Here is a 126,328-nt window from a genome sequence, read left to right as displayed (position 1 = left end):
GACGGGACTCAGGCTGGTGCTCATTTGATCTGGCTTTGCAAGTGGCAGCTTAACTCACTGCAATACTGGCCTGACAATATACATCTTAAAATTACAGTGAACACTGACCCTCCCCCCTCCTCTTATCCTGAATGGGACTGCTAAGTAATGGCTAGAAAAGTGTTAGTCCAGTCCAGCACTGGAAAAGGCACACTGAGTGCTTTAGTGAGGGTCCTATTTTGGTCCTCTTAAGCAGAGGAATAAATGTATATCCAAGATTTATTTGAAAGATTTACAGAGGGAGTTGGTTCACTCCCAAAATGATCACAACAGCTGGGGCTGGGCCAGGCCGAAGCCAGGAACCTAGAACTACCTGTGTCTCACGTGGATAGCAGAGCCCATCTTCTGCTTTCCCAAACACTATATTAGCAGGGAGCTGTGTTGGAAGTGGAGCAGCCAGGACACTGAACTGCTCATGTGGAGAACTACATTAACTATCAAGTGAAAGTGTGTATCTTGCCGTGTCTTCTTGAGGAAGGGGTATTAAGATTTGAAGAATAGCAGGGTAAGATTGTGATTCCCATCTTTGTGTAGTCTTTGTTGAAGTCAGCCTGAGTTTTCGAGAGAGCTACATCTTGCAAAAACAATGTATATATTTCATAATTCTAAGTTAAATAGGGACTGGAAGTGATGAAACTGATCAGTCTGGTTAAGACTACTCATAGTGAAGGATGGCAGCTGGGTAACTTAGAAAAGGTATCCCTCATAGCTGGGAAGCAGAGGTGAAAGAATCACTAGGCCTGGCCTGGAGTACTTTGAAGGTGGTGAGAATGAGGAACAAAAGAAATGAATATAACTGGGTTCATGGTGTGTGAGTTTAAAGCTGTTAAAGTCAGAACTCTTAAATTATGGAAAATGGCGCTCATAAGCAGTTTATGTTAAAGCCTGGGGTAAATAATTTTTTCTATGTCTGCAGCAGTCAAATCCCTATTTTTCAGGCTGAGAAAAAGATTGCTGGAGTATGGTAAGCCTTCCAGGCCACTGCTCAAACTTAGCGCTTTTCCCACTGGCCCAGCCTATTTTTCCATTTTATTTCATTTTTAGCTGGGTATGTAGTGTGGTATTTTAGCTGGTGTATGTAGTGAGAAGTCTTCCTGTTCCTGATTGAGCTGCCTGGTTCTATTCCAGGAGGTGACCATTACCAGTTAGTCTGCCTTAGGCCCCATTTTTAACCCCTGTAAGTTTTTTTTTTTTTTTTTTTTTAAGATTTATTTATTTGTTTTGAAAGTCAGAGTTACTCAGAGTTACACAGAGAGAGGAGAGGCAGAGAGAGAGAAAGGTCTTCAGTCTGATGGTTCACTTCCCAGATGGCCGCAACGGTCGGAGCTGCGCCGATTGGAAGCCAGGATCCAGGAGCTTCTTCCAGGCCTCCTACGTGGGTGCAGGGGCCCAAGGTCTTGGGCCATCTTCTGCTTTCCCAGGCCATAGCAGAGAGCTGGATTGGAAGAGGAGCAGCCAGGACTAGAACCAACGCCCAAATGGGATGCCGGCACTTCAGGCCAGGGCGTTAACTCGCTGCGCCACAGCACCAGCCCCAACCCCTGTAAGTATAAAAAAAATTTTTAAGACTAAAGCAGCATGGTAAGATTGAAAAAGTACAGAGATTTCCCATATATCCCGTTTCCACATGTGCATTGCACTTGTTAAATTCACTTAAAATTCATAGTTCACATAGTTTAGGGCTCATTTTCTTTTTTTAAGATTTATTTTTATTTATTTTAAAGAGTTAGAGAGGTCTTTAATCCGCTGGTTCACTCCCCAGATGGCCGCAATGGCCGGAGCTGCACTGATCCGAAGCCAGAAGCCAGGGGCTTCTTCTGGGTCTCCCACGCGGGTGCAGGGGCCCAAGGACTTGGGCTATCTTCTGCTTTCCCAGGCTATAGCAGAGAGCTGGATCAGAAGAGGAGCAGCCGGGACTCGAACCAGCACCCATATGGGTTGCCGGTGCTTCAGGCCAGGGCTTTAACCTGCTGTGCTACAGCGCAGGCCCTATAGGGCTTACTTTTTAAAAAGATTGATTTATTTTTGAAAGCCAGAATTAAAGGAAGAGACAGATCTTCAATACGCTCATTCACTCCCCAGATAGCCACAGTGGCCAGCATTAGGCCAGGCTGAAGTCAGGAGGCAGGAGCTTCATCCATGTCTCTCAAGTGGGTGACTGGCACCAGAACACTTGGGCCATCTTCCACTGCTTTCCCCAGGCCATTAGCTGGGAGCAGGATTGGAAGTGGAGGAGCCAGGACTCTAAACACTGAAGGGCTCAAGTTCTGAATTGTACTTTTTGAAGTTAGTTCAGACAAATGTATAGTGACATATATCCACCATTGTAGGATCATACAGAGTAGTTTTGCTGTTGAAAGAATCCTCTTGTGCTCGGCCTGTTCATCCTCCTGCCCAGCTCCTGGCAGCCACTCCTGATTACTGTCTCCACTGTTTGCATTTTCTAGGTTGTCGTATACTGTACTTGGTTCCGAGGATATTGCCTTTTTAGATTGACTTCTTTTACCTAATAATAGGCATGTAAGTCTCCCTTTTTTGTGGCTATTAAGCCCCCCTTTTTAAATTTCTTGAAAGGCAGAACAACAGAGAGGGGCAGAGAGAGATCTTCCATGTGCTGGTTCACTCTCCAAATGGCTAGAACAGCCAGGTCTGGACCAGGCAGAAATCAGGAGCAGAAACTCCATCCTGGTCTCACACAGGAGTGGCAGGGACCCAAGAACTTGGACCATCTGCTGCTGCTTTCTCAGGCACGTTAGCAGGAAGCTGGATGAGAAGTGGAGCATCTGGGACTTGCACTGGCACTCTGATAGGGGATGCCAGCATTGGAACTTGCAGTACCACAGTGCTGTCCCCAAGCCTGTTTCTTTTTAGTACCGAATAATCTTCTGTTGGCAACTACGGCGGTTTATGCATTTATATGCCTGCCGAAGGATGTGCTGCTTGCTTCCAAGTGTTTGCAGTTAGTGCATAAAGTAGTATGCAGGCTTTTGTGTGGATGTTTCCAACTCCTTTGAATTAAATACCAAGGGTCACAGTGTCCGGATTGTCTGATGAGAATATGTTTACTCCTGACTGTCTTCCAATGGGCTGTGTAATTTGCATGCTCATCAGCATTGAGTGAGAGTTGCGGTTGCTCCACATTCTCATTAGCATTCAGTGTTGTCAGTGTTCTGGATTTTGGCCATTCGAACAGGTGTATAGTTGTGTGTTTTAATTTGCACTTCCCTGTTAATGTGATGTGGAGCATCTTTTCATATGCTGATTTGCCATCTTTGGTTAGGGGGCTGTTAAGGGTCTTGTCCCATTTTTTCAGTCTGGTTATTTTTTCTCCTGAAGGGGCTTTTTTTGGTTGTGTGTTTTGTTTTGTTTTGTTTTGTTTTGTTTTTAAAGATTTGTTTGAGAGGCAGAGTTACAGAGAGAAGAAAAGATAGCTTCCGCCTGCTGGTTTACTCCCCAGATGGGCTGGGCCAGGCTGAAGCTAGGAGCCTGCAGTTCCATTCTAGTCTCCCTCATGGATGGTAGGGACCCAAGTACTAATGCCCTCTTCTTCCCCTGGCGCGTTAGCAGGGAGCTGGATCAGCAGTGGAGCGGCTGGGACTGCCGGCATTGCAGGTGGCAGCCTAGCACGCCCCTTGTTTTTTTATTTATTTATTTATCTTTTATTTTTATTTATTTTTTTGACAGGCAGAGTTAGTGAGAGAGAGAGACAAAGAGAGAGGTCTTCCTTTTCCATTGGTTCACCCCCCAAAATGGCTGCTACGGCCGGTGCACTGCGGCCGGCACACTGTGCCGATCCGTAGCAGGAGCCAGGTGCTTCCTCCTGGTCTCCCATGCGAGCCCCTTGTGTTTTAAAGTAGGTCCTGCCTCCTTTTTATTTGTGCAGACACACAGGAGGACGCCAGTCCCATGCAGATGATACACCAGTCCTGGCTTCAGTGGGGGCCCTCATGGGGACCCGGGCACCTTTGGGATCCTGAGTAGGAACTGGAACTCCAGCTCAAGTTGGAGTGGCAGCCTGGTGCTTGGGCTGAGCCTTGGCTCTGGCCTTTGGCCGGGACAGCCTGAAACCCTTAACATTGTGGGCATGAGCACACTTGGTAGTCTTAGGGTGGGTGTTGTGGACAAGTTGATTGAGCTTGTGGTGACAACCTTTAGGATCATGGGCTTAACCTTGGACTTTGCAAGGGCCTTAATAACCGTGGCACATGCTCTCAGCCTTGGCACTGTTGTCCTGCATCATTTTCATGCTCTTCTCATGCTACTTGGCAAGATGTATGTTCTTCAGGAGCCTTGTGGTCCACCCCCTTTACAAATTCATCTTCTATGATTTAGACACACGCACAGTTTCTGTGCCATTTTCAGGATTGGTTTTGTGGGATTTGGGTCTTGGACTTGGCTGTTCCTGCACCTCTGAGTTGTGAGTTGTATTGCATGCCTTGAGGCAATAAGGAGTAACAGGAATTTAACCAGTTGCCTGTTGATGGAGGCAACACTGCTCTTGTAGTGTTGCAGTGGATAACCTTTTGCAACTATCGTCACACAGGTGACGGTGCTTGTCTAGGATAGTCCCTAGAAGTTGAATTGCTAGGTCAGAGGATAGGTGCATCTGTGTTTTTGTTAGGTATTGTTAGTTTGCCCTGGTGGTAATGTAGAGGAGTCCCTGTTTCCCTCTACTGTTGTCTTCATGGCAGGCTATCAAATTTGTTGATCTTTACCAATCTTGTATTGAAAAATGAAGTCTCAGCCGAGTTTTTTGTAGCTGTGGTAAAATACATGTTTTTCCCCCAATGTGGAAAATTTTCTTGTGTTAAAAAATCTGGGTTGGGTTCCCTTGCTCTCAATATACTTGAACTCCTGTAGTGAGATTCTTATATTTATAACACGATTGGCTATTTCTCTCTGGGTATGCAGCCCCAAGACGTTGTGATGGTAAGAATCCGACATTATTCTATTTCCTCATTGCCTCTGACTTACTGCAACTTAATACTTAAATGTTAATGGACGGGTTAATTTTTTCTTAGTAAAAAATTTGCACTTTTTTTAAAAAAGATTTTTTGTTTATCTTGAAAGGGAGAGCAAGAGCTTCTTCTGGGTCTCCCATGTAGGTGGTAGGGGTCCAGACACTTGGGTCATCTTCTGCTGCTTTTCTTAGGTCATTAGCAGGAAGTTGGATCAGAAGAGGAGCAGCCAGTACACAAACCGGTGCCTGTGTGGGATGCTGGCATTATAGGTGGTGGCTTTACCCACTACAGCACAACTCCATTCTTGAAAGGCAGAGAAAGATTTTCCATCCTCTGGTTCACCCCCTAAGTACCCTGCCATAGCCAGTGCTGGGCCAGTCTGAAGCCTGGAGCCTGGAATTCAATCCAGGCCTCCCACATGGGTGGCAGGGACCCAACCACTTGAGCCACCATCTGCTGCCTCCCAGGGTGTGCACCTAGCAGGAAATGGGTCAAAAGTAAGGCAGGATTTAAACGCAGGCACACTGGTATGGGATGTGGGTCTTAGAAGCAGCATCTCAGCTCCTGCACCAAACTCCTGCTGCTAAATGCATGCGTGAATTGTTTTAATCCCTCAGGCTGCTGTTCTAATGCCCAGCTCTGCCACGGTTTCCTCTCACCTGGGTGAACTGGCAATTCTGCTACTCTTGAGAATTTTGCCCAGAAAGGGTATGGGGGGAGCAGGTGCTATGGTGCAGTAGGTTAAGCTGCTGCCTTGGAAGCCTGTATTCCACATCAGTGCTGCTTCAAGTCCCAGTTGCTCTGCTTCTGATCTAGCTTCCTGTGAATGTGCCTGGGAAGGCAGTGGATGATGGCTCAAGTACGTGGGTCCTGGCTTCGGCCTGGCACTGCCATGGCTGTGTTGTGGGCACTAGGGGAGTGAATTAGCAGATGAAATTTGTGTGCGTGTGTGTGCATGTGCCTCCCTCTGTCACTTTGCCTTTCATATAAGTAAATTTTTTTTTTTTTTTTTTTTGACAGGCATAGTGGATAGTGAGAGAGAGAGAGAGAGAAAGGTCTTCCTTTTTGCTGTTGGTTCACCTTCCAATGGCTGCTGCGGCCGGCGCATCGCGCTGATCCGAAGGCAGGAGCCAGGTGCTTCTCCTGGTCTCCCATGCGGGTGCAGGGCCCAAGGACTTGGGCCATCCTCCACTGCCTTCCTGGGCCATAGCAGAGAGCTGGCCTGGAAGAGGGGCAACTGGGATAGAATTCGGCGCCCCAACCAGGACTAGAACCTGGTGTGCGGGCGCTGCAAGGCGGAGGATTAGCCTATTAAGCCACGGCGCCGGCCTACAAGTAAATCTTAAAAAGGGAAGGATGTGAAAAATGTTCTGTGTAGAGCTTAAGTGTAGGCAGTTTTTGGTGTTTTGTAGTAAATTCTATAAAATACTTTGGTCTAGTTTGTGATTTTTTGGTAAGAAATTGTTTATAATATGTGCATTTGTATTTTTGTCATTCCATCTTGCAGTCGGGATGAATATGAAAAGTGACTATTCTCCTACCTCAGTGATGTGAGCACATCAGGAGTGAAAAGTTGCTAATATGCAGGAAGGATGGCGAATATTTCTTGCTTCTCGTGATACATGTATGTTAATAACTTGTTGGGTAGCTATTAAGATACTAGAATTGGTAAATACATGAGTGCAGGGTCCTTAGGACTTGAAAAAAATTTTTCTGTGCGGAAACCCTCTGCAGAAAAGGTTTAGTCTCGCCTTACCCACAAGAGTTGTTGAACCCGAGTGAGGCAGCCTGGCCCTAAGGTCAAGTCTTTGGACCAGCAGCTTCCACGTCATATGACTGTCAGCTGCCTAATAGAGCCATACCCCGTTTGCTCTGTGGAGTCCCTGGATTGTGCTGCCTAATGGCTTGGAAATGGCTGCATCCTGTCCTGTACAGAGAGCCCTTACTCTGCTAGTGTTTCTGTTGGTTTGTACCATCTTTTGAGAAATCTGGACTCAAGAAAATGATTCCTTTGACTGAACAAGGTTTCAAAACATAAAAACCTGTTCTTAAATACATATATGACAATTTATCTCAGTGTCAGGAGGCCCATCACCAGAGTTCCTGGGCTCCTATAGCAAGAATGCACTTGTATGGGTATGCTATGCTGTAATGTTTATGCTGTTTCACAGTCCTTGGGTCCCTGCCACCCACACGGGAGAAAAGATTTATTTCTTTGAAGGAATAACAGGGAGAGACACAGAGATCTTCCATCCACTGATTTACCCCCAAAATGGCTGAGGCCAGGAGCCAGGCACTACATTCTGGTCTTCCACGTGGATGGCAGGGTCCCAAATACTTGGATCATCATCCACTGCCTTCTCAGGTGCATCAGCAGGAAGTTGGATTGGAAGCATAGCAACCAAGACAAGAACCAGCATTCTGATACGGGATGCTGGTGTTGCTAGCGACACCTTAACCTGTTGCACTACAACGCCCTGTCTTGGCATTAGACTGTTTTTAGGGGCTGGTGTTGTGATAGTTTGTTGAGCCATCTGCTTACAACGCCGGTATCCCATGTCAGAATGCTGGTGTGAGTCCTGGCTGCTCCACTTCTGATCCAGCTTCCTGCTAACGTCCTTGGGAAGGCAGTGGAAGGTGGCCCTCAGTACTTGGGCTGGGACTCTGCCACCCACATGAGAGACCAGGCTAGAATTCCTGGATCCCGGTTTCCATCTTATCTGGCCGTTACAGCCATTTGGGGAGTCAACAAGCAGATGGAAGATCTCTTGTCTTTGCCTCTTTCTCTGTTATTCTGCCTTCCAAGAAATAAATAGGGGCCGGTGCTGTGGCATAGTGGGAAAAGCTGCCCTCTTCAGTGCAGGCAAACCATACGGGTTCCAGTTTGAGTTCCGGCTGCTTCACTTCCACTCCAGTCCTCTGCTATGGCCTGGGAAAGCATGGCCCAAGTCCTTGGGCCCGTGCACCTGTGTAGGAAACCTGGAAGAAACTCCTGGCTCCTGGTTTCAGATCAGCACAACTCTGGCTGTTGTGGCCACCTGGGGAGTGAACTAGCAGATGGAAGACCTCTCTCTCCTCCTGTCCCCAACTCTGCCTTTCAAATAAATCTTTTTTTTTTTTTTTTTTTAAGATTTGTTTATTTGAAAGAAAGAGTTACAGACGAAGTAGAGACAGAGAGAGGTCTTCCATCTGCTGGTTCACTCCCCAGATGGCTGCAATGGCCGGAGCTGCACTGCTCCAAAGCCAGGAGCCAGGAGCTTCTTCCGGGTCTCCCACACGGTGCAGGGGCCCAAGGACTTGGGCCATCTTCAACTGCTATCCCAGGCCATAGCAGAGATCTGGATCGGAAGAGGGGCAGCTGGGACTTGAACCGGCGCCCATATGGGATGCCAGCACGCCAGGCCAGGCCTTTAACTCACTGTGCCACAGCCCTGGCCCCTAAATAAATAAATCTTAAAAAAATAAATCTGGAAAAAAGAAAAATATTCTAATACGATCAAAATCACTGAGAATGAAGCATAGGCATTAACATTCTGAAAATCCCCCTGATGGTTTTTTTTTTTCCCCTGAGAGCAGGAGATCTCCCATCTGCTAGTTCACGTCCATAACACATGCAACATAACTGGCCAGGACTTGAGAATTCAATCCAGGTCTCTGGGTGACAGAAACCCAGTTCCTTGAGCCGTCACTGGTGCCTTTCAGTGATTACATTAGCAGAAAGCTGGGGTCAGGAACTGGAACCAGGTCTCAAACAGCAGGTCTTCAGATATAGGACATAGTGTTCTAACTGCTGCACCAAACGCCTGCTCTCCCTATTGATTCTACTATACAGCCAGTACTGAGAACCACTACTCTGGGCTCTTTTTTTGTGTTGTTGTTATACAGCCAGTACTGAGAACCACTGCTCTGGGCTTTGTTTGTTTGTTTTGTTTTGTTTTTTTTTTTAAGATTTATTTATTTGAAAGAGTTACACAGAGAGAGAAGGAGAGGCAGAGAGAAAGAGAGGTCTTCAATCTGATGGTTCACTCCCCAGTTGGCTGCAATGTCTGGAGGTGCGCCAATCCGAAGCCAGGAGGCAGGAGTTTCTTCTGGGTCTCCCACGCGGGTGCAGGGGCCTAAGGATTTGGGCCATCTTCTACTGCTTTCCCAGGCCATAGCGGAGAGCTGGATCAGAAGTGGAACAGCTGGGACTCGAACCAGTGCCCATATGGGATGCCGGCAGTGCAGGCAGTGGCTTTACCCACTACACCACAGCACTGGCCTCATGGGCTCTTAATTTATTGGTTATTGGACAGATTGGCCTAGTTGATTGCTAATATAATAAAATTAGCACTTGCATGTGATTCAAAGTAGAGTTCTAAGGATCCTCTATGTTTCTCTGATCTTCTCTGACCAAGGGACTGGTCTGTGAAAAAGGCTGAAACTGCATTTTAATTGAAATTACTACCAGTAGAGGTCACTGTGCTCAAAGAAATATATACATATATATATATATTTATATATATATATATATATTTTTTTTTTTGACAGGCAGAGTTAGACTGAGAGAGGGACAGAGAGAAAGGTCTTCCTTCTGTTGGCTCACCCCCGAAAAGGCCGCCACGGCCGGCGTGCTGTGCTGATCTGAAGCCAGGAGCTTCCTCCTGGTCTCCCTTGTGGGTGCAGGGCCCAAGCACTTGGGCCATCCTCCACTGCACTTTTGGGCCACAGCAGAGAGCTGGACTGGAAGAGGAGCAACCACGACAGAATCCGGTGCTCCAACCAGGACTAGAACATGGTGTGCCGGCGCTGCAGGCAGAGGATTAGCTTAGTGAGCTGCAGTGCCGGCCTGAAATACTCATTTTCAAAAATAATTAACTTCAAAGAGAACTACTGAGTTATGCCCAGAACTAAGGCCACTTCAGGCACAGCCTCTGGCCACATTATTGCTTCAAAGCACCCGAGATTCTACTACTGTCCATACACATAAATTTGTAAGTGCTAGTATGTTGATGTCTATCATTCTGCAGCAGCTCTGGCTCTAATATTAAAGTATGTTTTGTCTGGTATTTATGTAGCCATTGTAGCTCTTTTGTAGTCATTGTAACCTATTTATGAATAACAATCTAAGGTAAGTCTCTGTAGACAGCATATAGTTGTTGAATTTTGCTTTTTAATTCAGTCTAACAAATAGCCTTTTGGATATTTAAACCATCTACATTTTGAAATTTATTTATTTATTTGAAAGGCAGAGCTACAGAGAGGAAGAGGCCCATATGGGCCCAAAGACCTGGGCTATCTTCAGCTGCTTTCCCAGGCCATAGCAGAGAGCTGGATTGGAAGTGGAGCAGCTGGTACTTGAACCTGGGCCCATATGGGATGCTACCACTGCAGGTGGCAGCTTTACCCACTACACCACAGCGCCAGCCCCTCCTTATGAGTTTTTAAAAGTAATTTTTGAATTGTGTCCTTAGTGGTTGCATCCTAATTTATCAGTCTACTTCAGATTAATATTTTGATAAAAACACAGAAATTTTTCCCTAATATTATTTCTTTTTCTCTCCCTTGTCATATAAACTCAGTGATACAGTATTAAAATTGTTGCTTTATACAGTTTTACATCTTTTTAAAAACTTAGTTATTTATTTGAAAAGCAGAGAGAGACAGGTGTACAGAGAGATCTCCCATCCACCAGTTTACTTCCTAAATGCTCACAACTGCTGGCGCTGGGCCAGGCTGAAACCAGGAGCCTGGAACTCAATCCATGCATCCCTGGTGGTTGGAAGGTATCCAAGTACTTCAACCATCACCTGCTACCTGCCTAGGTGTGTGTTAGCAAGAAGCTGGAATGACAAATGGAGACAGGGCATGAACTCAGGCACTGTGATAGTGTCTTAACTGCTGTGACAAACAATCTCCCCTGAAGTTAACAGAATAAGTGGGGAAAAAAAATCTTAGGGACTTTATTACTAGCCCCAATATTTGCTATTTCTTTCATATATAATTTTAGCATGAAAGATTTCCTCTAGGATGAATTATAATAAGATCTACTAGCAGTGAACTTCCTGAGTCTTTATTTAACTGCGAAAGTTTTTATTTCAGTTTTTCTTTTTATTTTTTTTTAAACAACTAGAATTTCTTCTGGGTTTCTTTCTTTTTTTCTAAAGATTATTTATTTATTTGAAAGGCAGAGTTACACAGAGGTAGAGGCAGAGAGAGAGAGAGGTCTTACATCGCTGGCTCACCCCCCAGATGACCACATCAGCCGGAGCTGGGCTGATCTGAAACCAGGAGCCGGCCTGGAGCTAGGAGCTTTTTCCCGGTCTCCCACGTGGGTGCAGGGGCCCAAGGACTTGAGCCATCTTCTACTGCTTTCCCAGGCCATAGCAGAGAGCTGGATAGGAAGTGGAACAGCTGGGACTCAAACCAGCGCCCGTATGGGATGCTGGTGCTTCAGGCAGCGGCTTTACGCAAAATGCCACAGCGCTGGCCCGTTCAGCTTTTCATTTTTAAGGATAGGTTGAAGTGCTATAGAACCCCTCGTTTTCAAGCACTTTTTTTTGTTGCAAGATTTATTTGAAAGGCAGAGTGACAGAAAATGAGAGACCTCCATCTGCTGGTTCATTCCCCAAATGGCTGCAACAAAGGTAGTAGCCTGGAACTCCATTCATGTCATGAATGGCAGGGGCCCAAGTCCTTAGGCCATCTTCCGCTGCTTTTCCCAGGTGCATTAGCAGGGAGCTGGATTGGACCTGGAGTAGCCAGGACTCATACCAGCACTTATATGGGATGCTGGTGTAGCAGGTGGTGGCCCAACCGCCAAGCACTTTATAATTCCACTATCTTCGGACTTTGTCCCAGCTGGGAAGTCAGCTGTTGCTTGTGTTGGTAGTGATGAATCATTTTTCTTTCTTACTAGTTTTCATCAAATTTGAGGTTTTATGTCATTTTTTCCCAAATAATTTTAGTTTCTGTTTTTAAAGATTTATTTATTTACTTATTTGAAAACAGACTAGAGAGAGAGAGAGAGAAAGAGAGAGAAAGAGAGCACTTCCATCCACTGGTTCACTCCCCAAATGGCTGAAATGGCTGGAGCTGGAGCAATCCAAAGCCAGGAACTTCTTCCAGATCTGCCACGTGGTTGCAGGGGCCCAAGCACTTGGGCCATCTTCCACTGCTTTCCCAGGCTCATTAGCAGGGAGCTGGATCAGAAGTGGAGCAGCCTGGACTCAAACTGGCGCCCATATGGGATGTTGGTGCTGCAGATGATGGCTTTACCTGCTGCGTCACCATGGTGACCCTCCTCTCTGTGTTCTTAGACTTCCATTGCGTATATACTAACGTTGTCCCAAAGTTTCTGAGTTTTGTTCGTGCTTTGAAGATATTTTTTCTGGGACCATTGTTGTGGTGCAGTGGGTTAAGCCTGTGACACCGTCATCCCATATTGGAGCACCAACTCGAGCCCCAGCTGCTCCACTTCTGATTCAGCTCTCTGCTGGTGCACCTGGGAAAACAGCAGAAGGTGGCCTGAGAACTTGGGCCCCTGCCTCTTATGGGGGAGACTAGGATGGAGTTCTAGGCTCCTGGCTTCAGCCTGGACCAGCCCTGGCTGTCGTGACTATTTGGGGAGTGAACCAGTGGATGAAAGATTTTTTTTCTCCCTCTCCTTCCCTCCCCTCTCTTCTTGCTTGCTTTGCTTTTCAAAACAAAAAAGGTCTTTTTTAATATCTCTTTAATCTTTTTTTAAAGATTTATTTATTTTTTTGAGAGAGGCATAATTACAGACAGAGAGGGGGAGAGAGAGAGATCTTCCATTTGCAGGTTCACTCCCCAAATGGCCACAATGGCTGGAGCTGGGCTGATTTGAAGCCAGGAGCCAGGAGCTTCTTCCGAGTCTCCTACATGGCCCAAGCACTTGGGCCATCTGCTCCTGCTTTTCCAGGCCATCAGCAGGGAGCTGGATCAGAAGTAGAGCAGCCAAGACTCGAACAGGCCCCCGTATGGGATGCTGGCACCACAGGTGGATGCTTAACCTACTGTGCCACAGCACCAGCCCCTTTTCCTCTGTTTTTCAGATTGAATAATTTCTGTTAATCTCTTTTCAAGTTCACTTACTCTTCCCTCTGCCAGCTCAAATCTGCTGAACCTCTCTAGTTAATTTTTCATGTGTTTCTGTGTTTTTTTCTTTTTTTCTTTTTGACAGGCAGAGTGGACAGTAGAGGGAGACAGAGAGAAAGGTCCTCCTTTTTGCTGTTGGTTCACCCTCCAATGGCCGCCGTGGTAGCACGCTGCGGCCGGCGCACCGCGCTATTCCGATGGCAGGAGCCAGGTGCTTATCCTGGTCTCCCATGGGGTACAGGGTCCAAGAACTTGGGCCATCCTCCACAGCACTCCCTGGCCACAGCACAGAGCTGGCCTGGAAGAGGGGCAACCGGGACAGGATCGGTGCCCCGACCGGGACTAGAACCTGGTGTGCCGGCGCCGCAAGGCGGAGGATTAGCCTTCTGAGCCGCGGTGCCGGCTTTCTGTGTTTTTTTCAACAGACTTTCTGATTGGTCCTTCCTAACAAAATCTCTGTTCGATTTTATTTGTTTTTAAAAACAACTCTCAAAACAAAACAAAACAAAACAAAAAACAACTCTCTTGCTTATTTTTTAAAAAAGATTTTATTTATTTGAAAGACAGAGTTAGAGAGAGAGAGAGAGAGAGAGGTCTTCCATCCACTGGCTCACTCCCCAAATGACCACAATGGCTAGAGCTGTGCTGATCTGAAGCCAGGAGCCAGGAGCTTCTTCTGGGTCTCCCACGTGGGTACAGGGGCCCAAGGATTTCAGCCATCTTCTACTGCAGTAGCAGAAAGCTGGATTGGAAGTAGAGCAGCTGGGTCTCGAACTGGTACCTATATGGGATGCTGGTACTGCAGGCGGCGGCTTTAACCCACTGCGCCACAGCACCAGCCCCTTGTGCTTACTTTTAAGCTCTACTTTCTGGAGGGTTGCCCTGTATCTGCATAGCTTAGTGGTCAGCCAGTAACTGGACAGAAGCTGGCCTCCAGAAACCTTAACCTGTCAGACTGCCCTGTGTTGTTGCATATGTGTATAGCTAGGTGAGTGATTTCAGTGTTCAGACTGGCTTGAAGTCTGACTTTTTGCCTTTTACTGAACCCCCTCTCAACTCCTGCATATACATGCAGCCTCGGAGTTAGCCAGGAGCATGTGAATAGTTTGGACCCTCTGGTCTCTGCTGTGTGTTCGTGCAGCCTCCCATCAGCCAAAAATCCACTTGCTCCGTGACGCCTGCAGCCCCAGCTAGCAGACCATGCTGCCTCATCGCTTCTGTTGACAACATTGCCAGGTGTGGCCATCACCCACCACTGCAAACCAAAGGAGCCTACCTTCAACCACAGCTGCCTGCTTGTCCTCATGTTGTTTTGCCCTAGCAGAACCTCCCTAATGAGCTGAGGAAGGAGAAGGGGAACTCTCCCAGGCAGGAAAGCTGCAGGTTTCCAAACATGAGCTCATTTCATACTGAAATGTTGTGTGTCTTCAGTTGGTTTCCAGGGTGCCAAATTTGTTGTTGTCTTTTTTTGTTGTTGTTGTTCTGCAGCATTAGAGTTGCCTTTTTGAGATTTGCTGATCCTTACTTGATGATAGCCGGAAGTGTTGCCTAACACATCTGAGACTTTTATTATGATCTAGCAACCAAACTGGGGAATTTGGAATGTAGAGAGAAGATAAATGCTTTGATTGGAGAAGGATTGTACTCCTGTCATAACTGTCCAAATAGGCTCCAGTGTTGCGGCACAGTGGTCTAAGCTGTGCCTCAACACTGGTATCCCATATGAGCACTGGTTCAAGTTGTGGCTGCTCCACTTCCAATCTGGCAGTTTGCTAATGGCCTGCAAAAGCAGCGGAGGGTGTCTCAAGTGCTTGGGCCCCTGCACCTTGCACTTGGATGGTGTTCCTGGCTCCTGGCTTCAGCTTGGCCCTGCCTCTGCTTCTACGGCCACTGGGGAGTGAGGATGGAAGATCTGTCTCTGTCATTCTCCCTTCTAAATAAATAAATCTTAAGAAGAAGAAGAAAAATCATCCAAATCGCCCCTTGCAAATTAGTGACCCAGTTGTTTAAGATGGTTAAGGATGATAGAATCAGCAAGGGACCGGAGCACATGTTACGTTTTCCTCCTGCCCTCGCTGGCAGTCATGTAGATTTTCTTTCTTTCACTATTATTATTATTTTAGTTGAGAGAGACAGCTCTCTCATCCACTGGTTCACTCCTCAAATGCCTGCAATGGCCAGGGAGCTGATGCCAGGAGCCAGGACTCAAGTAGGTCTCCCACGTGGGTCACGAGAACCTGACTTACTGAGCTGAGCCGTCACTGCTGCCTCCCAGAGTGTGCATTAGTAGGAAGCTGGAGCCAGGGGCTGGAGCCAGGGAGTGGACCCAGTTGTCCTAATGTGGGACATGGGTGTCCTACCCAGCATCTTTTTTTTTTTTTTAATATTTATTTATTTCAAAGAGTTATATATAGAGAGGGAGAGATAGAGAAATTCCATCTTCTAGTTCACCAAATACACACTCTTGTAGATTTTCTATTTTGCCTAAACTACTCAGCATTATTGACATTAAACTTCCCTTAGTCGTCGTCTTTTTTTTTTTTTTTTTTTTTTTTGGACAGGCAGAGTGGATAGTGAGAGAGAGACAGAGAGAAAGCTCTTCCTTTTTGCCGTTGGTTCACCCTCCAATGGCCGCTGCGGCCGGCGCATCTCGCTGATCCGAAGGCAGGATCCAGGTGCAGGGCCCAAGCACTTGGGCCATCCTCCACTGCACTCCCGGGCCACAGCAGAGAGCTGGCCTGGAAGAGGGGCAACCGGGACAGAATCCGGCACCCCAACCGGGACTAGAACCCGGTGTGCCAGCGCCGCAAGGCAGAGGATTAGCCTGTTAAGCCACGGCGCCAGCCCAATAATTTCATCTTAACCTCATAAAATGCCTCTTACGCTCCCATGCTGTCACGTTGGCTAGAGCTGCGCCAATCCAAAGCCAGGAGCCAGGGGCTTCTTCTGGGTCTCCCACGGGGGTGCAGCGGTCCAAGGCTTCAGCCATCTACTGCTTTCCCAGGCAGCAGCAGAGAGCTGCAAAGTCCTCTTTGATGTGTTTCATGAAAAAGGAGCGGTTGGTTGCTGCCTCCAAAACATGGGTCTCTCTAAATTTGTTTTCATCAGATTTACGGTTTGACAGACAGCCTTTGTACTTGCATAAACATCGTGAATAACACAGGTAGCTTCTTTCAGCCGCCCTTCAGGTGAGTATCCTGACTGGGGCTGCTGTGGACTTGGCGTACTATGGGAACAGTTCTCGTTTGGAACAGGGCAAGGCAGCGCCTGCCTGCTACACATACCCTGGGACCTAAAGGCCATTGAATTGAGAACTCATTGGCAGGTAGGTTCCCTGGTGAGTAAGAAAATACCCGTTCTTCTTTCTTATCTGGGATTTCCTAAATGATTTTTGGTACCTGTAACATAATCAAGCAACAGACAACTTAAACTGGTAGGTGGGTTGTGGTCAGCTTCGTATTTCATTTCAGAAGCTTCTAGGCTAATGTACACACTGACGGCTTTAGGATGGAGAGGCCCACGGACAGCATCTTAACCGAGGGAAGCTCCCCAGAGGGAAGACAGCTGGGTTTGCAGACCACCTGCTGGGCTGCCATGTGCACAGCACAGGACTTCTGTGCTATTCCTGCCGAGCATTTGGGACGTGGAGCTGATCAGGAGGCCATACAGACATCCCAATGGAGGAACACTCTGCCAAGTAACTTTCCTGCAGCCCTCAAGCATATTAGGGCCAAAGAGGTCAGCAGAAGACTGAAGAATTGCACTGGATTGAAGAAACTGGGGAGGGATATTATTCAGACAGGTGGTGAAATTTAGGATCTCGGAGTGAACAGTGTATGGGCATTTTCTGTACTGTTTGTGCAACTTTTCTATATATTTTAAATGATTATTTAAAAAATTAAAGTGCTTCCTCCTCCAACACCCTCATTCTGGGGTCTTGCATTTTTTCATATTGCAAAAGGGAGATGTTTGGCAATTCAAACTCTACCAGTGAAGTGAAGTGAAGGCTCTGCCTTTTCCTCTCCAAATTCTATTTCCCAGAGATCACTGTTGTTAATAATTTGGTTTTCCCCTCCAGATTTTACAAATATCCTTGAAGTTTTTGTTTGTTTTACAAAAGCAGGATGCTCTATGTATTATCTGAACTCACCCTTTTTAATGACCACATCCCATAGTACTCTATTTCATGATTATCATTTATCCATTCCTGTACTGATGGCATTAGGTAGTTTTCAATTTTTTACTTTTACTAATTGCAGTGCATACCTTTTGTCTGAATGTCTCTACCCCTTCATGCTAGTACTTCTGAATAGATTTCTAGAGAAGGAATTGTTAGAGATCAGGATTTTTGCAAGTTTTCCAGTACTGATAGATAGTGCCAAGTTCCCTACCCTCTTCCCGAATTTAATTACTGCCAGTAGCGATGGAGGAGACAGTCTCCATTTATCAAGCCTATGTGTTAGGAATCCTTGATTTCCCCCTCTCTGAAAGGCAAGACTGGGGACTGTCAGTGGAGTACGCACCAGTAAACCACACATTGGGGTTTCCTATTGAAGGGTGAGGGCTTGGGCTCTGGATCAGTCACTTTCTCCAGCCAGTGACCTCTTGTTTTACATGAGGACTTCACCACTTACACTGCAGGGCTGTAGGGAAAGATGAAATAATCCACTCAGACACTCTGGCAAGCATTAGAATTAGGTGAGTGAGCAGCTAATGAAGGCGAATCCTGGCCAATGGCAGCAGAGTAAGAAGCCAGTTGTCCAGGGGGGTCCTAGAAACAGGATGTGGGACAAAAGTTCAGACTGCACAGAGCTCTTGCCATCTGGTTAGGCCTCCACCCTTGCTCAACCCAAAAAGGAAGCGAAAGACTCTGGACTCCATCTCCTTGCTCCCAGCATTTGTTGCTCAGTGTTCTGGCGGCTTGAGAATTTGTTGTCCACCCCGCATCAAAACCACGGGGAGGGCCTGAGGAAAAGAACTTGACTAGTGGCCCCCAGAAGGCCCTGCCTTGCAGATATGGTCTCATCTTCCAGGTAATCAAAGTCTAATCTGTTGAGGAAACTCAGGCCATGTAAAGCCGGCAGGAGTGAAGTGCCCAGGGCCGCTGGCTTTGTCAGGGTGCAAGTCTGTACAAGTCTGTAACAGTTACCCAGGTCCTAGTCTTGTGTTCCGCAGAGAGGCGGTGATATTCCTGCAAGAACAGACTACGTTGTCTATGCTGCCTCTTGAGTCCCTTGAAAGCTCCAGCAGAGGGCTGTAGTACTCAGGGGATCCATACTGAAATGGATTAAAAAGACACGGTACCTTTGCTTTATTACTTGTTTGCAAAGAAAGAGGAAGCATGGAGAAGCTCAACAGGCTGCCCCTGGGCCCCGTTCCTCTAGGTAGGAAACGCTGGGCTCCTCGGTACAGGACTCGGCAGGCCCATGTCCTTGGCCGTTTCCTGAAGGCCCATGGAAGGTGAGTGAAGGAGCTGCAGTCTTCAGAAGAGGCAGATTTGGGTTTTATTTCAACTGAGTAGAGTAGATAACAGGTACAAGATATATTTCTGCAAAAACCACCACCCCAAACACATCACGTATAAAAGTGAATCTGGGAAGAAAAGCTGGCTCCAACGGAGCAGGGCTCACACCCCTCCTTGCCCCTCAGCGACCCTGGGTGTGCTCTCGCAGACTCAGGTGCAAGGCAAAGCAGGAGACTTGAGTTTGCATGACCTGAACTCAAGTCCTGGCTACAAGTTTTAGTAGCTTGTGGTGGGGAGGTCACTCTGTCTCTCAGCTGAGCTCCCTCTCTGGTCAGTCAGGTGCTGCCTCCCAGAGGCACAGAGGCCCAATTGTTGGCATACTGAATGAGCTGGTATGACTTTGGAAAACTCTTGTGCTGCAGCAGAATAATGTGGTAGGGACTAGAGGGGGGAAGAAATAGAAAAGTTAGGAGAGGCTGGCGCCGCGGCTCACTAGGCTAATCCTCCGCCTTGCGGCGCCGGCACACCAGGTTCTAGTCCCGGTCGGGGCACCGATCCTGTCCCGGTTGCCCCTCTTCCAGGCCAGCTCTCTGCTGTGGCCTGGGAGTGCAGTGGAGGATGGCCCAAGTCCTTGGGCGCTGCACCCCATGGGAGACCAGGAGAAGCACCTGGCTCCTGCCATCGGATCAGCGCAGTGTGCCGGCCGCAGTGGCCATTGGAGGGTGAACCAACGGCAAAAAGGAAGACCTTCCTCTCTGTCTCTCTCTCTCTCACTATCCACTCTGCCTGTCAAAAATAAAAAAAAAAAAAAAAGAAAGAAAGAAAGAATAAAAAAGAAAAAAAGAAAAGTTAGGAGAGCAGCATCAAAGACAGGAAGGGCGGGGAGCAGGAAAGAACAGGGTAGGGTAGAGAGGCGGAAGCAACAACAGCACAAGAGTCTGGGCACTGCTTCTGGACAGGAGTCAGGGCTTAGATGACACGGATGGCTGAGCTGACTTGCCCACAGAACTGCACAGAGAAGAGAGCTGATCGTTAGCCATGGCCTGGAGCCAGTCTTGGAAAAGGAAATCAACACTCAGCCTGATTATCACGACAGCTACCATCTGTATGATTTTAAAACACACAGGATCACTTTGAAAGCCTCTAACTCCTCATCCCATCTTGGGACAGGAGACAGGCTGCTGTGGGGACTCCCGGCCTCCAGTCTCCAGGGTCCTATCTTCACACTTCCTTAAGCCACAGAAAACTTGAACCAGGTGGTGTGGTTGTATTCCTCGCCGGGCCTCAGCAGCACAGGAGGGAAGTGGGGCTGTGAAGGGGAAAACAACCCAGGTTACATCATTAGTCACTCGGGGTGTGCTTCTGGGGAACCCGGCCAGTGCAGCTTTGCAATGAGGTAAATAACTCGAGCCAGAATGAAAATCTACTACTTCGCTCAGCACACGCGCTGAAGGCAGCAGAGTGTTGTAAAGTGCAAGGTTCTTCTAGTGGGTTGGCACTGACAGCTGGAAATGAAGGTTACAAAGCAACAAATAGGAAGGAAAGATGTGGAAGATGTGCCTCGGAGCACGGATGCAAAAATGCACAGGCATTAATAGGGAGGAACACTAAACGGATTCGAGCCTTTGCGGGTACAACACTCGAGCTCTTTTGAAACACGAAAGTGTCATGTCAGTGACTTGGCTACGGGTTTTCTGTGTTTATCATGACTTGGGGAAGAGAACCAGCATAGACTTCTGACTCATATAGACTGACCTCTGTCATGTAGTGTGACCTTGACCAAAACACCACTCTGACAAGCCAGCCTGTGGCTTTATTTACCTGGTTGACTGCGTTAGGCCAGTTCTGGGTCTCCAGGCAGAAACCAGAGTGCTTGGGATAGACCGCTCCGCCCTTGCCCTTCAGCGTGCCATCCAGGAAGTTGGCCGTGTAAAACTGGACCCCAGGCTGAGTGGTGTACACTTCTAGTACCCGCCCACTTCCAGCGTGCTGCACCCTGGGGATAAAGACAAACCACGCATGAGTGCAGGGCACAAATGCAGGCGGGGAGGGACAGGAGCTGGGAAGCAGCTTGGAGACGTGAGTCAGACCTGGCCGCAGAGCAGGGCCAGGATGTATGCTGGACATAAAAGGAGGAGGAGCACAGTGGAAAATTCTCCAAGCTTCGTGGGCCAGGCAGTGTTTTTTTTGTTGTTGTTGTTGTTTATTTGAAAAGCAGAGTTATAAAGTGAATGAGAGAGAGGGAAAGAGAGAGAGAGAGAGAGAGAGAGAGAGAGAGAGAGAGAGAGAGAGAGAGCACGTCTATCTGTTGGGTCACTCCCCAATGGCCACAACAACCAGGGCTGGGTAAGGCTGAAGCCAGAAGCCTGGGACTCCACCTAAGTCTCCCATTTGGGTGCAGGGACCCAAGCACTTGGTCCAGCCTCCTCTGCCTTCTCAGGTGCATTAGATGGGAGCTGGATTGGAAGAGGAACAGCTGGGACTCACACCAGCTCATACGGGATGCTGGTGTCACAGGTGGCAGCTTAACCCACTGCACCACAACACCAGCCCCCAAAGACGGGTGATGCTGAGGACCTCCACTAGTGCCCCTTGACTTGGGGGGTGGGGAAGGGCAAAACAGACTCAGCCCAGGAAGCTGGGGAAAAGAGGGGTCCAGCAGCAGTCTGGAGAGAGGCAGTCTTAGGGTCCTGGAGGGGCTGAGTTTCTTTTTCATAGATGGTTGGAGCTCTCAGTGTGGCCTGATGGGACAACCACCCATGTCTTATGAGCAAGAAGAGATGTGGTTTAAAACTCCCAACTGTTCCCCTTCCTTGAGCAGCTGTTTGTCCATCGGCTCTCCCTCAGAGCAGTCCAGCTGTGGGTTCCCACTGGATCCACTGTTTCCTTTGTGTACCACCAGAGGTGGTACCCACCTCTCCAGAGGTGTTCCCACCTGGCTGTGCACCCGGTGTCAATGGGATACAGGGGACCGGCGCTGTGACCTAGTGGATAAAGCCGCCGCCTGCAGTGCTGGCATCCCATATAGGCACCCGTTCAAGTCCTGGCTGCTCTACTTCTGATACAGCTCTCTGCCATGGCCTGGGAAAGCAATAGAAGATGGCCCAAGTCCTGGGACCCCTGCACCTACATGGTAGACCTTGAGGAAGCTTCTGGCTCCTGGCTTAGGATTGGCACATCTCTGGCCGTTGTGGCCATTTGGGGCGTGAACCAGCAGATGGAAGACCTCTCTCTCTCTCACTGCCTCTCTGTAACTCTGCCTTTCAAATAAATCTTAAAAAAAAAAAAAATGAGTTATAGTTCAAGAAAGGCCTGGACATGACAGTCTTGGTGAGAGGCAAAACACCCATGAACTAGTTAACACACCCCCACCCCATGTTGTCCACCAAGAGGTTCAGGGAAAAGAGGCGAGGGAAGAGGAGGCCAGGATTTGCTCTAGAGGGAAGAAGTCAGGAGGGCCTTGTGGGGGTTGGGGCAGTGGGGGAGAGAAATGGGAAGGAGCGGCATGGAGGAGAAAGGTGACTGGGGTTATGGGACACAGCCAGGCCTTGTGCGGGGGCTCTGAGGTGGAGAAGGTTTGGAGGTTCTTTCTCCAGCGGAGTTTCAATCTTCCGCTGTATTTAAAATCCATTCATCCTACCAGCATGTGATGATTGTTAGTGTCAAGCATGGGATTAGCTGTCAGGATAGAGCCAAGGGTTCCCAAAGATGAAACGGCACAAGCACGGAGAGACAGCGTGACAGGAGCATCGCGCAGACTGAGGCCGGAGGTGGTGACAGCTGCAGGAGAACCATGGCCTTCCCGACTTGCCACGGGAGCAGGCAGGACACAAATCACCAACGGAGAAAGGAGGGAGAGTTCTGGAAGTTCTGGGAAGGAAGAGGTGACTTTAGGCAGGGAGAGTTAGGGCTTCTACCAGCAATGGGCTTTCAGGGCTCGCAGAGATTAGGAGAGAGGACGAGGAGTAGGGGGCACGGGGATAATGGAAGGGGATAAGGGGCTGATTGGCATGGGAGCTTTGAAAAGACATGGAACGTGGTATTTGGGCCCCGTAGCATAGTAAAGAAGCATAGAGAAGTTCCTTAAGTAGAAGCTGGTGTCTCCTCTTCCCTACCGCGGTAGTAAGTGAAAAGTTCCCCACCTTGCACAAAAATGTTTTTCTTTGGATCCCTTCAGACAGAAATTGTGGTCAAAACCATTGATATGGAACTGCTGCAGGTGTTTCCCGAGCTCCACTGGCTTCCTTAGGTCGAATGCAGTTCCTTGGACCGGGGCAACTTCTCCTGGTGGGAAGAAGCAGAGACCAGAGGTGGCGACTGCCCAGACCAGTGAGCACCTGCAGCATCCCAAGGACCTTACCCTGCCCCCTTGGCAAAGGAGACGGGAGCCTGGATTCTAGGAAGGAGAACGAACTACTGGATTCCTTAATTAGAAGGTGCTGTGGACTGCAAACATGCGGTGGCCATAACATTCAGAGGCCATCAAGTGTGAAAACATATAAAAGACAAGGCAGCACACGACTTCCATCAAAGGGTGACGTCGTGCCAATCATTCAGTCAGTCTCCTTCCTGACCTTCCTTGCCTCCATGCTGAATTATCTCAAAGCTCAGAACCAAGCACTAGCACCAGGCACGGCTAAGCAGTCACTAAGAAAGTCCCGAGATGAGTGATTCTCGAATCATCGGGGGCCCTTGTTAGCCAATGACAACCACCCTGCCCCAAGCAGCTCCCCATCAGCCTGGGGACACACTCCAGACCACAGTGGGAGCTGTTACAAAGAACCCAGGAACAAGTGGCTTAAGTGGCAAACAGGGCTGTATGAGCACTCTGCCTGTGCCCGTGTAGACTCAGTATTGCAGGGAAGCGGTGTGTCTCCCGGAGTGATTCCTGGGGGAACTGTAGATTGGCAAGCACTGCTCCTGTGAGCAAGTCAGATTCGTCAAGCTTACGTGTACTATATTTTTCCTTGTCAAGGTGGCCATCCAGGAACCACCCTACAGTGGTGTGCAGGGGAGGTCAGTCCTGAGGAGGACACTGCACTTTGGTGACCTTCAACTCTTAAAGGGGAACCCATAGGAGGAACCCGGACAGGAGTCCAGTCTTGGTCATTACACAACCAATGTCTAGTTGAGAACATCCCTTCGGGGCCAGCGCTGTGGTGTCATACCAGGTAAAGCTTCTGCCTGCAATGCCACCATCCCATATGGGTACCAGTTCAAGACCAGGCTGCTCCACTTCTGCTCCCTGTTAATACATCTGGGATAGCAGTGGAAGATGCTCAAGTCCTTGGGCCCCTGCACCCATGTGGGAGACCCAGATGAAGCTCCAGAATCCTGGCTTTGGCCTGTTCCAGCCCTGGCTGTTCTGGCCATTTGAGGAGTGAACCAGTCGATGGATGATATCTGTCTCTCTGTCTATACCTCTCTCTCTCTGTAACTCTGCCTTTCAAATAAACAAATAAATCTTAAAAAAAAAAAAAAATCCCTTCGTGATGTAAAGAACTCAAGGATGGGGCCTGGCGATGTGGCGCAGTGATCTAAGCTGCTGCCTGAAATGCCTGTATCCAATATTGGAGCACTGGTTCGAGTCCCAGCTGCTCCACTTCTAATCCAGCTCCCTGCTAATGCACCTGGGAAGGCAGCAGAGGATGACCCAAGTCCTTGGGCCCCTGCTGCCCATGTGGGAGATCCAGATGGAGTTCTGACTGTTGTGGCCATTTGAGGAATGAACCAGCAGATAAAAGATCTCTCTCTCTCTCTTTCTATCACTCTGCCTTTCAAATACAGAATCTTCAACAAAACAAAAAGAAATAAACAAAATTCAATGATGTCAAGAGCGGAAGGGTTCTCAGAGCTTGTCTGGTCCAGATAGCTCCTGTAATAGATAAGGGAGCTGAGGCTCACTTAACTTGCTATCATTAATCAACAACCTATGATTTTCCTTTACTGTATTTCATCCATCAAAGACACTTTTTAAAAAAAGATTTATTTATTTTGAAAGTCAGAATTACAGAGAGAGGGAGAGATTTTCCATCTTCTGGTTCACTCCCCAGATGACCATGCTGAGCCAGGCTGAAGCCAGGAGCCAGGAGCTTCATTCGTCCAGGTCTCCCATGTGGGTGGCAGGAGCCCAGACATTGGGCCATCTTCTGCTGCTCTTCCCAGCCCATTAGCAGGATGCCTGTGTCCCAGGCACTGGCTTTACCTGCTTTACCTTTACTGGCTTTACTACAACAATGGCCCAAAGACACTGTTATTTTCACATTTTAAAATCTCTGGGGGCTAGCGCTGTGGCACAGTGGGTTAACGCCCTGGCCTGAAGTGCCGGCATCCCATATGGGCACTGGTTTGAGACCCAGCTGCTCCACTTCTGATCCAGCTCTCTGCTATGGCCTGGAAAAGCAGCAGAAGATGGCCCAAGTCCTTGGGCCCTGCACCCATGTGGGAGGCCCAGAAGAAGCTCCTGGTTCCTGGCTTCGGATCGGTGCAGCTCTAGCCGTTGCGGCCAACTGGAGAGTGAACAAAGAAATGGAAGACCTCTCTCTCTCTCTCTCTCTCTGCCTCTCCTCTCTCTGTGTAATTCTGACTTTCAAGTAAATAAATAAACCTTAAAAAAAATCTCTGAAGTTATCCCATGGTTTGACTGGCATAGCTTTTTCTTTCTTCGTGGTACACACAATAATGGTGAACTTTATAATTGCTGGCACCTTAGAGTTGATAAAATGGGTAAAAATAGCTTGCCATCTTTTCTGTTTTAATAAAAACCAGTTAAAAAAAAAAGTACAGGGCTTTGAGGGCGAAAAAGAGGAATGGGGCTGACTGTGTGGATCCTCTCAACAGGAGGCCCGGGGAAGGGCTGGTCTCGGCAGAGTCCTCCTGTGTCATTTGCCAAAAGGCTGTGACGTGGGCTGACGGTCCACCGGAATGGAGCCGCTCTCCTTTCTCACCTTTCATTCTCTTCCTTTCAGTTCTGTTCTTCCCCAGACCCCGGGATGAGCTATTTCAGAGGACACAAATTTCTTAAATTGAGCTCTTAAGAAAGCCTAGACAATGTGAGAAAGGCTGCAGCGCACACCAGTGGGTTACTGGTTTTTTTTTTTTTCTTTTGGAATTTTTAAATGAAAGGCAGAGAGACACAGACAGACAGATAGAGGGCTCCCATCCTCTGGTTAACTCTGCAAATGCTAGCAACAGCCAGGCAGGGCTGGGCCGGGATGAAGCCAGGAAGAACTCAGCTTACGTCTTCCACAGGGATGGCAGGGATGCAACCACTGGAGCCATCGCCTGTTGCCTCCCAGGGCGGCACCAGCAGCAAGTTGCAACCAGGAGCAGAGCCAGGACTGGAACCCAGCACTCCCAATATGGGGCACGGCCCATCCCAAGTGGCATCCCAACTGCTGTGCCAAGTGCCTATAGCAGACCTCTCCTCAAAAGTGTGCTGGTGCCAGAGCAGTGAACATTTATTAAACACTTACTGTATGCCAGGGATTCTGATACCCAGGGAGACTACAAGGAGGCTGGAGAAGGAACCAGATGGAGGAACAGCTCACAGGCACTGAGTGTGGAGGGCACTCCAGCAGGGACAGCCACAGGGAGGAGACCAGCAGTGTGGCCGTGCTGGCTGAGGGGGGAGATGTCATGGATGACAGTGTAGTGGTCGAGTGAGGAGCTATCACTTTAGACTGAATTCGTGAGGGAAGCTGAAGGAGATTCCATGTGGAGGTCACAGTTGGAGGACACAGTGATAGGATGTATGCGTGCAAGTTGTGTGTGTGTGTGTGTGTGTGCGTAGAAAGAAACGTGGAATGCCTACATGAGTAAGGAAGGAGGTTAAAATTAGGTTATGGAGGGGCCAGCACTGTGGCATAATTAGGTTAAACATCCATCTGTAACGCCAGCATCCCATATGGGCGCTGGTTCAAGTCCTGGCTGCTCCTCTTCTGATCCAGCTCTCTGCTATGGCCTGGGAAAGCAGTGCAAGATGGCCCAAGTCCTTGGGCCCCTGCACCCATGTAGGAGACCCGGAGGAAGCTCCTGACTCCTGGCTTCGGATTGGTGCAGCTCCGGCTGTTGCAGCCATCTGGGGAGTGAACCAGCGGAAGGAAGACCTCTCTCTCTGTCTCTACCTCTCTCTATAACTCTGTCTTTCAAATAAATAAAACAAATTTTTTTTTTTAAAAGAAAGAATTACAGAGACAGAGGAGGAGGGAGAGAGAGAGGATGAGATTTTCCATCCTCTGGTTCACTCCCCACATGGCTGCAATGATCAGCATTGGGCCAGGCCAAAGCCAGGAGCCAGGAACTTCATCTGGGTCTCCCATGTGGGTGCAGGGGCCCACACACTTGTGCCATCTCCCACTGCTTTCCCAGGCCAAAGCAGAGAGCTGTAGCTGGGACACAAACCGGCTTTACCCACTATTCCACAACCGCTGCCCCTACTTCAGAGTCTTAAACAATGACACAGTTTAGTCCTTTTTCTTTGTCTTTCTTTCTTTGTCTTTCTTTCTTTGTCTCTTTTCTTTCTTTCTTTCTCTCTCTCTCTTTCTTTCTTTTTTAATCTGAGAGGTAGAGTTACAGAGAGAGAGAGGGAGAGACAGAAAGAGGGATCTTCCATCCAATAGTTCACCCCCCAAATGGCTGCAATGGCAGGAGCTGGGCCAATTCGAAGCCAGGAGCCAGGAGCTTCTTCTGGGTCTCCCATGCAGGTGCAGGGGCCCAAGCACCTGGACCATCTTCTACTGCTATCCCAGGCCATAGCAGAGAGCTGGATTGGAAGAGGAGTAGCTGGGACACTAACTGGCATTCGCATGGGATTCCGGCTCTGCAGGTGGAGGCTTAGCTAACTATAACCCACAGTTTAGTTCTTGAAAAAATTTTTCTTATTGTCCCAGAGCTGTATCCTATATTTTCAAGGTAAGTATGAGTGTTGGGTAGTTAGCATACTCTTTTGAAGTGATAATTACTTTTTCCTTTTATGTAGTCAGATGAAAAGATTTTAGGAACTTGGTTTCTACTATTTTTAGGAGAGTTGTAGCATGCAAAGGAGCTGAAATCACAGGAGGCTAAGAAAAATCAGGAAATGGTACCTTCCCACTACAATGATCAAGCAAAAGGAGAACCGACTATGGTCATCTGAAGCGCTGGTTCTGCCTTTGTGAGTTCCTAAGTGCTGAGAGGAAGAACAGATCTTTGGGCAAAATAGAATAATCCTTTGCTCAAACTCAGAGCTGCTGTTCGGAAGTGTGGTCTTCTTGCTGGGTCCTTGAGCTCACATGGAGCTTTGCAGGTATGTGAGGTACACAGCACCCAAGGCTGGGGGCTGGGTGTCCCTGATTCAACCAAGGCACTTTGGGAAGCACACAAAAGAATCCCTTCTCTTTTGCCAGAGTCGGGCTTAGGAAAAAAAAATTATTATTCTTTCTGAAAACATCTTAAAAAGCAACTATTTCCTTTGCCCTGGTTCTTCTTTCATACAAAAAATTTTTGAATGGAAAATATTTTTTTTTATTTGACAGATAGATTTAGACAGTAAGAGAGAGAGAGAGAGAGAAAGATCTTCCTTCCGTTGGGTCACCCCCCAAATGGCCGCTATGGCTGGTGCTACACCGATCCGAAGCCAGGAGCCAGGTGCTTCCTCCTGGTCTCCCATGCGGGTGCAGGGGCCCAAGCACCCGGGCCATCCTCCACTGCCTTCCCAGGCCACAGCAGAGAGCTGGACTAGAAGAGGAGCAACCGGGACTAGAACCTGGCGCCCATATGGGATGCCAGTGCCGCAGGCGGAGGATTAACCAAGTGAGCCACAGCTCTGGCCCTTAATGGAAAATATTTGTACATGTAATACATTTCAATGTTAACAAATGTAAAAAGATACAAAATACTGTAGGATAAAAGAATTGCTCTCATTTTTGTTCCCCTACATATCCAGTTTCCTTCAATGAAGGTAACCACCATCCCTGGTTTCTCATGTACCCTTCCAGAGATATTACAGATATCTAAGCATCTAACTATAATCTGTCTCTCTCTCACACACACACATAGGATATGCTGGCATCACAGGTGGAGGCTTAACCCGCTATACTACAATGCCAGTCCCTAAAAAAACATTTTAAATTTGGGCCGGTGCCGTGGCTCACTTGGCTAATCCTCTGCCTGTGGCGCTGGCACCCTCGGTTCTAGTCCCAGATGGGGTGCCGGGTACTAGCTCCGGTTGTTCATCTTTCAGTCCAGCTTTCTGCTGTGGCCCGGGAGGGCAGTGGAGGATGGCTCGGGTGCTTGGCCCCCTGCATCCGCATGGGAGACCAGGAGGAAGCACCTGGCTCCTGGCTTCAGATCGGCGCAGCATGCCGGCTGTAGCGGCCATTTGGGGAGTGAACCAATGGAAGGAAGACCTTTTTCTCTGTCTCTCTCTCACTGTCTATAACTCTACCTGTCAAATAAAAAATTTTTTAAATTTTATTTATTTGAAATGCAGAGGGAAAGGAAGAGAGACAGAGACAAATAGACATTTCCCACCCACTTGTTCACTCCTCAAACACTTGCAAAAGCTGGGGCTGGACCAGGTCAAAGCCAGGAGCCCACAGCTCAATCCAGGTCTCCCACATGGGACTTGACCTGGAATCAGGAGCAGAGCTGGGGCTTGTATCCAGGCCTTCCAATCCGGGATGCAGCCATCTTAAGTGGTGTCTTTTTTTTTTTTTTGACAGGCAGAGTTAGACAGTGAGAGAGACAGAGAGAAAGGTCTTCCTTCCGTTGGTTCACCCCCCAAATGGCCACTATGGCCGGCATGCTGCGCTGATCCGAAGCCAGGAGCCAGGTGCTTCCTCCTGGGCTCCCATGCTGGTGCAGGGCCCAAGCACTTGAGCCATCCTCCACTGCCTTCCCAGGCCACAGCAGAGAGCTGGACTGGAAGAGGAGCAACCAGGACTAGAACCCGGCGCTCATATGGGATGCCGGCGCTGCAGGCGGAGGATTAACCAAGTGAGCCACGGCGCCGGCCCCAGCCTTATTTTTTTAAGATTTATTTATTTATTTGAAAGTCAAAATTACAAAGAGAGAAGGAGAGACATCGTCCATCCACTGGCTCACCCCTCAGATGGCCACAACAGCCAGGGCCAGGAGCTTCATTCAGGTCTCCCATGTGGGTGCCAGGGGCCCAAGCACTTGGGCCGTCTTCTGCTGCTTTTCCCAGGCACATTAGCAGGGAGCTGGATTGGAAGTGGAGCAGTGGGACATGAATTGGTGCCCATAGGGGATGCCAGCGTTGCAGGTGGCGGCTTTACCCGCTATGCCACACAACATTGGTCCCCAAGCCCTCATTGTCAATTGCATTCTTCATCATTATAAGATAGCCTCTGTCATGGAATTCAGGGATTTCTGTGCTGAAATCAGCCTTACTAATACTAAGATTGAGACTGTTTTGGCTTGCATTTGCTTGGTTTGCTCATATTCTTACATTTTTCAACTTCTATGAGTCATTTGGCTTGTACATAGCATTCCACTTGCTTTTGCTTTAGGGTTCAGTCTGAGACTTTAGCAGGGCACTTACGGCATTAAATCCAGCATGTTTACACACATGCTAAGTGCTCTTGGTTCTGTCATACTTCATAGTTGCTTTCTGTGTTTATTACTTCTAACTGTTACTTTTAAAAAATCTGATACTGTATAGTCTGTTTTTGCTTGTGTGTGTGCTTGACTTGTATGTTTGTTTAAGTGGTTATGTTTCTCTGTATAAGTGGCTTCAGTGTAATTAATTTTCTTTTTCTTTTATTTATTTATTTTTTTATTTCAGGCAGAGTGGATAGTGAGAGAGAGACAGAGAGAAAGCTCTTCCTTTTTGCCGTTGGTTCACCCTCCAATGGCCGCTGCGGCCGGCGCATCTCGCTGATCCGAAGGCAGGAGCCAGGTGCTTCTCCTGGTCTCCCATGCGGGTGCAGGGCCCAAGCACTTGGGCCATCCTCCACTGCCTTCCCGGGCCATAGCAGAGAGCTGGCCTGGAAGAGGGGCACCGGGATAGAATCTGGCGCCCCGACCAGGACTAGAACCCGGTGTGCCGGCGCCGCAACGTGGAAGATTAGCCTGTTAAGCCACGGCGCCGGCCTAATTCTCTTTTTCTTAGCAGAATCTGTTCTGAACTTCTGCCCATCCTCCCTTCTCCCCTTTCCTCTTTGCTTTTAGGTTTCTGACATTTTCAACTGCAGGTAGTCTGAGGCATTTTTGTTCCCCAGTAGGTGGTGCTAGAAACACTAGAAACACGAGAGAAAGAACTTGCTCCACAAAGTCCTGGAAACCCAGATGGGTTCTGGTGATAGGCACTAACTAGGTGGACAGCTAATTTACGATCTGCTGAGCTGGAGGTACCTTCGAGCCCCAAGCCCCCAACCCAGGTCTAATTCTACCCTCTTGTCAATCAAACGTCTTCTTTCCTGGGATGCACTGGCACCCTCTGGGACCTGGATGGGGATGGGGATGGGGGAGACGCCATAGGAATAGGGAAATAAGTTCCACGTGGAATTTTATGCAGATATCATAAAGCTCCCAGGTGGCTTTATGTCTGCTGAGTCACCCACCCCCCACCTCATAAAAGCAGGTACAGGGAGGTGCTTCCCCAACTTCTCCTTCTGGGCCCGCTACCCACTTACAACAGGTATCTCTATGTGGGGCAACCCATGCTCACGTGTGTGTGTGTGTGTGTTCACTTTCTTATCTTTTAAATCAAACCATCATTTTGGGCACCTTATACATGCTTGTACTTAGAATGCTTCTCCAGGCACAAGGCAAGAGCCTGGGACAAAAATTAAACCCCATTCCCCAACAGCCCTGGAAGAATTAATGGTTGAACTTCTTGGATTTCTAAGGTCAGAGGCCAAATCCTGGCTGGTAGTGACCCACCTGGGTACGTTTGCCCTGTGACATTTGTATCACTAGTCACTTCCCAGATTGACTTGGAAAAAGGCAAAAAGCGTTCCTTTATGAAACAATTACACGGGGAAAAAGCAGCACCTATTCTCGTGGGCTCCAGGTTCTAATCTTACCCACCCACATTCTGTGGGGTAATTTATGTTACGCCTTCCTCCCTGAGCTCTCGGTATTTAACTCCTCCTTACGGCCATAGTCACTCAGTCCCAGTGAGACTTCCCAGGTCACTCGAGATTGCTGGTAATTGTTTCCCTTAAAGCATGCATGTAGGTAGAAGATTCGAAGAACAAAGAAAGCCACAGACTTTCCATGAAGGAAAGACACAGGGCACATCGCAGGTCTGTTTTGCTGATACTGTGCAATCTACAAATCAAAGTTCATTTCAACTTTTCCTCTGTCCAACCAAGTTGCTACTATTTGCTGCCTTACAAATTATATGGAAATATATTTTTAAATGTTTATTTAGGTTCATCTACTTGAAAGGTACGATGACAGAAAGGGGGAGAGAGAGAGAGAGTGAGACCTTCCTTTCACTGGTTCACTGTGCAGATGGGCACAACAGCCAGGACTGGGCCAAGTGGGAGCCAGGAGCCTGGAACTCCATCTGGGTCTCTCATGTGGGTGGCAGGGGCACAAGCACTTGAGCCATCATCTGCGGCTTCCCAGGAATCTGGATCAGAAGTGGAGTAGCTGGAGCTCGAACTGGCACTCTGATATAGGATGTGGGTGTCCCAAGTGGTGGCCTAACTCGTGCCACATGCCCATCCCTATATGGAAATACTTGATAAATGATATGCTTGAATATCTTCAGGAGGATGGCAGAAACAAACAAGAGCTCCAGACTGAAGATATAGCTGAACAGAGACTAAAGAGATTAAGATTTAAGGAATGGCAAGAGAAACCATGACTTAAAATGAGGAATGTAGGATAATTCCAAAAAGATAATTTTTGCCAAATGAGAAGGGAAAAAAGAGAGAGGGTTCCAATATATCCTTCCTAGTCACATGCCCTGCCATACCCTCTCACGGGCTTAATGACCACATATATAGAACGTGTGGAATTTATTCCCCAAATCAGCATGTCTTTGGGACCTTTCTCATAATTACATGTCCCCTGTGCCCACCCTACTCCAGCAAAGTCCAACTAACCATTTAAGAGTGCAGTACTCTTGGCCGGCGCCGTGGATTAACAGGCTAATCCTCCGCCTTGCGGCGCCGGCACACCGGGTTCTAGTCCCGGTTGGGGCGCCGGATTCTATCCTGGTTGCCCCTCTTCCAGGCCAGCTCTCTGCTATGGCCCGGGAAGGCAGTGGAGGATGGCCCAAGTGCTTGGGCCCTGCACCCGCATGGGAGACCAGGAGAAGCACCTGGCTCCTGGCTTCGGATCAGCACAATGTGCCGGCCGCAGCGGCCATTGGAGGGTGAACCAACGGCAAAAAGGAAGACCTTTCTCTCTGTCTCTCTCTCACTATCCACTCTGCCTGTAAAAAAAAAAAAAAAAAAGAATACAGTACTCTTGGGGGTGGGTGAGTCAAGCAGTGGCTATGATGGGATGTCTACATCCCCTATCAGACTGCCTGGTTCTGGTCTCAGCTCCTTTGCTTCCATCCACCTTCCAGCTTCCTGCTAATGCACACCCTCGGAGGCAGCAGGTGAGGATTCAAGTCCTTGGGTCCCTGCCACACACATGCAAGACTTAGATTGAGTTCCAGGCTCCTGACTGCAGCCTGGCCCAGGCTTGGCTGCTGCTAGCGCTTGGGGAATAAACCAGCAGATGGGAGCTTTCTAATTTTCTCTGTCTCTCAAATAAATAAAATGAATAAAAATTAAGAGCACCGCATTCTTTAATATAATTTGCTCTATGAAAGATTCTAACCTCCACAGCCAGAACTGACCCCTTTAGATACTTTGTTCCCATGGTACTTAGAGTAGACTGTCCCCAAACCATTCATCACATAATGGAATAACTATGGGATTATACCAAGCTGTTTGCCTGTAAGGAGGATGCGCCATAAAGGGCAGGAATTGTTCATCTCTGCACACTTTGGACATGAAGCAGAGCCTTTCCTGGGTTGAAAAACTGATGAGGGCTGGCGCAGTGGGTTAACACCCTGGCCTGAAGCACTGGCATCCCATATGGGCGCCGGTTCGAGTCCTGGCTGCTCCACTTCCCATGCAGCTCTCTGTTATGGCCTGGGAAAGCGTAGAAGATGGCCCAAGTGGGAAACCCGGAGGAAGCTCCTGGCTTTGGATTTGCGCAGTTGTGGCCGTCGCGGCCATTTGGGGAGTGAACCAGCAGATGGAAGACCTCTCTCTCTCTCTCTCTCTCTCTCTCTCCCCCTCTCTCCCTCCCTCCCTCCCTCTCCTCTCTCTGTGTAACTCTGACTTTCAAGTAAAATAAATAAATCATTAAAAAAAAAAAAAAGAAAAACTGATGAATGAGTGAAAAAACAAAAACAACGGGGTAAGTGTGAGTGCTGCAGCATCCATGAGAAAGTCAGAATGAAAGATCTAGAAATGCCCTTTGGGGCTATCTCACACGTCAGCTGACGGGACTTGCCAGAGGTGGCCCATGTCCACAGAGTCAGTCCCTGGGCTCTACCCAGCCACTTCCCATCTCGCTCTGCGGCGTCTGACTTGGCAGCTCAGGCACGTCCACGCCTCTCCCTGGTGCTCTCAGTTTTTCTCACTCAGAACTTGGAAGGTGAAGCCGCAGTTCTCCTAACTGTGGTCTGCGTATATAGGTTTGTGCTTTGGGGCTAAGAAGAGAAAGAGAGTCAAAATAGCAGGGCTGAGGGTTCAGAAAATGAAGCAGAAATGTAAAGGTGCTCTCACAGAGGATGCCGGATCATCCACCTTGAGATCTGCAGCCACTACAAAGAAGCTCAGGGTTGGCTGGTGCGTGTACAAGGTCTGAGCAGCAAAGCCTCGCAAATGGGGGACCCTGGCCCGAAGGCGTGGGGTTCTTGCTCAGGGGTAGAGGAGTAGCTCACACCAGCATTTCTGCTTCTCCGTTTCAGACAGCATGAGATTGACAGCATGTGCGAATGGGCGATGATAAGGATGGACTGCTTGCTAATCCAGGGGTGGGGGAGAGGAAGTGAGGTCCTGAGGGGGTGAAGAGCAGTGAAAGGGTCATGGGATTCAGGGACTGCAGGTTCTTGTGGTGGTGAATTATTAGAACTGAAAGACAGATGTCTTTTTAACATTATTTTAGGCAGTTGAAAGGCAGAGAGAGAGAGGAGAGAGAGAGAGAATGGAGGGACCTTCCATCTGTTGGTTCACTCCCCACATGCTTGCAATAGCCAAGGCTGGGCTAAGCCAAAAGCAGGTGCATGGAACTCCAGCCAGTTTCCCACATGGGTGTCAGGGACTAAAGTATTTGAGCCATTACTGCTGCCTCCTAGGGTGTACATTAGCAGGAAGCTGGATTCAGAAGCAGAGCTGGGACTCCAACCCAGGGACTCTGACATGAGATGCGGGTGTTCCAAGCAGCACCTAACTGCTGTACCAAACGCCCGCTGAGAGACCTCTTAAATAGAAATCATGGAAGGCTACCATGAGAGATCATGACAAGGTCAACGGCACAACCCTGTGACCAGCGGGTGGCTGAGAAGGGTCTAAGACGAGATCACTGGCGAGAAGACCTCACGCAGCTCAGGGTCAGGATAGTATCCACATGGATAATGAAATGAGAATCACGGCAAGAGTGGCGGAGGAGTGACAGCTAGCCAGCAGTCAGGGGAAGTCCACAGATGACCTCAACAAAGGGAGCTTCTGGGAGTGTCAGTCTGCTGGTGACAGCTGCCTGGCTGTTGCCAGAAGATGACGTAGATCTGGCGCTTGGAAACAGGGCTTCCCAACATTCCGGATCTCTGCCATGAGGGCTTGGATCTTCCTCTCTGTTTGCATTCTTGACAGAGTTATAAGTTCCCTGCACCCTGCAAGTAAAGGAAACATCTACTGCCTCACCAAATCCACCTGCCTTGATTCATATCTCTTACACACAAATGGAATTCACACACATACCTTCTATAAGGAGTTTGCTTTTTCCCCACGATCGTTTGTGGCAGACGGCATTTTTCAAAGATCCACGCCAGGGTATACCCCATCCTGCATGCTCTCCTCACAGTATGACACAAACCCCACTGGCAGATGCCCCATGCTCTCCTCACAACATAAGGGGGACACACCAGTGGGTGCCCCCATCCCCCACACTGTCCTCATTATGTGCTCTGGCTGCTCCTTCGCTGAGACCTGGGGCCCGGGTTCTCTCTCTGAGCTTGAATGGACCTTTATTCCTGCTGCAGCCAACAGAAAGTGGCACAAGACATTAAAATACACAGTCCCTTCAGCCTGGTCCTCCCTCTGAAGACATCTGCCCTTGGAGCCCAGCCACCTGTCGTGCCATGGTGAGGCACGGTGTGGGCTGTCCCAGTGGACAGCCCCAGCTAGGCCCCCAACCAGCGGCCAGTGTCACCTGCCAGACATGTGGGTGACAGAGCCAGCTGATGATTTCAACCCATGCTCCAGTCTTTAGCTGAGGCCCTAGACATCATGGACAAAGACAGGCACTGCCCTGTCTAAATCCTCACCCAACAAACAATGGGAGCTGAAAACTGAAGTGAGGAGGGATTTGTTCCGTAGCAACAGAACACCAATACATTACCATTGGATGTTCATCTTTTAGCACTGAGTTGACGGAGCATTATACCCTCCCTCTCTTACCCGTTAACACAGTGCCTTTAAAGGGATTCTACATTAAGAATGCGAATCTTTGCAGTCACTTTGCGATGGGAAAAAAGACTTCACAGACATTAACTCACCCATTTTTTGTGCATCTTCAATGTACCAGGATCAAACTGAGCTCAGGAAGCCCAGGCTCTGGTGGAAGAAGACAGCTTTAAGAAATAAGCCTGGGCCTGGCGCTGTGGCACAGCAGGTTAAAGCCCCAGCCTGCAGCGCCAGCATCCCATATGGGCGCCGGTTCGTGTCCTGGCTGCTCCTCTTCTGAACCAGCTCCCTGCTAATGCACCTGGGAAAGCAGCAGAAGATGGTCCAAGAGTTTGGGCCTCTGCACCCACGTGGGAGACTTGGAAGAAGCTCCTGGCTCCTGGCTTCTGCCTGGCCCAGGACCGGCCATTGTGGCCATCTAGGGAGTGAAGCAGTAGATGGAAGACCACCACCACCACCACCACCCCGCCTCTCTGTAGCTCTGCCTTTCAAATAAATAAATACATCTTTAAAAAAAGAAAGAAAGAAGGCTTTGTGGGAAACAACGAGCATGGCATTCACAAGGCGCTGGTGGAGCAGGGAGCAGCAGCAGCTGACTCAGCCATGGGGCCAGGAAAGGCTCCACTGAAACAGGAGCCTCGCCTTAAAGGACGGATCAGGATTGGTTACCGGCCAAGGTGCAGGCCACAGCCAGCGCAGGAATGGATTCCTGCAGCCTGTGTGTTCTCTCTGGGGCAGAACAAGACACAGGGCCAATGGGCTCCCAGCTCTGACTTCATCATGTTTGGACAAGAGACATCCGAAACAGGGCTGAAGATCAACTGGTTCTGGGGAACCCCATCAAACACTGACTCCAGTGAAGTGGGTTTTGCTCATGCCTACGCACGAGCATTCTCTCAGCATCCTCCACATTCTCGCAGCACATACAATACATGTGAAAGACACACAAGCTGTGCAGGCAGTGTGGTGCAACAGGTTAAAGCCCTGGCCTGTAGTGTCGGCATCCCACTTGGGCACCAGTTCAAGTCCCAGCTGCTCCACTTCCAATCCAGCTCCTCGCTAATGTGCTTGGGAAAGCAGTGAAAAATGGCCCATGTGCTTGGACCCCTGCACCCATGTGGGAGACCCGGAAGAAGCTCTTGACTTTGGATCAGCTCAGCTCCAGTCATTGTGGCCATCAGGGGAGTGAACCAGCAGATGGAAGATTCTTTCTCTCTCTGTCTCTACCTCTCTCTATAACTCTGTCAAATAAATAAAATAAATCTTAAAAAAAGACACAGGAGCTTGTCAGAATGTGAGCAAGTCAATAGCTTGCAGAAACTGCAGGAAAATGAAGCATCAGAGAAAGATGGCTCAGAAAATGGGGCTGCTGAGGCCAACTCCGTCCTCCTGGGTTTCACTGGGTCTCAGAAGTCATGCTCGCCCGTGACTGTGATCAGCCTGCCAGGGCATCCTGTCCACCTGCTTGTCAGATCAACAGAAAGGATTTTAGAGTCAGGAAGGCCCGGGTTTAAATCCTGGCTTTCTGTGCTGTAAATATCCCAGAGCCTTGATTTTCTCATCTGTACAATGGGGACCACCAGCGATCAGGCATGATTGTGGATGCTAAATGAGATAAGGCAGGGAGAGTGCTCAGCACTTACCCAGCGCAGAGGAAGACTCTGCAATACGCTGCCGCTGTGAGCAGGAGCAGAGGGAAACTGACAAATTAACTCCGCAGACAGGGACACCTGATGACAGATTTCACTCCACCAATTACTTTCGTTTTTTAGTTGTGTGTAGGTTCCTTAACCTTTCCAGTTTTCAGTTTCTTTAACTGAAGCGCAGGGTTAACACCTATTACGAAGGGTATGTCAGTGGACTAATACGTGCTTAGTGCAGTGTCTGGCATTTATTCAACACTCAGTAAGTGGTGGTGATGAGGATGATGATGTTAGGTCTTCTTTTGCCGCTGGTTCACCCTCCAATGGCCAATGGCCGCCGTGGCCGGCGTGCTGCGACCGGCGTGCTGCGACCGGCGTACCGCACTCATCCGATGGCAGGAGCCAGGTGCTTCTCCTGGTCTCCCGTGGGGTGCAAGGCCCAAGTACATGGGCCATCCTCCACTGCACTCCCTGGCCACAGCAGAGAGCTGGACTGGAAGAGGGGCAACCGGGACAGAATCCGGCGCCCCGACCAGAACTAGAACCCGGTGTGCCGGCGCCGCAAGGCAGAGGATTAGCCTACTGAGCCGCGGCACCGGCTTAGTGGTAACATTAATAGTCAAAACTCACAAAGCTCTTACTAAATGCCAGGGACGGTTCTAAAGTACTTTACATGTATTATCTCTTTATTTAGGCTTCACAACCAATGAAGTGGTGCAATTCTTTTGTTGTTGTTTTTAGAAGATTTATTTTGAAAGTCAGAGTTACAGAGAGGGAGAGACAGAGAGGTCGTCCATCTGCTGGTTCATTCCCCAGATGCCCACAATAGCCAGGGCTGGGCCAGGCTGAAGCCAGGAGCCAGGAGCTTCATCCTGATTTCCCATGTGGGTGCAGGGGCCCAAACATATGAGCCATCTTCTGCTGCTTTTTTCCAGGCCATTAGCAGGGAGCTGGATCAGAAGTGGAGCAGCCAGAATAGGAACTGGGGCCCATATGGAATGGTGCAGACAGAGGATGTGCCTGCTACAACACAGTGCCAGCCCTGGTGGTCCAATTCTTACCTTCATTTTACACATGAGTCCTACAGAACTTAAATAATTTGTCCAGGATCACAGAACTGGTAGATTCTTACCTGGGCAATCGATTTGAGTCTATGCCTTAAACCACTGATTTCCTGAGGATTATGTGAAAATCATCTTGGTCAACAGCCACTGAAGGTCACGCCAAGGGCCTTCACTAAGGTCTCAAGTACTTTCTGTTTCTGGCTGGAGCTCCTCTGCCTGCCCCATAAGTTTTCATGGCATGTGAGGGTGACCGTTGCCCAAGATCAGGTGCATTGCTAAGGCCAAATGCTGCTCTATGAGAACCAAGACAGCCTTCCCTGGATCCTCCACTGGGCTCAGTCTGCCGATGGTGGCTGACTGTCCTGGCATGAGAGGGACAGCTCTTCTCCTGGCCACACCGACAGGCAGCATTTGGAGTCTGCTTGCTGATTTCACAGGGGAACACTAGGGGAGGAAGGAGTTTCTTACACACTTGCTTTGCTGCTTCATAGCCCTCCAAGCAGGCTCTAGCAATGGCGGTGTGATGGGGGAAGAAAGACTGATGGCAGTCCCAGGTCCCAGGGCCTCTGCCCTCCTCCAAGATTCACAAGGCTCCCACAGTCACAGTTCACAGGAAGCCAAGAAGAGCACTGGGGGCGGGGCGGGGAGCAGTTATTGTAGCGCAGCGGGTTAAGCCGCCACTTGTGATGTTGGCATCCACTATCAGAGTGCTGGTTCAATTCCCGGTTGCTCCATTTCCAATTCCTGGTAATGCACTTGGGAAGGATACAATGGCCCAACTACTTGGGCCAGTTGGAAAACCATGATGGAGGTTCTGGCTCTCAGCTTCAGCCTGGATCAGATCTGGTGGTTGCAGCCACTTGCAGAGTGAACCAGTGGATGGAAGATTCTCTCTCTCTCTCTCTCTCTCTCTCTCTCTCTCTCTCTCTCTCTCCTCTCTGTGTCACTCTGCCTTTCAAATAAATTAAATCTTTTTGTTGTTGTTGTTAAATATTTATTTATTTGAGAGGCAGAGAGAAAGAGAGAGAGAGAGAGAGGGAGAGAGAGAGAGTGTGTCTTCCATCCACTGGTTCATTCCCTAAATGGCTGCAACAGCTGGAGCTGTGCCAATTTAAAGCCAGGAGCCTGGAGCTTCTTCCAGGTCTCCCACGCAGGTGCAGGGGCCCAAGGACTTGAGCCATCTTCTACTGCTTTCCCAGGCCATAGCAGAGAGCTGGGTTGAAAGTGGAGCAGCCGGGACTAGAACTGGCACCCATATGTGATGCCAGCACTACAGGTGGCAGCTTTACCCACTATACCACAGTCTCGGCCCAATAAATTAAATCTTTAAAAAAGAATAAGGGGCTGGGGCCAGTGCCCTGGCTCACTTGGTTAATCCTCTGCCTGCGGCACTGGCATTCCATATGGGTGCTGGTTCTAGTCCTGGTTGCTCCTCTTCCAGTCCAGCTCTCTGCTGTGGCCTGGGATAGCAGTAGAGGATGGCCCAAGTGCTTGGGCCCCTGCACCTGCATGGGAGACCAGGAGGAAGCACCTAGCTCCTGGCTTCGGATCGGTACAGCTCCGGCTGTTGCGGCCATCTGGAGAGTGAACCAACAGAAGGAGAACCTTTCTCTCTCTCTTTCTCTCACTGTTTGCAACTCTGTCAAATAAATAAAATTAAAAAAAAAAAAAAAAAGAATAAGGGGGTCAGCGTTACAGCATACCTGGTTTAAGCCACTGCCTGAAATGCGGGTATCCCATATGTGTACCAGATTAAGTCCTGGATGCTCTACTTCTGATCCAGCTCCCTGCTAATGCACCTGGGAAGGCAGTGGAAAATGGCCCAAGTCCCTGGTTTCCTGATACCCTTATAGGAGACCCAGAAGAAGCCTCTGGCTCCTAGCTTTGGCCCGGCACAGCCCTAACCCTTGTGGCCATTTGGGGAATGAACCAGCAGGATTAAAGATCTCTCCATCCCCCCCCCCCCCCTTTTTCTCCCTCTCTCTGTGTGTAACTCTGCCTTAAAAAAAAAAAAAAAAAAACACCAGGGACAGGTGGTAGATACCCTGGCCTATGAAAAGGACAATAATGAAACACAGCTCCATTATGGTAATAGCCAGGGTCAGAGACCAGATCCAGCAAATCAGGGGCAAATCAGTCCAGCCTCTCTTGTCAGTTGGCACAGCTGCCATGAAATGGCTTTCCATGGGGTACTTAGCTACTATAACCTCCAGCAGCCCTTCCCCTCCTTTCAAATTGCCCCAAATAAATAATCTAAATTGAAGGCAAACCCCATGCATAAGTCAGCTTTTTGTTACTACAATGAAACACCTGAGGCAACAACCTGCATAAGGAAAGGAGGTTTGTTTCAGCTCATGGTTTTGGAGGTTCACAGTCCAAGATCAGTTGGTTTGGCCTCTGTTGCTGGTGTTCTGAGGTGGTACAGAGTATCACAGGGCAAGAGGGAGCCAGCTTGTCTGTGCCCACGTGATCTCCTATAGAGCCACCAGCATTTAATCATGGGGGCTCCACCCTAAAGACCCAATCCAATCACCACCTCCCAGACACTATAATTGGATTAAGTTCCCATTCTCCTGGTATCATTAACATGAGACTGCGGGGACCAAACCTCTATACATAGGCCCTTGGGGGTATATTCAGCATCCAGACTAATACCCAAAACAAAGCGCCAAGCCTCCCTCCTGATGAGACTGCTGCCACAAGCCTCTTTTATAGAAATGTTCACACCACCATGGCTGCTGTAGTCTGTGGTCTAGTTGGAGTCAGAGGCAGGAAGCCCTGCCTTCTACTTTAAGTATCTGCAGGAAATAACTGTCTGTGATCCTCTCAGGGATGTGTGTTCTGCCGATCCTGCATTCCACTTGTCTCTTGCATTGGTACTGCCCAGACGACTGATTGCACAAACTGTAAGTGTGGGGAGCTATTGTCTATCCTGGGACATGGAGATCTGAAAGGTAGGCGGCAGCATGCTCATCAGGAACCAAGTACAAATACGGCCAGGTACAGAGGCTGGCGGCTGTGGGAACTCTGAAGTACCTGGGTTTGGGTGAGCAGAGTCTATAAGGGAATTACCAAGTGGACTTTGACCTTGTGGACGTCAGAAGAAGACAAGAAGAGTCTCTCAAACTAGGACAGACAGCACGAAGCTGGTAGGCAGACACACATGGACAGACACAACCAGGAATCTCAAAGACAGGGCAAAGTATGGGTGAAATGCCACTTACAATATGATCAGGAGTTTATATGGTTAGGCACTTGTCAAAAACAAAACAAAACCAACCAACCAGCCAACACTGCTGAGGTTTAGATTGTAACTATAACCCCAGGCACAAAAGGTAATATTTTGAGGTTCTATTTCCTCACTTGCAAATTAGGATAATAATAACGTCTACATCATGAAGATGTTATGAGGATTAACCCAGTTACTTTAGGTAAAATGCTTAACAGAGGGATGGTGACAGTGACTGGTGACACCTACATGGTGCTTAGCACAGTACTTCCCACCCTGGCAGTCTCATACCTGAGCCTGTCTTCTTAACCATCATGCTACACTTTCCGAGATGTTAGGTATAATTCTTGTCATCAACAACTAGGGAGAGGTATAGCTGAGCCACGGCATGTGTGAAATGATGTTAAGGATGTAGAGGCAGCTAGTTCAACAGCAGTCACATAAAGATTGTCTAGACTGAGGTAGGGTACAGATGGGGCTACTTTTTGTAGTGTGGGCATCTCAGGTGGACAAAATTCAAGACACACAGAAGCAGGATCATAGGAAAACGCTCAGAGTAGCCACATCATGGCTGACAAAGAACAGCCAAAGGATCTGGGGTGTCCTTCCTGAAGAAAAGACTCCAGAGAGACACGACAGTGCCTTTTGAGGCCATCAGCCTGCTCTGTAGGAAGCCAAGGCCCAGAACTAGGCCAAACGTGAGTCAGCTCGGACAGACAGATGCCAGCTCAGAACTGGGAAGGCCTCTCTGACATGCTAACCTAACCCAAGGTGGACGTGAGCCCCCTGTTCCAGAGGCCCCTGGGTACTGGCAGGGCTCAGACCTCTGGGATTCAAATACCAGGCCCGTGGGTAGTGGTTTCCAACCGTGACATTCTAGGGTTGTAGGGCCACTGGCGTATGCAACAAAAATAACACAGCAGTTGTTCCATTTGGGGACACAGTGTGGTATCTTGGTTATTTCTCCCATTTTAAATAACCATTTTAACTCATCTAATCTAGGAGGCCACTGGCTGAGAACAGCCCTCTGCAGAGTGACCTGTAGAGGCTGGCTTTCAATGAGAGAAGCCCAGAGTCTGGAGGGAGGTGCTGACTAAAGGCAGCTAAGGGGGCAACAGGAGGCCACAGGGTAGGGAGGAGGGGAGCAAAAGGCATCCAATAGCTGTTAGAAACAGGAAAAGCAACGAAGGTCATGGGAGACCACTTGGAGCTTTTGGAGCCTGTTACACAGCTACCTCAGGCCAGGAGGACTGTCAGCACCACATGACCTGGGCGACTGTCAGGAACAGGAACCTGCAGGCTCCCCTCCCACCACTGCATCGGCATCTGCATTCTAACAAGTTCCCAGGTGACCTCTGTGCACAGGAAAGCAGAAAAGCCCTGATGTGGAGATGATCTGAGCAAGACCCAGGCTGTGACGGGCTGCTTGCTTCCTTTCTCTGTGAAAGAGAGAGCTGGGGGATGCTGGGGTAACAGGAAGGGCCCGGTGCTGGAGCCTGGTCTCCATGGGGATGGCCCAGCTCTGCTGCCAGCCCAGCTGCTCAATTATGTCTGTTTCTTCATCTAGTCAGGTTCAGCACATCAGTCCAATTTGCATAAGCGAGCCTGCGGTAATGGGGCTCCTGGGCACAGGTACTCATCTGATGCCTAATTAAGCCATCTTGGTAAATCATCTCTAGAATGCCTGTTATTATTTTAGGAAACAACATAAAGAGAATGATAATTAAAAGTAACACCCTGGGTGGGAATTTTTACTTCATTCCAGCAGTTGGCAAGTACAGCACCTTGGGACTTTTTTTTTTAGGTACCATTTCTATCAATCTTCATAGATCACACAACCTCAAAGCCTGGGTGTATTTTTTTTCCCCTTTCCCTCTGTCGCTGCTTTGAGTTTGTGGCTTTATTCTTCTGCTGCTTTTCTCTTTGCCTTTCCACCGGAGGTTTTCTGATTTTACTCTGACTTGCAGTGGGGGAGGGTATGGCTTCAGGATATTGCATACAATGCTGAACCCAGTCTGGGTCGTTTGCTGGTGAAAAGGTAATTTTCCGCTTCACAGGTAGGCCCACAGGAGGCATTTTCATGACCTGGTATTTTTCTGTCTTAGAGCCCATCAGGATGGCCTCCGGGGATTTGCTGTCCATCACCCGCTTTCTCTCTGCAGCCCCCCCTCTGCGCATGAGCAGGCCTTCCTGCTCCCCCAAGCTGTAAGGCCACTGTGACACTCCTGTCTTCAGGGCCGTTCCTCACACCCCTCACTGCCTCCCTGGAGCCCACCGTGGTTGATGGTGGCCGCTTCCACGGTAATCCTCATCCAGCAGCCTCTGACAATACCCCAGCTGTGGACGACCCCGCAGCCTGCCTTTTCTGCTCCCAAATGCACGCTGCTGAGAACTGGACAAAACTCACAGAAGCACCGGCCGAGACCACCTCAAGTTCAGGGTCTTAATTTTCGAGTGGCTCCTCGGCACCCTGTGGCCCATGTGACTTGCCCCAAGTCAGCTCCTTTCCCCTCAAAACACCCTCTGTGTGCCGCACCTCCCGGCGGCGCCCTCTCTTCCTCTGCTCACTGCTTGTCCAGTGGTTTTCAACACCTGTCCCTCCCGTTAGCTCACTCAGGAAACTGTTGGAACAGGCAGACTCCCACCCCCATGCTAAGCAAACCTGCTCCCGCCTCTCTCCTCACTCCTCTGGCTCTGGCTTCTGACCCCGAGGGTGGGGTCACCAATCACCAGGACTGCGGGTTGTTCCCTAGGGGGCGCTCTGGGCCTCAGACCACTGCTCTGCGCCTTCTGCACGTCCTCCTTGGGACATCCACTTGGCTTAAGCTACAAAGTCCACACTAATTTCTCTGAGTAGTTCCAGCTCTCATTTCTCTCCCATCAGCATCCTCACCGGTCCCACCGATTGCTGCTCCTCTCCACCCAGATGCCCCCCAGGCACCTTAACCTCCCGTGTTTCTGAGCCCGTCCCCTGGCTCTCCGCAGCTGCTCCTCCTCCGTGCCAGCCCCTGCACCTCCCCTCTTCATGACTCAGTATCTCCATCTCTGCTCCCCCACCCCCACCCCGGGAGCCATCCGTCTTCCTGCCGCCTTATCCACTATGTTCAAGTCAGGCCTCCTAATCTTTACCTCCTAAATTTCATAAAACTATGTTCTGCCATCTGGCCCATGGATAGGTCCCCCTTCCTTCCCACTTGGTCTGTTAAAGCAGCCGCTTGACTGTCGCTGTCTCCAGCCAGCCCCTACCTCAACAGTTGCCTGGGAGGTATTTCTAAAGCACCAACCCTGCTTCAAAGCCCTCACAATCTAAAGATAAAATCCTGGCTCCTTAGCATGGCACAGAAGCCAGTTTTGACTGTACACAACCGCAGGGCTGGCCAAGCAGAGTGCCTTGGGTGCAAAAGCTAAGCACAGCACACACTGTCAGATGGAGGCCTCCTCGCACGTGCACAGCCCTGAGAGTGAATGCTGCCTTCACTGTGGTGTCCTAGGCCCCACCCTACCCAGCTGCCTTTCCGGCTTCTGACTGACAGGCCACCCCTTCTGTGCGCTGGCCCTCTCACTCTCCTTGTTGCTAGATCCTCATAGCCCAGCGTGACCATGAGAAGGCCTCCTCCCGCCCTTGCCTCTCTGCTCCCCTAACCCCACCGCCATGTTCTCCACCACTGCCCCACTCCCTGAGAGCGTCACAAATGCAAAGATAGTGTTCCGCCTCCTTTCTACGTATAGCCAGGTCTCAGGCAGCATGCTGCAATCAGTAGGTGCTCTGTACATGTATTCAGAACCAAAAGCAAGGCCTGGCATTGAAGCGCAGCACCGGCATCCTATAGGGGCATTCTGGTTCATGTCCTGGCTGTTCGCAAGTGATTCAGCTTCCTGCTAGTGCACCTGGGAAAGCAACAGAAGACTGCCCAAATACCTGGGTCCCTGCTACCCAGGTGGGAGATCTGGATGGAGTTCCAGGCTCCTGGCTTCTTCCTGACCCAGCCAAGATGGTTGTGGCCACTTGGGGGGTGAACTAGTGCATCAAAGATCAAAGATCTCTCTCTCTGTCTCTTCCTCTCACTTTCTCTCTCTCTCTCTGTGTCACAATGCCATTTCAAAAAAAAAAAAAAAAAAATCTTAAAAAAAAAAAAAAGCCAAAAGAACTGAAAGCTAGTCTGCTCTGGGAAGTCACTTAGCCTCGGGCCCAAAGTTCAAAGCCCACAGTTAACACGCACCCTTCAGATGGGTGACCTCTGAGGACTGCCGCGCACCAGGAATGAATTAGAACCTGCTTCCGTGCAGGCCCGAGATGGGGGGAGGGAATGTGTGTGTGTGAAGCATCAGCTCTCCAAGGGTGGTGGTCAGAGTGCCAGCAAATAACTCCCCTTCTGACAAACTCACTTGCTGTTAGCCTGCAGTTTTCACAGGGATTGCACACTGCTTGGCCAACTGCTAAGTTCTGAGCTTTCTTCCTGCCAAATTTCTCCCATGCTGGCTCATGCTTGCCCATCTTGTAGCAGTGATGCGTCTTCTAGCAGGGAACATGAATAGCTTTGGGTCCATTTTATAAAAGGGATTCAGTAATGCACCACCTTGCTACTGGGAGAGGAGAGGTCCCTGGAGTTCTTAAATTGAACCTCCCAGGACACTATCTAGGAAGAACCTATTATATAACATCCCATAAGGCCCCATGTCACAAGTTTAATTCAAGTGCTTTCTTCTATTTTCATTTATTATTTCTCCTTCGCCATCCTCTTACATTTGAAAGGCAGAGAGCGAGGGAGACACATGAAGATCTTCCATCTGCTGGTTAATTCCCCAAATGCCTGCGACACCCAGGCTGAGTCAGGGTGAAGCCGGAAGCCTATGTCTGAATCCTGAATGAACCAAAGGTTGGTGGACATTTAAAGGCCATTTCATTCGCTGGACCAAGCAGACACAGAAAAGCTGGCCAAGCAACCCCCAGTCCTGCACGGCTATGGTTCCCCCGGGTAGCGCTGAGGGATGTTGCTTTTCTGGGTTGCCATCTTTCTCCACTAGCTAGCCTTCTGCAGCTCCTTTCCGTAAACCCAATGGGAACGAACTAGCAAGAGGCCCAAACCAAACCTGATCCATCCCGGGGACCACTGAAAGGAAAACACAGCATTGCTATTCCCAACAGCCAAATCACACAGGGTTCTACATGGAATCCAGCTCACGAACCCCTCAAAGTTGTCCTCATCTGCCCAGATGCCTGAGTGTGCTGGTTAAGAACACTGGAGTTGGAATTCTCTGTGGTGTGTGAGTAGGAGCATCAGAAATGGACAGGACCTCAGGGTTCAAATTAAAGAACCCTCATCGGATCAGATTTTACAGAATTAGGTTGATGAGGCTCAGAGGGTTAGCGCTGAGACCCGTATCCTGGATTTCTGAATCCTAGTTTCCACACCGTATGACATTACCACATACTGCATTTCAAACGAATGTGTTAAAGCGGGGAGAGTGGATACTGGCTGTGGGGGAAAGGAAGCGGTAGCTAGTTTTAGAATATACACATTAGGTACTTAGCGCTTGGTTTCATTTCTGTGTTTAGCATGGTTTTCTAGCTTCAACCCAAAGAGACCAAGCCTGAAGCGCACTCCCTCCCGCTAGGGACTCTGTATGTTGAGTCTACAAGTCTAGAGAGATCATGTGGCCAACATGTGGAGGAGCACGGGATGAGCCTTAAATGGCTTATGTCATTACAAAACCACTTGTCACAGAAACCCAATTGTTTCCAGGAAGTGGGGGAAAGATTTCCAAGCAGAAAATATGAGTCTTGAAGGAAGAGTAGGGGTTTGTGCCATGAAGAAGGGGGTGGGCTGAATGAGGGAAGGTGAGTGAGGCTTGGTAAGAGATGGGCAGCTGGTGTCTGGTCTGGGAGCCATGCAGGAGGCTTTTAAAGCTGGAATAAAGGAAGATTTGCATTTTGGATGGATACCTTTAGTGACCAGATGGAAGCCAGATCTTGAGAGATGTTCTTTTTTGTTTGTTTGTTTTCCAGGCTCCAGAATTCATTCAATCCTTGATCCCAACTTAGGAAACTCATAACTCAAGTCAGGCACTGATCGAGACAAGAAATGTGGCCTTACCAAGGACAGTGGCCACGGAGACGGAGTCCCATGATCAAGACGCCCAGTGCAGAGACAGATGTGAGCAGTTCCTAGGAGGTCAGAATCAGCAGGACCTGATGGACTAATGATGTGGGCAAGGTAGAAAGGAAGGCGGAGGCATATCAATGGGTGGTTGGAACAAATACGTGTCTAGGATCTCAGGAATCTTCTGTCTGGAGCTCCAGAAAGACTAAAATCCAAATACTCAAACATGACGGTCAAAATGGCCTTTATTTACAGTATCCTGGAACCTGGAGACAACTTCGGAATTTGTCATTTCTCCAGGGCAGATACTGACCTGCCCCCAGAGAAGTAATTATATCATCTGCCAAATTGCAGGTTGAACTGGGAGAAGCTGAAATGAAATACGAAAGTCTTGCTGGGCCTCTCTCTGCAACCTCGTGGTCAGCCTTTCCTCCCAGCGTTCTAATTTTATCGAAATGGGGTTGCTTTCATGTAATTTGAGTGTGAGCTTTCAGAAATGGAGTATGGCAAGAACAGCAGGTGAACACAGATGGCCTGAGGGACTGAGTGGATTGGTTCAATTTTGATAAAAACGAAAGGTATCTTTTCTCAAGGAAAAGGGCAAGAGGGGATTCTACGAATGCTTCGGTAAAGAGGCAAAGCATTCGTTTTTTGCTTTGTTAATTCCTTGTCTACTATTACTACTACAAAAAGAGAAACAAACTTAAAAGAAAACAAAGTGATGTGCCGTAACATCTTAAAGCCACGACCTCAGTGCCACAAGGCGTGCTGTGCACAGCAGTGTTGTGCCAGGCAGGCGCCCAGCCCTGCCCTCCTACTCTCACGGCTATGCGAGGTCAAAGAGTGAAATGCCGAGTTTGCAACCCCGGCAAAGAATTCACCCCTGGAGAAACAGAAGGGTTAGGTTTTCTCGTGTGCTCACAGTCAGCTGGCTTGGTAGCTGCGCAAGGCACCAGGGTCCAGTTTTCTTGTTCTCCTGTGGCCACAGAGAACTTAAATCAGGTCTGACGTGGTGGCACAGGGATCTGTCTCTGGACATCTCTTATCTACCTGCCCGTCCTGTTAAAAGGGTTGTAGGAGTTCCACCTCTGGGAGAGCCCTGACAACAAGAAAATCACTCCAGGCGAGCCTTAAGGTGTCTCTGTGAGAGGGTGCTCATATCCTACAAAGGAGCAATTGCTTTATGGGTGACAGATGTTATTTTATAAAAAATAGCTAAAAACAGCTGATCTGAGGAAGCAGAGCTAAGTGAATCAGAGTCATAGGAACGCATCCCGACCGCTCAGCCGCTTTGAAACCTTTGCTGTGGCTCCCGGGGGGTAAAAAGAGCCTGCAGAAGCTCTGCCTCCCACTTCTGCGGGCGCCGCCTGCCCCAGCACAGCCAACAGGCACCTGGGAGCAACGAGTGTGTGCTCAAAACACCCATAGGACTCCCAGAATTTCACCCTGGGAAGTTTTAGAAGCTGGATGATGGATTCTATTCTTTTATTTAAAAGATCCTTCTTTTTTGTTTTTCCCCAGGCAGAAGAGCCAAGATGCAGGAGTCTGCCAGCTTAACACACAAGGGATCTTATTTGCCCACGTTTGGAGCCTTCCAGGGCCGACAAGGTGGTGGGGGACTTCCAAGGGTAGATGCGGATGGCTTTAAATGACTTGAATGGGCTCCCTGGAAGGCTGCGGCCCCCTACACTCGCTGAGGCTTTTCCGCTGGGCGTGGGGAAAAGGCCAGCCTTTGAATATTTAGGAAAGCTGAAGAAGCTGGAGGAGGAAGCAGCCACATAGGACAGGCTGTTGTTTTCCACGCTTTATTGGCGGGAAGGGCTGAGGCCATCTTATATGTCCCCAGAAACTGTCAACAGGAAGACGAACAGGAGCAAAACAGGCGTGCAAGGCGCCCGGAGGCTTGTGGGTCCTGCTAGAGCAAAGAGCTACGTGGAGGCTCTACGGGCTCTACGGGCAGGGGGAGGTTCATCACATTGACCTTGATTTGGCTCCAGGGAATGGCAGGCCATGGAATCCCTGTCCCTTCCATGTGATAATGCCAGGTCAGTGAGCAGGGGACAAACAAAGAGAGGCCAGGACTCTGTCCCTCCCAAAACACACAAGGGGAGAACGGTCCTCTCTTACGGAGCACCCGGCCACAGTTACTGTAAAATAAAAGGTGTCACTTTCTCATGATGATGGGTTTTCCCATGGCCTGAAAAATTATTTACTTGCGTCTGTAACCAGGGTGAAAAACACCCCCAAAGTTTAGATCTGTGTCAGCATTCCCTTCAAGAATAGCTCAGCTTAGAGCTTTTATGAAGGGCAAACAACAGAGTTGAAAAACAAATACAAATCCATAGCTACAGAAGGAGGAGGGGAGGGAGAGGCCTTTCAAACCTGTTTCACACACAGACAGAATCTTAGCAGCACCCCTACAGGACTTGGCTGAAGTCAAGAGCAGGCTGATCAAAGGAAGCTGCAGAAATTATAATTCATCAAATTAGACACCTGTGACAAACCCGCAGAGAATGCAAGGAATGTTTGGGGCGGGCATTTGGCCCGGTGGTTATGAGGTTGCTTGGAACGCGCGCAGCCCCTATGAGAGCGGTGGGTTCGAGCCCTGACTACTCCTGATCCAGCTTCCTGCCAATGTGTGCCCTGAGAAGCAGCAGTTGGTGGCTCAGGACGCTGCTACCCGGGTTGAGTTCTCAGTTCTTGGCTTTGGCCTGACTCAGCCCTGGCCGTTGCAGACATTTGGAGAGTGAACCAACAGATGGAAGATCTCTCTGTCTCTTTCTCTGCCTCTCAGATAATAAAAATTAAAAAAATATTTTTAAAGATTTCAAGGGATGTCAGCAATATGATAAAAGGCCTCATGGTTAAAGTGTTACCCTTAACTTTTCCCAAATCCATCACAAATTCTCCCACTTGAGCCACTTTTTCAGACCTGGTGGCCCTGGGCACAGTTAAAGACTTCTTGGTGCTAGGTTCCTTTTCTGCTATAATGATGTTAAGAGATACTTTTTTCTCCAAGCACAATTAATGATAATTTTTATGACCCTAGGAAAAAGAATTTAAAAAACAAACACTCAAACAAGGACTTGGGGTAGAAGACAGAGATCTGTGATGGTTAACAAAATAACTGATCTGTGGAGTAAAAGCCATTCATATAAAGGGATCAGAGTTGTTAATACAGTAGGTTGTTTTGTTTTCTGAGGACTTTTCCACAGCCAAAGGCAACCCCAGGAAAAGCCAGGGAGAGCAGGAGGGTCTCGAACAAACCCACTAGCTGGCTTCTCCGTCGGCTACTTTGAAGCATCTCACTCCAGATGACTGAAAGCTGCCCTGGATGTGGCAACGCTCTCCTTTTACAATGCTCGTGGATTTTCTACCCAGCATCTTTAACAGAGGCAACCAGCACACATCCTTCAAGAACGTGAACTTTGCACATCACTTGGTCATAACAAGGTTTTGCAGACTAGAAAACCAAGAACCAGAGAGATAAGGGACGTGTCACTGAACCCCACGTGTTGCAACAGAGCCGTGACTTCTGCGATTACTGAGCGCACAGTGAACAATTTTGTGCTTCTGCCTGACTGGAGTTATTCCTTCCCTCATTCCCTTCCTTGTCAAGTTGACAGACACTTAAAATGCACGCTTTTTAATCTCAGGAAAAATCCCCTACTCACAGCCCACCCCCCCCAATATAATTTAAACAAATATGGTTTTGTTTGCTTTGCAGCCTGAAATGTTCTTTACTCCAGAAGCAAATGTAGTTTTTCCCCGAGGGCCAGTCTTGCTGCTTCCCACACTGTTCAGGCTTCTTTTTTTCTTTCTTTCTTTTTTCTTTTTTTTTTTTTTTTTTAATCCAGAACACCTTTCTCCTCTGCTGCCTGGCAGACTTCCATTTGCCCTCCTAGGTTTTATTTAACTCTCAATTTCCTCTATCCGGGAGCCTCCAGCAGTGCTGCCCCTGTGTGCCAGCTTGCTAGTTCTATCAATCCTGGCATTTTCCTAATTAATGGTTAAGATCCCGGCTGATTCAACCACAGCACAGTCAGCTCCCGGGGAGTCCCAGCAGCACAGGGGAGCCATTTCTGAATCTGGGGTCTCCAAAGGAAGCCACCTGCTCATGGGCCTCTGGTCAACATTAAGATCAGATGAAATCTGGGCTCCTAGAGATTTGTACTTGGCTGCAGTGGTACCGCCATGTGAATTCTTATATCACTGAACTGCAAAGTAGCGGTTACCACCATTTTTTTTTTTTTTGAGGAAGTTTCAAAGAGTTATACAATCAGCTTGTTTCTTAAGCACTTCTGAGAAAAGAGGAAGAAAAAAAAAAACCACTATGATATCTGTCTGTCATTGGGCAAACAGAGATAACATGCAACACTGGCCAATATATGGGCAGGTAGAAAAAGTATGCATTTTTCATGAGTTCTGAAGTTACTGCAACTTATTTACTTGCATGATAGGATTCTAACAGATTTGCAGCCACGACGCCACAGCAACTAGCCCTGATATTTCTTTTTTTAAAAAAGTTTTAGGGTGCTAGCGCTGTGGCTTACTGGGTAAAGCCGCTGCCTGCAGTGCCGGCATCCCATTTGGGTGCCAGTTCTAGTCCTGGCTGCTCCACTTCCGATCCAGCTCTCTGCTATGGCCTGGGAAGGCGGTAGAAGATGGCCCAAGTCCTTGGGCCCCTGCACCCACATGGGAGACTCAGAAGAAGCTCCTAGCTTCTGGCTCCTGGCTCCAGATCAGCTCAGCTCTGGCTGTTGTAGCCACCTAGGGAGTGAACCAGCAGATAGAAGATTCTCTCTCTCTCTCTCTCTCTCTCTCTCTGTGCCTCTGCCTCTCTGTAACTCTGCCTTTCAAATAAATAAATAAATCTTAAAAAAAAAAAAAAAAAGAATGTCCTCAACTGGGTTCATGTGATGTTGTCTCCTGATTAGAGTGAGGTTGTGCGTCTTTGACCAGAACGTCACGCTTTCTAAGTCTTCTACTCAGACAGGGAGGCTGTGGTGTCAATACATCTTATTACTGGTGACATAAACTTTGATGACTTGGTTAACATAGCGCCCTTGGCTTTCAATTGCTCATATTCTACCACATTAAGCTATTTTAAAATTCATTTATTTATTTGAAAGGCATAGAGAGAACTTGCTTCCATCTGCTGGTTTACTTCCCCAGATGCTTGCAACAGTTGGGGCTGGGCCAGGCCAAAACCAGGAGCCCAGAACTCAATCTGGGTCTTCCATGTGGGTGGCAGGACCCAACTACTTGAGCATCATCACTGCCTCCCACGGTGTGCATTAGCATGAAGCCAGAATCAGGAGCCTCCTGTGTGGATGGAGTATCCCAAGAGGCATCTTAATCACTCTGCCAAAAGCCCACTCCCATTCTTTCATTTACTTGAGATACTGACATACCACAACATTCCTCCTTAACTTTCAAGTTTGTAATTTAGTGCATTTACAAGGTTTTGTGGCCCTCACCACCATTTAATCCTAGAATCTTTTCATCACCCAAAAAAGAAATCTTGTATTTACTATCACTCGTTAACTTCCGTCCCCAGCTCCTGGAAACCAACTAATCTCCTTTTTTTCCATATGCCTTTGCCTCTGTGAACCAAGGTTCTTCTCATTACAAATAATAATAAACAAGATGAGCTCAATCCAGTTCAACAAGGACATACACACACAGCCTATAAATAGGGAAACAGTTTTAGACAAATGAAGTTCTCAATGTTCCTCAAACCATCAGCTCTGTATACTCATAAAAAATTTTAAATTCACCAACCTGTAGGAATAAGGGCTTCATTCACTGGCAAAAAAGCATCAGCGTCTATAGTAACTTCATGATCATATATATTTGGGGAACCCTGGGAGGGAAAGGTAGGAGAAAGAAAAGAAGGGTTAGTGCTTTGCCTTATTTCATACATTTGCTTCTTGTGAAAATATTTTCAGGCATTGACAAAAACTTTAGAACTTTCCTTTGACCAATGTCAATGGTGACAACTAAATATGATCCTTTAAGTGTAGGTAGATAGGGCCTCCAAATAGCAACTGGAAGAAGCTGTTCAGTATGACCCTAGCATGCTTTATTTCATTTTTTCCTACATGGAAAATGATGGTCAAAAGTCAAAGAAACTGGGGCAGGTGTTATGGTGTTATAGGTTAGGCAGCCACTTGGGAGGCCCACATGCCATGTCAGAGTGCCAGTTTGAGTCTAGACTGTTCTGCTTCTGATATAGCTTCCTGATGATGCATAATGAGAGCCAGCGGATGATGGTCCAAGTGTTTTCATTCCTGCTACCCACGTGGGAGACCTGGATGGAGTTCTGGGCTCCTGGCTTCATCCTAGCCCAGATCCAGCTGTCGTGGGCATTTGGGGAGTGAACCAGTGGATGGAAGATCTCTCTATGCATACCTCTCCCTTTTCTCTGCCTTTCAAGTGGATGAAAATAAACACTGAAAAAACGTCATGGAAATCACAATGGTTTGAAACTCTTTAGATCTTGGCTTGTGGGAGTTTCTTCCACTCTCCTCAGATGAAGGCATTTTAAAAAGTTTGAAGAAAATGGAATTAAAAGTATGACTTTTGGGGCCAGCACTGTGGCACAGCGGGTTAAAGCCTCAGCCTTAAGCGCCAGCATCCCATATGGGCACCGGTTCTAGTCCCAGCTGCTCCTCTTCCGATCCAGCTCTCTGCTATGGCCCGGAATAGCAGTAGAAGATGGCTCAAGTCCTTGGGCCCCTGCACCCACGTGGGAGACCCAGAAGAAGCTCCTGGCTCCTGGCTTCGGATCGGCGCAGCTCTGGCTGTTGCGGCCATCTGGGGAGTGAACCAGTGGATAGAAGACCTCTCTCTCTGTCTCTGCCTCTCTCTGTAACTCTGTCTTTCAAATAAATAAAATAAATCTTAAAAAAAAAAGTATGACTTTGTTTTGGTGTGAAAATTTTTTTGAAATGCATGAGGTTTTTTCATAATACACATTTTCCATGTATTATGAAAACAATTTTTTGCACCAAAATAAACTCATATTTTTAAAAATATTTATTTATTTGAAAGAGTGACAGAGGGGCTTGTGCTGTGGTGTAGTAGGTAAAACTGCCGCTTGCAGTGCCGTCATCCCTTATGGGCACTGGTTCAAGACCTGGCTGCTCCACTTCCGATCCAGCTCTCTGCTATGGCCTGGGAAAGCAGTGGAAGATAGCCCAGGCCCCCTGCATCCACCTGGGAGACCCAGAGGAAGCTCTTGGCTCCTGGCTTCAGATTGGCGCAGCTCTGGCCATTGTGGCCAATTGAACCAGTGGATGGAAGACCTCTCTGCCTCTCCTTCTCTCTCTGTGTATCTCTGACTTTCAAATAAATAAAAAAAAGTAGTAGTATACTTTAAAGCTTCATAGAAGGATATGGGGAAGGGGTAGCAAGGTGAGGACTGTACTTAGTAAATGCTCATGAATCAGCTAAGTGAGGGGTTCTCAGCTTACCCACAGGGGACATCTGACAATGTCTGGTGGTGGTGGTGACACCCCGGCACCCAGTGGAAAGAGACCAGCAAGCTACTAAAAACCTCCTCTGATGCACAGCACGGCGGTCCACCCTGCCACAGTGAGGGGTCTTCTGGCTCAAAATGTCTACAGTGCCAAGGGTGGGAAGCCCTGAGCGCAGCTGAGCTGAAGCCTCTGCTGGGCCCCCTGGAGGAAGCAGACAGAGGCACAGAGAGCTGCAGGTCAGCTGGGAACAGAGGCTGGGTTCAGACACCCCACGATTCCGTGTCTAAACACGGTAGAAACTGCACTACTCGGAGGCTCTTCTACCTAAGAACGGATTCACTCATATTCTTCCGGGGAGGCGGCCAGGCCAGAGGTCTCCCTTCCGCCAACACTCCCTATCTTAGCTGCTTGCCTGGTCCTAGTTCTGAGCTGGGTGCCTGCCTCCTTCCTCCCTACTTTACGTTTTGAAATCAATACCTATTTATAACCAGAACACTGCTCTGATCTCTGTTGCTACAGATTAGTTCTGCTCGTTCCAGAGCTTCCCACAGACAGAACCGTTGAGTTTATATTCTTTGGTCCCTAAGTGCTTCAACACTATGCACCACTGCATCAGTAATCTGTCCCTTTTTCTTGTTAAGTACTGTTCCATTGCTTATCAAGATTTGCTTATTCACCTGGCTCCTGCCATCGGATCAGCGCGGTGTGCCGGCCACAGCGTGCCGGCCGCGGCAGCCATTGGAGGGTGAACCAACGGCAAAGGAAGACCTTTCTCTCTGTCTTTCTCTCTCACTGTTCACTCTGCCTGTCAAAAAAAAAAAAAAAAAAAAAAAAGGCCGGCGCCGTAGCTTAACAAGCTAATCCTCCACCTTGTGGCGCCGGCACACCGGGTTCTAGTCCCAGTCGGGGCACCAGATTCTATCCCAGTTGCCCCTCTTCCAGGCCAGCTCTCTGCTATGGCCCGGGAAGGCAGTGGAGGATGGCCCAAGTGCTTGGGTCCTGCACCCGCATGGGAGACCAGGAGAAGCACCTGGCTCCTGGCTTCGGATCAGCACGATGTGCCGGCCGCAGCGGTCATTGGAGGGTGAACCAACGGCAAAAAGGAAGACCTTTCTCTCTGTCTCTCTCTCACTATCCACTCTGCCTGTCAAAAAAAAAAAAAAAAAGATTTGCTTATTGATCCTCCTGATGATGGACTTTTGGGTTGTTTTTACTGCTTTGCTATTACAAATAAAGCTGCTTAGGAATTTCCTTTTTTTTTGTTTTTTGTTTTTGTTTTTTTGCCAAGGACAGGAAGAAAATGAACCTACATGAAAATCACACACCAAATAAACTGATGAACGTGAGATGTTAGGAAGAAGCCTGGCAGGGGAAGGAAAAGAATATTTATCAGGTACCTGCTCCCCTAGTGGTCACGGGCTCCCAAAACAGCACTCACATTCCTAACATGCTGGGCCTGGTGGTTACGATGCCTGCATCCTGTATCCCAGGACTTGGGTTTAAGAACCCACTCCAGCTCTCAACCCCAGCTTCCTGCTAACCCACGCCCAGGGAGGCAGCAGGTGATGGCTCAGCTTACTGAGTCCTTGTCCCTCATGTGGGAGCTCCCGGCTCCCGGCTTTGGCTCCAGCCCACCTCCTGCACTTGTGGACATTTGGGCAGATGGGAATCTCTCTCTCTTTCTCTGCCACTCAAATTAATTAATTAATTTAAAAAGAAGCATGCCTTGTCTTACGAATGCTCTGGTCTGGAAAAAGCTACTGATCTGTGGTGGAATTTTCCTGTTGGGTTCATTTCCTTTCAGTGCTGATGAATCACAGCAAACCTTGAGGCTCCCTCTGAATCCGGGCTTTGGTTAACTTGGCTTGACTGCTACTAGTTTGCGACACAAACCTTACAGCGTCCATTATGACTTGCACGAGGCTTTAAGCACATGTGTGTGCACTGCTGCTACCGCTGGCTTCGTTCGGCTCTCACCACCTCTAGCAGGAAGCAACAGACACTCTTGGCTGCAAAGCCACAGCAGCTCCTTAACCTGCACCTTCCCACTGTCCTGGTGGAAGCTGACTTGCTGAGTTCTACCCCAGACCATGTATTTCCCCCCCAATTTTGACTGGTCTAATTCCCATGCTGGCGACCAGGATTGGCAAACTCCAGATTGGCAGACTCCAGACAAAGGAATGTGACAGAAAGTCTGATGGGGGCCCTCTGAGATGAGAGCCCTCTAGAAAAAGTTTTGCTTGTTTTTTTTTTTTTAAAAAAAGGGAACTTTAGAGATATGAAAAAAGGAATAGGTTCTTTTTGTCCTTGGATACGACCGTATGAGGAAGTGGCAACCATCTTGTGACCTAGAGGGGATGAGCTTGAAGACAAGCCAAAACACTGTGGAAGGAGAATGAGAAGATGGAAGAACCTGGGTTCTTGATGACTTGTCTACCCAGTCATACCAGAACCACAGCGGCTGCTTCTCATCTCAAATTGCCCCAGACCTTGCTTTCATAGCTCTTGAGGTGAAATTTCAATAAGAGACATGTGCTCCCAGAGCTCTGTTACTCATAGGAAGGCACAGAAAAACAAAACAAAACAAAAGCTCTGCAACTTACACATCTTTTCCATTCTTTGAAAAACACAATTCTCCCCTCCCCGCAGGCCTCCAACCCTCAGATATGATAAGCCAGTGCTTGGGCCCCATGTAGAACAAAAATATTGCATGTTAAATTTAAAAAAACAAACAAACAACAAATGAGAACATAAGATGCGCTGACTCCTTTAAAAATCAGGGTTTGAGACAGATGATAATGCTCCCCAGGTTAGGGCAAGAGATGTTCTCAAGATGCACCCTTGAGTCCAGGCCCGGCCAGCTTCACCCCTGACGCAGGTGCTGTGGATTTGAGCACCAACAGCATCTGGAAGGGAGCACACACAGACCACCCTCTGGGTGGGGTCTGTGATCCCGGAAACTATCCAGCCTCTGGGAAGAGACTCAGAAATCCCTGTCCCTCCTGGAAGGTCCGAAGGGTGGTCAATGGGAATGGCCTTAGCAAACCTTTCTTTCCCAGATATCTTCTTCAATGGAACACACCTGCAGTTAGGGTAGTTCATACACTCTTTCACTTTCTCTTCTAAAAAAAAAATTGAATGTATTTATTTGAGAGGGAGAAAGAAATATAGACAGAAAGAGAGAGAGAGAACTTCCATCTGCTGGTTCAGTCCTCAAATGCCTGCCACAGCTAAGGCCAGGCCATAGCTGAAGCCAGGAACCAGAAACTCAATCCAGGTCTCCCACATGAATCACAGAAACTCAATGACTTGAGCCATCACCACTGCCTCCCAAGGTCTGCATCAGCAGGAGGCTGGAATCAGCAGCTGGGGCCAGGAAGCAAACCTAGGTACTCCAACAAGGGGCACAGGCATCCTAGCCACAAGGGTTAACGCCCACCTCCACTTTTTATTTCCCAACTTATTCCTCTGGATCTCCCTCCCATTGAAAAGTAGGATGCCCTATGTGTACAAAAATGTGGGAAACAGAGGAAAATCACAACCATCCACTACCTACTAAAAGCAATTACATTTTGTTCTATTTCTGTTTGAACTTTTTTTTTTTTTTTTTTTTTTTTTTGACAGGCAAAGTGGACAGTGAGAGAGAGAGACAGAGAGAAAGGTCTTCCTTTTGCCGTTGGTTCACCCTCTAATGGCCGCCGTGGCCAGCGCACCTCGCTGATCTGAAGCCAGGAGCCAGGTGCTTCTCCTGGTCTCCCATGTGGGTGCAGGGCCCAAGCACTTGGGCCATCCTCCACTGCCTTCCCGGGCCATAGCAGAGAGCTGGCCTAGAAGAGGGGCAACCGGGACAGAATCCGGCACCCCGACCGGGACTAGAACCCGGTGTGCTGGCACCACAGGCGAAGGATTAGCCTATTGAGCCGCGGCGCCGGCCTCTGTCTGAACTTTTAAAAAATTAGTTATTTACTTTAATTTTTCTTTAAAAGGCAGAGACAGACAAACAGAAGACCCTCAATTGGCTGGTTCCCTCTCCAAATGCCTACAACAGCCAGGGCTGGGCCAGGCTGAAGCCAGGAGCCTGGAACTCCATTTGGGTCTCCCATGTGGGTGGCAGGGGCCTAAGCACCTTCCACTGTTTTTCCCAGAAACATAGCAGGGAACTGGATCATAAGCAGTGCAACCAGGACTTGAATCAGTGCTTCGATATGGGATGCCAGCGCCATGGGCAGTGGCTTAACTTCCTGTGCCACAACACCAGCCCCACCTTTCTTCTTTTTTAAGAGGGAAATTTGGAAATTACATAAGAATCAATAAACTCCACTATTTGAGAAAATTCTAGAGAAAAAAAAAAGTCAGCAGATCACCAACAGACTCCTAAGTGCACAAGACTGCAAGATATTACTGGTTGAGTATAAACACCACCCTGTGGTGGGAAATCAGGCCAAGGTGATTAGAGTGACAATGCTGAGTCCTCAGATTAAGAGGAAATAATAGATACAATCTACAGAATTTGGCCAAGTTTTTTCTTTTATCTCATGTGATGGTCTCGGTCAACACGCTAAACTGTTACTACTCAGAGGGAATGAGGAAGTTTAAAGGGGAGTTGCCAATGGGTCTATAGCACTTGTAGGTGGACATTTTAATGTCTTCCCCCTGGAGTTTATACCATGTTGAGTTAATTGTCATATCTTTACCAATGACTTCATAAAGTGCTTCCCACACTGGCTAACAAATAGTAGGAAGCCGTTATTATGAAATGGACAGTATGCCTATCAGTCTAGAAAACCCAGGTCTTCCAAGCTGCGGTTCCATGTTCCTTCCACTGCACTGTGCAGGGCATGACTGGGTGCCAGGAGCCGCGGGAGGAGCTGGGGGCTGCACCGTTGGAGCACACGTGCAAGTGTCGCAACCTCAAGGGGGCAGCCACATGCATTTCCAAAGGTCCAAGAGCAGAAGGTCCCTTCATTGGAAGTCATTTGGGTGGGAGGAGGAACAGAATAAGGGAAGCAAACCTAAGCACGTGTGACAAGCAGGGAGTCCTTGCAAGTGCTAGTTACTTGTCTAAAGCCCATGGGAAACAGATACTTGCCTTGGCTGTATGATGTACTCATCCTGTCTTTTTCTATAGTTTCCATTTATTGAGCACCTACTTTATCCCAGATGCTCTGCTGGGCCCTTTACATCATCATGCTGGTGACCTTATGCTGGGATAATTCCATACTGGGTTGCGCCCACCTGCCACACCACCCCGAGTCATTCCACCAAGCACACAGGTGACAGCTGGACAGCAGAAGCAAGTTCACTTACCTGGCCTGCCAGGTTGAAGTAAGAATGGTTGGTGAGATTGACCGGAGTGGTCTGACTGGTCTGTGCTCTGTAGTTGACCACGAGCTCCCCGCCATCCAAGGTGTACGTCACCCAGACTTTTAACTCTCCGGGGTAGCCTTCTTCACCATCTGCACTGACGCGGGAGAACTGGACACCATTTGGCAGCACTTGGGGGGTCCAGAGGACCTACAGAAAAACGTTTTCAAAGCTGCTTAGAAACTGCAATCCCAAGCTAAATGCTACATTTCAACATTGAAAGACAACTCATTTGGGGCCAGTGCTGTGGCAAAGCAGGTTAAAGCCCCAGCCTGCGGTGCTAGCATCCCATATGGGCGCCGGTTCAAATCCTGGCTGCTCCTCTTCTGATCCAGCTCCCTGCTAATGCGCCTGGGAAAGCAGAAGGTGGCCCAGATTCCCAAATGGCTGTTGTGGCCATTTGGGGAGTGAACCAGCAGATGAAAGACCTTTCTCTCTCTCTGCCTCTCTCTGTAATTCTTGCAAATGAATAAAATAAATCTTAAAAAAAAAAAAAAGACAACTGATTCTAGAAAGGGAAATGGTTATATATTCATTGAGGCTTTTGTATAATATTCTGGATATTAGTTTATCCTAAAATTTTGTTTTATACAGAAAAGAGACTTTTTTTTTTTTTTTAAAAAAGATTTATTTATTTATTTGGAAGTCAGAGTTACACAGAGAGAGAAGGAGAGGCAGAGAAAGAGGTCCTCCATCCGCTGGTTCATTCCCCAGTTGGCCTCAATGGCCAGAGCTGCGCTGATCTGAAGCCAGGAGCCAGGAGCTTCTTCCGGGTCTCCCATGTGCTTGTAGGGGCCCAAGGACTTGGGCCATCTTCTACTGCTTTCCCAGGCCATAGCAGAGAGCTGGATCGGAAGTGGAGCAGCTAGGTCTCGAACTGGCCCCCATTTGGGATTCGGGCACTACAGGCAGCGACTTTACCTGCTATGCCAGAGCGCCAGCCCCAAAAAGAGACTTTTGAAAGAAACTTTTTCTCTTTTTCTATTTACATTCCCTAATTACTTCCCTCTAGCTTTATGGGTATGTGTATACAATATTTTCCTCTTTCCCTTCTTTATTTTCCTTTGATTTTTAAAATCTTGCATAAATGTCTACAGTAATATTTGCTAATATTATTTTTTAAAAACTTCAATAAATCATTCCCTCTCTCCTGGGGGTATAACATACACAATTTTTAAAAAAGATTTATCTATTCATTTGAAAGTCAAGAGTTACACAGAGAGAGAAGGAGAAGCAGTGGGGGAGAGAGAGAGAGAGAGAGAGCGAGCTCCTCCATCTGCCGGTTCACTCCCCAATTGGCTGCAATGATCAGAGCTGTGCCAATCCAAAGCCAGGAGCCAGGAGCCTCCTCTGGGTCTCCCACGAGCATGCAGGGGCCCAAGGACTTGGGCCATCTTCTACTGCTTTCCAAGGCCACAGCAGAGCTGGATTGTAAGGGGAGCAGCCGGGACTCAAACCAGCGCCCATATGGGTTGCCAGCACCACAGGTAGCAGCCCTATCCACTATGCCATAGCGCCGGCCTCCACACATTTATTAAAAATAAATAAATAAAACCCAAAACAGTGTGTGTGTTTGGCACAGTGGTTAAGGGGCTGCTTGAGATGCCTGCATCCCACATAGGAGTTCCTGGTGTGAGTCCTGATTATACCACTTGCAGTCCAGCTTCTTACTAATGCGCACCGTGGGAGGCAGGAGTTGATGGCTTGAGTACTTGGGTCCCGCCTTTTATGTGGGAGACTCGGATTGAATTCCAGGCTCTTAGCTTTGGCCTGGCCCAGCCCTGGCTATCGAAAGCATTTGGGGAATGAATCAATGGATGTAAGATCTCTCACTGTGTGTTTTTGTCTCTGTGCCTTTCAAATAAAATGGAAATAAAGAAATTTAAACAACAACAACACCCACCAAACACACCACAGTCTCTATTTTCCCTGGACAAAGTTCAAAATAAATAAGGTGCTTGTTCTGATTGAGAAAGTTCTAGCCCGCCAGTCAGGAGACCTGATTTGGAGGCCAGGTTTGTCCTTATCTCATTGTGTGACTTTGGGCATCTATCTCTTCCCTAAGATGAAGAAGGTAGAGAAAAATCATCTTAAGGAGCTGGTGCTGTAGCGTAGTGGGTAAAGCTGTCACCTGCAGAGCTGGCATCCCATGTGGGCACTGGTTCGAGTCCTGGCTGCTTTACTTCCAATTCACTTCCAATCTTCTATGGCCTGGGAAAGCAGTGGAGGATGGCCCAAGCCCTTGGGCCCCTGCACCCGTGTGGGAGACCTGGAGGAAGCTCCTGGCTCCTGGCTTCAGATCAGTGCAGCTCCAGCCATTGTGGCCATCTGGAGAGTGAACCATTGGATGGAAGAGCTCTCTCTCTCTCTCTCTGCCTCTCCTCTCTCTGTGTAACTCTGACTTTCAAATAAATAAATAAATGTTAAAAAAAAAATAAAATCATACATGTACCTAGTGGCAAAGCTGGGATTCAAACTCAGGGGTTGTTGTCTACACTATTCCATCTCTTAGTTTTATTGTAAGTTTTGGTCAGATCTCCATTTTTCTTTTTCTTTTCTTTTTTTTTTTTCTACAGGCAGAGTTAGACAGTGAGAGAGAGAGAGACATAGAGAAAGGTCTTCCTTCCGTTGGGTCACCCCCTAAATGGCCGCTATGCTGATCCGAAGCCAGGAGCCAGGTGCTTCCTCCTGGTCTCCCATGCGGGTGCAGGGCCCAAGCACTTGGGCCATCCTCCACTGCACTCCTGGGCCACAGCAGAGAGCTGGACTGGAAGAGGAGCAACTGGGACTGGAACCCGGTACCCCAACTGGGACTAGAACCTGGGGTACCGGCGCCGCAGGCAGGCAGAGGATTAGCTTAGTGAGCCGCGGCACTGGTCCAGATCTCCATTTTTTAATAGAACAGTTGAGGTCATACTTCATCATTCCTAACAGACTTGAAGATAATACCTTGAAAGATAGTAACCTTCAGGATGGACATCTGACCGAGTGGTTAAGATGCCAGTTGTGGTGCTCTTGTCCCATGTGGGCGTGCCTGGCTTGAGTCCCAGCAGGGACTCCTGACTCTAGCTTCCTGTGGACTGAGGGAGGCAGACGTAGTGACTCACGTGGTTGGATTCCTGCCGCCCATGTAGGAGACCTGGATTAAATTCCTAGCTCCCAGCTTTGGCCTGGTCCAGTTCTATCCATTGCAGATATCTGAAGAATGAACCAGCAGAGGAGAGCTCTCTCTCTCAATTTATAAATAATAAACAAATAAAGATAATAACTTCCAGGAGCCACAGCAATGGCCTATTAACCCAGGAAAATGGAAGTCTCTGTCTTTACCTACAGTGAAAGGAGTTGGTATCTGAAACAAATTCAAAGAGCTTACTGAAAAATTAATTATACACCCTAATTATCTCCCAGAATGTTGAACTTGCAAGGCACTTAAAATAGGAGCACTTCTCATTTTTTTGACAGGCAGAGTGGACAGTGAGAGAGAGAGACAGAGAGAAAGGTCTTCCTTTTGCCGTTGGTTCACCCCCCAATGGCCGCTGTGGCCAGCACACCGTGCTGATCCAAAGCCAGGAGCCAGGTGCTTCCTCCTGGTCTCCCATGCGGGTGCAGGGCCCAAGGTCTTGGGTCATCCTCCACTGCACTCCCGGGCCACAGCAGAGAGCTGCACTGGAAGAGGAGCAACCGGGACAGAATTCAGCGCCCCGACCGGGACTAGAACCCGGGGTGCCAGCGCCGCAGGCAGAGGATTAGTCTATTGAGCTGTGGCGCCGGTCAAGGCACTTAAAATATGAACCCTATTACATGTGTAATTCAACAAAATGTCCCTAAATGGAAAATTTTCTGAACTAAACATCTGAAATAAAATGTTCTTCACTTGCTACCACTTTTTCTCCTTTAGAAGGGATGCAATGGGAAGATTTTTGTGTGAACCAACATAACTGGTTAAGTATAATTCTTATTCACCAAAGGATTTACCCTGATCCCATAGTTTCCACAGTTCCAGAATTTTTGCATCTCTAGGCCTTCCTGTATCATTTCTAACCCTATCAAGTTATTCTACTTTCATCATTTAAAAAAGGTGTCAATATGAATACACAATTATTCAATAATCATTAAGATCCAAAACATTGGGGCTGGCACTGTGGCATAGTAGGTTAAGCCTCTGCCTGCAGTGCCAGCATACCATGTGGGCACCAGTTCATGTCTTGGCTGCTTTTCTTCTGATCCAGCTCTCTGCTATGGCCTGGGAAAGCAGTAGAGGATGGCCCAAGTCCTTGGGCTCCTGCACCTATGTGGGAGACCTGGAAGAAGCTCCTGGCTCCTGGCTTTGGATCGGCTCAGCTCTGGCTGTTGCAGCCATCTGGGAAGTAAACCAGCAGATGGAAGACTTCTCTCTCTGTCTCTCCTCTGTCTGTAACTCTACCTCTCAAATAAATAAATAAAATCTTAAAATAATAAAAAAAAAAAGACGCAACACAACATAAAACAAAGGTGATCTGATGCTGCTAATACTACTGTTTCAAAACCTGCTGCTCAAAAAATTTCAATGGTTCCATAAAGATGTTCAGAGTCTTTCCCTATGCTTCCCTGGGCCATTGCACAGTCTCTCTTCCCCCCCTCCCCCCCAATATCCATGGATTGAATGAAATAGCACCAATTCTTCAAGGACGGTTTGACTCTCACCTACTCGGTTGCTATTCATTTGTCCGCTCCAAGTTCCTGAAGCATGCGGTTACCCTCTAAGTCATGGCGCCTGTTGTGGCCCTTCTATGACAGTTAATTATTTATAAAATCTACCTCCCTCACTGTACTGTGGCCTCAGAAATCCTGGGTCTATTATGCTCTCTGGTTCTCAGAAGGAGGCCAGCAGGATCAAAGGCTATCGCTACAGTTTGATTGTGTCTGCCCAAAATTGCCTATGTGGAAACTCAATTCCCGAATTCATGTGTTAATGGATTTGGAGATGGGCCCCTGGGAGGGTAACTAGGATTAGATGACATCATGAGGGTTAGGGCCCCCTGAAGGCATGGGTGACTGCCTACAAAGAGGACTGTCTCATCTCGTGATGCAGCAAGAAGGCCCTCACCCAATGCCAGCATCATGCTCTTGGTTTGATCAGCCCACAGAACCATGTACCAAATGAGTCTCTATTTCTTACAGGTTACCTAGTCCATGCATTCAGGTGGAGCATCAGAAAGTGGACTCAGACATTTCTGCACTGTGTGACAGTTTTGCTCTGCTCATAAAGGGACCACACACTGAGCAGCTCCACAGAACACAGGACAGCGAGACCAATGGAGCAGGGACCAGAGACAAAAAGGTTCTGTTCCGGGGATCTTCGGAGGATCCCTTCCCAATGGAGCCAGGCCCAACATGCTCTGGTTGAGGTTTGCCTAAGGTCCTAGCACGTCCTAAAGACTCTACCTTCACCTTTATGCTCTTACAGGCATGAGGAGTTTCATCGCTGAGAAAAGAGATTCCCACAGGGCATCTGGTTCTAAGCCACAGACAGGAAGCTGGCAGGAGAGGGGAAACACAGCAACCAACTTTCTCCAACAGGGCAGTGGCAGTGGTGGGGGAGGCAGAGGCAGAAAACAAGAAATTGTGGCCTTAACTGCCAAACACATTCCGGTCTGCTCTGACTTCTCTAGCAAATAACCTGGATAGTGTATGGAAAGGAAAGTTAACTGGGACATTTTCTCCCTTACAACCTGCAATTGGACCAGTAAGAGTTGGTGGGGTTAACCTGCAGGTTCCATGAAGCCAGAGGCCAGACAGTCCTACCTAAGGGAGAACTCGCCAATAGATTCCCTTTCTTGACCTTGTTCTCTAGGAGCTCACTTGGGTGATGGAAATGTTTAAGTGGAAAGGAGGGACTAGGGAGAGCCTCAGCTAGGTTTTTTATTTTGTTTTAATAAGTTAGTTTATGTGAAAAGGAGAATGGCAGAGAGAGAAGCTTCCATCATCTGATTCACTCTGTAAATGGCTACAATAGCCAAAGCCAGGAGCCTTCCATATGGGTGACAGGGGCCCAAGTACTTGCACCAATGTCTGCTGTCTCCCAGGCACATCAGCAGGCAGCTGGATCAGAAGTGGAGCTGCTTGACTTAAATTGGTGTTCCAATTTGCCAGCAAATGGTTTAACCTCTGTACCACAAATCCTGCCTGGAACTTCAGATAATTTTGAGGCCTGGGGCACTTTAGTGGAAGGGTTGCCTGGGCACGGTGCCACACTGCATGGGGACAGGGCTTTGTGACAGGGACAGGGAGAGGTGTTGGACTGGGGGCACCACGGAAGCCTTGGAGGAGACCAGCAGTTGTGATTTGGGAATGAGAGTTTGGGACCAGGCAGAACTGGCTTTTCCAGGGTTTCAGATGTCTCATTTGGTGATAGTTAAGAGATGATACATCCAAACGCCTCGGATAGTCAGTAGTAGGTATTATTTTTAACCCAACTTTCTCCAACCCAAGTCCTGGATCCCAACCCTGTGAGAGAGAAAGTCATTCCTATCTTTTGAAACTGGGTTAAGGGCTGTTCTCTTTAACTCAGGGCTCCCCTGCCTGCGACTGTCAGACAAGCCAGGGAAGGAAGGGTCTGGGAACACGGCCATGGCAACTGTTGCTGCCCTGAACCGAGGAGCAGCCCTCTCCTGTGGCATCTTGCCATGCGTGTGCTCCAGGTCTTGGGACTGGACCTGGCAAGCAAGGTGTGCCTGAGGCTGCTCTGGGAAGCGTGCTGGAAGGAAGCGTGGCCGCACTCACCTTATCAAAGCCTCGGAGTCCTCCATGCAGACTGTTGGGTCCGTTGTTGATGGCCAGGTGATACTCCTTCCCATCCAGCGTGAAGGTGCCATTGGCAATTCGGTTGGCCACCCTCCCGACCACTGCTCCGAAGTACGGCTGCTTTTGCAGGTATCCTGCCAGGACAGGGGATGACAGCAGCTTTGAAAACGTCAAACCAAAGGTGAGGCTCACACTGCCACCCTCCCTGCCCCTCCTTTTCTTCCGAGGGAAGCTGCAAGTACTAACAACTCGGGCACAGAAAGATGGTGTCTTATAAACAGGACCCTTTCCTTTCCCAAGGTAATTCATGTTCATTACAAAAAGTTCTATGGAGGGGCCAGTGCTGTGGTTGCCAGTTCAAGTCCCGGCTGCTCCACTTCCTATCCATTTCTCTGCTATGTCCTGGGAAAGCAGTAGAAGATGGTTAAGTCCTTGGGCACCTGTGTGGGAGACCCAGAAGAAGCTCCTAGCTCCTGGCTTTGGATTGGTGCAGCTCCGGCCATGGGGGCCATCTGAGGAGTGAACCAGCAGAGAAGACCTCTCTCTCTCTCTGCCTCTGCCTCTCTGTAACTTTGCCTTTCAAATAAATAAAATAAATCTTTTTTTTTAAAAAAAAAGAAAGTTCTATGGGATACCGGCATTGCAGGTCGTAGCTATACCCGCTACTCTACTCTGGCCCCCAGAAAGTTTTAAAGAACTTTATAAAGCCCAAAAAATCTAAATCCTCCTTAATCTCATTATTAGAGAGAACAACTATTAATATTCTCATATCCATCCTCCCACATTTTAGTGTATGCATACATGAGCTTTTTTCTTTTTTAAAAATGTTGTGTCTCTTTTTTAATGTTTATCCATCTTTATTTATTTGAAAGGCAGGAGAGGGAGAGAGAGAGAGCAGGAGAGAGAGAGAGAGAGAGAGGGATTCTTCCATCCTAATGATTCACTCCCTAAATGCCCCCAAGAGCCAGAGCTGGGTTAGGCCAACAGAGGAGTCGGGAACTCCATTTGGGTCTCCCCCATGGGTGGCAGGGACTCAAGTACCGAAGATACTGTCTGCTGCCTCTCAGGCACATTAGCAGGAAGCTGTATCAGAGGGCAGAGGCAGGACCCTCTGACCCCAGGTGTTTTAACACAGGGTGTGCATATCCCAAACAGCAGCTGAACTGGCTGCACCCTAACCTGCTGTGCCTCAATGCCTGCCCCTCCCCTCTTTTTTCGTTTTTATTAAACTAGAACCTTGCCTTGTAACTATAACGCTGCCTTGTAATCTGCTTTTTCCTAGGCCAATCAATCTTCTTTACTAAAAAATTCTACTTTTGTGTAGTCTTGAGAGGCAACTTTTCTTTTTCTTTTTGAAAATTATACATGAAAATATTCTTTTTTTTTTTTTTTTTTTTGGACAGGCAGAGTGGACAGTGAGAGAGAGACAGAGAGAAAGGTCTTCCTTTTGCCATTGGTTCATCCTCCAGTGGCCGCCGCGGTAGCACGCTGCAGCCGGCGCACTGCGCTGATCCGATGGCAGGAGCCAGGTGCTTCTCCTGGTCTCCCATGGGGTGCAGGGCCCAAGCACTTGGGCCATCCTCCACTGCCTTCCCGGGCCACAGCAGAGAGCTGGCCTGGAAGAGGGGCAACCGGGACAGGATCGGTGCCCCGACCGGGACTAGAACCCAGTGTGCCGGCGCCGCAAGGCGGAGGATTAGCCTAGTAAGCTGCGGCGCCGGCATGAAAATATTCTTTAAAGACAGTTAAATAATAGGATATACTTTTTGCTTGCTAGAGGAAATATAGAATACTCACTTAAATTTGAATTTTAGATAAAGAATGAGTAATTTCTTAGGGTAATTGTATGTCATCATACATGGGACATATGTATACCTGAGGAGTCTAAGTTGTTTATCTAAATTTCAAATTTAAGTGGGCATCCAGATTTTTATCTGCCAAATCTGGCAAGCTTAATAAAAAGTGAAAATATGGGAACCCTCCTTCATCCTCAACTCTCCTTCCCAACAGTAGCCACTGTTAGTAGTGTGACATATGCTCTTTTTTTTTTTCCTTTGAATTAACTATCTATCAGCATATATACACACATGTCTGTAAACACTGTTTGGTAAGTTTTCATTTTTAAGTGTCTTAGGGTCTCTCCACATCGCTGTATTTATATCTACCGTACTCCATCTCAAGGCTACACAGTCCATGGAGGAGCATAAGGTGGTGCTGGGTGTTTTGGGGGAGAGCTGTAAAATGCAATGTAGCATCTCTGTAGTTACATGTTGGTGCATGGGCATAAACAATATTTTCCTTCTCTTTAAGTTTCTCTGTGTTCACTTTACAGAAGAGATTAAGGTTTGGAGACAGTTTCTGTGTTATCTACAAAAGCACTCCCCACTATTTTTCACTCAGTCGCATTCGGACCTGCTGGGTACCCTGTATCTGACAGGTCTACTTTAGAGCAGCAGAAAAGGTAGTTCAAGTACATGAGCCATGTTTCCACAGCTACAGGGGTGCTCAAGCTCCTGAGGCCAGTCCCAGGTCACAGGTTCCCATTACTCAACTGGCTGGGCACAAGTTAAACATTAAATCATTCTCAGCTCAGGTTCACGATACGGGTTCTTTCCTTGCTCATCTGTAGGTGCCTCAGTGCCTTGCCCAGGGACTAACATAAAAGCTAACACTCACTGAGAACTCCCATGTCCAATCACTGGAAGCGCTCCACATTGTTTATTTGTATTTAAGAGTCAGAGAGTTAGAGAGCTCCCATCCTCTAGATCATTCCCCAGGTGCCTGCGTGGCTGGGGCTGGAGCCAGGGGAGCACAGTCCAGGTCTCCCAAGTGGGTGGCACGTACCCAATGACTTGCACTACCACAGCTGTCTCTCAGGGACTACATTAGCAAGAAGCTGGAGTCAAGAGGTGGAGCAGGAATCAAACCCAGGCACTGCAATATAGGAGGCAGGCATCTTACCCACTGGGCTAAATGCCTGCTCCCTTAAGCACTCTACAAGCAACTCATTCCACCCTCAGAACTGCTTATGCTCTACTTTTTACACGAGGACATGAGATCAGAAACATTAAGTAACCTCCCCCCCAAAACACCTGCTCGTGGAAGAAACCAGATTTGAACCCAAGCAGGCACTCGGATTACTGAGTCAAATGTTCTGTGTTGTTTTTTTTTTCTTTCTTTTTTTGAAAGGCAAAAAGATTTTTTATTCGCTAGTTCAATTTCTAAATTCTTGCAACAGCTGGGACTAGGTTAGGCTGATGTCAGGAACCTGGGACTCAATCCAGGTTGCCCACATTGGTGAGCCATCATTGGCTACTCCCACATTAGCAGGAAGCTGGAATGGGGAGTGACCAGGATTTGAACCCAGGCACTCTGCTCCAACCCCCACTCCGTATTCTTTTTTTTTTTTTGATAGGCAGAGTTAGATAGTGAGAGAGAGAGAGAGAGAGAGGTCTTCCTTATGTTGGTTCACCCCCCAGATGGCTGCTATGGCCAGTGTGCTGCGCCGATCAGAAGCCAGGAGCCAGGTGCTTCCTCCTGGTCTCCCATGCGGGTGCAGAGCCCAAGCACTTGGGCCATCCTCCACTGCACTCCCGGGCCACAGCAGAGAGCTGGACTGGAAGAGGAGCAATTGGGACTGGAACCCGGCACCCCAACCGGGACTAGAACCCGGTGTACCGGCACCACAAGCGGAGGATTAGCCTAGTGAGCTGCGGCGCCGGCCACCACCCCGTATTCTTTTTTTTTTTTAATTTTATTTATTTATTTTTTTGACAGGCAGAGTGGACAGTGAGAGAGAGAGAGAGACAGAGAGAAAGGTCTTCCTTTGCCATTGGTTCACCCTCCAATGGCTGCTGTGGCCGGCGCATCTCGCTGATCTGAAGCCAGGAGCCAGGTGCTTCTCCTGGTCTCCCATGGGGTGCAGGGCCCAAGCACTTGGGCCATCCTCCACTGCACTCCCGGGCCATAGCAGAGAGCTGGCCTGGAAGAGGGGCAACCGGGATAGAATCCGGTGCCCTGACTGTGACTAGAACCCGGTGTGCTGGCACCGCAGGCAGAGGATTAGCCTAGTGAGCCGTGGCGCCCGCCACCTTGTATTCTTAAGCATCACAATACCAGCTATTCCTTGGGATCCTTGAGGGGTTGATTCCAGGGTCCCTCTCTTTGGTACCTCTTATGTAAAATGGCATAGCATCTGCGTATAAACTCCACACATCCTCTTGAGTACTTTAAATTATCTCTAGATTACTCATAATACCTAATACAATGTAAATGCTATGCAAATAGTCATTATACTGCATTGTTTAAGGAATAATGACAAGAAAAAAAGTCTGTACATGTTCAGCACAGAGGTAATTTTTTTCTGAATATTTTGGACCTGAGGCTGGTTGAGTCCACAGATGTAAAGGGCCAACTATATTTGGAAAGCGCAACGCCTCTGGTGGATTGACGTTACTATCATTCCTAGACACAGGCTGGGCGGATCTCTGCCGGCTCCCACCTCTCTCCTCATCCGCCTCTCTTTCTGAAGCTGTAGCTATACCAGCTAACCAAAAGGAGGCCCAAGAGCCAAGCAACCTATTCTTGGTCTGCTTTATCTGCTTTTCAGAAGCTGTAGGATAGAAAAGAGGGTGATAATTTTCCTGTCCATCATAAAGAGTCATGACCCAGGTAAGCATAACAAGTGTTTTTGATCACGGTTTCACACGACATGGGAACCTTCCTTTAGAAGATCCACAGACCTAGGAGAACTGTCCACTCTCACGCTCAGGTTCAGCAAAGCACGGAGAGCCATGCAGAAATGAAATTGAACAAAAAGGGTCTGATCTACCAGTAAGAGCGGGAGCTGGAATACCCCGCAAGGCTTGTCTCTCTTCATTCTTCTTGGCCTCTCTATGCAGCCTTCCTTCCTTATGGGAATGGGCCCAGAATGGTGTGTCAGAGAATTTCCTGATGGCCAACTCTTACATAAAAAAGGTCAGAGAGAGGCCGAGGCCAGTGTTGTGGTGCAGCAGGTTAACTGGCCCCTGCAATGCTGGCATCCCATATGGGTGCTGGTTCCAGTCCCAGCTGCTCCACTTCTGATCCAGCTCCCCGCTAATGTGCCTGGGGAAAGCAGCAGAGGATGGCCCAGGTGCTGGGAGAACCAGATGGAGGTGCAGGCTCCTAACTTTGGCTTGGCCCAGACCCAGCTACTTTGGCCATATTGGGGGTGAACGGGCATATGGAAGACTTTCTCTTTCTGACTCTGCCTCTCAAATAAGTAAACAAATCTTTAAAAAGATGGTAACAAATATTAGGGTAATATTTTCAGGTTCTATGGCTGGCCTTGAGGAAAAGGGGTTCCAGTTTCTATGCCCTGCCTTGGGGAAGAGGAATTCTAATCTCTGAGGCTTGCTTAGGGGAAGAGACTGAGGATGGGAGCCAGAAGGGCAGGAGAAGTCACAGAAACTGTGCTTGTGAGTTCAATACCTTTTGGGTATTATTTTCTGATTCCCAACAAAGCTCAAAAAATATAAAGCTGAATTTTTGTCTAAAAGCTTTTTGACTGCTGCTATTTTTGAGTCTTACCTTGATTCATTCAGCAAATGTGCACTGAGCCCCCACTCTCTGCCAGAGGCATAGCAGGCACTGGAGACAACTACAAACCCAACAGCATGGCTCCTGCCACGTGGGTTCTTCCCTCAGAAAACACTTCCCGGCAGCATCTAATCAGCCACGGAGACAACAAGCTCTTGCCAATTTCTTGGTTGAGATGAATGGCTTTTAAGAATTAAACTAAACCATAAAAGGACGGCCAAAACGGAAAGCGACCAAAAATTTTTTTTTATTAATTTAAAAACTTTTTAAAATGTGTTTCTGAGAGACAGAGAGAGACTGGAAGACACAGAGATCCCATCTGCTGGTTCACTTCCCAGTCCTTGCAATGGCTGAAGCTGGGCTGGGCAGAAGCTGGGAGCCAGGAAATCAACCCTGTCCTCCCAAGTGGGTGTCAGGGATCCAGTACTTGAGCCATCATTGCTGCCTCCCAAGGTGCCCATTACAGGAAGTTGGAATCAGGAACCAGAGCCAATAATCAAACCCATGTACTTCAGTATGGAACCGGGCAGCTCCTCCAATGTTTTTATTTAAAGATTTGCTTATTTGAGGGGCTGGTGCTGTGGTATAGTGGGTAGAACCATCGCCTGCAGTGCCCGCATCCCATACAAGCGGCAGTTTGAGTCCTGGCTGTTCTACTTCTGATCCGGCTCTCTGCTATGGCCTGGGAAAGCAGCACAAGATGGCCCAAGGCCTTGGGCCCCTGCACCTGTGTAGGAGACCCAGAAGAAGCTCCTGGCTCTTGGCTTCAGATCGGCACAGCTCCAGCTGTTGCAGCCATCTAGGGAGTGAACCAACTGATGGAAGACATCTCTCTCTCTTTCTCTCTATAACTCTGCCTTTCAAATAAATAAAATTTTAAAAAAGATTTGCTTATTTGAAAGATAGAGCCTCAGAGAGGAAGAAACAGAAATATATATAGAGAGAGAGTGAGAGAGAGAGCAAGAGCGAGAGCAAGAGCGAGAGAGAGAGATAGATTTTCCATCTGCTGGTTCATTCTCCAAATGGTGGTAACAGCAAGGGTTGAGCCAAGCCAAAGCCAGGAGCCAAGAACTCCACCCAGGTTTCCCACATGAGTGGCACGGGACAAGAAACTTGGGCCATCCTCTACTGCTTCCCCAGGCGCACTAGCAGGGAGCTGGATTGGAAGCAAAGCAGCTGGGACTTGAACCAACACCTAATATGAGTGAGATGCTGGCATCACAAGTGGTGGTTGAATTTGCTGTACCCCAATGCCAGCCCCCTTAACCAATGTTTTAACTGGTAGGCCTAACGCCCACCTCTAAAGTGTAGTTTTGAAATGCGGAAAATACTGTTTTCCAATGAAAAGTTCAAAGTTCCTAGGTCAAGTCATGAATGCTGATTTTATCAGGTCAGGTGCTGGGATGAGGAAAAGAGTAATGTTGCCCTTTTTTCCTGTACAAGGCCCTGGCCAGAATAAAATAATAAATGCTTAACCATGGGACGTGGCCCTTACACTCCTCCAACTCCTCCAACTAACCAAACTATGACACCCTTCTGGAACAACCCAAACCTTAGCCAGAGTGCTCTGAAATATTACAAAAAAAAAAAAAAAAAAAAAAAAAAGGAGCTATTTTCACTCAAAACTTCTACCTCCCAAATGCTTTGACTTTCGCTATATGAGGAAAACAAACTTTAGTCAACAGTCACTTTGATCATTCCAGATGTTTTATATATATTTTTTAATGGCTGCTGGCTATCCCAGATGTGTCACCATGCTATGTTTTTGCAGGGCTAACAAGGCAAAACAAAAAGTTCTAGTATGGGGCCAGCACTGTGGTACAGTGGGCTAAGCATCCGCCTGTGGTGCCGGCATCCCATATGGGCCCCAGTATGTGTCCCAGCTGCTCCTGTTCCAATTCAGCTCTCTGCTCTGGCCTGGGAAAGCAGGAGGAGGGCTGCATGCACGTGGGAGACCCTGAAGAAGCTCCTGGCTCTTGGCTTTGGATGAGTCCAGCTCTGGTCCTTGTGGCCACTTTGGGAGTGAACCAGTGGATGGAAGATCTTTCTCTCTGGCTTTTCCTCTCTCTGTCTGTAACTCTATGTCTCAAATAAATAAATAAATCTTTTTTTAAAAAAATCCTAGTAGTATGAGGGAAGATTTTGAGGGCAGAGGATGAGGAAGGGATAAAAATGATGAACTATTATGCCTCTTGGGTGAGAGGCACATCGCATACGTGGTCAGATAGTCAGACACATACACAGTCCATAGCACTTTGAATCATCACGATTCACTTGTTTCAGGTGAGGGAATATGGCTGGAGAGATCAGATCACCTGCCATGGTCACACAGCTTAGAGACCAGCAGAGAGGTAAACCAGGAATCGGCTGGCGCCGTGGCTTAACAGGCTAATCCTCCACCTTGCGGCGCCAGCACACTGGGTTCTAGTCCCGGTTGGGGCGCTGGATTCTATCCCGGTTGCCCCTCTTCCAGGCCAGCTCTCTGCTGTGGCCCGGGAGTGCAGTGGAGGATGGCCCAAGTCTTTGGGCCCTGCACCCCATGGGAGACCAGGAGAAGCACCTGGATCCTGGCTTAGATGCGCTGGCCACGGTGGCCATTGGAGGGCCATTGGAGGGTGAACCAACGGCAAAAAGGAAGACCTTTCCCTCTGTCTCTCTCTCTTTCACTATCCACTCTGCCTATCAAAAAAAAAAAAACCACACACACACACACACACAAAACAGAAATCCTCAGTGTGCCCAGCTAGCACACTCGGGCATTTGCAACACTCAGCTGCAGCCTCCTTCCCCAGCCCATCTTCCAAACCCAGGCTTTCTAAAAGTACTAAGTTTATTTTTTCTATTTTTTCCATAATGGCTCTAATGGCTGTATTTTCCATAATGGCAGTAATAGCTGGTGTTTGGTGCTAAGTGGGAGGAAAATGAAAGGGAAGGAATCTCACTCACTGTATGGGTAGACTGTTTATACCCAGGGCTTATAAGCGAATATTCTCATCATAGATTGACAGAAGTCATAATGACTGTGGGTGGGACATGCTGATGGAAAACATTTTTCTTTTTAACAGAACAACTCACAGGAGGCATTACTGATTTTTTAGGCTGTAACTAAAAGATTGTATAATTTACCTCTTTATTATTCTACAAAAGAAGGGTCTCGTTTTCCCAGGGAGAAATTGAACCGTTCTGACCTCCGGTTATGGCTATCATCCAGAAAGTTTATATAACCTATCTGGGAAACTACAGACTGTTCACATCCACTCTGGCAGCTACAAAAGGCCCACGTCTCATGGAATTATTCATGCTCAGCTCTTCTGGCTCAAGAGGTTTTTGGCACATGGTATTATCTTAACATTATTTGCCTCCATTCATTGATACGACTATACACTTACGTCCTTAGCCATTTCAGAATAACATACAATTAAAAGCAGGTCCTTTCCTATCCCTGCACCCAGCTTCTGAGAGTCCTTACTGCAGGACTACCTGTGACCAGTTTCTTAACACAGCTTTTAATACATCAGAATTGATTAGCATAGTAGTAGAGGGCCATCTCTTGTTTCTCTGTGTGGCAATACTAAAAGAATCCACACAAAAAAAACTGCAAGGCCATAAAAAGGGAACTAGGGCTCACAGCAACCTTGAAGATGGCTAAACATATCAAAAAGTGTTACTTAACATCCTGGGGTTCCCTCCCTACCCAGTTTCTTCTCTTTTGAAAAGAGTTTGCTTTCCTTTTAAAATAATCAAATGATTTAAACTGCAGCACAAGAATGAGAATGTCCAACTTGATCCAGCCTCTAGAAAGATATTTCAAAACTTTGATTTGCCCTGGCATTTTGTGAAACTTGTGATGCATCCCAATAAGGAAACACTGTTGAACATTCGCAAGAGCTCTTGGTAACAGGGAAGGCAATAAGATACTGACCGCATCACTGCACTCTCAGGCGAGTGAAGGCCTTTTCTTCCTTTTAAGAACATTTGAGGGGCCGGCATTGTGGCTAAGCTGCCCACTGTGATGCGGGTACCCCAAACGAGCTCCACTTCCAACACAACTCCCTGCTAATGAGCCTGGGAAGGCAGTGAAGATGGCCCAAGGACCTGGGCCTCTGCCTTCCATGTAGGAGACCCCGATGGTGTTCCAGGCTGCAGGCTTTGGCCCGCCTCAACCCTGGCCAATGCAGCCATTTGGAGAGTGAACTACCACACCACATGGTTCTCTCTCTCTCTCTAACTCTTTCAAATAAATAAATCTTTAAAAAGAAAAACAAAAACAAACATTTGGGGATAACTCTTTCACCAAGACTATCACAAGGGTTACAGACTCACAGGGACAACCATGGCAATGGCCTGGCCCCACTGGCCCTTCCGTGCCTATCAAGAAACCTGCTTCCCAGCCGTCATGTCACTGCAGCGTGCGCGTCCCAGGAATTCCAAAGACACCTTGTGCTTCTAGATCTGCATGACTCTTCCATCTGAACTAAAAACGGCAAGAAGTGGAGGAGGAGAGAGCGCATCACCACGGGGCTGACAGTACCTCTCTGAGCCACGGCAAACGGGGCATAAGTGCAGATGCCCACGGCTTAGCAGCTCCACTGATTCTGGAACTCTGGGCCATCTATCCAATTCTCCCTCGACTCCCTCGACTGAGCGAGTTTGCATGAGTCAAGTCATCTCTCTGTGATTGTTTCCGCCTAGAAAATGGTCCTGCTACTAGCAGGCAGAGGTGACTCAGCAAAATGCTTCCAGAGAGCCCTCTTTGATCGCCTGCCAGCCCTGTCGCCTCCTGATTCGGAAGATGTTTTCCCCAGAAGTTGGAGGGGAGTGCAACCCATTCTCCCTCTCCTCCTTGCACCATTGAGTCTCCTCTAACAGACTCCTGTGAGCTACCTAGGGAATTCTGCACAAGGAGGCCACCCCACCCCGCCTTCTCCAAGCCATGCTGTGGCGAAGTGGGTTAAAGCCCTGGCCTGTAAGCGCCGGCATCCCATATGGGTGCTGGTTCTAGTACTGGCTGCTCCTCTTCTGATCCAGCTCTCTGCTACGGCCTGGGAAAGCAATAGAAGATGGCCCAAGTCCTTGGGCCCCTGCACCTGCCTGGGAGACCCAGAAGAAGCTCCTGGCTCCTGGCTTTGGATTGGCGCAGCTCCAGCTATTGCAGCCATCTGGAGAGTGAACCAGCGGATGGAAGACCTCTCTGTCTCCACCTCTCTCTGTAACTCTTTCAAATAAATTTAAAAAATACATATATTAAAAAAAAAAAGTGAGACACGACATGGGATCCTCAGATATATCCTTAGGAAAAAGTCTATTACAGAAACAGGGAGCACATTTCAGATTCCTAAGGGGGAAAAAAACAAAACTCTCGCCGGGTTCTGTGGACCCCAAACCAGGAGCCAAGTTACAACTCTAAAAAAATCAAACAGACAGAAAGACACACCAAAAGGAAAACCTCAAACCTCCTCTGAGCAGACGCTGCCCGCACCCCCACCACGGAGCAGAGCGCACTATTTTTCCGTCGCCCTCGGCCAGGTTTATTTCAGACCTCTTGGTCTGTCTAGTACAGCACGGGGCCAAGGGAGCTCCCGCATACATTTGCTTTGCGGCAAAGTCTGTATCCCCAGCTTAAACTGAAGGCCCCTGGAAGGCGGGAACCTTGTCTCTTGTGGAATGGGCTCACTGCACGAACAGTTTTTAAATGCAGGGATCCCTCCACGACTTTGCCCAGGGATTCCCACGGGATGAAAGTCCATCCTGGTTCGAAGGAGACCTCCTTTCTAGACACCGAATGGGTGGGTGTTCGCTGTTTGGCTGGCAGTCGCGGGTGCTGGGTGCTAAACCCTGGAGACCAGAGCAGCCAGCAGCTTCTCCCCAAAACTCACACTCAGCCTGGCCTCCGAGACAAGTCTGAGAAAGGAAGTAGAAGCCGCCGCCCACGGGCAGCGCCGGGAGGCACACCCCCTCCTGCCTGCAGCGCCCCTGCCCCGAGGGGCATCCGGCAGTTCAAAGGTCGCCGGAATGAGTAACCAGAGGCCAAGTCCTACGGCCATTTCTATTCATTTTGTGCTTTCTCCCAGCACGGGCTCGCCACACCACTCTGCGCTGGCGTTGGACGGTCCCAGGCACCGGGACTTCCTCTCGCTGGCTCCCCGTGCCCGCCTCGCCCACGGTCGGTCTGGAGCGCGGGTCCCAGGTGTGCAACCCACCTTCCAACTCGGCAAAGCCGAGCACCACGTCTGAGACGCTCCCCTGCCTGTCTTTGACCTCCAGGGCGGTGATGGTGCAGCCCCAGGAGATGATGTCCACCCTCAGCAGCTCTGACTGCAGCTGGAACTTCTCCACCGTCCCTGCGCCCGAGGGCAGCTCCCCAAACACGGTTCTGGTCACCGAAACCATTGGGAAAGTTCGGGCTCTTCCAACTCGGGGCGTCCAGCCGGGAGCGCGTCCGGTTTCTTGGAGAAGGGGCGGGACCGAGCTCACACTCCTCCCCTTCCACGCCTGGATTTAGGGAGTGACGGCTCCTGCAAAAAAGACCCTCTGGGGCCTTTCTCTACCGTTCGTCTGCCTGAGGGTGACTGGAAGGCAAACTTTGCAGCCAGCCTCGCTGTCCTCTTCCTTTGCCCACCCTGGCTGCACGGCATGTTGGGAATGGTAGTCTTTGGGCGGTGACATTGCATTTCGGGGCCTGTAGTCTTTGTAAATTCAAATCCCGATTCACCCGCTTCGCCCACACGGCTTCCTCAACCTGCGCCGAGCTGGTCATTGAAGTGAAAGGCGGAGAGAGCAAAGTTAGGGACCGTGAGGGGGGATCGCAGGTGTTGGGGTGGGGGAGGGGATATTCTGGTTTTCACTATTTGTACTGCAGTAGGTTAGAGAGGGGTAGGTCAGTGCAGGTCCTCAGCACACGACTGACTAAAGAGCCCTTCTTTTTGGCCCACAGTGTGGAGACCTGGCCTGCTGAAGCCACTGCCCAGAGAGGAGGAGTAGCCTCCCCAGGGCCGGGTAGCTAGAGCAGGCTTTTGTTCTATGGAGGTGATCAGAGACAGCTGTGGACTTTTTCTTCGGAGGAAAGGAAGGGACCTTGGTCTCCTGCCCCTTCAAGTTCCTTTAAGCGGATGCGAGGGTGTGGGTGGGGTGAGGTGGGATGTCCACATCCCATGTTAGAGAGCCTGGGTTCCAGTCCCAGCTCCACTGCATTCCAGCTTCCCACTAATATGTCCCGAAAGGCTGCAGGTGACAGCTCCAGTCATTGGGTCCCTGCCACCCATGCAGAGGGCGCTGATGGAATCCCTGGCTCCTGGTTTCAGCCTGATTGGTTCAGTCCTGACTGTTGTGGGCAGTTGGGGAGTGAACCAGCAGATGGGAAATCTCTGTCTCTCTGCCTTAAAGATGATTAATTAACAATTTATAAAAAAAAAAAAAAGGAGGGTGCTGGGGCCAGCACTGTGGCATAGCTGGTAAAGCCACCACCTGCAGTGCCTGCATCCCACATGGGCGCCAGTTCGAGACCTGGCTGCTCCACTTCCGATCCAGCTCTCTGCTATGGCCTGGGACTGGGAAAGCAGTGGAAGATGGCTTAAGTGCTTGGGCCCCTGCACCTCCGTGGGATACCAGGAAGAAGCTCCTGACTCCTGGCTTTGGATCTACCCAGCTCCAGCCCTTGCGGTCATTTGGGGGAGTGAACAAGCAAATGGAAGATCTTTCTCTGTAACTCTGCCTTTCAAGTAAATAAATAAATCTTTAAAAAAAAAAAAAAAAGGAAGGGGAGAATGAAGGTAAAACAAGTGTTTGTTGAGGTCCCTTTAGATGGCAGGTACTGTGCCTTTGCTATCTCCTTTTCCAACAGTAGGAAGAAGTTTTGGAGACTGTCCAGCTGGGCGGGGAAAGACCCTGAGGTCAGTGAACAGTTGTCTTGCCTTACTGTGCTCAGAACTGTTAAATGCGTGTTCCCAGACCTCCTCCTGGCCTGCTAATGCTGGGCGTCCAGGTGAGTCAGCATTTCTCACACTCCCCAGGTTATTCTAATGCAGACGATCTGGGACCAGATTTAAAGAGATATGTGTATTGCTGTAAGGATTGATGACTAATCTCAGGGTTTTTTAGTTTGTTTGTTTTTTGTTTTCCCCCCAAAATAGATTGTGAAAGCAGAGGACTAAGATAAAGCTATTAAAGGTCTCACTAGGATTGTGAGATAAAGTTCAGGCATCTTTGGATTTCTTTACTAAATCTGGCAACTCTAGAAGGTACTGGGCCCAGGAAGGAGGAGGGTGCTGGGAGTCTAAAGACACGATTTGCTCCACTCTGCAGAATCCATTTGTCTATGCCTGATGCTGCTTTTGGCTTGGTTCCTGGGTACTTCGGAGGGCGTCCAACTAGACTGCGTTGAGCACAGAAGTGCCTCTGTGATTAGGAAATTAGGAGAATTGGGGTCATGTTCCTGGAATCAGGTGCTAATAAAATATAACTGTCGGCCGGCGCTGCAGCTCAATAGGCTAATCCTCCGCCTGTGGCGCCGGCACACCAGGTTCTAGCCCCAGTCGGGGTGCCGGATTCTGTCCCGGTTGCCCCTCTTCCAGGCCAGCTCTCTGCTGTGGCCCGGGAGTGCAGTGGAGGATGGCCCAAGTGCTTGGGCCCTGCACCCACATGGGAGACCAGGAGAAGCACCTGGCTCCTGGCTTTGGATCAGTGCAGTGCCCCGGCCGCAGCGGCCATTGGGGGGTGAACCAATGGAAAAGGAAGACCTTTCTCTCTCTCTCTCTCTCACTGTCCACTCTGCCTGTCCAAAAAAATATATATATATATTATGTGTATTATATATATATATATAAAAAACTGTCTCTCAGCCCTTTCTGCCTCTGTAATTGAAGGAATATTTAGCATTCTTGCCACAGTCTGGCCTCACTCACCGAGCAAGGGGAATTCTGATAGCAAGGAAAAAGAGCTTGCAACAGGCTTTGGGGAAAGTGCCACGAACAACAGCATCAAGACCCAAGGAAGTCAAATTACAGAGCACACCACACTCAGCTGATAACCAACAGGCACTCCCCCCTGCTGCCTCCTTCATCAGAAATTCTCATCAGCCCACTTCACGTTTGTGGCTGACTCACACACAAGCCCTTTTGGCAATGCTGTGTTAGCAAGGATATCTTAGAATCTCTTCTGTGAGCAAGAAAACCACATTTTTTTCTTAGCCTACAGTTCTCAAAGTTCTGCCAAGCTCAAGCTGTCACAGGAAGAAATGCATGCATTTGAGGGGCCTGGCACCTAGTGTCATCAGGGAAGGTCTTGCTTCTCAGCTTGGTAGAGAAAGAAGCACTCTGGTGCCGGCGCTGTGGTGTAGCAGGTAAAGTTGCTGCCTGGAGTGTCAGCATCCCATATGGGCGCCGGTTCCGGTCTCGGCTGCTCCACTTCCGATCCAGCTCTCTGCTATGGCCTGGGAAAGCAGTAGCAAAACAGTAGAAGATGGCCCAAGTCCTTGGGCCCCTGCACCCGCATGAGAGACTCGGAAGAAGCACCTGGCTCTTGGCTTTGGATCTTCGCAGCTCTGGCTGTTGTGGTCATTTGGGGAGTGAACCAGCAGATGGAAGACCTTTCTCTCTCTCTCTCTGCTTCTGCCTCTCTGTAACTCTGCCTTTCAAATAAATCTAAAAAGAGAGAGAGAATGAAGCATCCCTGATGTCATCCTAACATGTAAGGAGTATACTCCTTGATTTCCTTTTCCTTTCTCCTTGAAGGGTGTACCATATTGTCCTAAATAGGAATAACTGTGCTTAAGTCAGCTGTCAGGCCTAAACCTGTATTTTCCCTACCTAAATATCTCATTTTCTTAATCCCACAGTGATACTCTTAAAAAAAAAAGCCTAAAAATAGAGGCGAATTCTCCCCATCTTCAGGGAGATCAGAAGCGAGGGCGTAATCTAGAAAATGAAGCATTGTGAAATTCTAGGAGGTATTTATTTTTGCATTTGGAGTACAGCCTGCAGGTGAGATTGTGTAGAAAGGGTACACAGAGCAGGACATTTATGTGAAGGAAGAATTATTTCAAGTGGGTATCTTTTCCTGGCCTGGGAAGCCAGGGATGAGGCTGTCTGGGCCCTTGGACCCCGCCCCCCTCCCCCAGGGTTCTCATTCTGTACAGAAATTTCAGTCTGTTCAGTCTGGCAGTCTGTTCTGGCCCCTGTCAGATCCTGGGTTCATAAACACAGCTCTGAGGCCTTCACTATGGATCGGCTGCTCTGCTGGGGAAAGCCTCTGGGATAGCATAAATGAATCCACAGTTAGTCTAGAGAGAGACCTGAAACAGATTCTCTTCCTTTAGGTTGATTCATTGTCTCAGGCCTGTTCTCTTTCTCATGTCCATGAATGCCAATGGTGTTTACTGTCTTGTCTTCTCAGTGGGCACTCAGTATTAATTCATTCTCTTAGATCATTCCTCGTCTTTCCATTTTTTGTTGTTGTATACTCAACTCTTGGCTCTGAGAGTCAATATTTTGACCTACATATTTTTTTGTAATCCAAATTTATCATCCTTGCTTTCAGATGGAAACTACCTGTACAAAAAATAACTTATATTTGCATGAGGTAGAATTCATAGTTCAATTAAACTCAATTTGTTTTTTATTGACACAAGATGACTGTACATACTTATTAAATACCATGTGATAATTAGATACATCAATACAAGTAATGATCCAACCAGGGTAATTAGCATTTCCATCTTCTTAAATATTATTTCCTTGTTCAAGTCAATTTCATCAACACTTTTGGAGCAGCTGGGGGGGTATTATGGGGAGCATGGGAGGAGGTATTTGGGTGGATGGAATTTGAATGTGTAGCATCTTATTTATTCATCCAATATCTAATGAGGGTATCCTGGGCACTATGCTATGTGCTGGTTATGCATTGATAAGTAGAACATGATCTTTGCCTTCAAAGAACCTATGGTTTAATGCGATAAAAATCTTCATGTCCATCCCCTATAAAAATGTCAAAATTTGGTACCAGCCAGTGTTGGATTAAACAAGGGGAAGTGGCCTCCAGATAGTTGTAATTTCTGCCTTATTGAGATTCTATTAGAATTCTCTAGAACAAAGCACAGTGACTGTCACATATTAAATACTCTCTCAAACAGTAATCATTGAGGGGGCCTGCATTGAGGCATAGCAAGTAAAGCCACTGCCTGCAATGCTGACATCCCATATGAGCACCAGATGGAGTTCCAGATGCTCCACTTCCAATTCAGATCCCTGTTAATGAGCCTGGGAGAGCAGTGGAGGATGCACCCATGTGGGAGACCTGGAAGCTCCTGGCTCCTGGCATCAGTCTGGCCCATCCCTGGCCATTACAGCCATCTGGGAAGTGAACCAGCAGATGGGAGATTTCTCTATGTCTCTCCCTGTCTCTCTCTATAACTCTGCCTTTCAAATAAACAAAATAAATCTTTAAAAAAAATCATTGAATGATGATGCAACCATATGTACAAACAATGTTGTAGTGAAGAATTGACCCTGGTATCAAACTACTTGGTTTTTTAAAAATTTTATTTAAGTTATATAAGTTTCATGTATTTCACATATACAGATTTAGGAATATAGTGATACTTCCTATCCTACCCTCCCTCCCACCCACACTCTAACCCTTCTTCCTCCTCCCTTTCCCATTTCCACTCTTAGTTTTTACAAGGATCTACTTTCAGTTTACTTAATGATCATAAAGTTAACCCTACACTAAGTAAAAGAGGAAATATTTGGGCAATTTGTTCGATCACTTTGAACCTCAGTTTTCTCATCTATAAAATTGGAATAATATCATATGACTGGCCCATCCATCCACTTAATATTTTTTATTTATTTATTGTTTGAAAGGCATACACAGAGAGAGAGAGAGAGACAGACACAGAGAGAGACAGAGAGAGAGAGAGAGAGAGAGAGAGAGAGAAACAGAGAGAAATCACCCACCTGCTGGTTCAGTCCCCAAATGCCAGCAACAGCTAGAGAAGGGCCAAGCCATAGTCAGGAGCTGGGAACTCAATCCGAGTCTCCCACATTGATGGCAGGGAGCCGACTACTTGAGCCATCACCTGCTGTCTCCCCTGGTGTGCATCAGCAAGAAGCTGGAATAGGGAACAGATATGGACTCAAACTTAGGCACTCTAATATGGGATGTAGGCATCCCAAACAGTGGCTTCACCACTGCACCAGACTCCTGTCTCCAATTATTTGATTGTAAATAAACATAAGGTGCTAATGAGCAACTGGTCACCATGATAAAGGCTCCTGTGTAACAGGCAATATTATCTGATAGAGAAACAGAGACTTAGAGAGGTTAAGTCACTTATTCAAGGTCATGTGATCAGTAAATGAGAAAGCCAAGATGTGTTCCTGGGCTACTTAACTGCACAGATAGGAGCACTTACCCCTCCCTCATAGGCTGCCTGGTACTGTGGTCACTGAGAACAAAGATGCCGAAGGGCTCTGTAATTCCAAGTCACTGTGTCGCTCTAACACATGACAGCAATGTAAAATGTTTATCTTCTGATTCTAAGGTCATTACAAGGTTTAAAAATCATTTTCTTGAATAAGGTCACATTGCATTCACTTACTGTAAGTAAGAAAAAGGCCCAAGGAGAAGAGCTAGGTTTTAATACCCACAGATCCTGGAAAACAAGGCATTAATCACCTTTGAACCTGTAATTTACTCATTTGTCCTTATTCTTGTAGTTCTCCAGCCAAGAAAACAGAAGCTCTGAGAGAGTGGTAGGCCCCTGATACATATTTGTTGAATGAATGCTGTGAAACATCTCTCACACACGGCTGGTGCAAATCTTAGATGGTAAAACCACCCTGGAGGACATGTGGTCAATAGCTAGCACAGACAAATCGCATATAGCGTAACCATCACCCATGACCCAGCAGTTCCATCCCACAGAACATACTGTACGTGATCTTTTGTATACTTAAGAATATATAGGGGCTGGCATTGTGGCATAGCAGGTTAAGCCACCACCTGTGACACAGGCATCTCAGCACTGGTTCACTCCCCAAATAGCCACAATGGCTAGAGCTGGGTTGATCCAAAGTCAGGCACCAGGAGATTCTTCCAGGCCTCCCACGTGGGTGCAATAGCCCAAGCACTTGGGCCATCTTCTACTAGTTTTCCAGGTCATAAGTGGAGAGCTGGGTTGAAAGTGGAACAGCCCCACTTCCAATCCAGCTCTCTGCTGTGGCCTGGGAAAGCAGTAGCAAAGCAGTAGAAGATGGCCCAAGTCCTTGGGCCCCTGCACCCATGTGAGAGACCTGGAGGAAGCTCCTGGTTCCCGGCTTTGGATCAGTGCAGCTCTGGCCGTTGTGGCCAATTGGAGAGTGAACCAGCAGATAGAAGACCTCTCTCTCTCTGCCTCTCCTTCTCTGTGTAACTCAGACTTTCAAATAAATAAATAAATAAATCTATCTATCTTAGGGGCCGGCGCCATGGTTCACTTGGTTAATCTTCCGCCTGTGGCGCCAGCATCCCATATGGGTGCTGGTTCTAGTCCTGGTTGCTCCTTTTCCAGTCCAGCTTTCTGCTGTGGCCTGGGAAAGCAGCACAAGATGGCCAAAATTGAATATAATATATGGCTACTGTTCAAACAAAAAGAAGGTGAAAATAAATTAGACTTACTCCTCTGTAATTCACTTTTTTTTTTTTTTGACAGGCAGAGTGGACAGTGAAAGAGAGAGACAGAGAGAAAGGTCTTCCTTTGCCGTTGGTTCACCCTCCAATAGCTGCGGCGGCTGGCGCGCTGCGGCTGGCGCACCGCACTGATCCGATGGCAGGAGCCAGGTGCTTCTCCTGGTCTCCCATGGGGTGCAGGGCCCAAGCACTTGGGCCATCCTCCACTGCCTTCCCAGGCCACAGCAGAGAGCTGACCTGGAAGAGGGGCAACCGGGATAGAATCTGGCACCCCAACCGGGACTAGAACCTGGTGTGCCGGCGCTGCTAGACGGAGGATTAGCCTAGTGAGCCGAGGCGCCGGCTGTAATTCACTTTTGTCACTTACCCAGTGTGGACTCTTTTCCATATCAGAGTGCATAACTTTCCTTATGATAACTGCAGTGTTTTGCACTGTGTAAACCTACCATGATTTGTTCTTTATCAATGGGCTTTCAGGTTGCTATCAGCATTGAGGAGTATAAGAAATACAGTCCTAGATGCCTATGTGCATATTGCTTTATGCACTTAGGCAGGAATGAAGGTAGAACAGATTCCTACCAGAATTGCTGGATCAGAGGAAAATGTGGAACTTTTATGTAATAATTTGGATTTTCTTCCAAGTCTGTTGTTTTGAGGTATTTTAAACTTACAGAAAAGCAGAAAAATAGTGCAATGAAGCCTTGTACTCTTTTACATGAATTCACCCATTTTTAAGACTGATACATTCAGATTCTGTCTCTAATTGCAGTCTTTTTCTTCTTCTGTTGCTGAGCCATTAAGAGTAAGTTACAGGTATCATACCTTCCACCCTTCAGTTCCTCAGCCTGTGTGTCTAAGAACGAGGATATCCTCTTACCTAACCACCATACGAGTATCAAATTCAAGAAATCCAATATCAAAGATAGAATTATCTTATATATAATACATACTCAGGTTTAGCCAATCTCCTCAATACTTTCCTTTAGAATAACATTTTTTTGGGGGGGGGGGGATCCAGAATCCAATCCATGATTATCATTACATTTGGCTGTCTTGCTTTTTTAAATCTCTTTTTCACTTATCTGAAAGGCAGAGTGGCAGAGAAAGAGAAAGGCATAGACAGAAAAGAGAGAGATCATCATCCACTGGTTCACTCCCCTAATGTCCTCAACAGCCAGAGCTGGTCTGGGTCGAAGCCAGGAGTCTGGAACTCCATCCAGATCTCCTATGTGGCTGACAGGAACCCAAATACTTGAGCCATCATCTGCTACTTCCCAGGATGTGTATTAGCTGAGAGTTCGATTGGAAATGGAGTAGTAGGGACTCAACCCCCTGAGCCACAATGCCTGACCCTTGATCTTTTTTTTTTTTTTTAAGGTTTATTTTATTTACTTGAAAGGCAGAAATACAGAGAGAGGGAGAGAGAGAAAGAAAGAGAGAAGGAGAGAGAGAGAGAGAGATTGATCTTCCATCCACTGGTTCACTCTCCAAATGTCCCCAACAGCCAGGGCTGGGCCAGGCCAAAGCCAGGAGCCAGGAGCTACTTCCAGGTCTCCCACATGGGAACAGGTGCCCAAGTACTTGGGCCATCCTCCACTGCTTTCCCAGGCACATTAGCAAAGAGCTGGATCAGAAGTGGAGCAGTCGGACTTGAACCGGTGCCCATATGGGATGCTGGCACAGCAGGTGGAGGCTTAATCTTCTACACCACAGCACCAGCCCCCATCCCTTGATCTTTGATTTTTTTTTTAAAGATTTATTTATTTATTTGAAAGTCAGAATTACACGAGAGAGAAGGAGAGGCAGAGAGAGAGAGATAGGCCTTCCATTCCCTGGTTCACTCCCCAGTTGGTCGTAATGGTCAGAGCTGCGCCAGGAGCTTCTTCTGGGTCTCCCACATGGGTGCAGGGACCCAAGGACTTGGGCCATCTTCCACTGCCTTCCCAGGCCATAGCAGAGAGCTGGATCGGAAGTGGAGCAGCCAGCACTGTAGGTGGCGGCTTTACCTGCTACACCAGGGCACTGGCCCCTGATCTTTAATTCTAGACTAATTCTTCATTGTTAAGTGTATATCATTACAGGGGCCAGTGCTGTGGCATAGTAGGCTAAGCATCTGCCTGCTTTGCCAGCATTCCATATGATATGATATGGGTTCGTGTCCCCACTGCTCTTCTTTCAATCCAGCTCTCTGCTATGGTCTAGGAAAGCAGAAGAAGGTGAACCAAGTGCTGTGCCCCTGCACCTGCCTGGGAGACCTGGAAGAAGCTCCGGCCGTTGCAGCTATTTAGGGAGTGAACCAGTGGTTGAAGACCTTTCTCTCTGTGTCTCCCTCTCTCTGTCTGGAATTCTACTTTTCAAATAAATAAACACCTTTTTTTTAAAGTATATATCATTACTTTCTGCTGCCCCACAAAAATTTTACCCAATGATTTTAACATTTATTGATGTTTCTGGCCAGTGCCGTGGCTCAATAGACTAATCCTCCACCTGCGGCGCCGGCACACCGGGTTCTAGTCCTGGTTGGGGAGCCGGATTCTGTCCCGGTTGCCCCTCTTCCAGGCCAGCTCTCTGCTATGGCCCGGGAGTGCAGTGGAGGATGGCCCAAGTCCTTGGGCCCTGCACCTACATGGGAGACCAGGAGAAGCACCTGGCTCCTGGCTTTGGATCAGCACAGTGCGCCGGCCGCAGCGCGCCATCCGCGGCGGCTATTGGAGGGTGAACCAACGGCAAAGGAAGACCTTTCTCTCTGTCTCTCTCTCTCACTGTCCACTCTGCCTGTCAAAAAAGAAAAAATTAAAAAAAAATTTATTAATGTTTCTTGTCTCATTCAATTGCTGCTATGATTACACATGAACAGACATGTGACATGAGATTTATACATTTTATGGTTATGAGAAACACTCTCCATTAACTAACTGAAAACTTTGGGTTTCCCTGAACTTCAGCCATTTGTCCAGGGTCATTTAGATTATTAAGTTGTAAGGCTGGGATTTGAAACCAGAGCACTTTACACTGTATCATTCTGCCTCTGGTAGATGGCATTGAGAGTCAGATACACCTTGGACCCTCAGAGTGCTCTGTTGATTGATCTTTCCTTAGTTTGAGTCAATAGTGATGCTAAAGGGGTGGATTTGGGGGCTAATTTATTCCCCACATTCTTTGATATGAATAACAGATATTTACGTAAAGCAATTTCAAAACAAGCCCTTCATCCTCCCCCTCTGACCTGATTATAGTGCCTAAGCTCTTCCTATTTATAGAAAATTCCAGAGTGACAACTGCTCTGAGCACATTCTTTGATTTTATACAGACTGCATAGCCACTCGTAGGTGTCCTTTGTGACAGCAATACTTTCAAGAATCGGAATGCTTTTAGTTCCAAAAGCTACAAATCAACTCAACCTCGGCTTAGGCAAAAAGAGAAATTTATTGGCTGACATAGTGAGAAGTCCAGAGGCAGACCTACCTTCAGCAATGGGTGGATCTGAGCTAAAACCACAGTCTCTAGGACTTTTTCTCAGCCTCAGGGTTTTGTTTCCTTCCGTACTGACCTTATTTTTCATGACTGCTCATTCTACCTGAGGATCCCTGACACCGCTGAACCTTACCTGGTCCCTGGTAGGTGGAGTCAGCCTCAGCCAAGTATGGATCAGGAGTGGGAAGAGGTGTTTCCCCAAGGAAAAGAGGCTATTCCCGAAGTACTAATAGGGCTGAGCAGGTGAAAACAATATGCTCCCCCAAAAGAGTGATGAGGCTAATTTCATTAGACAATTGTGAACATATTAGAAGCTGGAAATAAGAATAGCACAGAAAACTATTGTAGAGAGATGAAACATTTAGACTATTTTGACACATTCAATTACCTGTATCTTACAAAAGTACTTTCAACACTTGGTTAGTGGTTCAGTAGCTGGTGTGGCCACATCCTCACAGCTGTTTTTGCGTTATCATTGCTTGCCTTGGTCTAATATGGTAAATATGCAATCTTGTTTGAACCTTTCTCAATATTTTCAATTACTCTGCCACTTTTCTTTTTTTTAAAAGATTCATTTATTTATTCGAAAGTCAGAGTTACACAGAGAGGAGAAGCAGAGAGAAAGAGGTCTTCGTCTGATGGTTCACTCCCCAGATCTCAAACCAACGCCCATATGGGGTGCCAGCACTTCAGGCCAGGGCGTTAACCCGCTGTGCGACAGCGCCGACCCCATACTCTGCTGTTTTTCAAAGGACATGAACTGCCAACATACTACAAAGAACTCTGAGGACAAAGCAGATCAGAGAATTTTTTTTCCAGGTTCATCTAGACTCCATTCCACGTAATATGGAAGCTTATATTTTAAAGCATGGGTGCATATACTTCTTAACAGAAAATAATGCTTAAGCAACTTTTTAAAAATTATCATGGGGCTGGCGCTGTGGTGCAGTAGGTTAGTCCTCTGCCTGTAGTGCCAGCATCCCATATGGGTGCCAGTTCGTGTCCTGGCTGCTCCTCTTCCTATCCAGCTCTCTGCTGTGACCTGGGTACAGCAGTAGAAGATGGCCCGAGCACTTGGGCCCCTGCACCTGCGTGGGAGACTGGAAGAAGCTCCTGGCTCCTGGCTTCAGATCGGCACAGCTCTAGCCATTGCAGCCACTTGGGGAGTGAACCAGTAGATGGAAGACCTCTCTCTGTCTCTCCCTCTCACTGTCTGTCAATTTATCTCTCAAATAAATAAAAATAAAATCTTAAAAAAATAAAAATTATCATAAACAAATGTGAAGAATTCACTGTCACAATTTTGACAGCTTGGCTAGTGACAGTGCCTTCAATATCTGCTAATTCTGGGTCTTTTCAATCCGCACTTGTACATACACTTCTTACTCTTTTATAATTTCTTTCTTTGCATGGATCATAGTTAGCTCAGTTTGAATGACAAATATCCAACAAGATATAGTAAAGCATTGAATGTTTGGCAAATCAGAATTTTGAAAAGTTATTATTTGATTAGTCGGGCTTAGGATTTGCTTATAACAAAATCCAAAATAACATTTGTTTAAAAGAGATACAGGTTGATTTTCTCTTAAAAACTATGCAGAGGTAGATATGTCAGGTTCTGGGATTTTACTCTGCTTACAAGCTAACAAATCATTGTTTCAAGGCTGATGGCAGAAGACATGAGACTCCCGGATCTACAAAGCAATGTGTCTGGGTCTGAGAGATCCCTAGATAGAGAGGTTTGTCATGCTCAGAGACTGGTGTGTGCAGGACAGGAACCTCTGTGGTGGGGATGAGCTTATCAACACACGAGGAGCTCAAGTCACACAGGATTCTTTCCTCCCTTCACCCATGCCTCACAGAACTGAAAGACATGGAGAATCCCAGGCCAGTCAGCTCAGGACTTGTGCTGGTGTCGTTGAGAAGGAGACTAAGACAGAGCTAGATGGAGGAGCTTCTGGGAGCTGGTATTGACCTAATAAAGTCACAGTGAGGAATTCTCTTGGACCTGGGCAGTCTCCTACTCAGTATCCAGATGGCGATCCCTAGGATGACCTTGCAGCTGGCAGGTGCTTTCCCTTGGTTCACGGGAGCTCCTCCGTGCAGCCCTCAGTCCCAGTGTCTTCGTCTGCTTTCTGTTGCTGTAACTGAATACCACAGCCTGGGTAATTTATAAAGACTAAAAGTTTCTTCATCTCGTGCATCTGGAGGCTGACAGGTCCAAGGCTGAGCTGCCACATCTAGTGAGGGCCTTCTTGCTGGTTGGTAGGGGACTCTCTGGAGTCCTGAGTTGGCACAAGGAATCACCTGACAAGAGGGGACCATCCAACAGACAGAGGCAAACTGGCTTCTGTAACAGACCCACTCACGAGGGTGCAGGGGCTCAAGATGCCATAACCTCTTGAAGGTCCCACTTGGCTCCACCTCTTGAAAGCTCACAATGGGGGCTAAAGTTCAGCCTGAGTTTTAGCAGAGAGAGTCCAACTGCAGCACCCAACAAAGCTTCCTCATGGATGACCTGAGCCTCTGTTCAAAGCAGCAGCACTTGGTTAGCTCATTCCACCTGGAATTCTACAGCACGTTGGCCCTCAGTCATGTCTCCTGATTTTGTACCATCTCTTACCAAACTGACCTTGTCTCCCTCCCTGTAGGTGGGAGAGATAATCCTCGGCCAGGTTAATTGTCAAGAAACCTCACAAATATAAAAATATAGAGAAAGGGACTCCTTTGGTTTCAGGTAGGCCAGTGAGTTTACCAGGATGGGTGATGCTATGGTTTGAGCGTGTCCCTTCCAAAACTCATGTGGAAACTTAAGCTCCACTGTGGTGGTGTTGAAAAGTAGGGCCTTTGGGGATGTCAGTAAGTCATGAGGGCTCCATCCTCACAAGTGAATCAGTGTTATAAAAGCCACCAAGGGAGGGAACTAGCTTAGATCCTTTTGCACTTCCATCTCTTCCACCATGCAACAACACAGTGTTCAAGGCACCAAATTAGAAGCAGAGACCAGGCTCTCTCACCAGTCACTAAGCTGGCACCTTGATCTTAGACTTCTGACCCTAGAATGGTGAGAAGTAAATTTCTGTTGTTTATAATTACCCAGTTTCAGGTCCTTTTGTTAGAGCAATGCTAATGGGCTAAGACAGAGGACATTGATGGATGAAATTGTGTCACTTCTTTAAATGGGAAGAGGGAAGGCAAAGTTGGAGATAGCATTTAACTATAATCACTGGGACAGCAGCACGGCCAGGGCATCAGGTACAAAGGTCCAGATAGGACTGCTTTTTCCAATCTTTGCCTGGACTCCTGGGGCACATGTGAGTGAAATGGCCGAGTGAGACTATTGCAGCACCATTGAGGTCCTAAAAAGGGCTTGGTTACTGATAAATGCCAACAGGAATGAAGGTTAAAAAAAAATCTAGCTAGATAGCAGGGTTCTGGCAGACGTCCCGTGAGCGGTCTCAAAGGTCAATAGGCAACTCAGGCAGGGTCCAACCAAGTGAGGCCAACAGTGAGTCCATATGCGGCTGTGCCCTATTCTAGGGCAGACCCTTTGCTCCCTGGGCTGCTGGAACTGTCCGCCAGGTGCAGTGTGGGTTAGATCCAGAAGGTCAGAGGCCTGCAAGTACATCCAGCCCTCCCTTGGCTATGCTCCAGTAAAGACAATGTCAGCCTCCTTCCACGCTTCTTGAAAAGACTAACACTGAATTTAAAAGGTCGGAGAATTACAACAGAATTGCCATTTCTTCAGGGTGTAACCTCATTCTGTAAAGAAGTGTGGCTGTACAAGGGTCAAATGAAATCAGGAGACAACGTGACAGGGCCTCTGTACGGCGTTTTTTTTCCTAATAGCAAACATATGTCATTTTCCCACACTTCAGCTGATTTTCCAAAACCAGTTGAGTGTCCTGTCATTTCTTGAGGCTTGGATAATGGCATCCCAAAAGTTATGACATTTTGGCCTCAGAAGGCAAGCCATGGAAACTACTTTCTCTTCTCCAAGGCGAGTCCTAGAAATCAGAACCCCAAACCAGCCAGAAAACCTAAAAAATGTTGCTCTCATCTTTCCCCACCTTTCTGTCTCAGATTCGACCATAAAGAAATTCTCCAGCTTGCCTTGCTTGGTTGTGTATCATGAAGCCCCCATTTCAGAAGAGGCCCTACCCCATAGCCTGGAGGAAGGAACACTGCACAGAAAGCCAAGAAGAATCTGGACGGTCTGGTCTTGCTGGGTTTCCCCATTCAGATCATACCCTTTTATCCAACTGTACTTCTGATGGTTGTCCCTGCTTTTTCAAATCTAAGCATACGAATATGGAGATTTCTCTTTCTCTGATATTCTGAAGGATGTCATATACATGAAACTGATTTAATACATTTGTTATGCTTTTCTTTGGACTTTTGTTACAGAGGTTTGGCCATGATGCTTACAATTGGTGAGGAAAGACTTCATCCTTTTCCTCCTCTTCAAATTCAGTTCAGTTCTGGCACTCTCTGGAGGCAAGGCCAGATCCCACAAGTCGGAGGGCTTAGTCTCTCAAGGTTACCTGCCCCCACTTCAGGCACCAGTCACCAACAGGATGCCCAGGCTACCCACACTTCTGCCCACACCCACAAGTGTGAGGGCCCCCAAGGCCTCCTCTCAGATTTGACAATTGGCTAGAATGACTTACAGAGCTCAGGAAAACACTACCTATCTTTTTCAGTTTATAATAAAGGATACAACTTGGAAGCAGGCAAATGGAGTAGAGAGAGGCTTGGGGCAAGGTGAAGGGGGCTGGGGTGGTGCAGAGCTAACATGTTGTCCCTGGAAGCACTATCTTCCCAGTGTATCTGTGTGTTCTCTAGCCTGGAGCTCACTGAATCCCGCAGATGAGGGTTGCATTACAAAGACTTGAGACTGGCCACTTGTGATGGACGTTCCAAACTCCTCATCTCTCCCCCAGGTCGTGGAGTGGGGATAAAAGTCCTGATCCTTTAGGCACCTGGTTTTTGGTGACCAGCCCTCATCCTGAAGCTACAAAGGGCTCCCTGATCAGGAATCATCTTGATAGAATATAAGACACTCTTATCACTCAGCAGGTTCCAAGAGTTTTCGGGTTCTGTGCCAGGAACAGGAAGCAAAGACCAAGTATTTTTAACTACAGGGCAGCCCCCAACTAGACCACACCAGGCTCTATGTTCAAGGGTAACCAGACCAGAGAGGAGGAGGAAGGAACTTCCTGAAAGGACAGTGGGCCTCAAACTTTGATGCTCATTAGAATGTTCCGGGAAGCTTATTAAAAATACAGACTGCTGAGTCTGGCTCAGTGACTGTTGGCAGTAGGTCTGGGGAGGCTCCTGAGCATCCTATTTTTAATATACTCCCCCCGTGATTCCCAAAGTTCCAAAAGCAAGGAGAGAACATTTCTTGGGGCTCACGGGTCTCAACACTGCTCCTTCCCAGAAACCAACCCAGTCACACACTGGAGCAGCAGCCCCGAGTCTGACCGCAGGTTTTGATCTTCCGTTTACTTGAGGATTGGGAAAGATGAAGAGAGAGTGCAGGGGACCCCTCCCCCCCAGGCGGAGCAGATCCTAAGGATCCTGCAGATTCTGCCTGGGGTTGGGATCAGACTCTCCAGGAAGGGAATCGGCATTCACACTGGTCAGGGAATCAGCTGTGTGAGAGGGGATGTGCATCCCAGGCATTGTTATGTGGTTCACCTGTGAGGGAGGTGGAATGGTTCACCTTTCAGAGCTGAGACAGACTCAGAGGAGACGGGGGTGGGGGGTGGGGTGGGTGGGGGTGGGTGGGGGGGTGGGGTGTGTGTGTCAGAGAGGCAGGGCTGGTATTCAGCTCGGGCCTTCAAACCGACCGCACCCGAGTAAGTGAAGAAAAGGAAGCCCGCTGAGCTGGTGTGACTGGGTTGTGAGCTGCGGTCGCTGCACCCACGGTGCAGGGTGGGTGGCTCTGTAGCCGCTGTGATGGGAATAGGGGTCTTGACAAAGCAGCTCCTCTCAGCCTGTAGCCGTAGCTTCCGGTCACAGGTGCTGCTTCCGGAAGCACGACTTTCTCAGGGCCTCCTGGAAATCATCAGTCCTAGTCAATGTTTTCCTGTCTTTGGGAAAGTGTGTCAATCCCAAATCCCTGTGGTAGAGGCCCACCAACAGTTCTGAAAATTGCTTGACGGATCTTGACGTCTTCTGCTGAATCTAGCCTGGTTGATCACAATTTTCATTTTCTGATATACTAAGTCCTAGATGGTTCTATAGCTCTAAGTCCTATCTTTGTTTTTTAAAAAAGATTTATTTAGGGGCTTGCACCATGGCACAGCAGGTTAAGCTGTTGTCTGCTGTGCCAGCATCCCATATGGGTACCCGTTTGTGTCCCGGTTGCTCCACTTCTGATCCAGCTCCCTGCTGATGAGCCTGGGAAAGGAGCAGGGGATGGCCCAAGTCCTTGAGCCCCTGCACCCATGTGGGAGACCTGGAGGAAACTCCTGGCCCCTGACTTCTGCCTGGCAAAGCCCTGGTCATTGCAGCCATGTGGGTAGTGAACCAGCAGATGGAAGCTCTCTCTTTATCTCTCTCTCTGTTTCTCCCTTTCTCACTGTGACTCTTTCAAATAAAAGTCAGAGTTAGAGAGAGAGAGAGAGAGAGAGAGAGAGAGCGCTTCCCTCCATTGGTTCATTCCTCAAATGGCCACAATAGCTGGGGCTGGGCCAGGCCGAGGCTTCTTCCTGGTCCCCAACATGTGTACAGTGAGCCCAAGCATTTGGGCCCCTCTCTGCTGCTTTCCCCAGCCACATTAGCAGGGAGATGGATTGGAAGTGGAGCAGCTGGGACTCGAACCAGTGCCTGTATAGGTTGCTGGCATTGCAGGCAGCACCTCAACCCTCCACGCCACAATGCCAGTCCCCAGGTCCTGTCTTTCAGGCTAGGGAAGGCCCAACAGGAGAGCAGCCCTTCTGTTCAGGGCTGGGGTGGAAGGAGATGGGCAGAAATAGGGAAGGTGTCACCCAGGCATTGAGGCAGCCGATAAAATATCAATGGGAACAGTGGAAAACAAATAGAAAGAATATAAAAACCAGCAGCCAGAACTTTAAGGATGGATCAGAGGGCACTGAATTAGGTGATGGGAATGGGTTCAAGAATGAGTCACTGAAACGGACAGCTTGGCAGATGTGCCTAGTTATGGCTATGAGTGCCCTTGGTCAAACTGGGTTCTACTTCTACGCACATTCTTTGTTCATGGCAAGTGGAGTTGGCAGTGTGATGTGACATTAATGGGAGGGACAGGACAGGAGGGTAGTGGTATAGCCAGGGAAATCTGGCAATTGATTACCAGGATGTGAATTTTTCCATGAGTCCAGGTTTTCTTCCTCAGTCTTTTAGGCAAGAAACTTGGTCTTTTATTATTATTATTAAAGATCTTATTTATTTGAGAGGTAGAGTTATAGACAGAGAGAGGGAGAGACAGGGATGCCTTCCATCCACTGGTTCACTCCCCAAATGGCTGCAATGGCAGGAGCTGTACTGATCCAAAGCCAGGAGCCAGGAGTTCTTCTGGGTCTTCCACATGGGTGCAGGGGTCCAAGCACTTGGGCCATCTTCCACTGCTTTCCCAGGCCATAGCAGAGAGCTGGATCAGAAGAGAAGCAGCTGGGACATGAACCAGCATCCATATAGGATACTGGTGCCATAGGCAGTTGCTTAGCCTTCTACACTACAGTGCCGGCCCCAAAACTCAGTCTTGTGAATGCGCCAGGATTCATTTTGCCCAGGGAGACTAAGACAAGCTACAAATTAGACAGACTGATACATAAAATAAATCCTATTCTATTCCTTTTCTTTTTCTTTTTTTTCTTTCTTTCTTTTTTTTTTGACAGGCAGAGTGGACAGTGAGAGAGAGAGACAGAGAGAAAGGTCTCCCTTTTTCTGTTGGTTCACCCCCAAAATAGCCACTGCGGCCGGAGCATCACGCTGATTCAATGGCAGGAGCCAGGTGCTTCTCCTGGTCTCCCATGGGGTGCAGGGCCCAAGCACTTGGGCAATCCTCCACTACACTCCCTGGCCACAGCAGAGAGCTGGCCTGGAAGAGGGGCAACTGGGACAGAATCCGGTGCTGCGACCAGGACTAGAACCTGGTGTGCTGGTGCCACAGGCGGAGGATTAGCCTGTTGAGCCATGGCGCTGGCCTATTCTATTCCTTTAAAAGGAATTATCCTCTCCCAAGGCCTGGAATGTTCTTGTCTCCTTTTTCTAGTATTGAAGAGCTGGAGAGAGATGTCAAATTAGATGAATTAATAATTGTCTTAGTCTGTTTCGTGTTGCTATTAGCACAATGCCACAGTCTGGATAAGTTACAAGGAGGTTTATTGTGGCTCATGATTCTGGCCCAAGGCTGAGGGACCATGTCTGGTGATGGCCCTCTTGTTGACCAAGTCCTGAGGCAGTGCAGGCTTTTATAGCAGATCTACTTAGAGAAAAGCTATATCCATTAATTAATGAATGGATTCATCCATTCATGAGGGCAGAGTCCTCATGGTCTTAAAGGTCTCATCTTACTCTTTTTAAAATAAGATTCTTTAACAATGTATTTGTTTTTATTCTATTCGAAAGGCTGAGAGACAAGATCTTCCATCCACCGGTTCACCCTGAAACACCTGCAATAGCTGGGCCGGGGCCAGGGCAAAGCCAAGAGCCTGGAATTCAACCTAGGTCTCCCACATGGGTGGCAGGGACCCTGGTACTTGACCCTCCACCTGCTGACTCCCAGGATGTATGTTAGCAGGGAGTGAAGTAGGGAGTGAAGGCATGACTCCATCGCAGGCACTCAGATTTGGGATGCAGGCTTCTTAACTGCTGCATCAAGTGAGTGCCTTGGGTCCCACTCTTAATACTGATGTCTCCTAATGGGAGTTAGGCATGACTTTCAGAGGGAATGAACCATATTCAAGTCATAGCAATAATCCAGGTCATTTGATGAGCATGGTTGGAACAGAGAGCTGGCCATGCCCAGCCCCAAGGAAATGTTTTTGCTTCAAGTGGGCGTTCCTCTGGGACAGATAGTGGATGTCCTCCTGACCAGGACTCCCCTGGACAGTGCTGGGCGTAATCAGCCAAGGGTTGCTTTTGCTGCATTTCTGTATCAGAGTTGCATCCTTTAACTTGTGCCACAATTTTGTTCTGCAAAGAAAAATGGACCTTTCTATTATTTTGACTAGCACTGATTAAATCTTCTCTCGAGCCTCCCTCCCCCACCTCAACTTGGTTAGTTGTTGTGGTTGTTCTTGGTAATGAGGATTAATAAGACTCCAGTCTGGTGTCAAGCATAATAATTCTGATAGGTAAAATGCTTCTTCATGTGTGTCCAGTTTCTCTTGGATAAAACTACCATAACTCTCAGATAACCTCCCCCTTCTCCTAACAGGTGGTTTGGAGGAAAGGGAGTGGAGTGGCTTCTGAGTCTTTGTCACAGGAGGAAGGGCCAAGGTCCTTGGGCTCTGTACCCTGTCCGGGTCCTCTGCCTGTAGTGCTCTCTTGCCCACCTGTTCACTGCACACTCCGCTGGCTTCCGGTGCTGCAGCCTGCAGCAGTTAACATAGGCTCCTTAACAGCCTTGCCAGTGGCTCCTGGGAACACCGACCCCTGTTTCTCGCAGACTTGGCCTTCCCCCAGCTCTGGCTGTGGACTCTCTGCTCCCTCGGTCTCAGCCTCTGTGGTGAGGTCTTCTTTTTGTTCTCTTGATAGTTACATACCGAGCTCCAGTCTCACAGCTGCAGATCATCTTTCTAAAATACTCGTAAGATCATGTCAATCCTTCATGTAAAACCCTCTAAGAGCTTCCTGTTTTCTGTAGGATAACTTTTGCTTAATCTAGTGTAAAAGGCTTTAAACAGCTTGGTCTTGATTCATCTTCTAGCCCCTCTCCATTTTTCCACCTCTCATGGCCGTCCAGCACAATATGCCCTAGGATGTCCCTGAGTTTGTGGGCGTTCTTTCTGCCTGGAATCTTCCTTTCTTTCTCTGAGGCGTAGCTCAAATGCTTCTCTGTGAAACAATTGTTTTTCTCTTTCTTTCTCTTTGCACAGGTCCCTAGTATGGCATTTTACCTTATTATTTCTATAACTAAGGTAAACTACTTAAATTAATTAATTTATTTTAAAGTCCATTTGAGAGATGGTTAGACAGAGCTCTCATCCGCTGGTCCACTTGCCAAATGCCCACAATGGCCAGGACTGGGCTGGGCCAAAGGTGGACGCTGCAGACTCAGACCAGCTCTCTCATGTTGGTGGCAGGAACTCAGTTATTGAGTCATCGCCGCTGCCTCCTAGGGTCTGCGCTAACAGGAAGCTGGCGTCCGGGAGCCAGACCCAGGTGTCTAACCCAGGCACTCTGATAGGGATGTGCGTGTCTTACTTTGCATCTTGCCCTCTAGGTCAAAAGGCTTCTCTAAAATATTTTAAGTTTTACTTAAATGTTTAAGGTAAATTTGTTTCTTATAGAAATTGTATAATTTCAAACCTAATTAACAATAAATGGTCTTTTTTTTATGCAATAGAAGCAGAATTTAGACATCAAATCCTCTCTGACATTGACACAGGCAAGCAATTTGAAACTCTGAAGTCTTTTAACCAGTTCGTTAGCAAGGGTTTAGTTGTTAACAGGATACCTGTTTGCAACAGCGAGACATAGTAGTGTAACAAAAGAGAGTTCTGCTTTTCATGCATAATGGGAAGTCCACATCTTCAGCTGGTGCTGGCGCAGCTGCTGAGAGATGCTGGCAAGGACCAAGGCTCTTTGTTTCCTGCTCCACCTTTTTTTAATTTATTTTAATTTATTTTTTTATTTTTTTGACAGGCAGAGTGGACAGTGAGAGAGAGAGAGACAGAGAGAAAGGTCTTCCTTTTTTTTTTTTGCCGTTGGTTCACCCTCCAATGGCCGCCACGGTTGGCACGCTGCGGCCGGAGCACCGCGCTGATCCGATGGCAGGAGCCAGGTGCTTCTCCTGGTCTCCCATGGGGTGCAGGGCCCAAGTATTGGGCCATCCTCCACTGCACTCCTTGGCCACAGCAGAGAGCTGGCCTGGCAGAGGGGCAACCGGGACAGAATCCGGTGCCCCGACCGGGACTAGAACCTGGGGTGCCGGCGCCGCGAGGCGGAGGATTAGCCTAGTGAGCCGCGGCGCCGGCTTCTGCTCCACCTTTTTAACTTAGGGGCATTTATCCTCATGCTTGCCACCCTACATCACCAATCGTCTATTGCATCTCCAGCCTCAGGTCTGCTTTCTAGACAGAAGGAAGAGGAGGAGGCAACAGGAACAGAGTAACGGGGTCCTGCCAGGTGTATCTACCCCTCTTCATCTGGAAAGAGGTACCTGAGAACTCAGCTTATATTCTATTGGTCAGAACCGAATCCAATGGCCACTCCTAGCAACAAAGAAGAAAATGTGAGTGTTCTGCTTTCCAGCCTCTAAGGTCGAATGAGGCAAGAGAGCAGCGCATTGTGAACAGCCTTTGGGTCGCCCATTCTCCATGTCTATCACAAGGCTGTATTGTATTACTTTATTCCTTAGGTGAATATATACTTGAGGATTTTTAAAAAAGAGTTATTTATTTATTTGAAAGGCAGAGTTACAGAAGCAGAGAGAGAGAGAGAGAGAGAGAGAGAGGTCTTCCATCCGTTGGTTCACTTCCCAGATGGCCACAACAGCTGGAGGAGCTGGGCCAATAAAAAGCCAGGAGCTTCCTCCAGGTCTCCCATGCGGACACAGGGGCCAAAGGACTTGGGCCATCTTCTACTGCTTTCCTAGGCTATAGCAAAGAGCTGGGTCGGAAGAGGAGCAGCCGGGACTCAAACTGGTGCCCACATGAAATGCCAGCACTGCGGGCAGTAGCTTTACCTGCTATGTCACAGCTCTGGTCCCTATACTTGAGGATCTTGATGGGAGGTGGGGAGAGAGAATGACATTAGGTTATTTTGATCAAAGAATTTAAGTGTAGGGGCCAACATGATAGTGTAGTGGGTTAAGCTGCTGCCTGAAATGCCGGCATCCCATATGGGCCCTGGTTCAAGTCATGGCTTCTCCATTTCTGATCCAGCTCCCTGTTAATGCACCTGGGAAAGCAGCGGAGGATGACCCAAATGGTTGAGCCCCTGCACCCATGTGGGAGACCTGGTAGAAGCTCTTGGCTCCTGGCTTTGACCTGGCTCAGCCCTGGCCATTGTGGCCACTGGGCAGTGAACCAGCAGATGGAAGATGTTTCTCTCTCTCTCTCCCTCTCCCTCTGTGTGTGTATGTGTGTGTGTCTCTCCCTCTTTCTCTATAATTCTTCCAAATAAATAAATAAATCTTAAAAAGAAAAACAACCCTCAAGTCTAGCGGTGGATATGTGGTGTGGCAGCTAAGATGCCACTGGTGATGACTGCATCCAATATTGGAGTGCCCAGGTTCAAGTTCTCCCAATGCCAGCTTCCTGTTACCATGTATGCTGGGAGGCAGCAGGCGAAGGCCAATATACTTGGCTCCCTGCCACCATGTGGAGACTCGGACGGATGTCCTGGCTTCTAGCTTTGGCCTAGCCTAGTCCTTGCTGATTTTGGGGGAGTGAACCAGCAGATGGAAGATATTTCTTTGTCTTCTTTTCTCTTTCTCTAAAGCTCTCTGTCTCCTGTCTTTTAAATAAAATAATTTTTAAACCCCTAAGTCTGTGCTTGGTTTCCTGCCCTTTGTGTTTTAGTAAAGAGATTAGTCAGATCCAAGAAACTAACTTCTCTTTATGGCAACTTCTCATTTTAGATTCCTCTTCCAAGATTTCAAAAAACATCTTTACTGAGATATAACTTACATACCATAAATTTCACTCATTTCAAGTGTCCAGTTCAATGATCTAAGTATATTCACAGACTTGTGCAATCATTAGTAAAATCTCAGTTTAGAACATTTTCATGGGGGCTTGTGTTGTGGTGCAGTGGGTTAGGTCACCACTTATGACACTGGCATCTCGTACTGCAGTGCCAGTTTGAGTCCCAGCTGTTCCACTTCCAGTCCAGCTTCCAATTAATGAGCCTGGGAAAGCAGCAGATGTCTCAAGTGCTTGGACCTCTGCAGGATAGAGTTCCTGGCTCCTGGCTGTGGCCTGCCCAGTCCTGGCTTTTCTGGTCACTTGGGAAGTGAACAGTAGATGTGATACATGATAGACAGGCAGCTACCTAGGTCTGCTGAGTTGGAAGTCACCCCCCATGAAATTCTTTTTAAAAAAATTTTTTTAAAATTAGTGTTTAACAGATTCAATATAGTGCATAGGTATAATTCTAAGAAATTCCCTCCCTCCTTTTCTTTCTCCCTCCCTCTGCCCCTATGTAAGTCTGTCCTCCAACTTGTCAATCAAAATGCCCCTCTTCCCAGGATGCATCTGCTTCATCTGGGACCTAAGGAGGATGCCATGAAAATATGGATATTAAGCTCTATGTGGGACTTGTGGAGCAGCCCAGAGGCACCCGCCCCCCCCCCCCCCCATCTCATAAAAGAGACAAACATCAGGGAGGAGCTCTCTCTCTGCTGCCTTAGACCATAGCTAAAGGGGCTGCTGGGGGCTCCCTGTCTGTTTCTGCCCCCACACACCTTCTCCTTTCGGGAAACCTTCAGGCCCCTGCCTGCTCCTGAAGGGTGTTCTCTGTGTGGGACAGCCCATGCGCACGTGTGTCCATGTGTGCTCAGTTTCTCACCTGTTAAATACATTTGATCACTTTGTGTGCCTCATATGTGTCAGCACTGGCATTGCATGTGTGTGCATGACAAGAGCCTGGATTTAAAACAATTTTTTAAAAGATTTATTTATTTATACGAAAGGCAGAGTTACAAAGAGGCAAAAACCAGTGTGGCGGGGGAGTCTTCCATCTGCTGGTTCATCTGCTAAATGGTCGCAACAGCTGGAGCTGGGCCGATCTGAAGCCAGGAGCCAGGAGATTCTTCCGAGTCTTCCATGTGGGTGCAGGGGCCTAAGGACTTGGGCCATCCTCTACCACTTTCCCAGGCCATAGCAAAGAGCTGGATCAGAAGTGGAACAGCTGGGGCTTGAACCTGTGCCCATATGGGATGTGAGCACTGCAGGTGGCGTCTTTACCCACTATGCCGCAGTGCCAGCCCCTGGAGTAAAAGTATTAATACACTCCTTGCCAAAGCAGATGTAAGCTCTCTCTTTCTCTGCTCTCTATCCCTCTCTGTTGCTCTGCCTTTCAAATAAGTAAATAAACAAATATTTGAAAAAATGTAAAAAGCAGAACATTTTCATGACCCCCAAAGTAGTCCTCTACCTGATAATAGCTTTCATTCCCCTCAGCCCCTAGCCCTAGGCAACCACTGGTTTAATTCTTGTTTGAAAATAAAGGTTTGAAAGGGCTCAGCTTTCTGCTGGGAAGTGAGTAGAAAACAGTATAGAGATGAGTTTCTGGGTAGAGATTTGGATTTAAATATATCAGGAAAGGTAACTCAGCTACTCTGGTAGAAGTTCTGTGAAGGCACTGATGCCACATTGTGCTCACTGAAAGTAGAATTTCTAAGCCCCTCAAGTCTTCCTTTTGTCCTGTATATTCATTTTTGTTTTCTAAATTTTGGCTGTCTTAAATTTCAGCCTCTCTTTAAGGCAAGATTTATAAGCATATAAAATAGTTCTAAGATTATAAAACTCAAAATCGAACTCAAGGTCTGATTAGAGGGAGGGCTTTTGTTAAACACACACACACACACAACTACCCAGGACATGAAGAATCCAAACAAGTTGCTAATTGACAGTAACTCTTCTCTACTTGTGTTCCACTTTCTGTGTTATTTGCAAGAGATAAGCTCCTGAAATGAAAATGAGCCAAGAGACCTACAACTCCGAATAATTGCTTTCCTGATGATTGCAATATTCTGCCTGTCATATCCTGTCTGACTCAGTACCTACTGTGTCTAGAAAAGGGAGAAAACAGGAAGTGAGGCAATTACTCAGCAGCACCAACAACTACAACCTAGGGTCCCGGGGCCAAAGCTTCCTGATCAGAGGTTGAGGGGCTGTGCAGAAACAGAGTGTTCTGATATGATGTCAGATAGAACCAAACAAGAAAATGTGGTGCCTGAACAGAAGAGAGGGGCTCTCACAGTGAGTTAGTTTTTATGTTATTATTATTAATTTGTTTATTTGAAAGGCAGAGTTACAGAGAGAGAAGAGACAGAGAGAAGGGGAGAGAGATCTTCCATCTGCTGGATCACTCCCCAGTTGGCTGCACCAGCCAGGTCTGGACCAGGCCAAAGCCAAGGGCCTAGAACCTTCTGGGTCTCCCACATGGGTGGCAGGTGCCCAAATAATTGGGCTGCAGTTTAACCTGCTGTGTTGCAATGCTAGCCCGATGTGAGCTGGGCTTTGATATTGGGTTTCATATCACTTAAAGTAGGGACCGTCACCCTGAAAACTGCAGATTTGAGTGTTGTTCATTTGTTTTCAATAATTTTTTAAAAAGATTTATTTATTTTTTACTTGAGAGTCAGAGTTACACATACAGAGGAGAGGCAGAGAGAGAGAGAGAGGTCTTCCATCCGATGGTTCACTCCACAATTGGCCACAACGGCCGGAACTGCACCGATCCAAAACCAGGAACCAGGAGCTTCCTCCAGGTCTCCCACGTGGGAGCAGGGGCCCAAGGACTTGGGCCATCTTCTACTGCTATCCCAGGCCATAGCAGAGAGCTGGATCAGAAGTGGAGCAGCCGGGACAAGAACCGGCGCCCATATGGGATGCCGGCACTTCAAGCCAGGGCGTTAACCTGCTGTGCCACAGCGCCGGCCCTCGATCTTTTTTTTAAAGATTTATTTATTTATTTGAAAGGCAGAGTTACAGAGAGGCAGAGAGAGAGAGAGAGAGAGAGAGAGAGAGAGAGAGAGATATTGGTCTTCCATCTGCTGGTCCATTTCCCAGATGGCCGCAATGGCCAGAGCTGCGTCAATCCAAAGCCAGGAGCCAGGAGCTTCTTCCGGATTTCCCACGTGCATGCAGGGGCCCAAGGACTTGGGCCATCTTCTACTGCTTTCCCAGGCCATAGCAGAGATCTGGATCAGAAGTGGAGCAGCCAGGACTCAAACCTGTGGCCATATGGGATTCTGGCACTGCAGGTGGTGGCAGCTTTACCCACTATGCCACAACACCAGCCCCTGGTTTCACTCTTAAACTGCCAAGCATTAGGTACTTCTTTTTCTTGTAATTTCTATCACTGTAACTGCAAGACATTTTATACCACTTTATCATGAAAAATGATCTACTATAAGCTTATTCTTTTATTATTATAATTTTTGATACATCAATATAGCAGTTACTAAGTGGATGTTTTAATAACCAATTGTTTCATCTTGGGAGAAAAGACAAATTCCTAGTTAAATCTTTTTCCGATTTTAAAAGTTCATAAATGAGAAAATATTATTTCTTTATATAGTTAAAAGATTTATTTAAATGTTTACTTGAAAGGCAGAGTGACAGAGAGAGCTCTTTCATCTGCTGGTTCACTCCCCAAGTGGTGGGAACAGCCAGAGCTGGGCCAGGCAGAGGTCAAGAGACAGGAAGTCCATCCTGGTCTCTTGTGGCAGGGGCCCAGGCATTTTTGCTGGCAAAGTCTCAAGGTGGCACAGGGTACCACATGGGAAGTGGCAGGAGTGCACAGAACTGTCTATATCTCTGTGGTCTCTTACAAAGTCACAGGGATTCAATTATGGAAATCCTACAAGATCTGATCTAATCTAATCACCTCCAAAGGTCTGCCACTAAACACCCTAAGTGATGTAAGCTTCCTCTTCTTTGTACCATTTCTTTTTTTAAATGATTTATTTATTTTATTTGACAGGCAGAAGGAGAGAAAGGGAGAGAGAGAGAGAGAGAGAGAGAGAGAGAGAGAGAAAGAGGAAAGCCTTCCATCCACTGGTTGACTTCCCAAATGGCCACAACAGCCAGAGCTGAGCTGATCTGAAGCCAGGAGCCAGGAGCTTCTTCTGCATCTCCCACGTGGGTGCAGGGGCCCAAGGACTTGTACCATCCTCCAATGTCTTCCCAGGCCATAGCAGAAAGCTGGACTGGAAGTGGAGCCTCCAGGTCTTGAACTGGCATCCACATGGAATGCCGGCACTACAGGCAGTGGCTTAACCACTATGCCACAACGCCAGCCCCAGGAAGGAATCTTGTGGCATGGAAGAGATTTCAAGAATTGCACACTATTTTCGTCATCACCTGGAGGGAAGAACCACTGCACACCATTTGCTGAAGACCTCTGGTTGCACCGCTGGGTGGTCTGGGGGTCTGTTCTCAAGTGTCAGGAAGGAAGATGATTCAAGAGATCCCACCAACAGGAAACCTCTACAAAGGGGTATCTAGAAGGTAGCGCACGGAGGCAGGCGTGGTGCACGCGGAATCCATCTGTGTCAGCATCGTGCCGGTGACTAGCCCTTTGCCTCCAGACTGACAAATATGGTTCTAGGAGAGAAATAATTTTCTCTCATCTTCCCTTTTTCCGTGAATGGTTTGGGGCCTCTTGCAGAGCGATTTAATGCAGTGGTTGCCATGGTAAATACTTTTCATAAGAACTAAGTAATTATTGGGAGCTGTTATAATCTACCATTGTTTAGTTTCAGAGGGATTTGAATGTCACATGTTCCCCATTCGTTAGACATTTTATCTGCATCAGGACTTTGTTTGCTATTTTCTCTAGAGAGGATGTACTAAGGACCCAGGTCCAGTGACGAGAGTAAAAATATAAGCACTTTTCCCCCAAAGAGAATGGTCAGTGTGGTTTTGTATTTTTTAGTCTGCAAGACCTAATGCATCTGGCTCTCACCTCACCTTTTAGGCTGCTTTTAACCAGGCATATCTTAATCATCAACAGCTTGGGAGAAAAAAGGGCGATAGAGCCATCTTGTCACAGAGGGTGTGTTTGTGAATGTGCTCAATAAATCATATTGAGAGTATATTTCATTCAAACTGTAAAAGACAAAACTGAAATGCAGATTTATAGCATAGGTGAATTTTGAAGCTGTGTTAATGGCATCTGTTGGCAGGTGCCCCGTGGTTTTTGCTATTGATAGATATGTGATACCCCCAAGATACCAAGATAATGAAGTATTTTTAAAAAGCAAAGGGCTGTAACACAGAAATAGCATGAAGAACTTAAGCAGATTTAAAAAGGATTGAGAAACATAAGAGAGGAAGATTTTTGTTGAAACCACACAGTCATAAAAATGGTCAATCCCACAGAGTAAAAAAAAAAATGTGTGGGTATATTTTAATCACTTGATGAGAGACTTGTCACCTATCCTTTCCAAGCAACCTTTGCTTTTGTTCCTCTAAGGCCAAAACTTTTGATTTTGGTGCTCTGAGCTCGTCTGGTTTCTCCTCTCCTGCCTGTCAGTGACTTGCCAGTATCTAGATTGGTCTCTTGTTCTCTCTTCTCTCCCTCATTCTCTCCTTTTCCCCTTACCCCAGCCCTCTCTTTTATTTATTTATTTTAAAAATGTCTTTATTTGAAAAAGTTACAGAGAGAGGGAGAGACAGATCTTCCGTCTGTTGGTTCAGTTCCCAAATTGGGGAAACAGCCAGAACGGAGCCAGGCTGAAATCAGGAGCCAGGAGCTCCTTCAGGGTCTCCGATGTGGGTACAGGGGCCCACACTTGGGCCATCTTCTGCTGCTTTTCCCAGGTCATTAGCCAGGAGCAACCGAGACTTGAACCAGCGCCCATATGGGATGCTGGTGCTGTAGGTGACAGCTTTACCTGCTAGGCTACAACGCCGGTCCCTGCCCTCTCTTTCTTGACCCATTTCCCTTTCTCCCTTTCCTTCCTTAATTTCTTTCTTCCTTCTTTGTTGTGGACAATCCTAAGGAAATCACTGAGGTATAGCTGACGGTGGGTGGGGAAGATGAAAGCAGTTGGGAAGGTGTTGAGTCACATGAAAAAGTCTGAATGGTTCATTCCAAAATAATGTATTTTTGCTTTCTCTCTTTTCAAAACATATTTTATTTATTTATGTGAAAATCAGAGTGACAGAGAGAGGGGAAGAAAGGCAGAGAGAGAGGGAGATTTTCCATCTGCTGGTTTGCTCTCCAAATGCCCACAACAGCCAGGGCTGGGTTAGGCCAAAGCCAGGAGCCAGGAACTCCATCTGGGTCTTCCACATGGGTGGGGGACCCAAGCACGTGGGCCATCCTCTGACACTTCCCAAACACATTAACGGGAGCTGGATCTGAAGGTGGAGGTGGGGCTGAATCCCAGGCACTCTGATGCAGGTGTCCCAAGTGGCAGCTTAACCCACTGTGCCACAATGTCCTCCTCCTTTATAGTTTATTAATCCCTCAGGCTGCTCCATGCTTTTTGAATCAGGAGAATAAAAATCTAACAAACAATCTGCTGTAGTTGTAGAAATTTCTGATCCAGAAAAACTCAATGAGCTGCCAAGTAACAGAAAAAGAACATTTATTTTAAATATTTTAAAATTTATTTTATTTGAAAGGCAGCTACAGAGAGAGAGAGAGAGAGATAGAGAGAGAGTTCCCATAATCTGGTTCACTCCTCAAATGGCCAGGGCTGGGCCAGGCCACAGTCAGGAGCCAGGGATTCTATCTGGGTCATGCATGTGGCCGGCAGGGACCAAGTATGTGAGCGATCATCTATTGCCTCCCAGGTGCATATTGGCAGGAACCCGGGACGGGGAGATGAGCAGAGCTGACATCCAGGCACTCTGATATGGGATGCGCCCCAAGCAGCATTTTAAAGACTGCAGTAAATGCTCACCCTAGGAAAAGAAAATATATAATTAGGAGGGTTGATTATCTCCTAAGTATCTCTGTTACTGAGATATAAATTAAATGCTGTAAATATCTTCACTTATTATCTTTTCTATGAACTCTTTGTGAATCTCCTTGGTCTAATAAGCATGTCTTTTCAAAATGCTTCACTTTTAAATTCCTGGGACCATGAGCACAGTTTATAGGGCAGAATTTATATGGAACAAAAAAGAAAAAGACATCTAACCAACACTGCGTGCAAGATGCACGTTTTTGCAGACTGTGGCTCTGCCATGAACGAGAAGGGCTTCCTGTGTAAGCTGTGGTCACTTCTGACAAGGGCTCATTGCTCCTTCCAGGGCAGATTTTTACAGATTTCCTAACGATTCCTCGCTTTCTCTCTCCTGCTAAGCACTGAAGCCCCTTTTTTGCTGCTTCTAGAACCTTCTTCTATCATGTTTACCCCATTCATCACCAGGTCCATAATCACCACCATAGTGAGTGCTTGAGCTTCTTCCACCAAAACTGCCCCCACTTCGTGAGTTCATAATTTTTTTAAAGCTTATTTATTTTCATTTAAAAGGCAGAGCCACAGAGATAGAGATTGGTAGATGATAGATGGAAGATGATAAATAGATAGAGATCTTTCATCCATCAATCCACTCCGCATATGGCTGTTAACAACCTGGAATGGGCCAGGCTGAAGCCAGGAGCCAGGAACTCCATCTAAGTCCCCATATGTGTGGCAGAGACCCACGTACTTGAGCCATCACCTGCTGCCTCCAAGGGTGTGCATTCACAGGAAGCTGGAATTGAAACCAGCGCTGGGACTTGAACCAGGCACTCTGATAAGGGATGTAGGCATTCAAATCAGCATCTCAAGTACTCATTGCACCCAAGGCCCTCCTTCATGGGTCCACGATTCAATTGCTGTTGCTCACTATAATTTCCAAATTCATTATGGTTCCCATCAGCACCGTTCCCATTACCACCACCAAAATTTCCTCCTTCATTTTATCCATCATGCCTCCCTCCCTCGCCACACATCCACCACCTTGCTTTCCATACCCTGGCATATCATCATGGCTTCCTCTACTAGAATAACCAGGACCACTGCCGTAGTTTGTCCTGTCACCTCCAGATCCATTCTGTCCACCATCACTTCCTCACTGCCACCACCACAGCCTCCTCTTCCAACAAAACTTCACCACAGCCAAAATTACCTGTACCACTTTCCGGACTTCCTCCTACCACCACTGAAATGGCCAGACCCATCGGTGACACCTCTGTGATTCAGCAAATTGCATCTCTGGTTCCGAAAGGGACTTTTTCACTTGACAGTTATGTCCATTAATAGTGTGGCATTAATTTATGAGAGAGAGAGAGGGAGGAGGAGAGAGAGAGAGAGAGAGAGAGAGAGATCCCATCTGCTGACTTACTCCTCAAACATCCACTATAGCTGGGCTTACTCTGAGCTGAAGCTGGAAATTCAATCTAGGTCTTCCAGGTAGGTGGCAGGGAGCCAATTACTTGCGCCATCACCGCTGCTGGCAGAAATCTGGAATTGGGAGCTGGAGCCAGTTACCCAGCCCAGGCACTCTGATGTGGGCCCCAGGCCCCAGGCATCTTAATCGCAAGGCCAGATGGTATTTCTGAATAATTTTTGTCAACTGCATCATGATCATCAAAAGCTTGGAAGGCAAATCCTCTTTTTCCCATGTTGCCAGACTTCTGTACTTTTTTGGTTTCAGTCTGACTATACTTCTCAAAGTAGCCTCTCACATTATATTCATCTGTATCTTCTTTAATACCACAAAAAATCATGTTCTTCCCTGCTAAGATGGCACCAGGCTCTACAGAATGCTCTCTGGAAACAGCTCTCTGTAGTTCCACTCCATGCCCATCAACCTTGTGTGGTGGAGCACACATTGCTGCACCCACCTGTTCCACATAAGAGTGACTCACAGGGCTGGCACTGTGCTGCAGTGGGTTAAAGCCTGTGGTGCCGGCATCCTATATGGGCACTGTTTTGAGTCCTGGCTGCTCCATTTCCTATCCAGCTCCCTGCTAATGCACCTGGGGAAGCAGTGGAGGATGGCCCAAGTCCTTGGGGCCCTGCACCTTCGTGGGAGGCCTAGAAGAAGCTCCTGGTTCCTGGCTTCGGATTGGCTCAGCTCCAGCCATTGTGCCCATTTGGGGAATGAACCATCGGATGGAAGACCTCTCTCTCTCCCTCTCTGTCCCAACCTCTCTCTGTAACTCAGTCTTTCAAATAAATAAAATAAATCTTTTTTTTTTTTTTAAAGAGTGATTCACAAACCAAAGCTCCTGAAACTTTTGTTTGGGAGCTTCTCATTACTACACCATCTGAGTTCTCCATTTTTGAAAATTTCCTCTTATACCCTCACCTGTAGTTCCTAAGCTCTGACTACCAATGAGTAGTTTCTTTAACTGCTCTGTTTCCTTTGGCCCTCCTTCATATATATATGTATGTATGTATGTATATGTGTGTGTGTGTGTGTGTATGTATAATATATAATTTTGAGAAGCAGAGAGACAGAATGATAGACAGAGAAAGATTCCATCTACAGGCTCACTCCACAAATGCTTGCAATGGCCAGGGCTGGGCCAAGCAAAAGACAGGAGCTGGTAGGGACCCAACTACTTGAGCCATTAAGCTAGACTTGGTAGCAGCAGGATTGGACCTATATGCTGCAATACGGGACACAGCTGTTTGAACCATTAGGCCAAATATCTATGCCCTGACCCTCCATTTTCAGACCATGTTTGCTTCTTCCAACTGGAGTTCAATATGGGGTCACTTGCAGGCCTTAAATGGAACTACTTAAAATGAAATACTATTTGGAGCCCGTACTTAAGGATGGATATCTTTTGTTTCAGAAAACAAAGATAAAACTTGTATGTTCACTTTAAATCTTGTCCTTATTTGAAGGGAGAAATAATCAAGATTCCTTCCCCAGGGCGTTTTGGGAGTCTGGGATTAAGCGTCAGCAGGTAGCATATGGGGCCAACCTGTGTGCTGGGACTGAGGGATGCTGACGGAGGGCCTCCTGTGTTTCCCTACCAGCCTCGCATGGTCTCTAAAACACCAGTGACCACAGTTATGTGCATTTTGCTCCATACCTTGGAAAGGTAAACCATCTTAAAGGAGATTGGTTTATTAGATAACTTTTCCTGTTTGACATCTGGCTGGGAACAAGACGTTGAAGAAATCACAACAGGTAAGTTGCAAAGGATCCTGGGAGATAAAATAACAGAAGAAAAGGAAGCCCCCTTCTAAGGTCACCTGCGGTGAGCATAATTAAGGGTATTCCTTACCCACCCCCACTCCCAGTGAGCCTTAGAATTTTAAGACTTTTTTCTTCCTTTTCTCCAAAATGTGAAGCTCAGAGGGTTTTAGTCACAAAAAAAGAATTATTATAAGAATTGGGGGTCCAGTGGCTGTGGTGTAATGGGGAAAGCCTCTGCCTATGACACTGGCATCCCTTATGGTGCTGGTTTGAGTCTCACTGCTCCACTTCCAACCCAGCTCCCTGCTTATGGACTGGGAAAACAATGGAAAATGGCCCAAGTGCTTGGGCCCCTGCACCCGTGTGGGAGACCCAGATGAGGTTCCTGGCTTTGGCCTGGCTCAGCCCTGGTCATTATAGCCACTTGGGGAATGAACCAGTGGATGGAAGATCTTTTCTCTCTCTCTCTCTCTCTCTCTCTCTCTCTCTCTCTCTGCCTCTCCCTTTTTCTTTGTAACTCTTTTAAATAAATAAATCAATATATATTTATTTTTTAAAGAATTGGATAAGGAGGAGAAAAGTCATTTATGCCTCATAGGAAGCGTCTTGTAACAGAAATTTTCAATAACACTTTAGTGGGTCTCCACAGTAGACTAAAGAGTCTACTTCAGAAATTCTTTAATTACCCTATGAAAAAATAATCAAATTACAAATCTCTAAGCTATGGCTTCCCCAAAACAAATGAAGCTTCTTAAAATGAGATTAGGCATCAGTAGCAGCGGCATTAGCCTTAAATAAGTTCTTCTATGGAATTGTTGGCTTTGCTAGTAGGCTTAGGGTGAAACTTGTGCTAAATGTTTTACGATAACAATCAAGTACTGCACAGATCTTAACAGATTCTTTTCTTATCACAGCAAAACCACAGTCGGTTTTGAGAAAGGTCAGAGTGAGAGCAAGGACACAGCTTCTTCATTACTGGTCTTTCGTGAGCTTGTTACCCGATATAGGGACGTGGGAACGTCAAAGGGGCATTTGCTTTATGTGGACTCCACGATTTCATCTCCAAGTGTCTAGTCTCTTCGGCCAATCTTTCTTGGACTTGTATTGCTTTTTTTTCTGATGAATAATGCTAAATTGTATTACTTTGAAAAGTTATTAGCCATAATGGCATTGAAATTTTTAAAGAATTTGTCCTTGTGTAGCAATAGTCTGTGCTTATTTTGTAGATGTCAGAAAACCTCTGAATTCCCACCTGCTTCTCTGCTTCTTGTTCTCTTCTATGCTCAAAACCATGCCTTTCCTACAAGCAGAGGATTTCTACTGTGTTGATTGCCTTGGGGCTATTGGTCACAAAATTGGGCTAGATTTTGCCAAATGAAAGCCTTAAAAACAATTTTCATCATTGTATAAGATAAACATCAGTTTGGGAGATCCAAGTCGACTTTGGGGCAGTGAAGCTGTAGGGGGAAAGGCAAGGAATTGGACAGATTAAATTGCACTGAGAAACTGTTCAGGAAAGTTGGGGCATTGTGTAGAGTTTCTTGGGCAACACTGATCCTTGAGATACGGTAGCCTTGTTTTTAAAACACAGACAAAAGTTATGTTGAAATTCAGCGCTGGGGGCCGGCGCTGTGGCTTAACAGGCTAATCCTCCGCCTTGTAGCGCTGGCACACCGGGTTCTAGTCCCGGTCGGGGTGCCGGATTCTATCCCCGTTGCCCCTCTTCCAGGCCAGCTCTCTGCTATGGCCCGGGAGGGCAGTGGAGGATGGCCCAAGTCCTTGGGCCCTGCACCCACATGGGAGACCAGGAGAAGCACCTGGCTCCTGCCTTCGGATCAGTGAGATGCGCCGGCCGCAGCGACCATTGGAGGGTGAACCAACAGCAAAAAGGAAGACCCTTCTCTCTGTCTCTCTGTCTCTCACTATCCACTCCGCCTGTCAAAAAAAAAAAAAAAAAAAAAAAATTCAGCACTGGGGCCCAGTGTTGTATGCAGCAGGTTAAGCACTGGTTCAAGACCTGGATGCTCTACTTTGGATCCAGCTCCCTGCTAATGTGCCTGAGAAATGAGCAGAAAATGGCCTGAGTACTTGGGCCCCTGCAAACCACACAGCAGACCAGAATGGAGTTTCAGGCTCCTGGTTTCAGCTTAGCTAAGTCCTTGTGGCCATCTGAGGAGAGAACCAGTGAATGGAAAATTCCTCTCTCTCTCTCTCTGTCTCTGTCCCTCCCTCTTTCTCTGTAACTCTGCCTTTCAAATAAATAAATCCTAAAAAAACAAAAACAAAAACAAAAAAAAAAACAAAACAACCCTCAGCTCTAAAACAAGCTTGAAAATACTCCAAATAACAGAACAAATGTAAGGAACCCACTTTCAAAAACTTTAGGAAGAAACTGAGAGCTCCGTTGTTGTTAAATAAAGCAAGAAGGTGAAGGAAATGGAAAACAAACCAGCCAGCCCACGATGTGAGTCAGGAGACTGGAACCACCATCCCGTTGTTTCATGTGACCCCAGACTTGTCACTCAAACTCTGCTTTCATAGTCTCATCTTGGCAGATGAAAGGCAAAAGTCTGGGCCAGATGACCCTTATTAAAGCTTTGTATTTTTTTTTTTTTTTGACAGGCAGAGTGGACAGTGAGAGAGAGAGAGAGACAGAGAGAAAGGTCTTCCTTTTTGCCATTGGTTCACCCCCCAATGGTTGTGCGGCCGGCACGCTGCGCTGATTCGAAGGCAGGAGCCAGGTGCTTCTCCTGGTCTCCCATGGGGTGCAGGGCCCAAGGACTTGGGCCATCCTCCACTGCCCTCCCGGGCCATAGCAGAGAGCTGGCCTGGAAGAGGGGCAACCGAGACAGAACTGGCACCCGGACCGAGACTAGAACCCGGTGTGCTGGCGCTGCTAGGTGGAGGATTAGCCTGTTGAGCCACGGCGCCGGCCTAAAGCTTTGTATTTAAAAAGTTACCATGGGGCTGGCGCTGTGGTGTAGCAGATAAAGCTGCTGCCTGCAGTGCCCTTGACCCATATGTGCTCCGGTTCAAGACCCGGCTGCTCCACTTCCCATCCAGCTCTCTGCCATGTCCTGGGAAAGCAGTGGAAGAAGTTCTTGGGCCCCTGCACCTGCGTGGGAAAAAACTCCTAGCTCCTGGCTTTGGATTGGCACAGCTCTGGCTGTTGCATTGGGGAGTAAACCAGCAGATGGAAGACCTCTCTCTCTGCCTCTGTAACTCTGACTTTCACGTAAATAAGTAAATATTAAAAAAAAAAGTTATAATATTCATCATAAGAAATAAAGCAAGAACTTGAAAATGCAGAAAAGGATAAAGAAAAGCACAGAGGTATCCCACATAGGCTAAAATCCTGCCTGCCCTCTTAGACTAATTAGTGTTAAAAGTGACCTTTATTTATTTATTTTGATTTTTGACAGGCAGAGTGGACAATGAGAGAGAGAGAGACAGAGAGAAAGGTCTTCCTTTACCGTTGGTTCACCCTCCAATGGCCGCTGCAGCCGGTGTGCTGCAGCCAACGCACCACGCTGATCCGAAGGCAGGAGCCAGGTGCTTCTCCTGGTCTCCCATGGGGTGCAGGGCTCAAGGACTTGGGCCATCCTCCACTGCCCTCCCGGGCCATAGCAGAGAGCTGGCCTGGAAGAGGGGCAACTGGGATAGAATCCGGGGCCCCGACCGGGACTAGAACCCGGTGTGTTGGCACCACAGGCGGAGGATTAGCCTATTGAGCTGTGGTGCCGGCCTAACAGTGACCTTTTAATCTTTAAAAAAAAATTTTTTTTGCATAACTGAAATTGTAGATATATCAAGCTTTGTGTACAAACTGCATTCTGAGAAATGGTGGATCCAAAATGTGTTGAAGAAACAGAGAAGAAAACGCCAGGCAAGTGGAAAGGCACATCTTCTTGGGTAAGATCTGGCAGGATAGATTGTTAGCTCACTAGTTCTCGGGCGCGCTCTCTCTCTTACTCTGTGTGTGTGTGTGCGTGTGTGTGTTCTGTTGCTCTGCCTTTTGAATAAATAAACCAATACAGATGGCCAGCGCCGTGGCTTACCAGGCTAATCCTCTGCCTATGGCGCCGGCACACCGGGTTCTAGTCCCTGTTGGGGCGCCGGATTCTGTCCCGGTTGCCCCTCTTCCAGGCCAGCTCTCTGCTATGGCCCGGGAGTGCAATGGAGGATGGCCCAAGTGCTTGGGCCCTGCACCCGCATGGGAGACCAGGAGGAGGCACCTGGCTCCTGGCTTCGGATCGGCACGAAGTGCCGGCCACAGCGCGCCGGCCGCGGCGGCCATTGGAGGGTGAACCAATGGCAAAAAGGAAGACCTTTCTCTCTGTCTCCCTCTCTCACTATCCACTCTGCCTGTCAAAAAAAAAAAAACAATACAGAAATCACCTCGATGTTCCTCCGCACAGCTGAAGAGCACGAGCAGTACTTTTGCAGGCAGATGTGCAGCCCCCAATCTCCTTCCCTTCCCTGAAGTTGCCAAAGTCTTGAATTTTCTCTTTCTTTCTTTCTCTTTCTTTCTTTCTCTCTTTCTTTCTTTCTTTCTTTCTTTCTTTCTTTCTTTCTTTCTTTCTTTCTTTCTTTCTTTCTTTTCTTTATAATTCTACCACATAAATATATATATTTAAAGATTTTTATTTATTTATTTGAGAGGTGGAGTTACACAGAGGCAGAGGCAGAAAGAGAAAGGGAGAGTCTTCCGACTGCTGGCTCACTGCCCAGATAGCTGCAATGGCCGGAGCTGGGCCGAGCCAGGAACCAGGAGCCGGGAGCTTCCTCCAGGTCTCCCACGCAGGTGCGGGGGTCCAAGGACTTGGGTCATCTACCACTGCTTTCCCAGGCCATAGCAGAGAGCTGGATTGGAAGTGGAGCAGCCGGGACCTGAACTGGTACCCATATGGGATGTTGGTGTTGCAGTCGGAGGATCAACCTACTGTACCACAGTGCCGCCATATATATATACACACACACACACACATATATATACATATATATGTACACACATACATACATAAATAAATCTTTTATATATACATATAATATATAAATATAAAAGATTATACATAATAAAATATATAATATATTATTATATTTTATTATTTATATGTTTTATTATTATTTATATATCTTTTATTATGTATTAAAATATATACATAAAATATATATACATGTATATATACATATGAAAGATTTATTTATTTACTTGAAAGGCAGATTTATGGTTTTGAGGAGATCTTCCATCTGCTGGTTCAACCCCAAATGGCCGCAATGACCAGGCCAAAGCCAGGAGCCACGAGCTTCTTTCAGGTTTTCCAGGTGGGTGTAGGGGCCCAAGAACTTGGGCCATTTTCTGCTGCTTTTTCAGGCGTATCAGCAAGGAGCTAGAACAGAAGTGGAAAAGCTGGGACTCCAGTGTCCATATGCAGTGCTGCAGACAGCAGCTTAGCCCATTGTGCTATAGTGCTGGCCCATATATTCTTTTTTTTTTTAAAGATTTATTTTTATTTATTTGAAAAACAGAGTTACAGAGAGAGGTAGAGACACAGAGAGAGGTCTTCCATCTGCTGGTTGACTCCCCAGATGGATTCAATGGCCAGAGCTGTGCAAATCCAAAGCCAGGAGCCAGGAGCTTCTTCTGGGTCTTCCATGCAGGTGAAGGGGCCCAAGGACTTGGACCATCTTCCACTGCTTTCCCAGGCCATAGCAGAGAGCTTGATCGGAAGAGGAGCAGCTGGGACTAGAACTGGCGCCCATATGGGATGCTGGTGCTTCAGGCCAGGGCTTTAACCCGCTGGGCCACAGCACTGGCCCCCCATATATTCTTAAATAATACATTTTTTTTTTTACAGGCAGAGTGGACAGTGAGAGAGAGAGAGACGGAGAGAAAGGTCTTCCTTTTTGCCGTTGGTTCACCCTCCAATGGCCGCTGCGGCCGGCGCATCTTGCTGATCTGAAGCCAGGAGCCAGGTGCTTCTCCTGGTCTCCCATGCGAGTGCAGGGCCCAAGGACTTGGGCTATCCTCCACTGCCTTCCTGGGCCATAGCAGAGAGCTGGCCTGGAAGAGGGGCAACCGGGATAGAATCCGGCGCCCCAACCGGGACTAGAACCTGGTGTGCCGGCGCCGCAAGGCGGAGGATTAGCCTGTTAAGCCACGGCGCTGGCCTAAATAATACATTTCTTTATTTTCCTTTTTTTTTTTTTTTCAAATTTTCTGTCAATGTAGCCATATCATATGCAGCTTTCCATGACTTGTTGCAATGCCAATTCTGTTATGAACCATAAGTCTATTTTGGGGTTCTCCATTCTACTCTATTAATTTGTTTGTCCAGGGCCAGCACTGTGCATAGAGGGTAAAGCAGCAGTCTGTGGCACCAGCATCCTATATGGGCACCAGTTCAAGTCCCGGCGGCTGCTCTACTTCTGATCCAGCTTCTCATTAATGTGCCTGGGAAAGCAGTGGAAGATGGCCCAAGTGCTTGGGCCCCTGCACCCACATTGCAGACCCAGAGAAAGCTCCTGGCTCCTGGCTTTGGTTGGCCAGCTTCAGCCATTGCAGCCATCTGGGGAGTGAACCAGTGAATGGAAGATCTCTCTCTCTCTCTCTTTCTCTTGCATTTCAAATAAATAAATAAATAAATAAATCTTTAAAAAAAAATATTTGTCTCCAGTTAAGACTTCAAAGTCCCAAATATTATAGTTTTAAAACATGTCTTCATATTCAGTAGGGAAAATCTTTCCCTTATTCTTTTTTTTTTTTTTTTTTTTAAACTCAGAGTTATACAGAGAGAGGAGAGGCAGAGAGAGAGAGAGAGAGAGAGGTCTTCCATCCGATGGTTCACTCCCCAGATGGCCGCAATGGCTGGAGCTGCACCAATCCAAAGCCAGTAGCCACGAGCTTCTTCTGGGTCTCCCACGTGGGTGCAGGGGCCCAAGCACTTGGGCCATCCTCTACCGCCCTCCCAGGCCATAGCAGAGAGCTGGATCAGAAGTGGAGCAGCTGGGTCTCGAACTGGCACCCATATGGGATGTCAGTGCTTCAGGCCAGGGTGTTAACCTGCTGAGCCACATCGCCGACCCCACATACTTACTCTTCAGGAGTGTCTTGGCTATACTTGGCACTTGTTAGAAGATACTTGTCAAGTTCAGTAGAAAGAAACTTACTGGGATTGTGACTCAAAATTGCATTGAACTGGCCGGTGCCTTGGCTCACTTGGCTAATCCTCTGCCTGCAGCACCAGCACACGGGGTTCTAGTCCCGGTTTGGGCGCCGGATTCTGTCCCGGTTGCCCCTCTTCCAGGCCAGCTCTCTGCTGTGGCCCGGGAATGCAGTGGAGGATGGCCCAAGTGCTTGGGCCCTGCATCCGCATGGGAGACCAGGAGGAAGTACCTGGTTCCTGGCTTCGGATCGGTGTAGCGCGCCGGCGGCAATGCGCCAGCCGTAACGTCCATTTGCGGGGTGAACCAACAGAGAAAGGAAGTCCTTTCTCTCTGTCTCTCTCTCTCTGTCTAACTCTGCCTGTCAAAAAAAATTGCATTGAACTATAAAGCAACATGAGAGAACAAACATCTTTTTGATCTTCTATGAGTATTTATAAAAGGATAGTATATCATTTATACTTATGGTAAATAGAATCAAGGTTCCCTAAATACATCTGTGCCCTAAGGCAAGTATTTGGTGTAGTCATTTATAATGCCAGTTGGTACACCCGTTCCCTTATTGGAGGGCCTGGGTTCAAGTCCTGGCTCAACTCCCTATTTTAGCTTCTCACTAGTGTGCACCCTGGGAGGCAGCAGCCACAGCTATAGTTGCTGGGTCCCTACCACCCATATAGTAGACCTGGATTGAGCTCCCAGCTCCTGGGCATCTGGGGAGTGAGCAATTAGACAGAGAAGTCTCTTTGCTTTTCAAAAAACAAAAAATAGGGGCTGGTGCTGTGGCAAAGCGAGTAAAGCTGCCTCCTACAGTGCTGGCATTCCATATGGACGCTGGTTCGAATCCTGGCGGCTCTACTCCCGATCCAGCTCTCAGCTGTGGTCTCAGAAAGCAGTGGAAGATGGCCCAAGTCCTTGGGCCCTGCACCTGAGTGGGAGATCTGGAGGAAGCTCCCAACTCCTGGTTTTGGATCAGCGCAGCTCTGGCCATTGCAGCCAACTGGGGAGTGAACCAGCGGATGGAAGATCTCTCTCTCTGCGTGTAACTCTGACTTTCAAGTAAATAAATAAATCTTTCAAAAAAAAAAAAAAAAGATGGAGGAAGGAGCTCTAAGCCAAGGAATGCAGCAGTCTTCAGTCTGGAGAAGGTAATGAAAAAGGCTGCGCCTCCTGTAGGAATGCAGCTATGCCAACCAGATTTATTTTTATTTATTTATTTATTTTTTACAGGCAGAGTGGACAGTGTGAGAGAGAGAGACAGAGAGAAAGGTCTTCCTTTGCCGTTGGTTCACCCTCCAATGGCCGCCGCGGCCAGCGCACCGCGCTGATCCGAAGGCAGGAGCCAGGTGCTTCTCCTGGTCTCCCATGGGGTGCAGGGCCCAAGGACTTGGGCCATCCTCCACTGCATTCCTGGGCAACAGCAGAGAACTGGACTGGAAGAGGAGCAACCGGGACAGAATCCGGGGCCCCAACCAGGACTAGAACCCGGTGTGCCAGCGCCGCTAGGCAGAGGATTAGCCTGTTGAGCCATGGCGCCGGCCAACCAACCAGATTTTATCCCACAAGAGTCTGACTTCCAGAACTGAGTCCTTTTAAGATGCTAAGCTGGTGGTAATTTGTTGGAGCAGCGATAGGAAACAACCACAGTATTGTTTTTGCGCTAAGGGGTTCATGCATACCCTGGGAGGCAGCTGGTGATGGAGTTCTGAGCTTCCGCATTCAGCTTGGCCTGAATATCTGGGGAGTGAATCAGTAGATGAAAAATCTGTGTCTGTTTTCTTCTCTCTCTCTCTCTCTGCTTTTCAAATGAAATGGAAATAAATACACAGAAATTAAAAATAATATTTTCCTCTTCCTTCCTATCTTAAATGGTATTTTAAAAATAAATTTTATTATTTCTTTTCTTTTGTAAAAATTACTTATTTGGAAGGCAGAAACACACACACACGCACATTTCATTTGCTGTTTCACTCCCCAAATGCCTAGGAGCAGGTGGCAGAGACCCAAGTATTTGAGCCACCATCTGCCGCCTTCCAGGGTGTGCATTAACAAAAAGCTGGAATCAGAAACGCAGCCAAGACTTGATCACTGGCACCGTAAGTTGGCACGTGGGCATCCCAACAGATGTCTTCATCACTACGCCAAACATCCACTTTTTAGAAAGTTTTTATTCATTTATTTATCTGAGAGGATGGGAAGGAAAGAGAGAGTGCGCAAGAGCGTGTGTTCCCATCTGCTTGTTCGCTCCCCAAGTGCCCGCATCAGACAAGACTGGGCCAAGCTGAAGCAGAGAGTCTGACCTCAGTCTGAGTTTTCCACTTGGGCGGCAGGGGCTCAGCTACTTGAGCCAACACCTGCTGCCTCCCAGGGCACACATTAGCAGGAAACTGGAATTGGGTGTGGAAGCAGGATTCTAACCCAGAACTCTGCTATAGGATATAGGCCTCCAAGCTGTTACTTAACTCCTAGGCCAACTGCACCAGATTTCAATGTTTTTGCACCACAATAAACTGATCTGTTCACTCCAGTTTTCCATAAACCTTTTGGAGTCACTTTGTGTCCATTTGCTGGGATTGCTGTAAGGACAATCGATGTAAAATGTAAAGTGTTTGGCGTGTGGCCTATTCTGAGTATGTTAGAAGCTGTTAGTAGTCACTTCTTTCTGCATCCAGGACACTTTGTGATGCCACCACGCAGCAGAGAGCACCCCTGGAACACTACTTGCCATACCAGGTTCAGATCCACTTTCTCCTGATCGGATCTATACCTGGGAGCCCTTTCCTGAAAGTCTTGGATCACTGGAGGGGCTGGGGTTGGTGCTGGGAACAGTAGAGGAGATGTGGATGGGGAGAAGGGGAGGAGTGCCCCTCCCGAGGGGCTGTTGCTGGCACCTTGCTGTTTGTGTGTGTGCTGAGGGGAGCTGTTAGCATAGTGGCTTAGCGGCTGCCAGAGGCCCGGAGGCTGCTTCCCAGTATGAGCACAGCCTGGTTTCCCCCTTGGAGGACTCTTGGCTTAGACGGGTGTCAAATGCAAGCCATCAGGTAAGGAGCACTGGTAACGTAGTAGACTGTGCTGCTGTGAACACCTGTTTCTTTGTAGTTAGGTGACAGTTAGTGTGCCCTGTGTGGGGACTGCCATCACCAACATCAAAAGAAAATGTCACAATGTGTCTTGATAAGACAGATCTACATCACTTCTCAAAGGTTCATCATTTATTTTAAAACTGATTTTCATGTTATATCAGATATGTAAAACATCTTCAAGTGTTTTAAAAATACATTGCTATGACCACGTAAAGCAGCAGAATTCTGGGGGACTCAATAGGGTTCTCAGACCCTCAAGAGAGTGATTCACAGATGAGTTGGCCTAACTTGGGGATCGCTCCCTAAAATTAGGTTATGGTTGCAACAACTTTAACCTTTTCCTTTAAACAAAAAAGAACTCAGGGGTATGTTGTGGTGTAGCAGATTAAGCTGCTACTTGCAACGCTGGCATCCCATATTGGAACCCTGGTTTAAGTCCCAGCTGCTCAGATTCTTATCAATGTGCCTGGAAAAGCAGCGGAAAATGGGCCCTGGCACCCACACAAGAGACCTAGATGGAAGTCTCTAGGCTCCTGGTTTTAGCCTGCGCCATTGCTGGCTGTTGCAGCCGTTTGGGGAGTGAACCAGCAGATGGAAGATCTTTCTTTATCACTCTGCCTTTCAAAACAAATAAATCTTTTTAAAAAGTAGACATAAAAGAACTCAAACATCATTATATAAAGGCAGTGTAATAAAAACCATTGGGAGAAAGTCCCCCATAATTCTACCACCCTAACAAGCGAACCATTTTCATTTTCCCATGTTCAGTCTGTATGGTGATTGATGAAGCCCCCTAAAGGACAACTGGCCCATCCAAAGGTTAACTGCTGTTGAGCTGAGGGAGATGTTTACGTAGAATTTGGGGGATATGACCACATGGAAATTTCATCCATTGTCTTTTAAAAAAACAAACTCTTCTGACACTTACAAGGTGGCAATTTAAAATATCATAATCTGAGTATACCTCTCCTCTCTTTTATAGGTTGTAATATCCCAGAGGACAGATGAGGATTGTGGTTTGCTCATAATTACATCCTCTGGAATTCCTAGTGTGTACATTGTATACAAGGACAATTAATAAATATTTGTTGAAAAAGTGAATTGGGCCAATCAGGATGGGGGTAAGGCTATTGAGGACTGGGACTGTCTGTTCCCCAGCTTAACCACAATGCCAGACTCCAAAACTGAAGTTCTACCTTTTGTGTTCACATCTATTAAATTAAAGAATGAAGGCAATAGAATACTTTGAAAATGTTAGATGTTGTAATGCTTAATACATTTTTTTTCAAACATTGGGAATTGTCTAAATATTTTAAATAGTTTTCCCATGGACACTAAGCATAGATTAAGTTCTTGCTCAATCCTGGTTGCCTGTGGTGTGAGTGAAATCAACATGTACCCTGCTGAGAAGATGGAGTAGCCTTTGTCTGTGTTCAGGGACCACAGTACTGGGGAGGTGGTCCGCTCCCAGAATGCTATGGCTGCAGCTTCTATTGCCAATATTGTAGAAAGTTCTCTTGGTCCAGTTGCCTTGGATAAAATGTTGGTGATGTGACTGATACTAACGATTGGTATAATCACCCTGAGGTTACTGGAGGTGAAACATCCTGCAGCTGAAGTTCTTTGTGAGCTGGCTGAGCTGCAAGATAAAGAAGTTGGAGAAGGAACTATCTCAGTGGTCATTATTGCAGCAGAACTTCTGAAAAATGCAGATGAACTAGTCAAGCAGAAAATTCATCTGACTTCAGTTATTAGTGGCTGTCAACTTTCATGCAAGGAAACAGTGCGTTACATCAGTGAAAACTTAATTGTCAACACAGATGAACTTGGAAGACATTGCCAGGTTAATGCTGCTAAGACATCAATGTCTTCCAAAATGGCCACAATGGCTGGAGCTGGGCCAATCTGAAGCCAAGAGCCTGGAGCTTCTTCTGGGTCTCCCATGGGGGTGCAGGGGCCCAAGGACTTGGGTCATCTCATACTGCTTTCCCGGGCCATAGCAGAGAGCTGGATCTGAAGTGGAGCAGCTGGAAACCGAACCGGTGCCCATATGGGATGCCAGCACTGCAGATGGCGGCTTTACTGCCAAGCCACCGCATGGGCCCCTAGAATGTCTAGTATTTTTATTTTATTTTATTTTTTGACAGGCAGAGTTACACAGTGAAAGAGAGAGAGACAGAGAGAAAGGTCTTCCTTTTTCCATTGGTTCACCCCCCAAGTGGCCGCTACAGCTGGTGTGCTGCGCTGATCCAAAGCCAGGAGTCAGGTGCTTCTTCCTGGTCTCCCATGCAGGTGCAGGGCGCAAGGACCTGGGCCATCCTCCACTGCACTCCTGGGCCACAGCAGAGAGCTGGACTGGAAGAGGAGCAACCGGGACAGAATCCGGCACCCCAACCATGACTAGAACCCGGGGTGCCAGCGCCGCAGGTGGAGGATTAGCTTAGTGAGCCGCGGCACC

The 126,328-nt window shown here is 47.8% G+C and overlaps 1 protein-coding gene across 1 annotated transcript; it reads right to left on the bottom strand.

Moving 5' to 3' along the window:
* Positions 1-18,578: 18,578 nt before the first annotated feature.
* Positions 18,579-80,065, bottom strand: GALM (galactose mutarotase). The gene is made up of 7 exons (XM_062209293.1): positions 79,658-80,065; positions 67,857-68,011; positions 61,038-61,244; positions 54,031-54,112; positions 22,704-22,845; positions 20,383-20,557; positions 18,579-19,870 (listed from the first exon to the last, which is right to left on the bottom strand). The coding sequence occupies exons 1-7, from the start codon at positions 79,845-79,847 to the stop codon at positions 19,793-19,795; spliced, it is 1,029 nt and encodes a 342-aa protein (XP_062065277.1). The 5' UTR covers positions 79,848-80,065; the 3' UTR covers positions 18,579-19,792.
* Between the last annotated feature and the right edge of the window lie 46,263 nt (positions 80,066-126,328).

This window comes from Lepus europaeus, chromosome 13, assembly GCF_033115175.1.
Source record: "Lepus europaeus isolate LE1 chromosome 13, mLepTim1.pri, whole genome shotgun sequence".
Taxonomy (NCBI): Eukaryota; Metazoa; Chordata; class Mammalia; order Lagomorpha; family Leporidae; genus Lepus; species Lepus europaeus.
Note: the sequence above shows the minus strand (reverse complement) of the source record. Positions and strands in the feature narration are given on the sequence as shown.

What these genes read in the sequence shown, in the direction of transcription:
- GALM (XM_062209293.1), bottom strand. Translation starts at nt 79,847, where the DNA reads ATGGTTTCGGTGACCAGAACCGTGTTTGGGGAGCTGCCCTCGGGCGCA. An exon ending in ACTTCAACCTGGCAGGCCAG is followed by an intron (nt 54,113 to 61,037) that starts GTAAGTGAACTT and finishes TTTCCCTCCCAG; the next exon opens with GGTTCCCCAAATATATATGA. An exon ending in TGAAGCCCTTATTCCTACAG is followed by an intron (nt 22,846 to 54,030) that starts GTTGGTGAATTT and finishes TCTTCCCACCAG; the next exon opens with GAGAAGTTGCCCCGGTCCAA.